At 43.4% G+C, this 144,179-nt stretch overlaps 1 protein-coding gene across 1 annotated transcript; it reads right to left on the bottom strand.

Moving 5' to 3' along the window:
- Window positions 1-34,204: 34,204 nt before the first annotated feature.
- On the bottom strand, window positions 34,205-79,215 carry LOC142488095 (uncharacterized). The gene is made up of 7 exons (XM_075588470.1): window positions 79,184-79,215; window positions 63,918-64,105; window positions 62,443-62,520; window positions 61,551-62,077; window positions 48,794-48,900; window positions 35,498-35,687; window positions 34,205-34,219 (listed from the first exon to the last, which is right to left on the bottom strand). The coding sequence occupies exons 1-7, from the start codon at window positions 79,213-79,215 to the stop codon at window positions 34,205-34,207; spliced, it is 1,137 nt and encodes a 378-aa protein (XP_075444585.1).
- Between the last annotated feature and the right edge of the window lie 64,964 nt (window positions 79,216-144,179).

Here is a 144,179-nt window from a genome sequence, read left to right as displayed (position 1 = left end):
GAAAGGTGGCAACCTCTGTACAGTTTCGTCTTATCGTTTGAAACTGTCCAAAGGGGACACCCTCAGCCACTTTTTATGGTGGCAGCTTGAATCAAGAATATAGCTGTTACAGTCTATATTCTTGAAATGGGTTTTTGTTTTAATACTCAAATCTTCTACATATACCAGTAGATCTAAAAAAAGGAATAGCCAATGGGCTATGTGTCTCTGTGAACACTAAATTATAATTATTCACGTTAAGATGAGCTAAGAATTCAAATAAAAGAGATTCTGCTCCATCCCATATAAAAATAATATCATCTATGTAGCGCCGCCATAGAACAAGGTTTGCGCCAAAGGGGTTATGATTGTAAATAACCTCCTCCTCCCAGTTTCCCAGGAAAAGGTTAGCATAGCTAGGCGCAAACCTCGTACCCATGGGCTGATCTAATATGGTTTTTAGTAGTTGTATGCATCTAACAGTATGAAAGCAGGATCTTAGCACCTCTATCTAAATTATACATGACAGGGTGAGTGCAAGTATATATATATATAGAGAGAGAGAGCAAGAACGCTACGGAGCTCCGGCACTCCGACACCTCGCAGCCGTCACCCTCCCTGGCACAGGAGGTAAGAGGGGACCGGCTACATCTAGTAGTAGTGGTGTCCCAAACAAATCAACCTCTTAAGTGCCATCTGTGCTGTGCCAGGCATGCAGCGCTACACCCGTCCCTAACATCTGTCAGAATTGACAAATGTCATCTGGCAGCCACCCACCAATTACATAACATCTGTGTTGTATGTAAAAAAAAAAGTCAGCGTCTGCATCAGCAACACGTTCAATAGACATGAAAATGTATATATGCATAGTTTTGATTAAAAAAAGACCAATATTTAAAATTACATAATTTAATAGAGCGCTTACTAACTCCCAGTCTCCCTTCCAATCCCAGGGCACTAGAGGTTGGGTATGTGACAGTTTAAACCAGGTGTAGCAGTGAAACTAGGCAATATACAGCATTATTGACACACATTCCTTGCTCACTCTTGGAATGTGCATAGCATTTATTTGATTGTTGATAGAAAAAAATGTGCTCACTGTAGCCAATGTTAAATATTTTATTTAAAAAATGATGTCGCTCTGGTTGTAGTTTTTAATGACTGATTTTTACATTCTCCTGTACAACAAATTAATCAGTCTTACTTTTTTTTTACATTACAACGATGGATTAGAAATAAACACAATCCGCGGAATGGATTTAGGTTAATCCCGCCAGGGGGTGGGAGTTGGGGGTGGGAGTTGGGGGGGGGGGGGGTAGGGGGGTATTTTAACGCACCAAAACCGTTCCGCATAGAGGAATTTTAACTAATCCGTTATGATTGAAGTTAAAACAATCCATCTGCGAATTTTACCCCACAGAATGGATTTTGAAAGGAAAGTTTGAATATTTCATAGATTACGACCACTTTAGCGTGGCATGGTCTGCCTGTAGTATAAACTCCCACCCCAAAGAGATAATACCAGAGTGTTGTGCAGGCCCACTTTATAGCAAAGCACTCTTTTTTCAATATGGAGATCTAACACAACTTTCAGCGCTAGGGCAACCTTAGTCAAAAAATATATAAATCATGTATAGATAAATTATCTACAATACCAATCCTGTGAAATGTCCAGAGACCTGCAGCCTAGATGACTTTAGGATTGTCCAAAAAATCCTTCTTGGTATTCGGCATTCACTCTTCTCAATAACGGAATAGCGGGTTTCCCCTGGCTACATTTTTTGACTGATATAAAGGACTGAGTGCTTTTCCCCATCTATGTCCTGGCAGAGCACTGCAGCACGCCATATCTCTGATACATAAACCTAATCTCAGAACCTAAAATCAGGACAAATAGAAAGGCTCATGTCATTCTCCCCCCCCCCCCCATGTCACAGTGGAATAGTGAGAAATAATTATCTTGTGTTTTTCTTTTGGAGATAGCACTGTTGTAGAAGGTATTCAGCTAGCTAGTCACCGAACCTGGCCATTCCCTAACAAATAACCCAAGTACTTTGTATCAACCCAGGCTAACACACATTTTTTGGTCAATTGGCCGTAAGACCAGCCTACCTTATAGAGTTGAGAATGTAATTGAACCTATTTAGATGACATCTCCAGTTTTGGCTATAGATGACAATGTCATCCAAATATGTTGAAGCACAAACATTTTGCCCAATAACCTTTAAAATGAGACTGGACCTCAGTGAAGGTCAAAATGCATAATTGTTCAGGGGTTGCAAAGGGCGATTTGGCTTTGACTGGCCTTTCAAAAAAATCTGCCAGGACCCTTTTGTCAAGTCCACGGTTGAAATAAACTGAGCAGAACCTATTTCCTCTTAAAGTTCACCATCCCTGGGCATAGGGTACTCATGAAATGTCAACACGGCACTATTTTTTATACAAACTATGCTGAAGCGTCTAGAACCATCACACCTGTGTACCAAAAGTATTGATAAAGGGGAAGAGCAGTGAATAAGCGCTAATGGTATATTATAAATCTGTGACAATAAAAGTGACAGAGGTGATTACAATACACTTCAAACTTAAAGTAGGGGCTGCCTAAGGGAATAATGGTGTACACAAACCAATTAAGAGAATACAAAAAAACGGCGCCTCCAATGAATAAATAAATGAATCCAACCAATGGCGTAGTCCAATGTGGGTAGCAGGCAGTCCTGAGTGGAGTCTTCAAAGAAGCCTCACAGAAAGACATACAAACATGTAGGACAAAAACAAAAAAAGAGACAAAAGAAAAAAAATCATAGTGTAACTCAAATAACAAAACAAAAAAATCTAAAATAATACTATAAAAAAATTCACTGAAAAGATGGGCAAAAGGATAAATGACAAATTTAATGCAATTAACTAAAATATAACATTAAACAAATGTCCATTGGGCTAGAGACGCTATTAAAGCTGAATCATCCGGTAGGAGAGAACCTCCTTGGCTACTGACATTAATAATCCACCCCTGGCTGCACGCTGTTCCTGTCAGACCTGCCTTCTAGCTTCCCGAGCTCTGCTGCCTGTCTGGGCGCTCCCCCTGCCCACGCGCCGCCTTGTGACATCACTGGCACATCACGCGACCTGAGGGTCTGTGTGCACGGTGTCGGCGTCTCTCCGAGCGGCGTGGAGTCCTGGTTCCTCCTTGTGAAACCTTCACCTACCTTGAGGGTCTGTGTGTTGGCAGTGGCGATCATCCTGGCAGTGTGGATCTTCTGAGTTTGTGCGGTTCCATCTCCTGCAGAGGCTCCAGTCTGACTTCCAGGACTGTTGTTCTAAAGGTCATTTTAAATCAGCTTTGCTGTAAGTAGGTTTTTAATTTTACCCCTACCGGATGATTCAGCTTTAATAGCGTCTCTAGCCCAATGGACATTTGTTTATTGTTTTTTTATAGTATTTTTTTAGATTTTTTTGTTTTGTTATTTGAGTTACACTATGATTTTGTTCTTTTGTCTCTTTTTTTGTTTTTGTCCTACATGTTTGTATGTCTTTCTGTGAGGCTTCTTTGAAGACTCCACTCAGGACTGCCTGCTACCCACATTGGACTACGCCATTGGTTGGATTCATTTATTTATTCATTGGAGGCGCCGTTTTTTTTGTATTCTTTACCAAAAGTATTGAGCTATACCAATCACTTTCTGATTGTTCAATTACCCCTACTCAAAGCATTTCCTCTAATTCTTGGCATATGGAACCCTTTTTGATTTCTCAAAGTTGATAACGTCTGGATCATATTTTCACTCCAGTTTAATTAATAATGGTGTGTTCGATGAAGTCAATTTTCCCCCAAATCCCTGAGAGCACGTCATTAAAATTCTGAATGACTTATAATAACTGAGATCTCTGATCACTAGTCAGTTGATCTCCTATGACAATTTCTATATGTTCTCGTATTAAATTTTGGCTGGGCAATTGAGGGCCTAGATCTGACTGTCCAGAAACTAGGCAAATAAGTAAGCCCTCTAGATTCTTTCATTTTATTTATTTATAAAATGTTTTACCAGGAAGTAATACATTGAGAGTAACTTGCGTGTTCAAGTATGTCCTGGGCACAGTTATGATGACAGATACATGGTTACAAATACATGGTTACATTAGGTGAACATTCAAATGCTTTAGTTTTGAAAGAACTTAGACTGGTGGTGGCTTTGAGAGTCTCAGGTAGATGTTTCCAGTTGAGGGGTGCATGGTAAGAGAAGGAGGGGCGGACGGATACTTTGTTGAACCTTGGGCCATGAACAGTCCCTTGGAATAAGATCTCAGGTGATAAGTGCTGTGTGTGTTAAGGACAAGAAGCTTGTGAACTTTGCGCCTAGACTCAAGTGATAGCCAATCTAGTTCTTTCATGGTTAATCCCCTCTGGAATGTCAACTTTTCCCATAATATATACTGTAAGCTGTTTGGGGCAGGGACTCCTTTTCCTTATGTGTACTTTTATGTATGAGGTGCTTATTCCTATTATGTCACATATGTTACTCCTGTAAAGCGCTTTGTAATGTACATGGATGGCGTTTTATAAATAAAGATATACATACTAACTGTGAGGAACTGAAGGGTTAACTCCCTCACTCTGCAGGCAGGCAGACCACACCCTAGATGTATGCTGTGCTAGGATGTGGACAATTACCTCCAGAGCAGGGCTTTGAAAAGCAGGAAGTGGGTCCCTGTCAGTGCAACCTTTTCCCGAACCCGAAGAGACAGGTCAAGAGACTGTGAGGACTGCCCAGAAGGTTATACCTGGGAGCCGTAGGACTCTGCAGCCGTGAACGAGGTTAGTCAGGATGAAGCTGCCCAGAGGATTTGTCTGGTACAGGAGATGGACTTACCTCAGGAGTCTAAAGTAAGGACAATTCAGACTGCTTTTGTTGCACTGTCTGTGATTCAATATCCCTGAGTTTTGTTTAACCGGTAAGTGGGGTAGCCATCGGGGATAGTTAGGGGAACGCTGTTTACTGTGTAGTTAGTGCTCAGTGAGGAGCTAGGCATTTTGTTTGATTGTTGCTTTGTTTATGCCTGTAAGAATAAACCTGCTAACAGATTCTTATGCTTCCTGCCTTTAATGGAAGAGCAATGATCCTGCAACATGGCCTAGTTGACACAATTGCTGTATAATTTGGGAACTCTAAAAGGCATATCCCCTAAAGGTCTCTGGAATTAAGGAAGCAAAACAAAAAAAAGGGGGGTTAAAATTGCTGCTCCGTGAGAGTAAGACGCCTACAGAATACACCTGAAAGTGCCAGATTGAAAGCTACAATGTGTTTATTGTGTAAAGAGCCCGGTTACACGAAACTGTCCCTTCAGGCCTGATAATGATGATGATGATGATGAGTATTACTCCAATGTGGCCCGGGAAAAGAGCAGCATTAACAACAAGGGGAATATTTGCTCCAGTGAGCTATGCAACTGCAGCAGAAAGCAACGCGCTGTGGACGCAAGAAAGATGCAGCAGCTTTTAACGATGAGTGTGTGCTCAACACCACTAATGCATCAAAGTCTTCCAAGGTAAAGAGGAAGAGAGAGAATAAGACAAGAAGTTCTCAACTTACAGAGGAAGTTGCAGAAACATTTAACGATGATCCTGGGATGTTAGGAAGGCATGTGTTAAAAAGGAGCCGAGATGTACTGCAGCCCAGATTGACTTGCAAGTTCATCAGAAGAATGGCGAAATCTCCAGGGGCTTCTCAGAAGCAGGGCCTGGGCCGGAGCCATAGCAGGAGCCCCGACGCATGAGAGGGTCCAATGCTGAAGTCTTGTACCCAGTAGGTGCGTCTATCCGGTTCTCACCATGAGAACCCCTCAACAAACGGTACCAGGGAAGTGGACCAGGAACCAAAGAGTGATGATTCCTTGAGGCACGCTGAAAATGTACTACAAACTGCCAAGTATGACTGTGACGGTGAAGGGGTACCCAGGCCATTAATAAAGGTATTTGGCCTGGCTGGGTGCCCCTGAACCATATTGGGGAATTGTGAGTGTCAGCTCTTCAACCCAATTGTGGCATCTAACTGCATGTGTAATAAAGATAAGTGTGAGTTTTTACAGTTCCAGGAGTGCTAGCCAGCGGAGATGTGCAAGGCCTACATTTCAGGAATGATTTTACGGTAAAATGTTGTCAGGGTGTGTTAGGGTAGCAGGGGGCCAATGTTGTAGGTTACCCCGAAACATGCACTCAGGAATCTCCCCAGACTCCTGAGGACCTGAAGAACACAGACCACCAGATAAAATCCTCCCTAGAAAGAAGTTTGCAGCTCACCATCAAATCTTGTTTCACCACAAACCAGGGCAGCAAGCCCAGGCAGGGAGCTGGGTTACATTACAGGTCCCGGGGTATGCCCAAATCCCAGAACCCAGTGAGGGGTTCCGTACCTCTCACCAGGTATAAGGTGAAGAGAGTTATAGAGAGTGTCAGCTCTGCGATCCTGGGAGGGCTGTAATACTGTAATTGTATTGGGGACCGCCTGTGTGTCTCCCACCAGGGCTAAAGGGGGCTAGAATCATATCCTGTTTTAAAGGTATGGCTTATTGTAACAATGTTTTTCTGCATAAGGGGAAAAGAAAATGGTTTTTAACAATCGCCAAAGTTTATATTTTTATTCCAGTACTGTTCAGAGGAAGGCATTTAGTATGGATAAAAATCCATTTGCATAGGAAGCAGGGGAAGCTACTCTGCCTCTGAGCTTCAAAGAATCAGCTTCAAAGGCCATCCAGGATGAATGTGTTAACCATGGGCTAGCAAGGATATGGAGGTGTTAACCATTTGGTAGCAGGGAGGAGAAAAGGAAGAGAAGTTCAATAAGCCATCCTTGCAAATGGCTACTCGGTCCAGACTCTCTGGCGCTGAGCTGGCAGGGGGTCTCGCATGACAAGTGGGGGAAGATGGTGGTTCGCACATGCTCAGTTGCTATATTGAAGCTCTCTGCCAAGTTCTGTAAGAGACTGGAAAAACCTGACGATAGGTGGGTTATTTAGTTCCCACGCATCGGTTGGCTGCAGACTGTATAGATAGGGATTTGGAAGGTTTAAAAATCTGTGCAGCCCCTCAGGTAACAGTTCCATCTGAGACTCACCTAAGATCCATCTAAGATTCATCATGCCGTAAAGAGTTCCATCTAAGATCTTTCCTGTAACAAGATTTAACATGGTAACTAGTAAGTGTATTTTCGTGTTATTTTGTAAATCATGCAGTGTATGTTCATTGTGTGAATAAATGACAATTTATTTTATCTTCTGCTTTGCTCAAAGGATCCAGGTATTAAGGTGTTAAAAGCATTGGTCTCCCGTGACAATGACTGTTGTCTCCTCCGTGTACAATTAGATAAAGAGCAAGAAAACAAGACTGAGCTACAGAGATGTCTGCCTGCAGTGATAGCTAAGAGTTTGCCTATGGAGAAGACAAAGCGTCTCGTGCAGAGTGAGTTGGAGGATGGACTGTGACGGTAGGGGTAGATTTGGCTGCTCTTAAAAGTTAAGTCTGCCATTACCCCTACCTGTCAATGATGTAATGTATTTATTTATGTATGTACATTTTATTGTACCAGTCTTATATATGTCATTCTTAATGTATGTAAAACAGTGGTGTTCAGCTCTGTTCAAGAGGGTGGACTCACAGGGGTTAACGGTCTCTTGCAAAAAGCTCTAATCACATCAGAGTTTGGTATTGTAGGCCTGAACACTGTGATAAGATTAGGCCGATTGTTGAGAAACCAGGGAGAGGTTGACTACCTGCAGAGTGGACTTGTTCTGCAACAAAGCGGTAAGCCCTGGGGCTATATCTGTATTGTATGACTGTGTAGGGGAATTGTGTGGGTATTGTGCTGTTTCTGCCTACATCCTGTGGACTATGTTAAGGATAGGAATTACCATATTTGGGCATGCCAATTTGGGCTTCCTGGCCCACCTTCAACCCCAGTAATCTCATCAACTGTGTCTTGGGCCGTGTGCAGAGGCCAGGACTATTGTTCCTACCCAGACTAGATGGCATCTCCCTGATTGGCGTATAAATACTCCTTCTCCCTAGCCTCAACTGAGTCATTCTGGACCTGATAGCCTTTGTGAAGGCTGTGTGCTGACGGAGCTGAAAAAGCTGACAGGGAGCCAGCAGAAGGGAACCAAGGAGACCCAGTGTAGGGGTCTGAAGTATATGGTGGAGTTGTGGTCTGTGAGTGCAGCGTCGGCCTGAATTGTTTGGAGTGAAGCAATGGCAGGGAATTTAAAACTGCTAGCTAACGGAGAGCAAGGCAGTGCAGCCCATACTACCAAGGACAGTGGCGCAAGTTGGGAACTCGTATCGGGTTAAGCTTTCAGCTGGAGGTCCCCACACCTAGGACTTTAGGTTGTTCCACCAGTTTTTCCATTTAGGTGAGTGTGTGTGTGTGTGTGTGTGTGTGTGTGTGTGTGTGTGTGTGTGTGTGTGTGTGTGTTTTATGTATTGGAGGTTTGTGGAAACTTTTTTCAATAAATTCACTTTTTTGTTCAACTCTGCAGCTCTATTTAGTGCTGATCCCTAGTGTAATAGTCCTGGTCTCCTGTGACCGTGATGACTAGTCTGGAGAAGGCCAATGCTGCTGTTGCCGCCATGGATGAGAGACAGACAAGGTCTGACAAAATGATTGCTGACTGGAAATAGTGCTATGATATCTTTCAGAAAGAGGTTCACAATCTCATCACAGAACTAGAACTCTTACGTCATGAGATCTGCACTCTCAACACAGAGGTGTGTAACTTGAAGGATGCTGATGGAAAGAACTTGATTCATTTAGAGATTGTAAAATGAGAAAATAGAAGGCTAAAAGAGGAAGTTTCAGATTTGGCTGACCAGGTCCGTGATAGGAATGAGAAGATTCACAAGCTAGAAAAAGTGAAGAAACTATTTCTTTTTTTATAAACTCTGTTTTTATTATGTATCAGAGTAAGATGCAATACAAGTATTTTAGACAGTCACATATTGGGGGGGTAGGAGGGGGAGGTGTTGGGGGGTACAAAAAGAAAAAGAATCAGGTTAAATGAAAATGGTGGGGGGAGCTTGGGTTCGGGATACATTACTTCCATATCAATGTAGTTCATTTATTCAATTTGTCAAAACTTCATATCTGCATGTTAATTAGTGTTTATACCACTGTGTTATTATTTCCGCATTATTAAACATCATTAAATCCTGATTGTTTTATTTACATTGCATACAGTCCCAGACCTATCTATTTGTTTATACATTTTGCGGTTCAGAGTTCCAGTGAACATATATCAAACATAGGATCCACCAAAGCATCCATCCATGCGTCCCAAACCCTTCTAAATTTACACATACTGTCGTTTATGTAGGCAGTAATCTTCTCATAGCATAAAGTCTGCCATATTCTATTTGTTATTTTGGCCATATTTGGGACTGGGTCTTTCCCGGCTGCCGCTATGGTGCATCTGGTGGCTACCAGTATATGGGAGCTGTGTTTTCTCTCATAATAGCTCAAGTTCTGGGACGGTTTGTTTAATAGGGGAGTCCAGGGATCTAGGGATATGTGTGTATAGAATTCTGTTTGTGAATGTTACCGTTTTCGCCCAAGTATCTGTTTTCAATGGGCATGTCCATCATGGACCCTCGTTGCCCACAGCCCCAGAAACAGGCCAGTGAGGTGTTCCTATACATTTTTTGTAATCTATCAGGGGTTAGGTACCAGCGATATAGTACATTGTATGCATTTTACTTTATATTTGTGTTAATAGATATGGTTGATATTGCCTCCCATAAATCTGCCCAATCATTTGGGTCTTGTGGTTCTACTAGATTTTCGATCCAGTGCTTAATATAGTTTGTGTCTTTTACTGTGCTGGGCGGAAGAAGGATTTGGTATAAACTGGTTATCAATCCCTTGCTAAGTGGGTTGGTTATACAGATTTATTCAATAGGGTGGTATTGCTGATCTTGTTCTTAGCTATTTTGCTTGTTATCAAATGCCTTATCTTATGTAGGAAAATCGTTCTGTATTATTTAGCTGATGCATCTCTTGTAATTGTGGGAATATTTTAACTTTCTCACCAACAATTAAATCTTTCATTCTGACGACTTTTTGGCCTTTCTACCTCTGGTGCATCTGGGTTCCGCATCCTTGTTTAAATATAGGATTATTGAATAATGGCAACTGGGGGATCGAGTTGTCCGGCCACATCTCAAGCCCATTCTATCCCATATTTGCAGGGAATTCTTAGTTGGGGAAAGAGATTATCACAGGATGATCTATTTCAATAAGAAAAGTCAAGGATGAAGTTAGCTCTGCAAGAAGCAGAGGGCACCTTGGAGCAGGAAAAAGGTAAGGCCCAGGTTTCCATTTAGAACTTTCTCCGATCAGAACAGTATCAGAAAGAAAAAAGAGAAGTATTCTAACAATACTATAGAGCTCTTATCCAAGGAAGGATCGAGAGAGAAAGTTATCACTGCAAACGCTCCGCAACTCTCCACATACAGGCTGCCTACAGAGGGATGAAAGCTCATCAGCTTTGCTGCCAGAATAAAGCAGCCTGCGTTATTCAATTGATTTGAAGGATGCAAAGACAAAGGAAGAAATATGGACATTTAAAGCAATGTGTGATTGAACTTCAGTTGTGCTACCGTGCCCATGTGGTCCGAAACAGATTCCTTACTATGATAGCAGCCGCTATAAAGATTCAGTCTCTGACTAGAATGAGACAGAAACATATCCACTATCTGACGCTGAGATGGTTGTGTCACTGTTTGTCCAGTGGCATGTTCGTATGGATAAATTAATACATCGGAAAAATAGAGGCCCAAGACTTCAAGTCTGCCGACTGCAAAGGAAAGATGCTACAGGGTACAGTCAGAGTTGATGAGAACTCCATCAAGATTGAGGTGCTGGAGATTAAAGGTGTTGAGCAAGATGCAGATAGTGACAGGGAAGAAGAGATCGCACAACACTTTGAAGAACTCATTCCAAGCGAGTAAAAGAAGAGTTGGTGAAATGGAAAGGTGAGCTTGAGTGAAAAGTCCTCCGCAGGGTTGAGGATGCTAAGCACATCATGGTGAAATGAGTACTTGAGACACTGTTTAGGTACACAGGCTACAAGGGCTTTGTCACCAGTGTCTCCTTCAACCATGACTAATCATTAGGGTCATGAACTGATAATAAATAATAAGATAGCAAGCCTCTGTACATCACGTCCTGAGTACCCGATGATTGCCCCAGAGGGGAAATCAAAAATTACTGGTAGGAGTGAAAATGGTCTTGAGAAAAGATATTGCAGGAAGAAGAACCATGAAGGTACAGAGTTGGAATGTTTAAAGACTGGAAAGTAGAAGCGACAAAGTTCAACGGTGGCTTTGAACAGTTCCAATTCTCACCACTCTTTGCCACAACATACCACTTTTACAGTCGCCACCAGTCCCAGTCTAAGTTCTTATTGACGTGACGATGTGACGATCAACCAATCAGATCGTCCGTGTCTAAAGCTTATACACACTTGTTGATATATAGGGAGACATGTTATAGTCTCAATAAAGTTTGTTCTAATTGAGACCAACACTCTAGCCTATCAGAGTACCCGCACGTAGGAGATGTTAGCGGATTGGTTTATGGGACGTGATGTCACCCGTTGGCACGATCGGCGCTTGTATTTATATACCGGCTGGCATTTTAAGCATATTACACCTTGATAAAGGGCACACGGCCCGAAACACGTAGGTGTGTTACCTGCTGTTGCTCTTGGGGGTCATGTTTGATCCACTTATGGAATAAAGATGTTTTTATGCAGCCGTGAGCCTCCTCTTGCTTTTTAGGCAGTGCATTGCCTCTCACCTGTATCCTGTTACCTTGCTTGGTGGACTATACGCCGCTGAATTACCGCCTTGGGACCACACTATGGACTGTGGAAGCAAACAGTGAGTTATTCCTGTGGGTTTTCATGCCCTTATTCTATACTGTATGGGACAATCTATGTACTGTGTATTTGTGCTAGGGAGCACTAGGTACTAGTCCCCCATCCCTATTAGGGAAGTTATAGTATATACAGTTTATATTGGAGTGGTCCTAGCAGAGATCTTATATATTTATTAAAGGGACTTTTTCACATCTGATGCACCTGTTACCTACATTCTTCAACTTATGAATAAGATGTTTCAATTAACAATATTCATTTGTTTAATTCAGAGGCTTTTTTGAAGTTACATATAACACATTGTTTCTTTTAGGGTGAAAAGGAATTATTATTCTTTTGTCTGTCTCTTCCTTCATTTCATTTATTTGTTGTTGTTTTTAGCTTACTTTGACATGAACCACTGATTACTGCAGGTTGTGGCAACCCCAATTAATGTATAAGTAAGGCAAATTGCTCAATCAAGCAATTTTGCATTTTTATAGAGTGAGGTATGTGTCACGGGTTTGCTCGCCACAAACCAGGACTACACCGCAGGGCTGAGGTGGGGATAGGAAAGCACCAACCTGAAACCGCGAAGCCAGGTCCGGATTGCGGATTCCGTCGTTGTGGGTAGCTGGGTCGGGGTTAGAGAAGGCAGAGTAAACGTTATCCAGGCTGGGGTCAAAGCAGGCGGCACAGGAGCAATGGTCGAGGTCACCGGCTGGGGTCAAGGTAGGTGGCACAGAAGGATGGTCGAGGTCACAGGCTGGGGTCAGCATCAGGTAGACTTCATCGTAGAGCTTCAGTGTAGATCTTGAGCGTAGGCCCTTCAGCGTTAGCGCTTTAGCGCAAAGGAAGGTCCCCGGAACAGAGAAGCTACAGCGCAGGGGATCCAGTGCAGATGCTCCAGCACGGGATGACCTGTAGAACAGGAAACAAGGAGACTGGAAGCTTCAGCATAGGTGCTTCAGCACAAGAAGGCCAGATGAGCCAAGCTGGGGTGCTTGTGACAAGCATAGATACAGGGCAGGAAGTGTTGAAGGCCTCATGAAGCAGAGTATGCAGACAGGCCACAGAAACACTGAAGCTTTGGTGCTGGGGATCCAGAACTTCAGCACAGGAGCAGAAAGGCCCAAGGTAGGCCAGTCAGAGATGTTTGTAGCAAGCACAGGTTACCAGGAAACAGTGATTCCAGAATTATGCTCAGCCACTTCCTGATGAAAGGGCTGAACCTAAATAGCATGGACAGCCAATAGGGACAGAGCTGCATAGCAGGCTGCATAAAGCAGACTGCAGTAAATCCAGAACCAGGAGATTCCAATTGCCCAGTACAGGGAGGGCTTTGCCTGGAAGCTCTATAGCCCTGTAAGGGTGGGTTCCAGCCAAAGCCAGGACCGGAACCCTTAATATATATATATATATATATATACACACACCTCACTCTATAAAAAATGCTAAATAGTATATATATGGGTTGCGTCACATCTAGTCAGTATTCCTAAAGAAGCCATACGATATGGTGAAATGCGTAGGACTTTACAGTACACCATTCCCATAGCTGAACGGGAGGTTAATAATTAGCCAGTCACTCTTGCGCTGCTGCAGTCCAGGCGATTCCCCACCCACATCACACTGATGCGTCATTGAACACGGCACTTCCGGGTAACAGATGAGGAGAGAGGACACCATCTGCCGCAGATCGCCCCAAGTGTAGGACACCACTCAGGATAACACACAGGGGATGAAAATACCATCAGAAGGGGTCAGAATTGGTGGATTACATCGGCTCCACCGCTATCCAAGGTCCAGAGTTTTACCAGAGGGAGGAACGGATCCCCAAATTGGGTTAGAAAACCAGCAGTTACTTCTACCAGGCTAATTTACTCATTTTTAAATTCCCAATGTGAGTGCATTCATATATTTGTTTTTTTAACAGTGAAATATAAAGGATTCTATGCCATGTTGTGCCACTTTTCTTTCTTTGAGGTATTGTCGCTGGAGGAGTTGTTATCTGGCTTTTTGGGGCTGCAACTTCAGATTTCTTTAAACTCAGCAGATCAACAAACTTTGATAATACATCTACTACACGTGTATATATTTAACATTGATGTACCATCCCTTACATAGTTACATAGTGGATGAGGTTGAAAAAAGACTTCCGTCCATCAAGTTCAACCTATTCTAAATTTAGACAACCGATACTTTATCCTATATCTATACTTATTGATCCCGAGGAAGGCAAACAAAAAACCCCATTAAGGGGAAAAATTAATTCCTTCCTGACTCCAAGAATTGGCAATCGGATTAATCCCTGGATCAACATCCTTCCCATGTATACTTATTTGGTACAGGCATACCCCGCTTTAAGGACACTCACTTTAAGTACACTCGCGAGTAAGTACATGTCGCCCAATAGGCAAACGGCAGTTCACGCATGTGCCTGTCAGCACGTCCTGAACAGCAATACCGGCTCCCTACCTGTACCGAAGCTGTGCGCAAGCGGGGAGACTATAGAGCCTGTTACAAATGCCTTATTTACATCAATTATGCATGTATATGACGATTGCAATACAGTACATGCATCAATAAGTGGGAAAAAGGTAGTACTTCACTTTAAGTACATTTTCGCTTTACATACATGCTCCGGTCCCATTGCGTACGTTAATGCGGGGTATGCCTGTATATCCCTGTATACCTTTCCCATCTATAGGAAAAACCCTTGTGGTTTACTATTTGGATTTAACATCTTTTTCTAAACCATTAGGGACAGAATCTATACAGTGGTTCATGTCATTTAGTCACTTTGTGTGAGTTATTCTGTAACATATGTTTGTTGTGTTTTTCCATTTACACACCACACACCTAGGATTAACATCCTTCAGTTAGGGGGCTACCATTCATAGCATCCCAGAATGGCAATTTGGGTTTTAAACTCACTATTGAAAGTTAACTCAGCGCATCAAATTTTTCCTTTTTTTTTTTTTAGGAGAATGTATTCTTGCTGTTTGTATTAGTGTTAATGATAGTCACAGGACTCGCAGAATAGTATTATAGCAGCCAGTTCATCAGGCTAACAGCAAGTCAGCAGATAAAAAGGCAATACAGAAGAGTAACAGGTTGAGCAACCACACCCTTCTCCTGCAGTCTGCTTGAGCTATCTGTCTGGACTAGCAGCCTGGCTAATCAGTCCAGTGCACCTACAGTGAAAAAAAAACAATAGCTCTGCAGTACACTGTAAACGCAGAACTGACTCAGACAGAAAGCAGTATGCATATTAAGAAGGGACAGGGTTTATTTCCAAATCACAAGGTCATTTACAAATGATTTAAAGAAGCCTGATTTGTTTTAATTGTGTTTAAACAATGCCTTGGTTTTCAAAGACCTGACTTATCATCCCAGTTGTAAATGAGCTAATACCTGGTTTAAACCCCCCCCCCCACCAAACTCCTATCTTCACAAGTGAAAAACATGTCCCATATTTAGTATAAATTGCTCTTAATTGTTGCATTGGGGGCAGGACCTCCAGATTTGAATAAAACAAAGATGTACAGCTTAGCAGTGTTCACTAAATATGATTTTGAATGCTGAATGCTATAACTGTGGATCAAACACCAATTTATATTCCCGTTGCGAATGTAACTCGGCTACATGACATCTCTGTGACATGGATTTGACCTTCACTGTACAATTTCTCCAAAACTGTTAACTGCAGATGGCCTGTTCCGGATCCTAAGCACAGTGCAGATTTATTAGAAATGTAAGAAATAAAAAGTATAAACCAGTTACTAAAACTTCTAATATCCCTATCAAGATAACTGCACTGTACAAAAGTTGCTCTTTTTTTAGTGCGTTGTGCTCTCTGGATGCCTTTGCATTTGTTTTCATACCAAATTGGCATTTTACACCTTCCTTCCTAGGCAACTAACAATTAACAATAGTGAGTTGCAACATGCACTCAATCAGCCACACTCACTAAACGCTGTAGGGAATGTAGTATCAAATGTCCTGCATATATTCCAACCACAGAAATTAGCTTTAAGTATCATACAGTACAACATTTAATAAAATAAAGGATCCATTTCCCTGAACACTGTCACCTGAACACTTATCGTTTTTCTGAGGTCCTTGCCAAGAAAAGTCTTGACAAAATGGTTTTCTTTTTTTTTTTATGTTTTTGAAAGTGTAGAATTTCCCCAACTCGGGCAAAATATTCAGACCTGAGAAAGCCATCCAACCTGCTGCTTTTACACAGACAATGAAAATCAGGATTTTCTTTGACCCAAACTATGCTTAGTATGATGGTATTAGTCATAATATGACAAGGAGACTCTAACATAAGTCAACATAATGTATGTGAAATGCAATTTCATTATACATAATAGCAGTATGAGTCAGAAACCAAGCTGGACCACATCCAAGTGGCCAATCCCTTCAAGTAATCTATCAGAAAAAAAGAGATGTCTTTGATTGTGAAACAGAGGGGAGCAATAATGCATTCAGGATACATTCTTGCAGTTAGTCAATACAATTATTAACATTTATTCATTAAAATTAGGGTGTCAGTGTAAGTATATGGAGATCCCCCTCCCTTTCTCTCACCAGTGATGAATCCAGTGATCAACACACATTTGTGAAATTGCATAGCGACATACTGATGCAGCCACGAGTATCCGAACACTTGCCTGGGAAAATCTGGGGCAATCTCCCAGTAATGCTGCAACATTTCTGTGACATTTCTGCAGACAGACTAATGGCCCATCGGATTAACACAGCGGGGGTCCCTGGCAGTCCCATTCAAACTGAATGAGACTAGCAGGGACACCAGCTGTGTTAATCTGATGGGCCATTAGTCTGTTTGCAGAAATGTTGCAGCATTACTGGGAGATTGCCCCAGATTTTCCCAGGCAAGTGTTCGGATACTCGTTGCTGCATCTGTAAGAATATATTTTATTTTTATATTTTTAATTGTAGGTAGAATAAGGTTGCATATTTACTAAGTAGTCATCTGCCATGTGGCACCTTCCAGCTCTGGAAGACACTTTACAGTCCATTTGACTTGAATAGGCTGGAAGATGTCCTCCAGCATCAGAAGATGCCTAAGGGCAGAAGACTGCTTAATAAATATGACCCAAGATCTTTCACATACTTACCCAAAGAACAAGTGTTTATATGATCAGGGCCATTTTAAGACCTTCGTAGGCCCTAGGCACTTTTATTTCTAGAGGCCTGTGTGTACTAATTTGTATGCTAATTTAATCATTTGCTTGTTTCTTTCGATACTAGCGATATTTGGCATCGATACTTTTGTTTCGATATTGAAAGGTATCGATACTTCGAAGGCATTTTAAATTAAAATTTGCTGTTTTCTCTTATTTTGTGATTTTTTTTGTTTAGGTATTTTTGTAAGTGAAATATTGTAGGCCCTAAAAGGTTTGCAGGCCCTAGGCACTGTGCCTAGTCGGCCTAATGTATAAAGCGGCCCTGTATATGATTTGTTTTTTTAGAATGGTTTATGGAAATTGTTGCTTTTTATATATAAGCAAAGGAAGGGAAATCCAGGGCACTATGTATTTGAAAATGAATATTTATTCTGTCAAAGGCACGACGTTTCGAACTACACAGAGTTCTTTATCAAGTGACTGCCAGTCACCTGATAAAGAACTCTGTGTAGTTCGAAACGTCGTGCCTTTGACAGAATAAATCTTTATTTTCAAATCCGTAGTGCCCTGGATTTCCCTTCCTTTGCTTATACTTAGGAATTCCCCTGAACCAAGGTGCACCTGTACCAAAAACGCAAGTATTTTGCTTCTATTGTGTTGCTTATAGTGTGCAAGACTGAATCTTTACTATATTATTACTAGCTTTTTATATATAGGCACATCGTAAAAGTGAATGACAAAACCTGCAAGTAAAACTAGTTTCATAGTTATGTAGCCAGGTCCCCCTCTGCCCGTCGCCCTCCCTCCCTAGGCTGGCGATCGCGGGTGCCGCCGAGCCCAATGGCGGACCCGTCAGCAATCGCCAGGATGAGGGGCAGATGGGAATCGGAGCGGAGGTTGCCGGGGACGCGAGTGGCTTGTAGTCAGGGCCTCGGGCGCGTCGCTAGGGCTCTCGGCGGCTCCCCGTGCAGGGCGGCGCCATTCCTTATGTAGTTGCGCATGCGCAGGGAGTCCCCGCATGCGGTGGCAAGCCAGGGACATTGCGCATGCGCAGTGATAGCTGGTGAGAGACAGCCAGTTAGCAGAGGGCTCTTGGAAGGGACTACAAGTCCCATGAGCCCCAGCAGCGCCCCATGTGACGCCAGGGAGCCAACAGGGCTGAAGGATTGCCCTGCAGACCAAAAGAGATACATTTCACGGGGTTTGGAGGAGCACGTTAGTTGGCGCCAGGAGAAGCTAGGGGAAGGAGGTAGGGTGCAGGAGTCAGTGACTCCCTGCACTAGGCCAACAGCCCCCAAGGCCCCAGCTAGCCCTGAGTCACCCAGTAGTGTGAGTTGTGTCAGGGACAGCCCCCAGGTTAGGGACCCTGCCACTTACTATCTAGAGTCAGTTAGGGGCCCAGCAGACGCTGCGCATCCGTCCAGAGGTTTGGGCTCAGACCTTCGCTGTTGCTGCATCTGCCATCCGGGTGGGATCGCCCCGGACGGTTGTTCCTGTGTAAAGTCGACATCAGGATCCTTTGTGAAGTTCCTTGGCAGGCCCGGACACCGGAGTGCCCGGCAGGTAATTTACAAGTGCACCAACGAGTCATATCACATTCACAAGGGACATAGTGGCTGCGCAGTCACATATCTCTCTCACTTGAGGGTGGGGTAATACTGTGTGGGGTTACTGGACACTGGGTGGGATCATCCGGTGGAGGTGGAGGTAGCGTCCTGCGAGATGCAGTAGTTAGTGTCTCCTCTAGGGAGGGACACCTGTTATTATATGCAAAAGTACGTTTCCTATGCTCACAAGTAAAGCCATTGGTTGTTTTACATATTGTGTGTGGCGTGATATATATATATATAGTGTCCTGCGAGGAACCACTCCCCCTCTGGTGGGAGCCATCGCAGGTGGAGGCGCTGCACCAAGTACGAGGTTATTCATATTGTGTCATACGTGCCCCAGGCTCTCCGTGGCGGAGGCAGAGGTAAAGCACCACACTGGGTAATGCATATAGATCCCCTCATATACACCCTATCTGCGATTGGGGGGGGGGGGGAGAATATGGGTTACAGTTACATAGTAGATGATGTTGAAAAAAGACATATGTCTATCAAGTTCAACCTATGCTAAATTTAAACAGATACTTATTCTATATTTGTATTGACAGTATTTTGATCCTGAGGAAGGCAAACAAAAACTCCCAGTGAAATATCATCAAATGAGATCTCATAAGGGAACAAATAAATTCCTTTCTGACTCCAATAATGGCAATCAGATTTCTCCCTGGATGAACATCCTTCTTATGTTTACTTATTTAGTATATCCCGTGTATAACTTTCCTTTCTAAAAAGATGTCCAACCTTATTTTTGAAGCTATTTATTGTATCTGCCATCACAGTCTCCATGGGTAATGAATTCCACATTGTAACTGCCCTTACTGAAAAAACCCTTTCCTTTGTTGCTTTCCTTCAATCTTGAAAGATGACCTGTGTCGTTTGTACTGCTCTTGGGATGAATAGTTATTTTGAAAGCTCCTTGTATTGACCCCGAATATATTTGTATATAGTTATCATATCTCCACTTAGATGCCTTTTTTCTATTATAAACAAATATCAATTAGGTAGCCGCTCCTCATGTCAGATTTTCTATCCCCTTAAATTGGTGGCTTTTCTCTGCACTCTTTCTAGTTCCATAATGTCTTTTTTATGGAGTGGTGGCCCAACCTGTACTTCATATCAGTTTTACTAATAATTTATACAGTGGCTTAATTATGCTTACTTACCTTCCATCCATTCCCTGTTTAATGCAAGATAAGATCTTATTTGCCTTTGAAGTTACTGCATGACATTGGGCCCTATTGCTAAGCCAGCTGTCTACAAGCACTCCTAAATCCTTCTCCTTCAAGGATTCACCTAATTTTACCCCATTTAATTGGTAAATTGCCAGTTTATTCTTGTCTCACAAATGCATAAACTTATATGTATCTGTATTAAACCTCATCTGCCATTTACCTGCCCACGTTTCCAGTCTATTCAAGTCCTTCTGGATGGAAATTACATTCTGCCCTGATTTTCCTACCTTACACAATTGTGTGTCATCAGCAAAGATTGAGACTTTGCTCTCTATGCCAATCTCAAGGTCATTAATAAACAAGTTAAAAAGCTGGTGTCCCAGTAACGATCCTTGAGGTACTTCACTTACAACTTGAGCCCAACCTAAAAAGGTTAAATTTATGACAGTTCTCTTTTGTCCATCCTTCAACCAGTTTTCAATCCAGGTGCAAGCATTTTTACCCAGTTCAATTTCCTTTATCATGTACACTTATCTCTTGTGTGGCAAAGTACCAAAGTCTTTGCAAAATCTAAGTAGATCACATCAGCTGCATTACCCCGGTCTAAATTTCGACTTATTATGATAATATCCTGTGATATTAAGTATCTTAATCAATCTGGTGCTTTAGCGTTTAATGTGCTTACCGTTTGTCTTAAAATGCAATATATTGGGTTTATGACAGGCCAAGACCCTTTCGGGGTCTGTTCTGATCTACAAAGAGGGCTTAATTGGAGGGGTTATCACTGATGGCTCACTAAAAGTGACGTTGGTCATCGCTTAGTTGGAGGACTTTATTAAAAATGATAATATCATGAGATGTAATCTATTCTGCATAATAACAGTGACATACTGTATATGCTGCATCGTGGCAATAAGAAAATCAAATCATACCACACACTACATGGGTAAGCGGTGCCTAGGACAGAGAACTGTTTCTCCTGCAAAAATAGACATTAGGCTTGTCACATTTTAATTTTTTTACACAGGCGTTCGTGTTGATAGCACGGGCACAGCTGTGAAGATGGCTTCTGTCTAAGTATTGGGGAAATTAAGTTATGAGTGTTTATATCTTGAGTCAAGATTTTAAACATCTTTTTAGAGCCGTTTTTCCCCCTAAGTTGTAAAACTGTCAACCTAGCAGCTGATTTATGACTGTGGTGTGTTTGGGATCAAACATGTGAATTTTCATATTTCTACGCCAGTCAAACCTATGACAAATGTTAACTACTGTATAGGGACATCTGTTTTCTGTTTTATCTTGATATTTTAACTGTTCTGCATTTATTGTAACTGTATGTTCTTGTACTAATTTTTCTGTAATCTAAGCACTGTATTTTGATATATATGAAACAATTCTTTAATAAGTAATGCTTTGGGGCTCTGAATGAACTGTTGCACGCTTTGTAGGGTTTTTAAATTTTGACACATTTTACTACAACAGATTTGTGTGGGTTAAGTGCAGAGTTTTTTCTATAATAAACAGGGACCTGAGACACTGGCAGATATATATATATATATATTACATATTTTGCATACTTCTCAGGTGCTGACAGTGGATATACTGTATATGATTGCAAATGAGTAAGGGGTTAATATTAACTAATTGAAAGTACCCTTTGAAGGAGAAAGGTAAGTTGGCTAAATTAGCCATGTGTATTAACTCTGGTTGCATATCTAAGTCACGTGCTCACTTGTGTGCTGTTTGGGACAGATGGTATATGGGGGCGGATTTATGGGAGATATTGTTCATTTAAGGGACCTTTGCGAAGTTGAAAGGTGGTTGTATTAACACTTGTCCCATATGCAGGTCATGTGCTCACAGGTGTGCCATACATGACACTCCTGAAAAAAAGTAATAATAATGTTAGTTTGGCACGACCTATCCTTCATAAATTAACGCTGACTGTTCCTAATAATTTTTTTGTTCATTAGGTATTTCTGAATATTATGCCTTACTAAACCTTCAAGTAGCTTCCCCACTATTGATGTCAGGCTTACAGCTCTGTAATTCCCCGGTTGTGATCTAGCTCCCTTTTTAAATATCGACACCACACCTGCTTTACGCCAATCTTATGGTACTGAGCCTGTGGAAATGGAATCATTGAATATTAAATGTAATGGTTTGGCTATTACTGAACTTAGCTCCTTAAGAACTCCTGGGTGCATGCCATTGCGGACAGGTGCTTTATTTACTTTAATTTTATCTAGCCGTCTATGCACTTCTTCCTCAGTTAGCCAATTGTTTGTTAATATAGAGCTTGTGACTTTCTCCTGTGGCCCTATTTTTGCAATTGATTCTTCCCTGGTATTGTTTAATTTTTCTATTTTTTTCCTTATTTCCAATCGTTTTCCTTCCCATCTCACACTGAAAGAGTCCTATATTTTATTTTATAATGTTTTTGTTTTTAAGATACCAAAATAACTTTTTTGGGTTGATCTTACTTTATATTACAATTCTTTTTTTCAATTGAGCTAATTTGCACTTTTGCAACTTTTTTTTTATATTCCTTATAATTCTGATATGATGCCTTTCTGACTTCACTATACCTTGTTTCATCAACTCCTTGTTCTAATCCCGCACCTAATACAGACTGCACTTGAAGCACACTGCAATTCAGTCACACACTGTCACGGAAGACTCCTGTGGCGGGTAGGATCTCGGTGGCCGGAACAGCACGAGCGTAGTAGGGGTCACAAGCAGGGGTCCAAGGCAGGCGGCAAACAGCGCAGTCAGGAAACAAGCAGAGGTCCGAGGCAGGCGGCAGGTAGCGACGTCAGGTAACAAGCAGAGGTCCGAGGCAGGCGGCAGGTAGCGAAGTCAGGTAACAAGCAGAGGTCAGCAACGAGGAGACTGGAACAGGACAGGGGAGCAAGGACAGGTCTGGGGGCAGGGACTGAGAACAGGAACAAACAGGGACAAGCCAGATACCAGCAAGGGCTTTTACTGTGAACAGATTTCTATGGTACAGGTACAGAAAACAGATCAGGATATCAGAAGCATGTGCATCAGGAATCTGACTTCAAGCAAAGGCAAAACCAACAGACAGGAAGCAAGCTATAAGGACAGAGACAGGAGCAACAAGAAGACAGACAGACAGAGGAACCCAGAGCCAACAGAAGGCAGCAGCACACCCAGTGGACAAGGAAGCTATGGCTAGGCAGGAGGTCTAGGCGATCCTGACACACAGCTCAGCACATGCAACAGTTGGATTTTAGAGATATGCCAGATACTGTAGGATTCCTTGAAAATGTTAGTTTGCAGGGAGTTTTTAAATATCTGAAAGCTGGGGTAGAGTCTGATGGTGTGTGGTAGAGAATTCCAGAGAGAGGGGGAGCATGGGAGAAGTCTTCTAGGCAGGAGTGAGAGGGGGTGATAAGACAGGAGGAAAAGCGGATGTTGTGGCAGAATATAGAGGGAGTTTAGGGATATATTTGGGGATGAGGGCTGACATGTAAGGTGGAGCAGCGTCGTTGAGAGCTTTGTAAGTCAGAGCTAGGGTTTTAAATTTGATTCTAGATGAGATGGGAAGCCAGTGTAGGGATTTGCATAGTGGAGCAACAGATGTGGAGCAGTGAGTGAGTTAGATCAGCGGTGCGCAAACTGTGGGGCGCGACCCCCAGGGGGGGCGCGAGACTGCCGACAGGGGGCGCGGGGTTTACAGAGGCCCCGCGCGCTTCCCGAAGGCACTTAAATTAAGTGCCGGGGGAGCTGCAGGGCCTCTGTAAACCCTACTTACCCGTGGCTCCGGCGGCTTCCTCTCGGCGTCGCCATGGCAATGCGCCATCAAAATGACGCTGTGAGGTCATGTGACGTCACGTTGCTATGGCAACGTGACGTCATTACGCCGGAGCGAGGGTAAGTTGGGGTTGGGGGGGGGGCGCGGGAGTGAGGGGACAGCCGGCAGGGGGGCGCAGGGAAAAAGTTTGCGCCCCCCTGAGTTAGATGAGTCTGCAGCAGCGTTTTGAATGGATAGGAGTTTGGTTAGACAGACAAGGAGAATGCCAAGTAGGCGAATGTTGCAGTAATCAAGGCGGAAGATGATCAGTGAATTGGAATTTTAGTAGCATCATGAATGCGAAAAGGGCTTTCAATATTGCGTAGGTGGAGATGGCAGGATTTCATGAGGGACTGAATGTGAGGAATGAAAAAGAGATCGGAGTCACAGATGACTCCTAGACAGCGGGCTTGTGCTGCGGATGAAATTGTGGTGTTATTTACAGTGAAGAGTTTGGGTGTAGGGGTGGCAGTGGAATGGAGAAAGAGTATTCATATTGTTTTGGACTTGAGTGACCAGTGAACAGGAGATAGGGGAAGAGAGGTACATTATGGTCCAATCGGCATAGAGATGATACTGAAAAAAGCCAAAAGATTGTATCAGTTCACCAAAAGAAGAGGTGTAGCGTGAGGATAGCAGAGGGCCAAGGACAGAGTCTTGTCGGTCCCCAACAGAGAGAGGAAGTGAAGATGAGGAGACACCTGTGAAGGAAACACTGAAGTAGCGGTTGGATAGTTAGGACATGAACCAGGAAAAGGCTGCATCACAGAAACAAATGGAGTGGAGAATGTATAGGATAAGGGGGTGATCAACAGTGTTGAAACCAGCAAAGAAATTTAGGAAAATGAGTAAAGAGAAGTGACCCTTAGACTTAGCTATGAGTAGGTCATTGGCGACTTTTGTTACTGCTGTCTCAGTGGAGTGTTGAGGACGTAAACCAGATTTCAAAGAGTCAAGCAGTCAGTTGGAGGAGAAAAAGTGAGTCAGGCAGTTGTATACATGTCGCTCAAGTAGCTTGGAGGCAAAAGGGCGAAGACAGATAGGGCGGTAGTCAGTAAAACAACTGACTGTGTGGGCAGTCCCATTCCTCCATGGTGAGTGTATCATAAAAAAAGCTGGCAGCAGTTCCCTGACGGAAGGCAAAAATTGTAGGCTTTTCTGTCAGCAGAGCTATAATATAGTAAAGTTTTGTGTGCTTTTAAGTTTATTCAAACAATAATACAGGAAGTGTATTATAAAAGTACAACTTATGTGGAAAAGCAAAGCACATATCTTCTTATATACATACAAAGAGAAAATTATTTGGACACATTGTAATCCATAAACAGTGTACATTGCTACTAAAATGTTGGCCCATATTTACTAAGCACTGCTATAACATAAGATACAATACAGCGCTAGAAGACACCTATGCCCACTTCAATAGTCTATCAGATGTCTTCTGGCGCAGGAGTGTGTGTGTTATTATTATTAATAATAAGTTAAAACCTTTGCATGTCTTGATGCCATAAAAATCAGGCACGTATAAGCTTAAAATCAATTTTGATAGTCTGGAAATCTTCCATTATTTTAATTTTAAATCAGAAGTCATCAAGTGGAATGTTGGGGCCCAGTGTTCCATTATGGAACCAGGCCAACTTGTTTGCCCAGAAGTTTTAAGGGCCTTCACTCAACATGCCTGAAACACCAGGGCCGTCTGTCTCCTCATGTCGATAGCTCTGCTCTGAAGGTAGGCTAAAATAGAAAGACAGGGGGCGGGGCAAGGGACAGATAAGAAGGACAACACCCTTTAACCTTGGGTTTCAATGTTCAGAAACACTGACAAAAAACCTTTAAAAAAATATTTTCAAATACTTATATGATTTTCACCTAGTTTTCACCTATTCATTTCATTTCTGTTTGTTGTTTTGGTTCTATGCACAATAAAATATTTGAGCTCTTAATTTCTCTCCATTTTATTTATCACGTTGCACTATAGAGTTTTTTCTGTATTTATTGCTTTCTTCTAGGTTAAAAAGATGACTGTGTGAGGATTCTGGAGCCACGCCGCTCTCGGCGTGCTCCTCACTTACCTGCAGCTCCATTTGGGTCTCCCGCGGCACACGTGGACTCCGGAGGCAAGCCGCCGTCAGCTTTTCCCTCTATGCGCGCGCGCGCACATCTTCCTTCCTCTTCTGCTCTCAGAGCAGGGCATGGGTCCGCGCACGCAGCCGATGGTACTGCCTCACGGAGGCGCGGCCACACGGAGGCGCTCCCGCCTCTTAAAGGCACAGCGCCTCTTTTGATGGCTACCACCAAACTCAGCCAGGCTGCTGGGCTTTATGGCTCCTCCCCTGGGACTCCTTCTGGACCTATACCTGCTGTAACCTGGCCTTTCCACACACCCCTACCTTGCTGCGCTGCTATTGGTTCCTCTCTCCTATATATACCCTGCAGAGTCACTGACTCGTGGGCTGAGCATAATGTTAGGATGTGCTCACCACAAACGAGACGGGACCGCGGTGCTGAGGTGGGATAGGAAATAACGCCACCCACAGCCACGAGGGCACGTCTTGATTGAAGAGTGGTCTGGGATTCCGGATCGGGGTAGGAGAGGTATGGTAGGTAGAGGGGCCGTTAGCCAAGTCCGGGGTAAGAGAGAGGGACGTTGTAGTTTACCGTAAGCCAGGATCGGGATGCCAGAGGTGCGGAGAGTCGTGTAGCTGTAAGCCGAGTTCGGGATGCCAGAGGTACAGGTAGACGTAGCGGAAGCCGGTTCAGTTCACGAGGAAGTCTGCGGAATAGACTAAGGAGGCAGAGAATGGTGAGAACAACTGGTTCTATGCTCAGCCAACGAGTCAGTGACTCTGCAGGGTATATATAGGAGAGAGGAACCAATAGCAGCGCAGCAAGGTAGGGGTGTGTGGAAAGGCCAGGTTACAGCAGGTATAGGTCCAGAAGGAGTCCCAGGGGAGGAGCCATAAAGCCCAGCAGCCTGGCTGAGTTTGGTGGTAGCCATCAAAAGAGGCGCTGTGCCTTTAAGAGGCGGGAGCGCCTCCGTGTGGCCGCGCCTCCGTGAGGCAGTACCATCGGCTGCGTGCGCGGACCCACGCCCTGCTCTGAGAGCAGAAGAGGAAGGAAGATGTGCGCGCGCGCGCATAGAGGGAAAAGCTGACGGCGGCTTGCCTCCGGAGTCCACGTGTGCCGCGGGAGACCCAAATGGAGCTGCAGGTAAGTGAGGAGCACGCCGAGAGCGGCGTGGCTCCAGAATCCTCACAGTACCCCCCCCTTCAGGGGCGACCTCCGGGCGACCATGATAAGGCTTGGAAGGATTCTTGCGATGAAAAGCCTGTAGAAGACGAGGTGCGTGAAGATCCCGGTGAGGAATCCATGAACGCTCCTCTGGTCCGTACCCCTTCCAGTGAACCAAGTATTGTACTCCTCCTCTGGAAATTCTAGAATCCAGGACAAACTGCACCTCGTATTCCTGTTGACCTTGAATCATAATCGGACGTGGAGGAGAAGTTTTTCTGGAAAAGCGAGGACTCTGAAACACTGGTTTCAGTAAGGACACATGGAAGACCGAAGGTATCTTCATAGAAGGTGGAAGACATAGCTTGTAAGCCACAGGATTAATCCTCCTAAGTATGGTAAAGGGACCGAGGAACTTGGGAGCGAGCTTCATGGTAGGAACCTTCAAACGGATATTCCTGGACGAGAGCCATACCCTGTCTCCTGGGGCGAACTCCGGTACTTGACGTCGAAGTCGATCAGCCTGGAGTTTCTGTCTCCCTGTAGCGAGCTTCAAATTCTCCTGAATTTTAGACCATAAGACCCTCAGGCGAGAGACGTGCTTGTCCACTGCTGGCACCCCTGAGGAGAGAGAAGAGAAAGGTGACCGAGACGGATGAAATCCAAAGTTTATAAAAAATGGAGATTCTTGGGTAGAATCATTGCGAAGAGAGTTCAGAGCAAACTCGGCCCATGGAAGAAGATCCACCCAGTCCTCCTGTGTATCAGTTATAAAACATCGAAGGTATTGTTCTAGGTTTTGGTTGGCCCTCTCCGTCTGTCCATTGGTCTGTGGATGGTACCCAGAAGAGAACTGAAGCGAAATCCCCAACTTCTGGGAAAAGGCACGCCAAAACCTCGACACGAATTGAGACCCACGATCCGAGACAATGGTAGAAGGTACTCCGTGAAGACGAAAAATCTCCTGAATGAAGACATCTGCCAGCCTGGGGGAATTTGGTAGACCCCTCAAAGGAACAAGGTGCGACTGTTTGGAAAAACGATCGATGACCACCAGAATGGTATTCTTTCCTTTGGACTCTGGAAGCTCTACAATAATGTCCATAGAAATATGGCTCCAGGGACGGTCTGGAATGGGTAACGGAAGTAGAAGCCCAGCAGGTCTGACCCGAGGCACCTTGTAGCGAGCGCAAATATTACACGCCTTGACAAACTCCTCCACATCTTTAGCCCTCTCAGGCCACCAGAAGGTACGTTGAACCAGATCGTTGGTCTTCCGTATCCCTGGGTGTCCTGCTGATTTAGAGGAATGACACCACTCGAGAACCTTCTTGCGGTGTTGAGGTGCCGTGTAGAGTCTTCCCTCCGGAACCTTGAGTCCCTCAGGAATCCGTGACTGTTCGGATTTAATTTTGCCCATGATATCAAACGAATTAGCGGAGAGGATACAACTAGAAGGAATAATAGACTCCAGCTGCTCCTCAGACCTGTCCTCCGCCAGGAACTGTCGTGATAGGGCGTCCGCTTTTAGATTCTTGGAGCCAGGAATGAAGGAAATGAGAAAGTTAAATCGTGAAAAAAACAAAGCCCAGCGGGCTTGTCGAGCGTTCAAACGCCGTGCCCCTTCTAGGTAGAGGAGATTCTTATGATCCGTCAGAATGGTAATGGGTGTCTCAGTCCCCTCTAAGAAATGTCTCCACTCCTCTAAAGCCAACTTGATCGCTAAAAGCTCCCTATAACCGACATCATAATTCCGTTCAGCGGACGAAAATTTCTTCGAGAAAAACGCACATGGATGCAGTCTGGCTAAGGGAGAAGTTCTCTGGGACAGAACAGCCCCAGCCCCAATGTCCGAAGCATCCACCTCCAAGGTAAATGGGAGTTTAGGATCTGGGTGGGTGAGGATGGGAGCAGACACAAAAGCCCTCTTAAGCAGATCAAACGCCCTTATGGCGGACTCTGACCAAGATGAAGGATCAGCACCCTTCTTGGTGAGGGCAGTTATGGGAGATACGGTGGACGAAAAATTGCGGATGAAACGTCGATAATAGTTTGCAAAACCTAAAAAACGTTGCACGGCTCTAAGAGTAGTCGGACGAGGCCAGTCCAGAATAGCCTTAAGTTTCTCTGGATCCATGTTAAAACCAGAGTCCGAGATGACGTAACCCAAAAATGCAACAGATTTGAGGTGGAACTGACATTTCTCCAGCTTCGCAAAAAGATGGTTCTCCCGAAGACGTAACAGTACTTGTTGAACATGTTTGATGTGTTCTTGAGTGGATTTAGAAAAAATGAGGATGTCATCCAAGTAAACAATAAGAAATGAGTTCAGAATGTCCCGAAAAATCTCGTTGACAAAATCCTGGAAAACTGCTGGTGCGTTGCACAAACCGAACGGCATAACCAGATATTCATAGTGGCCGTCATGAGTGTTAAAAGCAGTCTTCCACTCGTCCCCCTCTCGTATCCTTACTAAATTGTAGGCACCTCTTAGATCCAGTTTAGAAAAGATATTTGCTCCCTGGAGACGGTCGAAGAGCTCCGGAATCAAAGGCAGAGGATAGCGATTTTTACGAGTGATATTGTTCAAACCCCGGTAGTCTATGCATGGGCGGAGAGAGCCGTCCTTTTTTTTGACAAAGAAGAAGCCTGCTCCGACCGGGGAAGACGATTTTCTGATGAAACCCCTCTCTAAGTTCTCAGCGATGTAAGTGTTCATGGCCCTTGTCTCTGGGAGAGAGAGAGGATAGGATCTTGCCCTGGGAAGAGGTGCGCCCGGAAGTAGGTCGATAGGACAATCAAAAGAACGGTGTGGAGGTAGAATCTCGGAACGTGCCTTGTCGAAAACATCACGGAATTCCCAGTACTCAAAGGGTAAGGAGTTAATCTTCTCAGATAAGGTAGACAAACCACCAATTCTCTTGAAAATCTGGGTACAGGTCTTGGCACAAGAAGGAGCCCACTGGATAGGTTTCTGATCCGTCCAGTCGATGCGAGGATTATGAAGTTGAAGCCAAGGAAGACCCAAAATCAACTCAGCAGAAGGAGTGTGGATTACATCGAGGGTAATGATCTCCGTATGGACGTTGACGAATTGTAGAAGAAGAGGCACCGTCTGTAGCGTGATAAAAGCTGGTTTAAGCGGTCGACCGTCAATGGCCTCCAGTCCTACCGGCGTCCTCCTGTTGACCAAAGGGATATTGTTCAGTCTAGCAAAAGTCTCATCAATGAAATTACCTGCAGAACCAGAGTCAATGAACGCTTGTGCCGGAGTGTGAAACCCCTCTCCAGACAGTGTAATGGGCAAGGTTATCCTGGTGGGAAGGTTCCTACCATGAAGCTCGCTCCCAAGTTCCTCGGTCCCTTTACCATACTTAGGAGGATTAATCCTGTGGCTTACAAGCTATGTCTTCCACCTTCTATGAAGATACCTTCGGTCTTCCATGTGTCCTTACTGAAACCAGTGTTTCAGAGTCCTCGCTTTTCCAGAAAAACTTCTCCTCCACGTCCGATTATGATTCAAGGTCAACAGGAATACGAGGTGCAGTTTGTCCTGGATTCTAGAATTTCCAGAGGAGGAGTACAATACTTGGTTCACTGGAAGGGGTACGGACCAGAGGAGCGTTCATGGATTCCTCACCGGGATCTTCACGCACCTCGTCTTCTACAGGCTTTTCATCGCAAGAATCCTTCCAAGCCTTATCATGGTCGCCCGGAGGTCGCCCCTGAAGGGGGGGGGTACTGTGAGGATTCTGGAGCCACGCCGCTCTCGGCGTGCTCCTCACTTACCTGCAGCTCCATTTGGGTCTCCCGCGGCACACGTGGACTCCAGAGGCAAGCCGCCGTCAGCTTTTCCCTCTATGCGCGCGCGCACATCTTCCTTCCTCTTCTGCTCTCAGAGCAGGGCGTGGGTCCGCGCACGCAGCCGATGGTACTTCCTCACGGAGGCGCGGCCACACGGAGGCGCTCCCGCCTCTTAAAGGCACAGCGCCTCTTTTGATGGCTACCACCAAACTCAGCCAGGCTGCTGGGCTTTATGGCTCCTCCCCTGGGACTCCTTCTGGACCTATACCTGCTGTAACCTGGCCTTTCCACACACCCCTACCTTGCTGCGCTGCTATTGGTTCCTCTCTCCTATATATACCCTGCAGAGTCACTGACTCGTTGGCTGAGCATAGAACCAGTTGTTCTCACCATTCTCTGCCTCCTTAGTCTATTCCGCAGACTTCCTCGTGAACTGAACCGGCTTCCGCTACGTCTACCTGTACCTCTGGCATCCCGAACTCGGCTTACAGCTACACGACTCTCCGCACCTCTGGCATCCCGATCCTGGCTTACGGTAAACTACAACGTCCCTCTCTCTTACCCCGGACTTGGCTAACGGCCCCTCTACCTACCGTACCTCTCCTACCCCGATCCGGAATCCCAGACCACTCTTCAATCAAGACGTGCCCTCGTGGCTGTGGGTGGCGTTATTTCCTATCCCACCTCAGCACCGCGGTCCCGTCTCGTTTGTGGTGAGCACATCCTAACAGACTGATATTACAAAAATAATGTACTATCTTGTGCAGTGCATTTTGTTCTTGTCGATTTTTATTGATTTCTTCGCTGGGGTATTTACTTGACCTCTTATCTCACCTATCAATTTTTTTGTTACTTCCTGTACATTTTAAAATGTTATGAGAAATAAACACAGCATACAATATACAGTACATAGTACTTCAATTATATATATATATATATATATATATATATATATATATATATATATGCAAATACAGCTGTATGCTCATTTGCATGTCTTAGGCAGGTCTGCAACCCCGCCTTTCCCCATTATCACCCAGCATACAGCACTTCCACTGCAGCAAGGGATTCTGGGAAATGACATGCAAAAGAGCACCCAGTGTCACTTTTTGCCTCAAAAACCATTTTTAACATGGTTCCCTATAGGCTTAAGCTTGCTGCATGGTCACAGCTTTGAGCACAGCCAGGGTTAAGGTGCATACCCAGAAAACCACCCACAGACAGCTGTTTCGACCTTAATGGGTCTCATCAGTGTGGGGCTGATATATATATATATATATCATTTCTGAAAACTGTTTAAAACAGACTGCAGCTACAGTATAAAATAAATTTTGCTAAAGTGTTATGTAAAAAATCCACATTCTTTATTGGAGACTTTGAAGCATACGCCCTACAGTACATGTTTTAAGACAACAGTACCATACGGGAACTTATATTTAAAGTTATCGGTTTTGAAGACTGACTACATTCCTAAAATGCTTTGCTGTTTTCCTTTAATGGATGTATGTCTAATTCTGTTGGGAATTTCCAGCTTCTCTGTTATTTAACACCTCCTCTGCCAGAGGCACCGGCTATGCATTGCATATTGCATGATGTACAGGTGCATTTACAGTGTAGCACTAGAGCCACCCGCTGGATAAAAGGATTGTGTCAGGAGGCTTAGAGAAACAGTTTTATCAGCTCTGGGTTGCCGATTGTGTTTCTGTTTTACTTCTTACTGTAACATGGCAGTAACAATATGAAACTAAAGAGCACCGTGCCGCATTTTATATTACCTTTGGAAGAATCACATCTATTCCCACTGGCTCTTTTCAGTATGCTATGATGTTGTCTTCCCTGAGCTGGAGAAGGTTTTAGTCCTATTCTGTTTAAGGGAAATTATTCTATATATATAATTCTATATATATAATATATGGCTATATTCTATAAAGCCCAAAGCGCAGCTTCTGCAGTTTTTTCGCAAACAAAAATGCTAAAAAATGCTGGTACCCTCTTCTCCCACTTCTATTTTGGGGTTAAGCCCTGAAATCAACTGAATGCTAAAGATCTGTTTAAGTGGCTGGCATTGCTGAAGTATATCTACACCTTGTATTATAAATAATCCGAAGTCATTTTTTCAGAGAAGCGAATAGGATTTTTTCCCCGACTAGACCAGGGTGCCGTAGTGGCCAAGTTTGGCAGAGTGCAGGATATGGCCTTTGCCATATAAAAAAACCTAATTTTAATAAACCCTGAACCAATAGGGAAAAAACGACAAACACTATTGTATTAACCCATTAGTAGCCATAGTGTGTGCATATATGAATGGCTAACAGTCCTATTAGCCAAAGGGTGCTAATGGTGCTGTAAGCGAATGTATAATGTTTAACAATTTTAAAATAGGCAACAACATTTTTATATATTAAATACATATGTAGCCGAGTCCTCCTACCCTGCCTCTGGTTCAGGGGAACTGCTCAGTTGGTTGGGCAGAGTTCCGCGCGATCGGAAGTGTGGAGGTGGCAATTTTGGTAGTCGTGCATATGCAGTGCGGCGAGGCATGCATGCACAGTGTGAGGAGTGCGGCAGCCATCTTAGGATGGCTCCATATATGCAGCCATGAGACTACAAGTCCCAGAATCCTTAGAGGGAGGGACTACATCATGGAACTGTCCCAGCCAATGGGATGCGAGCAGTTGGGGAACAGGATATCCTTTGCGTGCGGGGAGCACATGCGTCAGTTCTGACGGAGGCACCGAGGAGAAAGGTAGTGTCCAGGGAGCAGTAGCTTCCTGGGTTAGGCCTAGACCTTGCCCCCTATGGTAGGCCCCAGTTTGGCCCTGAGCCATATCAGAGTCAGTGTTGTAGGGAAGGCCCCAGATAGGGATGCTTCGCAGCCTGGGACCAGGTCACAGGATCCAGAGACATTGTGTGAGACCCTCCGGCTGGAGTTCACATTGCGTGGAGGATCAGGACCCCTTAGGAGAGAGGGGATTTGTGTTGGAGGCCCCGCTACGTGGGACCCGCTCCAACCCACCATGCCAAGCAGCTACTGGAGTACCCAGCCAGGTAACCAATGTGCACCTACATCTACAGGTGGTAGCGCTGCCTCACATTTGGGTGGGATTGCTGGGATAGGACACCAGGGGTTACTGGTGCCACAGCACCCTCAGTACTTTGGAGGAACCACCACGTGTTCGGTCACTGGGTTTATACTGTGGGTACCAGTTATTGTATGTTATCTGTGTTAGTATGTGTGTACAGTAAAGCTTAGTTATATACATTGTGTGGTGTATTATTACTGTGTATCGGTTCTTCTGAGGGGTTATCCCGCCAACGCTGGAATACCTCTTAGGTGGAGGCGCTGCATGCAAGGAGAAAGAGCTCACCCAAGGTTCCCAGAGGCGGATGCTTAGCCCTCCTGTGAGCAGACAGGTAAAGCAGTACGCGTAGTTGCCCGCGAAGTTCCCTTAGGCATAGGGAAAGGGGGCTACACACACACACACACATATATATATATATGTGTGTAGCACCCTGCTATATTCCTCTGGCTTAGCATTGCAAGTCCTGGTAATATAGAACAAAGAAAGGAGCACAGAGAAGTCAGGACGTCAAAGAAATATTTCACATTTATTTATACACATAGTAACTTCAAAACGTACAGTGAAGTTCAGCCACTTGATCGATCCAAATCCCCTCACACCGCCGACATCAACACCACGAGATCCGCAGAGTCCCCCCTGCTGCAACTAACCCGGATCAGGGGCTGGCTACCAGGAAGAACCTGTTCCTCTCGTTAGAGCTGCGTGCCTAGCTCTAGCAGCGCTCGCAATTGCTTATCTTTGGGGAGGTTCAAATGCTGAACTTATCCCACAGACACATAAAATATATAATTTGGTTTGTGGGGACTGTATGGTAACCCTCTACACATTTCACGATTTCATGCGCTTCTTCAGGAGTAATCCAAGCACACTGGAATGTGTCCCTTAAATTGGGTCTACACAAATTACCCCAAGTGCTTAGATTAAAGTGCATAATTTGGATAATTTCTCTTCTATATCAGGTGAATACTAACAAACACACATACACCCAAGAATGACACATACATAACATCACACATACATAACATGACAACATTATACAAGCCTTCTAACCATAGTGGTGGGTGGGGGAGTTTGAGCTTGCTGGGTATCTGTGTTAACCTATGTCTCTTTGGAGGCTGTGGCACCTCCCCCCAGAGCTCACTCCTCCTCCTTCACCCTTTTAACTTGGAAGGTCATTTCACTTGCTGCAGGAACAAGACCCATTATGGTTTTTTCCCCTCTCACAGAGGTAAAAGGAAAGGTTTCACAGTGTAGTGTAGGACCTGCATTATTTTGGTTATACCTTGACGTTGGTATGCAGGCTTATGACGCCTTTGGCCAAAGGGTTAACTAAATAACCAATTATTATTATTGAAGTATTTTATTTTATATGTTTTGTCAATTGGATGCAGCATTGGGCACCCCCTGTCTCTTGTTATATACAATTGCCACGCTCAGTAGCTCTCTGGTTGACATAAATATATATTCAATTTGTGGTGGGTGGGGGAGTTTGAGCTTGCTGGGTATCTGTGTTTACCCATCTATATGAACAAGCTCCTCACCCCTACCACATGCAGCACTCATCATCTGAGATCAGACTCCAAAAGACTGTTCATGGTCCCATGGCTCAACAAAGTATCCGGCCGCTCCTCCTTCTCTTACAGTGCACCTCAAAACTGGCACAACCTACCCATACGGTATATATTTTTAGCAATTTTTCAGAGTGATTACTAGTGTAATCAAGGTAGGAATTGACATCTACCTTCTTAAAATGGGTTTTGGTCACAATACGATGTTCTACCACCTTTAGATTCAGATCCAAAAAATTGATTTTTATTGGATCTACCTCTCCAATAAGAACAATGTTCTGATCATTCTCATTTAAAAATGTGATGAACTCATCCAATTCTCCCCTAGATCCAGACCAGATAATCAGAATATCGTCAATATATCTGCCATAATAGACCAAATATTGACAATACCCATTATCCGTCCATGCATATTCCTCTTCCCAGAGACCCATAAATAACCCTGCACAATTGGGGGCAAAACAAGTGCCCATGGCCATTCCATTGGTCTGTAAAAAGTATTCACCCTCAAACAAGAAATAATTGTGATGCAAAATAAATAAAATGCTATCAATGATAAAGTCCTGTTGTGCACTTGATAAATTATTATGTTGGTGTAGAAAATGTGCAACTGCCATAATACCTAATCTATGTTTTAAACATGTGTATAGTGAGCTGACATCCAAAGTGGCCCAAATAAAATTTTCCTCCCAAATTATATTATTAAGTAAATTTAAAACTTCCATACCATCTCTAAGATATGATGGAAGAACGGAGGTCATGGGTGCCAAAAATGTGTCCACATAACATGAAAGTTTGGCAGTGATAGAGTCTATACGCGACACAATTGGATAGCTTGGGGGATCAATTAAGGTCTTATGGATCTTTGGGATATGGTACAAAATAGGCACACAGAGATTAGAATTGAAAACAAATTGAAAGGCTTAGGCCTCCTGTGAGCAGACAGGTACAGCAGCAAGCATAGTTGCCCGTGAAGTTCCCTTAGGCATAGGGAAAGGGGACTACATACACAGTATGCTACATGCTACATGCATACATGTGTGTGTGTGTGTAGCACCCTGCTATATTCCTTTGGCCTAGCAGTGTAAGTCCTGGTAATAGGCAGTGCTAGAGTTAATCCTTAGCACATGGCCCGGCATGTGAGTGAGTTCCCCAGTATAGGTACTATGTTGCAGTGTTCAGGCACGTCTGAGAGCAGTTGAAATCACATGCCAGGGTGAGTGATTTTGCTACAGCAAGATCTGCCCAGTAACTGGGGCAGAGAAGTTGTCCACTCCCCATGTATAAAGTTGTGATTCTCCCCCCCCCCCCCCTCATTCAGTTGAGAGGTTCTGCTTCTGTTCTGAGTCCTGTGGAGTCAGAGGCTTGTCTGACTCCTCCTGAGCCCTCTCCTACCCAGGGGGTGGATGAGACCCCTGGGAGAGGATATTCCAGTCTTAGGTACATCAGTTCCTGCTGAGGCCTAATATACCCAAGGGAAGGTTGAGGATATTATAGTTCTAGGTGATCAGTTCCTGCTGAGTCCTAATCTGCCCAAAGGAAGTGGCTTGAGACCCAGGAAAGGACCCGTGTCCTGGGTAGCAATAGAAAGTCAGTTCTGAGGCAAATTATGGTGGAGGTAAGCATCTCTCTTGCCTAAGGAAGAACCTTGTCTAAGCTGTATGAGGATAATTGTACCCAATAAATACTACAGTTGAAAAGTTCCTGGCGCCCTGTTCTATTCATTTCACTCCAACAGCCTTGGCCTGAGCCCCCCAGAAGAAGACCCTGAGATGAGAGGTAACAGATGAGCTACATATACTATTGGAGCAGATAAAACCCTGTCTGATAGATTTAGAGACATTGAGAGACACTGTTATTATGTACACCCTATCCCTATGCAGCCAGGTGTGATAGGGGCGATATACTGTATATATATATGTGTGCTCATTTGCAGGTCATTTCCCAGAATCCCTTGCTGCAGTGGAAGTGCTGTGTGCTGGGTTATAATGGTGAAAGGCGGGGTTGCCGACCTGTCTAAGACATGCAAATGAGCATACAGTAATATTTCCATTTGCTATATGCTTTGCTGTGGAGGTTTTTTGTCACTTTTTTTTACCCACCATAGATTAACTAAGTATATATATATATATAAAACAAAAGATGCCTGGTGCATACACATGTATCGAAGAATACATACTTAGTTTGGTATGGAGTGCAGGCAGAAGGACTAGGATTAACAATCATCATTTTTTCTATGGGTTGCCATATGGTATAAATAAATTTGACATTGCATTTCATTAGGCGAGTGCTGCAGATTATATATATATATATATATATATATATATATATATATATATATATATATATATATATATATATATATATATATATATATATATGTAACAGACTTTCTGGCCTGGCCTGACCCACCCAATCTCACATTGGCCCCTGTGGTCTAACCAGTCCCCATTACATGGTAGTGTCTGGTGGTGCACCCATTGGCAACAGGACTCCTGAGTCTCCCACATGATGTTGTGTGGGGATTGCCAACCCAGACAGGCAGCTGAGGTAGTTTGTATGAGTCTTACCTATATCCAGTGCAGCTCCTCCACCTCATCAGGATCTCTGCGTCCGCAAGGAGATGGTTCTGATGAGGAACTCCTTCTTGGTGGTGTCTTCCCCTGCCGAGTAACTCCAGACTCACACAGTGAATTATCTTTATGCAAGGTCATTCTTTATTGTAGTTGCGGTATGGGCTAGCTGCCCCTCGCAGTGATTGACTCAGCCGCACATCTTGGCGTGTGATCCCTTCAAAGGTACACCCTCCCAATGGAGTGGGTTCCCCTCTCCCTTCAGGGAGATCACCCCTGTGCCAGGTCCCTGGACACAGTATGGTGTGCACAGCTTGCTGCTGATTGATATATTATAAGGCCACTAGTTACAGCACTAGTGGGCCTCCAGCTCCCAGGTCTCAACGCAGACCTGCTCCTTACTCCAACAACACTAACTTTGAACAGTGCTGTGCCTTATATCTCTAGGGGGCAGGCACATCTCTGATGTCACTAACAATGGTCAGGCAATGAATAGGGATATACCCCAATGTCCATCTCGCTCTTTGTAGTGCTGGTTACGGGAGACACTTTGCCCAGTGGTCTCTCCTGTTCACTAGCTCCTCGCAACTGTGGGACAGGAAGCTCACATCCAGCTCCTCCCTCAGACAACTCGGGTCTCGCTTGGCAGAGGTAGAGAACCCTCCCCCTGGTGAATATTTGGGGAGGGTCCCACAGATTCACGTTATGGCCCATAATTGGCTCTGAGCCCATCACAGTCCTGGAGGGCGCGGCCACAGCTTTCGCACCACTACCCCCCAACAGGGTGGGGTTCTCTCTTTGGCGCCAATCCCGGCCAACTGTCTGCAACTTTTGCATTTGCAGAATTCACTGCACTCGGCCCACGCGGTCTCCCAGGGAAGCGGGAGCCGGCATCTTGGTTTGCCCGGCCGTTTACAATCACAATTGAGGTAGATCTTTGCATGGGAATCGCCGTCAGGCAGTCAGATTCTTCAATTTCACCGCCCACAATCACAATGTCCTCAATACTGTCCTCCAGGGTAGCACCCCGCGGTCCTAGGCAGGAGCAAAACGGTGCGGCCACAGCTTTCGCGCCACTCCCCAGCATGCTTGCAAAAGTCCCTTCTGCCGCTTGTTCTTCAGTGGAACGCACGCCACGTGTGCTCCCTCCATCTGCCTCCGTCCGCCATTTTGGACCTTCCGCACCACGCGGATCTTCCACTCTTGCGGTCGCCATCTGGTTGCTGTATTTACTGTGATTGTACATGGAGCTCCTCTCTGCGGGGCAGCCGCCATACTGGTACAATAAAGATTGCCTTGATGCACCACCTTGTGTACCTAATGTAAGTCTGACTCGTGTTTGCACTACCTCAGGTTAGGCTCACTCTATCTGTGTCTGCTGTATTTCCTTCCTCCCAGTCTGTGCTCCCTTCGGTAAGTGGTCTGGAATGGGCTAGAGTACTCTGGCTCTTCCATGCAGTACTTGGGCGTCTACCTACTGTTGGCTAGCCTAGGGCAGACCCTGTCCAGAATTCCTGACCACGTTAACAGGCTATCCCTCCAGGCATCCTACCACTAGCACTGCCTCAAGGTGACTAGGACAGCTCTAGCCCCTCTCCAAACCTCCAACTCCTCTCAGGCCCCTAGGTCATCCCTGCGAGCTGACAATACTCCATCAGCCCCCTGACTACCCCTAGGTTCCGTCCCAACACAGCACAAAGTGGAAGCATACACTCTCCTGTTTCCCAGTGTGCCTAGCAAAAACCTGTCCTGTTGACAGGTATCTCAGCAGCGCCTCCAAATGTAACGGACTTTCTGGCCTGGCCTGACCCACCCAATCTCACATTGGCCCCTGTGGTCTAACCAGTCCCCATTACATGGTAGTGTCTGGTGGTGCACCCGTTGGCAACAGGACTCCTGAGTCTCCCGCATGATGTTGTGTGGGGATTGCCAACCCAGACAGGCAGCGGAGGTAGTGGGTATGAGTCCTACCTATATCCAGTGCAGCGCCTCCACCTCATCAGGATCTCTGCGTCCGCAAGGAGATGGTTCTGATGAGGAACTCCTTCTTGGTGGTGTCTTCCCCTGCCGAGTAACTCCAGACTCACACAGTGAAGTATCTTTATGCAAGGTCATTCTTTATTGTAGTTGCGGTATGGGCTAGCTGCCCCTCGCAGTGATTGACTCAGCCGCACATCTTGGCGTGTGATCCCTTCAAAGGTACACCCTCCCAATGGAGTGGGTTCCCCTCTCCCCTCAGGGAGATCACCCCTGTGCCAGGTCCCTGGACACAGTATGGTGTGCACAGCTTGCTGCTGATTGATATATTATAAGGCTACTAGTTACAGCACTAGTGGGCCTCCTGCTCCCAGGTCTCAACGCAGACCTGCTCCTTACTCCAACAACACTATCATTGAACAGTGCTGTGCCTTATATCTCCAGGGGGCAGGCACATCTCTGATGTCACTAACAATGGACTCAGAGTATGTAGCTCCTCCCCTCCACACATAGGGCACCTCACCAGGGTGTGAGGGCAAACCTCTATGATTACTGCTGGCATTCCTGTAACTTACCAGGCCTTACTGCCAGCAGGAAAGGAAACTGCAGTCCATTTTACAGCATGGCTACATATATTTATATAAAAGAACGGATGGGAACGGAGACCAGAGGCAGGGCCAGCGGCACCGGTCTCTCCAGGCGCACGGCGGGCACGTGGGCCGAACAGGACGGGGAACCTCTGTGGCACTGCGGGATGTGCCAGGGGAGCACACCTTGGTAAGGGTGCTTGTGGTGTCCCCCCACTTTGTCAGGAAGGTGCTTGGTCGTGGGACAAGGTGGACCTGTGCTGCGGGGTGCGCGGCCAGGCTTATCACGGATCCTTACACATGTCTTATGAAGGTAGAAGTTCATTATGTATACACAAAAAGGAAGCTCAAAAGAGAAAAGAACCATCAGTCAATATTCCAAAACTTTAGAAATTGACTCAAAATAACAATGTAGCCCTGGTAAGAAATGGGGCTATAGTTCTATCCTCCTCCTGTGTGTAAACTCTGCTAAGGGAAGATTGCCAGGAGTTGACATGGGTTTCCCCCGCTTATGACACTGGGTTGTGTAAGTGAAGGTAGGTCACGTGACCCTGTGTCCAATCAAGAGACGCAGGGGGGTGCCTACTGGAGGTTACATAAAGCAGTGTCACTTCCTATTTAGTGCAAAAGGGTTGAAGTGTGTTAGGAAGCAGAGGAGTGATCAGCTCATGAGTAGAGCTGATCTAGCTATAGTTAGTGAGGTGGATCAAGTACCTCTCATCCTGCTTAGGGGGGGAGGGAAGAGCTAGCCCCACTCTAGATGCCCGTAGGATCCAGAGTGGAGACAGGACCATCACAAGGGAGAACAGTTAGTGGACTGTGCATGAAGTGTACCTGTTGGCTGCTGCTGCTGCCCTGCTGTGAATAAAGAGACTGCTGCTTTTAAAGACAACCCTGTGTGAGACTGGAATCTCTCATCCCTGGAGGGGAAACTCTGTGGTAAGGATTCCACCCCGCATTCCTGGGGCTTACTATAGATGTAGGCGCTGCACCATTGAACCAGAACAAAGGCATCCACCCCAGTAACCTGTTCCTGTTATCCCCCATGTCATCGCGGAAGACTCAGGCCCTCCTGTTGCCAGCAGGTATGCACCACACAGAGATACCTAGCCAGACCCCAGAACACCTTAAGGGACCCTATCTGCGATTGGGAGAGGGAAGATGGGCTATAACAATATCACATAAACTACATGAATAAAAAAAGATCACATAGGATCTGTAAACCCACACAGTCTATGCACAATGGTGAATTCTCAATTCAAAACCCACAGAACTACAGCTAGGTAAGTACAGGGTGCAGAAGATTATATTTAAGTAATAATCCCCGAAGAACAGGGCATTACTGGCCAATAATGCTTTGGCTGGAAGAGTTGAAGGCCCGAGGCGAAGCCGAGGGACTTGAACCCAGCCAGGGCATTATTGGCCAGTAATGCCCTGTTCTGAGGGGATTATTACTATTATAGGCTAAATGTAGACTTTTTTTCATAAATAATAGACACTTTTGTATAGTTAAATAGATTTTTTTATTAAAATAAAATGGTAAATACATGAAACCACCTCTATATACGCTTACACTGCAGATATCTATATCACACACTGCCGTCCCTCTGTGTACACACACACACACACAAACACACACACACAAGCAGCTCACACACAAACTGCTGCTACACACACACAACAGCACACCACACACAACACAGCACCTCTACACACACAGCAGCTCTACATACACACACACACACACACACACACACACACACACTGGAGCTCTAGACACACAACACAGCACCTCCTCTACACTCACAACACAGCACATCTACACACACAACACAGTAGCTCTACACACACACACACACACACACACACACACACACACACACACACACACACACACACACACACACACACACACACACACACACACACACACACACACACACACACACACACACAACACAGCAGCTCGACACATACCACACAGCAGCTCCACACACACAACACAGAAGCTCTACACACACACAACACAGCAGCTCTACACACACACAACACAGCAGCTCCACACACACACAACACAGCAGCTCTACACACAAACACACACACACACACACACAAACAACACAGCAGCTCTACACACACAAACTCTGCTGCTACACACACATGCTACACCCACAAACACTGCTGCTGACACTGACACACACACACACACACACACACACACACACACACACATACAAGCTCTATACACACACACATCAGCTCAACACACACACAAATTGCTGCAACACATACAACAACACAACACAACACACACTGCAGCCACAATAAAAAATGCAGCCACTTACTAAATTTTGCACTCCCCCCCCACCTCTACACACAACACAGCACTTCTACACACACCCCACACACACAACACTGCACCTCTATACACAACACAGCAACTCTACACACACAACACAGCACCTCTACACACACAACATACACAACACTGCACCTCTATACACAGCACCTCTACATACAACACAGCACCTGTACACACACACAAACTGCTGCTACATACACATGCTACACCCATAAACACTGCTGCTGACACTGACACACACACACACTGGAGCTCTATACACACACACACACACACACACACACACACACACACACACACACACACACACACACACACACACACACACACACACACACACACACACACAGCACCTCTACACAGATATACAACAGCACACACAAACTGCAGCCACAAAGAAACTGCAGACAGTCACTTACTTCTTTGCAGACTCTCTCCCCCTCTCTTCCCCAATTCAACTGAATCTGCTCAGAAAATCTCAGTCAGCTCGGAAGGGGAGGAGTCAACCCGTGGCTGATACGTCCTGACCAATCCCCTGCCCTGTCTCAGAGCTGTTACTTCAAACAGACAAATCCCCTGCCCTGTCTCAACTGTTCTGAAAGCTGATTGGCTGGAAATAAACACATTGAAAACTACACATTCTGCAGCTTAAATTCCGGGCATTACTGATTGGATAATGCCCGGAATTTTAACCACTCAGAGAGCAGGGGTTTCAATAAGAATGTATATATAAACAAAGTCCAAAAAACGGTGCTCAAAAGTATAGAGGAAAATATATTGCAATAAAGTCTTTATATGATAAAGTTGTTAGGTATTGGATGAACCTATAATACCATGATGTGAGACCCAGGACCTGATGCATGAAAACTCCAATAGGGATTGAATAATAGGACAGTCCATATAGTGGTTTCAGACTATGTCTGGTAGATAATCAATCTTCTATGACAATGCCACTAAGGAAGTCACCATGGAGTTGCATCTATGGAAGGTCTCAGTACCTCTAAACATGAATAGAGGGACAGATGAGTACTCACATATGTCGCAGTCCATCCGTGCGTGCATCACACAGATAGGCAGTGGCTAAGTACGTCCATCAGGAATCATTTTTTGCAAACTTTGGTATAAACACTACCATCATATCTGAGGGATTCACTTGACTTATCAGATATTCAAAAGATCACTTGGTCTAACACTTATATGTGGGTCACACTAGATGTGACCTCACTATATACTATAATAGATCACACTCTGGGCACAAAAGCAATTAGTCACTTTCTGACTAATTCTAACATTCACTTAGCACAGAGCATCTTCATTTTAGATTGTGTTATGTTTTTATTACAACACAATTATTTTCTTTTTGATAATAAATATTATTTTGCAGACACAGGGCATTGCCATGGGCACATCCTTTGCACCTTCATATGCCAATCTATATATGGGGTTCTGGGAAGCTGTTCACATTTTCGGTGACACCAACCCCTTTAGACACTTTATTATTTTTTATCGTCGTTATATAGATGATTTGTTATTGATTTGGTGTGGGGATTTAAATACACTGTTTGAATTTTTTGAATATCTGAATAACAATGTCTACAATCTTAAGTTTACGTACAATTATAATGATATCCAAATTGACTACTTGGACTTAAGTCTTTAAGTAGATACCAATTTACAAATTCAGACTGATGTTTTCAGAAAAGCTAATTCCCGGAATTCCTTGCTCAAGGCCAATAGTGCCCATCCGAGATCATTAATTTGAGGTATCCCCAAAGGGCAATTCTTAATATTGAGGAGGATATGCTAAACTGAAGAGTCCTTCTTATCGCAAGCGGAACAATTGAGATTAAAGTTTAAAAACAGGGGCTATAAAGAGGATGATCTTGAAGTCGCATTTGAACAGACTCTACACACAGACAGGGCAGAGCTCTTAAATAGAGTTAAATCAAAACAAAAAACTTTAGATAGAAAAAAGATGTTATATTCTAAGTCTGAATCTACCACGGATACTCCATTGTTTATTACAACATACTCTAAACAGGCGGAACAGATCAGATTTATTTTACTTAAACATTGGGAGATCTTGAGGTCAGATAAAGATCTGAATAGTTTTACTAACTCTAACCCAAGGATAGTATTCAAAAGAGCAAAGACCTTTGGACATCATATTTTCCCGAGTCTTTTTTGTTCCAAAAAAGATACCTCAAACAATACTCCAAAAGTTTTTTTCAGGTGTGGTGATTGTAATCTTTGTCAGTATGCAACACCCATCAGATCACTTAGGAATGTCTATACAAATCAGAGATATAGAATCTCTTCCTTTATGACGTGTAATTCCAAATTTGTCATCTACATACTTAAGTGTGCATGTGGATGTGGATACATAGGAAGAACCATCAGACCCCTTAGGGTTAGAATAGGAGAACACCTTAGGAGTATTAGAAACAGAGATGAGAGATTCCCTGTATCACGTCATTTCATTTCTTGTCCATTAGGCTCTATCAGCACTTTTTCTTTTAGTGCGATAGAACTGATACAGATTAATGCTAGGGGAGGCGACAGAGAGGCTCGCCTAAATTGCAGAGAGATGCATTGGATATATGCCCTGGGGACTCTATCTCCCAAGGGCATGATTATGGACTGGGAATTGAAACATTTTTTTGTCATACCCCATCCATTTTTTAAATCAAATGTCCGTTATGTTACATTTTCCTTTGTAGATTAGAGATCCTTCTGGAGTAATTACCCTCATATGGATAGCTGCTAGAAAGTTTTATTTTGACCATTGTAGCATCATCTCTTTATATTATCTCATTATGAGTATATAATTTTTTTTACATATTACAATTCCATCAGCATGATCTATCTCAATTTATCTATAGATGTTTAAGATGCATGGATGTTTTAGCAAATGCATTTTATGGTTTAGGTATTCAGATATAAATTATAATATTTACATTTTTTAGGATATGTGTATTCTTCAATATATACACTTTATGATATATACTTTATGATTAAGATGTTCTGGCATTGTTCTTTACATTAGTTTGGTTCTGTAAACATATTTTGAATAGGATGTTGTCCAAACTTTATAGCCATAGGGTCACCTTACAGGAGTATCTTATAACCTTTTTCCCTGTTGGATATTATTTACTATTATAATGTTACATTTTATGATTATAATTAATGTTTATAGTTTACAAAATAGTCTATCTGGAGATAAATCTGAATATCTTGTAGTTCCATTGTATCTACATATGCACATATATTTTGTTTAATGTTTATTGATACAATCATTTTCTGATGCATCATTACATTACAAGCATGTACATGGTTCATCAGATACATTAATTTTCAAATTATACATTTCGCTAAACAATATTGACTGATCCGCTGTCGTTTTATAAGTTTCATTACATAGAGAATGTCTATGATCTAAATCCGAATCTCCTACTCATATCATTTTCCGTTCGAATAGTTCGTTGTTTTTAAGTATTTTTCAATTGTTGTGTATGATTTTGTATAAGTATGTTGTTCCGTGTATTTCTCTGTCATCTGCGCTGTTGTTTCTGTCCCCTCCGCACAGCACAGTATTTTGATTCTGCGGACGGCCGATTGGAGGACAGGGTCCGCCAATGGGGTTGCTCCGTTTAGAATTTCGTGCCAATTCATCGCGCGTCACTGGTAGCTGGGGATGGGGGATAGTCTATAAGAGCAGCAGTTTGGCGAGACGCGAACTCACTCTTTGATAAAGGGCTAAGGCCTGAAACGCGTCAGAGTGTTTTATCTACGTGTCACCACATGTACCATGGAATAAAGGTTTATCACATTGGTGTGTAGCCCCTTGTTTCTTCATAGCTGTGCTCCGCTTTTTGTTCCTGATGGACTACTTAGGGTTTCAAGAATGCCCTGAATTTGACTGCTTTAGCCTATAATACTGCTTACATATGAAGGAGAACGCCCCTAGTGCTAGACCGCTGTGTATCCGCAACAGGCTGGGCTTCCGTCGTCACGTTCGCTCCCCACTGCGTGATGACATCACCTCTACGCGTTTTTTAGAAGTTCATTATGTGCATTATTGCAAGGCTTTTATAAACAAGTCACCAATATTTGTATCTGAAACAGGCTTTACTTCATTTGTGTCCGAACTACATAACACTTGTGATCTCTGATATGAGCAAATATTTATGTTTTTTTGTGTGTGGTTTTCATAAGATTATAATAATAATAATAAAAATAACTTTATGTATATAGTGCATTTCTCCCAATAGGACTCAAAGTATTTTACTCACATTTAAAGCTAACAGCTGCAAAACAATAAAATGAAAACAATTGAAGCTATGAAAGGACCAAACACAAGATAAAAATACAAAAAATATACAGTATATTGAACAGAATATATAAGGATACTGTCTGCTTTTAAAGAGTTCCAGGATGGGCAGGTGCCTCTCGAACCATACAAGGCAAGATGTGACAGGTAAGTATATTATTTTTTATGCAAATAAAAATATCACTTGTGAGCACATTCATTAGTCTCAGACAGATTATTTTTAAATAAAATTGTGAAATGTAATGCTGTCCCTGTTTTGGGGAGATACCACATTTCTATAAATTTGCATTTAGGTTGTTTGCGATATAGACAGTAGACTCTGTGCTTTTTCTAGCTTATAGGAACATTCAATTAACAGTTAAATTATGTATGTGCACTTCAAGTCAGCAGATGGCATCATTGTGTCACTTTGAATAGTGTTGCACAAATTTGCTGCTTTGGGATCTCTTGCAAATGACTTTTTAGTTTGTTTTTATTTATATTGCCCCACCCCCCACTAATCACTCTTGTTTGTAATTCAAAGGCAAAAATTAGGAGCGAGATATGAATAGAGATATGCAAAACCGTCAAATGCTTTTGCAAAATTGTAATCGTTCCCCTTCTCACCTCACGCCCCCCCCAAATTCAAACTATTTGCGAAACATGACAGTGAGTCAAACATAGTGATTGTGTCTTATGGTGTTATAGTTATAGAAAAAAAGGGGCGCTTGTGCAAAATAGCTAATTAAAGTGCCAAATAAAATAAAGTGGTACTGTACCTTAGTGTTTAATGGGGAAAAGCGTCTTTCTGCAGCCAGAATATAGGGGTTCTCGAATCCCCTATGAATAGGATGAAGGTAGGGAAAAAATCAAGCACATGAAATTGGATCTAAATTTAAAGCTACAAATAGCCAATACGACGATAGGGAAAGATTAGCACAATATTTTGGATCTTAGAAAAGAGCTTCTTATGCCGAGGTGCCTAAAGATAAAAATATATACGGATCACTAATAATTAATATAAAATATACATTTATTAAAGCAATGACACAAAATAAAAAAATATGTATACAACATCAATATGGAACCCAAAACCTTAAATCAGCTGAATCAGATATATTGCTATTAACATTCCAAACAAATCCCAATTCCTAGATATCCACACACACAGTCCAATAGATGTTTCACTAGACGTGGGTCTATTAGTATATCTGGATAGGACCTCCAAGGACCTTAAAAAGGAGGTTAAAAGCGCTTTATCTTAGGTTGGGGGAATTTGAAAAGGGAGAAAAGAGAAGCTTCTGTGTATTGGTGTATAGTCAGATTCTCCTGATTATTGCATCACATATCAAGACGTCATCATTCGTGATCTTTAAATGGTTAGTTGATCCTAAAATCTTGAGAATAAATTCTTTTAAAAAAGCAGCAGTGCTGTTAATGATCTTCAATCACCCAGTAGATGTTATGTATGAGGGTGATATATTTGTGGGTGTGTCATCTTTTGTGAGCAATTGCCTTCCCAGCACTAGATGTTTAGATATGTGCCTTGATTCCCCAGTGTTTTTCCAGATAATGGGGATATAGGGTATCAGCATATACACTCTCCCCTCACCCAGTCCACCGCTATCACTGCTTGCTTATGATTAGCGTCTGCGGCTTACCCTGTCAGTGGCAGGCTGTCTGCACGAGGCATACGCTGCTGTTGGGAACTTCCTTGCTGTTTTGAATCAGGATACTGTTCTTCCAATCGGGTCCGGTCTTTTGGGGGCTGTTTGGGAGAAACAAACATTGCTGCAAGGAATACCTGTGCTTATTTGGGATCACAGCAATGCTCCTCTAGACTCTCTGCTCCAGGCGTGTGATGTAATCACTGGTTTTAGTGCTCCGATCAGTCAGTCAGCCTCTGCTGCTCAGGATGTTACCCTCAATGGCGGTGTTCACAGCTGAAAGCTCTCCAGTGTTTGAATTTTGGTGCCAAAGCAGGGAATAGGTAGATAGCAAGATTCAGAGTTCAAAGGTTTGGGGTCCTCACCCTACGCGTTTCACCAGTTAGGCTTCTTCAGAGATATAAAAAAGCTTTTTTAAACACCTGAAGAAGCCTAACTGTTGAAACGGATAGGGTGAGGACCCCAAACCTGTGAGCTCTGAATCTTGCTAACTACGTGTTCCCTGTTTTTGGTGACAGAATTCGAACACCAGAGAGCTGTCAGCTGTTAATGCCGCCATTGAGGGTAACATCCTGAGCAGCGGAGGCTGACTATGACGGTGCTCGTCTCCAATCAGAAAGTGGACCCACAGGGCTAAGGTAGGGATGAAGAATAACCGACCAGAGCCCAGGGACAGAGTCCTGTTAGAGTAACTGAAGATGGTAACCAGGCAGAGGTCAGGGCTGGCGGCAGTGGTGCAAAGTTCAGTAAGCAGGCAGAAGTCAGGGTTGGCGGCAGTGGTGCAGAGTCCAGTAAACAGCAGTGAGGTCAGGGTCACGGTCCGGGGTCAGCAGCAGGGGAATCCAAACAGACAAAAGGGTGAGGCACGACAGCGTAAACAACAGGAACTGCAAATGTAAGAACCTTGCTCGGCAACTCCCTCCAGGAACTGCAGCTTTATATAGCAGGCTGCCAGTACACAAAATGGCCAAACTGAGCAGAAAGTGCAGGCAACCTGGAGAATGCAAACCTCAGCAAAACCTGTCACGGATCGAGCAGAATCCTTACACTGTCTGACTGATCAGAGCACCGTGGTTATCTGTTCCCCTGTTGAGGGCATAAGTAACCACAGTGGCAATCAATGGGTTTATTGCCTACTGTTTATTGTTTATTTTAATGTACAGTATTGTATTGTCAATGTAATTGTATTGTGTATTTTTTTTTTTTGCTGCACAAATGGGCAAAAGCGCTAGTAGTCATTTTGGTGTGTGGTTATAGGGGTAGTTGCCCCAGGGAAGGTGGTTTGACCACACTGGGTGGGTAACGGTTGGGGTTACCCCCTTAATTACCATAGCAGTTATAACCGCTACAGTAATTTAGGAGTTAACCCATGCTGCAACCCTTCCTGAAGGCCTAACCACCCTCTCCGGGGCAACTACAGCTCAACCATCACCCACCCCATTAAAAGACCAGTAGCCCCTTAATTACCGCTAATTAATGGGTTACATAGTGTTTTAATGGTTGGGCATCACCCTTATATGTTGGTGAAGAAGAGGTGGAAGAGGCCTTCATCCTGGCAGGGGTAAGTAAAACATTTATTATTTGAGACAGAGACTGATTGCTTTCAGAAAACATCAAGAAAATAACTTTAATAAAAACATTCACGCATAGCTCTCAATATTTATACATCTGATAAGGGGAAAGACACACAATGAGAAAAGAAATACCCAAATCATCATCACCTTTTGTTAGGGAAGCCACAACCCAGGAATCAGTGGAAGACAAAAAAAAACGATGTACGCCTTTGAAGGGAGAGGGATCACAAGTATTCACACAGAGAAAAGAAAGTTTAGAGGAACACTGGGAAAAAAGAATGAAACCAAAAAGTCTAATTCAGTAAAGAGAATTTTCAATCTGAGTAAAAAGATAATGACTCCAGCACAGATCACATTTATTGCTAAAGGTCTCAGTTTTGTACCAAACATTTTCAAACTGTTTATACGGTAGATGCAAATATATTTTTTTTAAGGAAACTGAAGCTTAAAAGATTACTTTTAAATTGTGACAGGGGATTCCTTCCCCTTCTGATGCTCCTGATGTCACACTCTGTCCCTTCCCCTGCCAACCTCCCTTCGCTTACCCACTCCTGCTCCGCTCCGGCAGCCTCCGAAGCCATTCCCTTGCCACGGCGCGCGCTCCGCAAGTCTCGCGCAACCGCGTGACCCCCGGGCCCCTGTGGCGACGTTCCCCGCTCCCAGGTCCCCTCAGTGCCTGCTTCCATTCCCTCACCTCAGGTGGCTGTCCCCTACGTTCCACTGCTCCTCTCCGCAGGTGTGCCCGCGGCGCTCCGCTCGTCTCGTGACGCAGCCTGTGCGCGCGCACTCTCAGTTTACAGAGGGCGCGCGCACACGCTCTCTTTCTAAGGCCTGTCAGTCTCTTAACTCCTCCTCCCATGCCCTGCAAGCAATCTCTCTGTCTGATCCCCCTGTCTCCTCCTCTTCTCCTCCTGACCTATCCCTGCTGTCTCCCACTTCTCCCTCTGCTCCTCCTATCTCTCCTATTGGTGTTCCCTCCTTTATAATCCCTGTCTGCCCTCTCTATCATTGCTCTGCATAGTTCCTGTTATCCCTGTGTGTGCAGTCTTTGCTCTCTCTGTGTTCCAGCCTGCTCCTGCTTATCCTTGGATTTCCCTGGCTTTGACCCCTGCTCATCCTGGACTACCCTGCTCTCTGTTACCCCTGAACCCTGCTTAAGAACTCTACTTTGCTAATCTCTGGAACCCTTGGACTTGGCTTACGAACTTGACTACTCTGCTTTCAGGATCCCTGGACTTTGGCGCACGGACACGACCACTCTTACGTTATACCACCAAGACGTTGCAAGTATACTAACTATCTTCCAACAGGCCCAGCAACGCCATACCACACTCCGGGCTTGCCCCCTCTGCTGTGGGTGTGTGGTAATACCATTCCCACCTCAGTACTGGGGTCTTGCCAGGTCTGCGGGAATACAGGCGTGACATAAATAAAGATGCTGAAAGATTGTACTGATTACTGAAAATTCCTGATAGTATTAATGAAATTAATTATTGACATAGAAATTTGAAGCCAAGGTAGAGCTTTTAGCCGAATAATGATAAAGGTCACTTTTTTGGATGTCTTTTAACAGATGATTAATAAGAACTTAGTCAAACTAACCCTATAGTAATCAGATATCCGAGACAATTTAGGTAAAATAGAGAAAGAGGCAATAAAAGAACTTTTGGATGATGATGATATAGTTATAAAACAGGTGGATAAGGGAGGAGTGGCCGATATTATAGGTACATCGTATTACACTCAACAAGCCAATATAGTTTTAAGCGGTGAACAGACATATATTAAATATAAAAATGATCCCACCAAAACTTTTTGGAAATAATTAAATATCTTACTCTCATGGGGTAAATCTCTAGGATTTTTTTAAGATGTAGAGTTTAAGTATTTATGGAAGGCTAAACCAAAATTATGAACAAACAAGAAAAATGGTGGTGCACTGCGTGAAAAAAGGGCTGGACTTCTAAAGAAAAATAAAGCCAGTTTATTGGCACATAGCAAACATCTAGTTAAGGGAAAAAGTTAGCTCTAACATGTTTCATGCCTCTCCTTTATCAAAACGTTATCAAATCCTTTTCCTATATTCAATGACTTTATATAATTCACTCCAAGACTAGCTGTGGTAATAGGGTCTATTCCATCAAGGGTCTGGTTCACCTGGTTGATGTTCAGCCCCAGAACCCTTGCAATCAATCACAGCATATGCCAGCGGGTGAGCGATCATACATTGAAATCAACAAGTAAGCTGAGATCCTTTGATTCTTTATGAGAAGAGTACCCATGGATTTATCCTGAGAGCAGTGATCTGTCGATACATTATGAACTGCCACAGAGGTTTTTTAGTTACACTGATATTGGACTTGCTTCTTGTTTTTTTGCAGTTAAACAAAATTTACCTATATAAAATAAAAATATTTACATCAAATTCATAAGGATCTTGAATCACCTCCCGGAGGACCGATCATCTCAGTGATAAATTCATTACCGGCCAATATTTCCGAATCTATAGATTTCTTTTTAAAGGGCTATGGGCCTCATGCAGTAAGCGTTGATAAGGGAATTATCGCCATTTTATAGCCAAAATTGGGTTTGAGATTCAGTAAGCGCCGATAAGTGCTTGATTTCGCCAGGTTTCGGAGCCGATTATTTTGTTATGGCCAGTCGGCTGCCGATAAGCCTGTTTTCGCCACTGATCGCCACTTTTTTAAATCGGCTGGATTCAACAAAAAAAATCAGCTTATCGGGGCTGATCGGCACTACGAAATTGAGATGTTATGGCCAATTTCTCCCGCCAACTAAAGTTGGCAGTTTGGAGGGGAGAACGATCGCTAAGGCTGCCGGAACGGCACTTAGAAAAAAAAACTCTTCTGTACATCAATGGAGTCAATGGAGCGGGGACGTATAACAGTATAGTACTGTTTACGTTTCATTGCTCACAATACAAACGTCATTTGCATTACAGTGTGGGGGGCATTCCCTGCATTGTGTCACAGCTGACGTGTATTATTTGCATATCATTCTACTTTTACATGTTTTCAGCATTTGCGGGTCACATTACTCATCATGTGATGGTGTGTCAAGGGAAAATACTATACTCAACTCTTAAAGGAGAACCTCACATCATATCACACATTTTACTGAACTGAGCGACAATTATTTACATGATGTTACACATGTCACACATGTCACACATACACCGTATATTCATCTTCCTTTACATTACACAATGCTTGTAATGTGTCACGCATCTTTAAACGTTCATGTACATCTGTATTCTCATGTTTACATATACTTTTGGGTCCTCCCTATTTTCATGACGTCACTTATTGGACGCTCAATCACATTGCATGTTTACATTGTAACCGTAGCATTACAAGCACTTCAACCTAACTGATACACACATGTACAGTAATTCATCATTGGGACACCTTGTAAACTCATTCTATAGCAACTATCCTCATTACAGAAATGCATGCATATGCACACGACTATTCATTGTTGTCAACATGTGACAATAACATGGCTAATTACACATGTTACACCAAACTTTTCCCACGTCAATCTCAGCCTTTTTGTCTAATTACATGACTGACTGTTGCGTTCACAAGTGTTACATGCATTGCACATTACACTATTTATTTTCAACCAATCTTTGTACAAAGCTTCACGTCACATCATTGGCAAATATCATCATTCCCTGCAGAATACACACAACAAATACTTCTAAGAACAACTGCACACAGCTTGCCACAGAAGTACTTTATTATGTTAATGTAACACCTTGCATTTTACTATGTCACCTGACATCATCACATACCTATTTAAAGGACGCCCATTACCTGCTCATTCACAGCTACTCATTTCAAAATGTTGAGATTGTTTAGGAGACGGAGGAACATTCTTTTCTATGACATGCTTGATGATCAAGAGAATGATATAGGGCAAGGGAGGGACACACCGAGGGACAGTGACAGGGACAGTCACGCGGATACGACAGGGACAGGGAGAGGGACAGGCCGAGGGACAGGTAGAGGGACAGGAGATCAGAGGAGAAGACAGAGGAGACAAGTTGTGCCTCGTCCGCGTGTGTACAGGGAGAGAACCGTGTTAGATGGGATGAGTGAGGAGGAGATAGTAAGTCGCTATCGTTTGAGTTCAGCAGCAATCTTATCTCTTTATCAGGAGATAAGGGGAGATTTAGATTTTTTCACAGCCAGAGGTCGTGCAGTCCCTGGGCTTGTTAAAATGCTGTGCTCATTACATTATCTTGCTTCCGCGTCATACCAGACAACTGTGGGCATAGTGGGCGGGGTCTCGCAATCTACATTCTCGCGGGCCTTTACCCAGTTTCTCTATGCACTCAATAGACGCGCTAGGAATTATATTCATTTTCCTACAGAGGCAACAGAGTGGCTGGAAGTCAGGACTGGCTTTTATAATATAGCAGGGATACCATGTGTGCTGGGTGCAATCGATTGCACACATGTTGCTTTGATTGCACCTAGTCAGAGTGAGCATGTGTACCGCAATCGTAAGCACTACCATTCACTCAATGTACAGGTGGTATGTGATGCCACGATGAGGATAATGCATGTGGTACCCAAATTCCCTGGTTCCAGTCACGATTCCTCAATCCTGAGGAACTCTTCAGTCTTCCATGCGTTCGAAGAGGGACATTTTGAACATGGTTGGCTGTTGGGTGAGTACACATTTACATGTTATAACACAAAACACATTTTTATTTAGGAATGTTGGCATTGTACAATTTGATCACTAATGTCAGCTTATGTGTGCTACATTCATTATAGGTGACTCAGGATACGGAATTAGGCCATGGCTCTTGACTCCGGTGCTAAACCCTCAAACTGAAGCAGAGGAGAGGTACAATGCAGCCCATATATCTACAAGATCTGTTATAGAGAGGACATTTGGCCTACTCAAGACCAGATTTAGGTGTCTGGACAGAACTGGTGGGGCTCTTCTATACAAGCCTCAAAAAGTGTCTGATATTATCCTTGCCTGTTGCATTTTGCACAATGTTGCACTCAGGCACAATGTACAATCAGACCTAGCTGAGCCTTTGGTAGACGAGCATCCCACCCATGTAGCTGCTGAAAATGAACAAACAGCCAGTGGTGGCCAGACACGCCAGAATCTCACCAATTCATTTTTTTCTTGTAAGTAAAAACATATATGTTCCAAGTTATACTTTTATAGTTAAATTATGTTATCTTAACAATAATGTTTTTTTATATAACCTTCTGTTAGGACACAGATGAATATGGGTTGCACACCTTTCTTTTCTCTGCTGTGTGCACAAAGGGATGTGGCACCGGTATGTTATTGTTGCACAGGTTATATAATCCCTCTTCAATTGTACATTAGTTGTGTGTATGTGAATACAACTGGGGTAACAAAGCACTAATATTTTAGCATTGTGTTTTTCCTTATGCTAAGACAATACACATATTATGCCCATACTCATTCATGCTTCTAGTATGCTTACATACAATGTTATTGGTGCAGTGTAACATGTACATCCATATGATGTGTACACCAGGCTGATTAACATTTTGAATGTCATTAAATATACATGGTGTTGCACATTTAACACCAAATACACACTTTGCTGTGTTGTTTACGGTACTGAAGATGGCATGTCAATGTTTGCAATTTATATATTGTTCCTTTGCATTATAGGTATATCTCCAGTATGACTGATCATGGTATGTATATTTGCTGACATCTCTCATAAGATGTGCCTACCTCAATCTTCCTATAATTATTTGAACTAAAAACCCAACATATTGGTTTAAACACAAATGTAACATACATGTAATTTCTGTATCATGTATATGCATTTAGCTACTCTTGAGGTTTCATGTGCATTGTATTAGAAAATGATTACTCCCATTTCATCACATTTTATGTATGTTTCCTTATAAATTCCATTAATGTAATATAGAGGTGTTTGGAGAAAAGGGGATAACTGTACTTATTTGTTTACTTACGGGAGCTCATTCATCACGGATGCAATTGACTGATCATAACACTCCATGCATGAATGCCTGTAATCACAACAATGCGTACTACATCTTATATTTAGCAATGTAGGTGTTTATTAATGCTAGGAATTAATAGTCAACATTAATTAAAATTTGTGACATGTGTATGTATAAGTCACATGTGTGTGGATGTGTCCTACATGTACCAAGTGTAAAACTGTTAACAGAAAACACAATTTTGTCGCAAATGTTACTGTCATGTAGCATTTCTAATTTCCCAATATGACATTGTTGGTAATATTTTTGGAATGTCAATCACGTCACTTCATCATTATCATGATGATAATTATCAAGTATTCTCACAATTGTAACGTCAATCACGTGCACATTAGCATAGACACACTTTTTAAGACAACTGTTTGTGTTTGTATCAAATTTGTGTAGGATCCATGTATAACACCGACAAATGATAACACCAGCTTTATTATGGTAGCTTATATGATCATATTGACTATACTATTTATTTTTAAAACGTTTAATAAACACAGTAAACTATAGTTAGTTAGGTTAATGAAATATACACAGAAACGTACTTCATTACATGATGTTGATGTAATATTCAGAACATCATGCATTGTAGGGGACCACAACATCTGGCCAATAACATTATTTGCTACAGTCCCAAACCATTTTATCAACATACCCATGTAACAAGAGATTTTTAACAATAAATGGCTAGTTGGTTGTAAGTGTCCTTTACATTGGGAGAAGGAGTGGCTCAGTGAGTAAAGACACACACTGGCACTGAGAGTTTGAAGCAGGGGAGTCTGGTTCAATTCCCGGTGTCGGCTCCTTGTGACCTTGGGCAAGTCACTTTATCTCCCTGTGCCTCAGGCGGCAAAAAATAAATTGTAAGTTCCACGGGCCAGGGACCTCAGCCTGAAAAATGTGTCTGTAAAGCGCTGCGTACAACTAGCAGCGCTATACATGAACATGCTCATATTATAATTATTATTATTGTTACATAGTTTCGACAGTCATACGTTCCATTACACAATAGAATACACAAATGTGTTAGCAGAGTGGGAATGGTTGTTATATATAAAATACACCATGCCATAAAATGATAGTAGTCATTAAAGAACACTCAATAAAAATTCATGAGGCACTATTTTGCAACATCATTATGTTAATTAAGTGCTTATGCAATATAGGCATAAGGGTATCACATTTTTAATTGTTTGTTAATAAGCGCTGCAAGCAATATAAAATTAGTTCAATATGTAGTATAGTAGTCGGTGGCTCCTCCTCACAATCATCTCATATAAAGGTAGACTCTTCTGAAATCATACATTGATCCGATTGTATCTTCCCTGACATCTCTGAAATACAGCAAACACATGATGGTCAAATATGGCACCTTACTATATATGTATCCGTGACAACGCGTTACACAGCTCTATATGATTGTGTACATACACACGTCACTCACTTATATGTTAGAAGTACAAGTGTACATCAGTATGTAATGTTTCTTTAAATTTGTAGCAGGCATAACTATGTATATGAAGTGAACGTTGCCTGTATACTGAAAAATGTGCGCGCACATCTTAGTGTGCGCACGCACTTCACGCTTGGCTCCACTAACTGTTAGCGCATGCGCAAAACAAAGCGTACGTTGTGCGTTCAATACATCTTGAAAATACCAGTAAACAGAAAATCTTTATTTCAAATACAATGAAGACGAAACTACATTCGTTCTAAACGAGTACATCTGTATTCTTTTTAAACAGACGTGTTTGGACAGAAAGGACGGCCGATAACACAATGCGCAAATGCAATACGTGTGACGTCATGTTAAACCAGCGTGAAACGCACGCTAACACTCCTCCCACTCAATTAACATTCGGCTAACGCCCAGTTGACGCCTACAAACACTGAGCCGCACACATGACACACTGCAGTTACCGTTACTATAACAAAACATGACAGCCAATAGGCTTTGAGGCGCGCACGTCGCTTGGGGGCGGGACTTACATCCGTAATCCTTTTTAAGGACGCCTTGGCCCATGACAAGGGTCCCACGTCATACGTGGTGGACCCGGTTTTAAATGTTGTAGATGTTGCATGATAACAAAACAGGTATGTGTTAGAGTTAGGGTAAAATGTTGCTAATATGTTTTAAGGGATAGGAAAGTACGTATATTTATTCCGTCAGCAATGTGTACTACTCTTTCACGTTCTACTATATTGTATTAGGAAACAATTTCTTTGTGATCGCTACATGTTATGCAGTGTGCAATGTTACGCTGTATCCACGCATTGAAAGTGAAAATGGTGGTTAAAAAAAAAGAAAAAAGTTTAAACGCAGAGTCAACGCATAACGATTGTTATATTTACCATTCTTCTAGAATTAACTCTTCGTCTGCCTGCAACTGGTCGCTCCAGAAATGCAAGGCATTTTCATCCACGCTTGACCCAAACGCTGAATCCAGTATGTCACACATCTCCTCCATGAAGCGCTCATAGGAATCGCCACTGCTTTCTTCAAACAATTGGTCCGGAGGTAGGTTCATTTCTTCGGGTACCCATTCCAATGCATTTTCTGCTGAAAGGCTTGCTACATAATCATAGTAGTTTTGTTCTTGTACAATGTGGGTTTCAGGAATGGAGGGTGCAGATATTGCAGCAGGTATCGATTCACACGGAACAGTAGTAGCGGATCCATTGCTATTGGCATTAGGAATAAATATGCCTTTAAGCACAATATGTGTGCCCTCTTTGACCGTGAAATGTTTTTCATTCGCAATCTTCCAGAAACCATACTTGTCTTCTAGCTTATCCTGCACAAGTTCAAAACAGTCATTAGTTGATAAAGTGAATCTTACTGAGGAATTAAAATTGCGCGCATGCCCACGGTCTTGGTAATAAGGATATTTTGCTCGAATCAAATCATAGATTTGGCGTGTGCTTGCTTTGTGTCCGCAAGTTGATAAAATTGCTTCTGATACCATGTATTTATACCCTAACTGCGGATTTTGATTTTTAACCAATTCTTCAGCCATTGCAGATTAGCACAAAAGATGTGTGCAGGTATCTGTCCTTTGCTCATAAAAATGAAACTGCTCAATGGCTAACAAATTTCTGTGTTTCCTTTTCAAGGTCAACAAAAGTATAAACTTTTACTCCTCATTTCAAACGCCAATTGGATTTGTAGTTTTAATTGGTTGAACATTTGTGGTTTGTGATAGCCGCTTGTGGGACAAACATGTATCCTTTTTTTTATCTCGTTTCTGAAAACATTCCTACACTTGTAATTAAGTTACATTGAGTTTTCTTGCAAAATAACAAAGAGCACTGTGTGAAAATAGTGCTTAGACAGCCATATCAGTAAATACACACACCTGCAAAATGAAATGTTTCTTTCCCGCATACATTTCTGTGTGTATTTGAAAGTCTGGTTAACTCCCTGTCTGCATGAGTTTAAATAAGTGTGTATCTATATATATATATACATATATCTCTCTGATAAATATATATATATATAAAGTGTATATTGTACTATATGTATATTGTGTGTATATATATATATATATATATATATTGTGTGTATATATATATATATATATATATATATATATATATATATATATATATATATATATATATATATATATATAGTGTGTGTGTGTGTATATATATATGTGTGTGTGTGTGTGTGTATATATGTATATATATATATATATATATATATATATATAATGTATCTTTTTTTTTTTTTTTTTATATTGCAGGAGTACACACAACATATTGATGGCAGTAAGTAGGCCTTGTATGAAACCTATTTAAATGGTGATAAACATGAGTGAATTAAGTAATAAACATTTGTTTGCGCCCAATACTGTTAGAGGCTCACACTTAGTATAGTTTTCAAACATTAGGCCTGTATTATTAAAATACTGTGTTTTCACAAGGAAGCATGAAGTGTATGTTTTTTGTAAATACATCTATACCAGTTTAGATAGTACTATATATACACACACACACACACACACACACACACACACACACACACACACACACACACACACACACACACACACACACACACACACACACACACACACACACACACACACACACACAGTGTGTGTCTGTGTGTGTGTGTGCATATATGCATACATACTACATATATATTAGTATAAATTCAGAGATGTTCTTGAAACAAGAACACATAAATGATTAAAGGACAACATTACAATGCCCAAGCAAGGCAAAGGTAAGTAATATTTTACACATAATCCTGCTGTACACGTACAAGAAAGATGTTTGCAGTTAAATAGGTTTTTTTTTAATTGCATGTGAATAATATGCACATGCAATGATTACATCAAGTAACACACCCAAATGCAATGTTTTGCTGCAAAGTCAATGGCAGCTTCTCTAAACTTAGCAACTGGCTCCTGGTGGACCATTACTGAACAGACGATTAATACATCAATATTTATAACACTATTCTTTAATTAGGACTGTTAACATTTCCAACACTTCACGTGTACAAGAACATACTTGAAAGTTTGGAAACAACACAGTCTTCTGCATACATACAATATTAATTAGATAATCTGAAGTCAACAAAACAAGGCCAAAGACATATTTAGTGAATTATAACATTTATTTTTTTTGTTCCTTTTGAGATCGAGTAACAGGCCTGCTTGTTGTCTCTTGTATTTTCCTTTTTCGTTTGGCAACAACTTTAGCCACAACAGAGCCACTTTGACTGGCCTCTGGCACTTCACGGGCAGGGCTTGTGGCCAGTGACTCACCTACAGGGCTTTTGGGCAGTGACTGTTCACCTACAGGGCTTTTGGGCAGTGACTCACCTACAGGGCTTTTGGGCAGTGACTCACCTACAGGGCTTTTGGGCAGTGACTGTTCACCTACAGGGCTTGTGGGTAGTGACTGTTCACGGACAGGGCTTGTGGCCAGTGACTCACCGACAGGGCTTGTGCCCACTGACACATGTGAGCAAGTTGGTAGACACTGCACAAGTGATGGTTGCTCTGTTTCATGTGTGTCTTTTTTTGTTTTTGACCAAAAACTGGTCAGTAGTAACTGCTTGTGTTTTGTTTGTGTCGCCTCCTTTGTAGGTGTCAGCTGCTGATTTTGTACCGATGGCAGCGGTAGCATGTCGTCAGGAACCTGCACAGTAATGTCTGCTACTTGACCGGTAACATTCGGACCTGGTGAATGAAGATCAGAAGCATGTGGTGAAAACTGACCAGCATGAACAGATCCTGCCTGTGAGGTGTTCAAGTTGAATTGTGGTACATTAGTCATTCTCAAGTAATTAGCTTGTGTTTGCTGAACAACTAATGCTTCGAATGAGGTGTTGATTTTTTGCAACTGTTTAGGCACTTCAATGAAGACTCTGTGGAGATGTGCCAATTGTGAAACTGTTTCTTCCTGCAGTGCAATCATCCTTTCCAGCACTGTCATCAGGTCAGAATGGCGACGATTTTCTGCTTCCACAATTTTTCCCTCAGAAGCTACAATTGCATCGTATGTGGTATTTGCTGGACGATTTGGCGGTAAAACAGTTTCAATTGGAACCTCTTCATGGTCACTTGCTTGTATTTGTGTGTCTATGGCGGCATCATCATCATCATCATCATCATCATAATCCTCATCATCATGTTCTACAAATAAATGTACACATTATTAAATGGCATGTTAATCTCTGCTGTGTTACTATGTAATTCTACTGTGTCATAAGTAACAACTAACATGTTTCCATACGTTTTATAACCTCACATTAAAAACTACCTTGACTTAAGAATAATGTTTGGACTCAGTATGAAATATGAGTGAATGAAAACTTGCTGTAAACTCACAACTCCTACATGATAGTTAACATCACTAACACAATACATGTTGCCTTACACTTCATTTTCACTGACACTAAGTAATCCTATTTAAAGAAGATGTGCAAAACAAATAATGAACATGACAACATAACATATAGAAGAGCACATATTATATGGCCACCAACTGATACACTCACCTTCTAGGTGTGTTGAGCTGGCTGACCCAGGTGAAGACACTTGTTCCGTCTCAGGTGACACATGTCCTTCAGGGGCAACTATATATAACAATAACATAAGTTTTACATTTACATGTGTAAATATTGAACAAACAGTTATTGTATGTTCTGTATTTATGAGTACCTAACAGCATCATTTCCTTAACCCAAAATGTGTGTGTGAAAGTGAACATAAATAGTTGTAATAACAATGTACATGCCTGTGTACTTAGAACTTTTGAGTTCCCTAACATAAAACATACTATGTTTCTGCAGTAATGCGTGAGGATAAATAGATTAAATTTGAACATAAAAATCATATGTTGTGTAGTGATATCAGTATCATAATGTACATAACTATCATGAGATGACCATTCACAATGGTTATCATGAAGGTGGTCATATTGCAAAAAGTGTTGTTTTTGGTAGAGGATATGTGTGGTACATTAATAGAAGATGTGGCACACCTGAATGTGGCTGTCACTCAACAAGACAACACATGCAGTGTGTGATAATGTGTTGTTGATAGTAGTTCAACTATAGATATGAGTGAACTAATGTGTGACGTACGCTTTGATAAGTAATGAGTTGTTGGGGCATTTAGTAGCTAAAGTGAAGCTTTCAAATGAGTGTGATTAACTTCAGTTGTGCTAGTCAGGTTGTAATAACGGTATTCCCTTCCCCAAAAAGCCTAATCAGCCACACCTTTCAATTACTTGAAACAGGTGAAAATGGTGTGAACTAAGTTGACCCTAAAATGAGCCTGTAATTTGTGTGTGTGCTGAACCCCACCCCCTCTGTTGAAGTGTATGCTGTGATGAGATATTAATTGCAGCTGCTTTAACACAATGGTAGATGAGCTAAATAGTCGTGTGCAGTTTTTAAGTTATGAAAACAATGACATAACATATGATACGTGTGCCTCATTATGCTGTCTGTATATGACATAAAGCAAAAATGGACCTTTTCATAAACAACTATAGATGTGTTAGTGCAAGTGATGTTTGTAGGCAGTTGCATGCAATATATTTGATGCATGCTTAAAATAGGCAGTAATGTCATGTTTGTCGGAGTAAAATAAATAAAATACACACTAATATTATACATATTTATGTTCTGTACCTGTAGCTAGTAATAATTTCTCATTAGCATGTGTTACACATGTGTACTACCCTGTTGTTCCCCATCTTCGCCCACCATCAATTGCTTCCACTGCAGCAATGCATTTTGGGAATTCACATGTAAATGAGCACGCAATGGCACGTGCTATATTAGTTACTGCTTTTAGTAGGACTACAACATATATGTCTATTTTGAGATATATATATATATACAGAATCAGACATATACATATATAGATGCAGGTATGCTTATATTGTGAAGATAGTATAAAAAGCAGTGTAAATATGCATAATAACTGTAAGCAACGACACGCCTAGTACAGTAATATTTCTCACCTGGTGGAAATTGTGAGGGATAAATTCCAATATCACGGTCACCAGGTAAGCCTTCCACGACGACGGGAAGTAATTTTGCCCGAAGCAGCTCCTCCAATGGAGTTAATATCAGACGTTGTGGTGTCGGCCCACCTCCAGTGCCAGTAGCATGCACGCGTTGCTGTTGTATTTTCTTTTTCAATTTGGACCTAATATCATCAAATCTCTTGTGACAATTCCGCTTGTCCCTCACATGATTCTCACACGCATTGACACCAATGACTATTGTATCCCACATTTCTTTTCTGCTTGATGAACTTGTCCGCCCTTGAAAAACATATAAAATATATGAGGTAACTTAATAATAATAGAAGCACCAGTTTCCTACACTGCTAGCTGTTCCAAGAGATAGCAAACATGCTGTTTTATGTATAATATGTGAAGCACATGAGCATTCACTACTAAACCTATACATGTAAGCAAGGTTGCATTCATATTGTATGCAGTTATGGCAAATTGACCGCCTGTGTTTAGTTGTCCTTGTAAGGCATGATAAAAAGCTGTGTTTCCAGACTAATTAACATAGAAAGAAATTCTGAACCCATATTTGCATATGAACAAAACTCAGATGACCTAGGATCACATGTATTTGAATAATAAATGTAAAGGTACACTTACCTAGTAAATGTCCATATATACTGTCATAGTGCTCCAGAATGCCAGTGACAAGAGCTGTATTTTCCTGGTCATTGAAGCGAGGATTACGTGGCTTCTCCACACGTTTCTTCCGAGCAGGTTTAGGGTCAGAGCTTGGCTGGTGCTGACTGGACTCTCCTTCTTCCAATGGAAGAGCCTCCAAAAGCTGGCCACCAGCAAGCACGCCACCACCAGACACCCCATCAGCAACTGCGCCACCAGCAGCACTCCCAGCACCAGCACTCCCACTCCTAGCACCAGCACTCCCAGCACTCCCACTCCTAGCACCAGCACTCCCACTCCTAGCACCAGCACTCACACTCCTAGCACCAGCACTCCCAGCACCAGCACTCCCACTCCCAGCACCAGCACTCCCACTCCCAGCACTCCCACTCCCAGCAACAGCACTCCCACTCCCAGCAACAGCACTCCCACTCCCAGCAACAGCACTCACACTCCCAGCAACAGCACTCCCACTCCCAGCAACAGCACTCCCACTCCCAGCAACACCACTCGCAGCACCAGCACTCCCACTCCCAGCAACACCACTCGCACTCCCAGCAACATCACTCCCCTGAACAGTACGTTCACTCCGACGCGTACTCGCACGAGTAGCACTCCCACTCCCACCAGCATCACTCTTCCCACGCTTTGCGGGCATACTTCCAGCACTCACAAAAAACAGACAAGAAATGTACAGCCAATCACACGAAACACTTCCACATATAAAACAAGACAAAGATGTAAACAAAACAACAATGGACAAAGCTCACCCAATACACAACAAGTCTCTCAGTCAATATGCAAATCTTCAATCAGCCAGCTCTGTGTGTCTCTCTCTCTCTCACTCCCAACAACACAGAGAATGATTAGCAGTACACGTTGCCTTTAAATATGGCGCGCTATCCAATACATGCTTGTTTCGCCTGATTCAGCAAGATTTGTGATTGGGCAACCTAACAGCACCCCGCCACGCACGCCGATACACCTGTGTGTGATCGGCTAATCATCGTGAGAGTGGGTGGATTTGTTTTCGGGTTGATTTTGAATGTATTCGGCACTTACTGCATACGGAGAGGAAAAATCGCCAATAACATGACTAATCGGTAAGCTTGCCGATTTCACATAATCGACGCTTACTGCATGAGGCCCTATGTTGTAAATGTAGAATCAAGCTTGAGGGATGGGACATAAATCTTGTCAATATAAAAAACTTTAGAGTGAAAAAAAGAATATACATTAGTAACCTGTGATACTTCATCTTTATATACATAGATAGACCACAATAAGGCATGGGTTGCAATTATGAGAATTTTGACAAGTGATTCTGATATGCCAATAATGCAAACCCAATTTCTAATTGATGGAATAGAATTTATACTCAAACATAATTTATTTTGGTTCAACCGTAGTTTTTTTCTGCAGCAATGCATTATGGCCATGGAGTCCAGGTTTGCACCAAACTGTGCAAATATATTCATGGGGGCATGAGAGCTGCATCATAGCTGGTCCAATAACCTGTTTGGTGTGAACCTTGTCCTTTGGCCTAGATAACTCAAGGAGTTAATCTCAGTAATAGCAAAACCATTATATTTAATATTCAAGGACTCCATTTCCACAGGCTCGGTACCATAAGATTAGCATAAAGCAGATGTGGTGCCTATATTTAAGAAGGGGGCTAGATCACAACCGGGAAATTACAGACCTGTAAGCCTGACTTCAATAGTAGGGAAACTACTTGAAGGTTTAATATGGGATAATATTCAGGAATACCTAATGGAAAACAAAATTATTAGTAATAGTCAGCATGGATTTATGAAGGATAGATCTTGCCAAACTAACCTTATTTGTCTCTTTGAGGAGGTAAGTAGGAATTTAGACCAGGGTAATGCAGTTGATGTGGTCTACTTAGATTTTGCAAAGGCTTTTGATACGGTTTCACACAAGAGGTTGGTGTACAAAATAAAGAAAATTGGACTCAGTAATAATATATGCACCTGGATTGAAAACTGGTTAAAGGACAGACAACAGAGGGTTGTCATAAATGGAACTTTTTCAGGTTGGGCTAAAGTCGTGAGTGGAGTACCTCAGGGATCGGTACTGGGACCCCGGCTTTTTAACTTGTTTATTAATGACCTTGAGGTTGGGATCGAGAGCAAAGTCTCCATCTTTGCTGATGATACTAAATTGTGTAAGGTAATAGAATCAGAGCAGGGTGTAATTTCTCTTCAGAAGGACTTGGAGAGACTGGAAACGTGGGCAGGTAAATGGCAGATGAGGTTTAATACAGATAAATGTAAGGTTATGCATTTGGGATACAAGAATAAAAAGGCGACTTACAAATTAAATGGAGATATATTGGGGAAATCCTTGATGGAGAAGGATTTAGGAGTGCTTGTAGACAGCAGGCTTAGCAATAGTGCCCAATGTCATGCAGTAGCTGCAAAGGCAAACAAGATCTTATCTTGCATCAAACGGGCAATGGATGGAAGGGAAGTAAACATAATTATGCCCCTTTACAAAGCATTAGTAAGACCACACCTTGAATATGGAGTACAATTTTGGGCACCAATCCTAAGAAAAGACATTGTGGAACTAGAGAGAGTGCAGAGAAGAGCCACCAAATTAATTAAGGGGATGGACATTCTAACTTATGAGGAGAGGCTAGCTAAATTAGATTTATTTACATTAGAAAAGAGGCATCTAAGAGGGGATATGATAACTATATACAAATATATTCAGGGACAATACAAGGAGCTTTCAAAATAACTATTCATCCCACGGGCAGTACAAAGGACTCGGGCCATCCCTTAAGGTTGGAGGAAAGTGAATTTCACCAGCAACAAAGGATAGGGTTCTTTACAGTAAGGGCAGTTAAAATGTGGAATTCATTACCCATGGAGACTTGGACATCTTTTTAGATGGGAAAGGTATACAGGGATATACCAAATAAGTATACATGGGAAGGATGTTGATCCAGGGATTAATCCGATTGCCAATTCTTGGAGTCAGGAAGGAATTAATTTTTCCCCTTAATGGGGTTTTTTGTTTGCCTTCCTCTGGATCAATAAGTATAGATATAGGATAAAGTATCTGTTGTCTAAATTTAGCATAGGTTGAACTTGATGGACGGAAGTCTTTTTTGAACCTCATCTACTATGTAACTGTGTAACTATGTAAGTATATATCAAGTGTCATGATAATACTATTAAAATATTCAGTATTTTAATAATCTGGCACACAAACAGTTAACTTGAGTTACTAGTTACAGCTTAAAAATACATGTATTGTGGGGGGTGGGGGGTGGGGGGAGGTGAGGGGGGAGGTCAAGGACCCGGCCTGGTTTTCTATGTTTATCTAGAAGTGAGGTTATCTAAGAGTAAATCTAGTCTGGAATAATGGGTGATGAAAACTGTCTTTTTGACAGAGGAAATAAGCAAAAGCCATTTTAATGTAGCTTACAAAGGAATCCTCCAGTGAGGCAGAAAGTAAGAGGGTGTGGCCAGGAAGCCATTCCATAGGTCTGTGTAAGTTAACTAAATATAAAATATTGCTGATCTGATATTATTCACAAAAATTACAAATATATCTTTGTAGCATTTGATATCAGGCAAATTAAATGATGCTAAACAATCCTCCGTCGTGAAGGTGCTAAAGTCAGATATCCATTTGTCTCTCAAACAGCATTAGCCACATCAAAAATAGTCTTTTTGCCTGTGGCAATCTCCCCCTAATGCGATGAGGTGAGTCACAATATTCCAGCAATTACAAGGATACATTTATGAGAATGTTTTTATACTCAGGCATTTTTTAATTCAAAAGAAAACCCCTTTTCTCTCCCCAAGCCTTAAAAATGTCATCAGAAAGTAATGAGACTGGGGAGGTTTCAAGGACATGCCCAGAAGGTGGGCTTCTGCAGTTTCAATGCAGGGGCTTTGAGGATAAAAACCATCCATTTGAAATATGAATTTAGAATTCAACAGAGGGAGATGCTCATGTTTCCAACTAAACATCCCGTCTGAACCTAAATATGTGGTGATGTACAGTATGTTAGGGATTTCTGTATGTTTTACTATAATTTTATGAAATTGTCTGCATATATTATACTGTATGTTTCTTGCAACATTCTTTTTCTGTGCCCTGTACTACTTTTGTATATTAAATCTAACTTTTCATACGTATTGTCTTTGGGCCCTAATTGAACTTTGCACTGTTTAAAAAGAATAAGCATTTTTGAACACATTTGGCTACAATAGATTTTTGTGTGCTAATTACTGTACATATTTTTCTTAGTATACAAGGACCACCTAGCGACAAGACTTTTCTTTATCCTTGGTGGTAGCATTGATTTAAGGTTATATTTTTGATGGACTGAGGGGAAATATGACTCATTTGAGGGGAGATATTACTCCTTTGAAGGAACCTGCATGGGAGAAAAGTGGGGCAGCTAGATATATATGTGTGTATTAACCCTTGTCATATATACAAGTCACATGCTCACGGGTGTGCCTTTTGGGACAAATAGTGGCATAGCGGTGGGATAACAATTTTTTGGTGTTAATAATAGAGCTTTTCAGTGGTTTCCATTTATGCCTGTGGGACAGACTAAACACTAAAAAGTGACTGACCTTTGAGAGTCTTGCAAGAGAACACAGCTCATTACTGTTCCTCAAGACATTGCTCAGTGCTTTTTTATTATCTACAAGCAGACAGTTTTTTGTTCCCTTCCCTTCTCTTGTTTTTTTTCCTCTATCTTTTGATTTTGTGGAACTTTAGTGAACATGGCTGCTGTATAACGATGCTGAAGCCAGATGAAAGAGAATCTGATAGCTCAGTGTGAGAAGTGAGATCTCTCAATGCTGGGTAAAAATAAAAAGGAGCTGATACAAATCTTGCTAGAAAACGATACTGAGCAAGATGCTAGGCTGTGCCAGGATGAAACAGTGGAGCAGTGGGAGGCTTAGCCCTGGAAATTGCTAAGGAATCCATGACTGTTATATTACGAGGACTCCAACAGTCCTCACCCTCCCAACGCCCTGGATGCGTCCAACAGTTCTCACCCTCCCAACGCCCTGGATGCGTCCAACAGTTCTTACCCTTCCAACGCCCTGGATGTGTACCTGCAAACTGCTCAAACACCTGGGAAATATAGAAAATGCAATAAAGCTCATCACCCAGTTTCAGCAAGAAGAGAGATATGCTGCAGAACGTGCAGCTGAGAGGGAAAGACACGCTGCGGAACTAAGGCACCAGCTGGAACTTACCAAGCTCCAGACCGCATCGCCAGCACCAAGCAGCAGAGAGTCCAGCCATTCCTGTGTAGAGCATTTCCTGAACCTGAAAAAAGATGGAGACCTGGACACTTTCCTGCATGGTTTTTAAAAAAAACCTACAGGCAGCAACCGTTGCCTTGTGATATTTAGGCAAATCTAAAGCCCAAATTGAACGAAAGTGCCTTGGGCGTCTTTTCTGAACTTCCTGCACACCTCAACCAGGATTGAGGCCATCAAAGCTGCGTTGCTATACCATTTCAATATTACCCCTGAAATCTACCCGCAGAAGTTGAGAACCCTATAGCGCAGTGCTACCACTGGCTTTTCTGAGCTGGTGGGCAGTCTGACCTTTTTGTGCAAGCAGTGGGTTGGGGGGCTGCAAATTGAAAGCCTTGAAGGGTTACTGGATCTCATAGTCCACAAGCAATTTTAAACCCTGTGCACACCTGAAGTGAGAGAGCGGGTGAAGGACGGTGGTCCTATGTCAGCCACAGAGGCTGAAAAATGTGTAGATTCCTACAAGGTTAACAAGAATCCTACTGAGGCTTAATTTGGGGGGGGTATTTGGTACACCGGGCCAGTGGGATTACCATTGGTGTTTTGAATGCAAACAGATGGGGCATATCAACCCAGAAAAGAAGAATCCTGAAATTGCACCTGGAGGGGATCACTCCTCAGGAGAACGCCTACTGTAGGTCCTTATCTGTTGTCTCGGGTGCCAGAACACAGAGGTGCCCACTTGCAGCTCGTCACGGTGACTCAGAAACTCACTCAAGGACTGAGGGACTCAAGAAATACAGTTATCCTGGTGCGGCCAGGGGTGGTGGGAACTGAGAAATCATTCCAGGGGGGATTCTGCATTTGGGGGTGGCCCAGAAGAGGCTGCCACGATTTGCCGGTGGCAAAGGTATGCTTGAATTTGGTAACTGGGCAGGGTGTGCGGGAGGTGGGATAATTGATAATATTCCTGCTAACGGGCTGCAAGGAAATGATCTTGGAAAGATGATTACTCAATATGAGACTACTGTGACCCAACAAGTTCAGGAACCTGCTACACATTTCCTTTTCTGATGCACACTGTGGACCGGGGAAGGGTAACTGACATGGGTTGTACAAAAGTGGTGGGTCACAGGGACCTCCCATTATAATTTATTACCAACCAGATGATCACAAGGGGTCCTAAGGAGGTGATTGAGGGGGATCGTACGAAGGTGGGGGCTGAGAGAGCTTCCCATTACAGCTCATAATCACAGGGGTCTCAAGGAGGTGATTGAGGGGGGTTGTAGCAAATTGCAGGGGGGAGGCGGGTAGAAAAAGCTTCCTATTACAACCTGTCATCACAGTGGGCCCAGAGGGGGTGTTTGAGGGGGTTGTACCAAAGTGGGAGGCAGCAAGAGCTCCCCATTACAGACCAACACACAAGATCAGACAGTATTTAGGGACATGTGGGATAGGCATAGGCAAGCACATGTCCTGACTGCTGAAGGATTGGCACAGAGACAGTTACAGTAGTGAAATAAATAGAAAAGGATGATGAGAGAGATACAGTCAGAGCAAGAAAGACAGGGAAAGAAAGACATCCAACAAGGGAGAGGCAGAGAGTCAGCCAGCAATAGAAATAGAGAGTGAGAAAGTCAGAGCGAGAAAGGCTGGGAAAGAAAAACAGCCAGCGAGGGAGAAGCAGAGACAGAGAGGCAACCAGAGAAAGAGGGATTTCCAGAACGAGAGCAATGCTTTACTAGCAACTAAGGTAGTCAAGAGAGGTAAGTAATGTATTTTAATATTGTTCATTTATAATATTTTTAATTATAGCTTATCATTGATGGCCAATTTGGCTTCTTAAGCCCCCATTGAGAGGGCCTAGGTAGCCACAGTAACAATCAATGTTTTTTTGGATAATATTAATTTTACATCTATATTTAATGGAGTGGTGTATTTTTGTATGGAAGTAGTTGCCTAGGGAGGGTGGTTAGGCCTCCCTGTGGGGTGGCGGGAGGGGTTAACCCCTTGGTTACTTTAATTAATTTTATTTATTTATAAAATATTTTACCCAGAAGTAATGCATTGAGAGTTACCTCTCGTTTTCAAGTATGTCCTGGGATAGAGTTAAGATCACAGATACATGGTTACAAATACATGGTTACATTAGGTGAACAGGATTATACATTACAGTATGTATGAAGACATTGCATGAACAGTTTAACATATTTTATCATTTAGGCGTATGACATAGTTACAGACCAGATTAAAATGTGAGATAGCTATAGTTTTGAAAGGACTTAGACTGGTGGTAGCTTTGAGAGTCTCAAGTAGATTGTTCCAGGTATGAGGTGCTTGGTAAGAGAAGGAGGAGCGGCCAGATACTTTGTTGAACTAAAAATGCGATTTACCCCTTTGGTGCATGGGGTAAACACAGGCATCAAATGGCTAAATGTTATTTATAGGGAGCTTTACTTATGCCTTAATGTCTAGTACTGTATATAATGTATATAGTAGCCCTTGTGTAAGGTGTTTATTGCATTTACACCAAACTTTACAGTACAGTATTTATAGGAATTGGTTATTTCAGAGAGGAAGGGGTTAAATGATTGCAGACAGTATACAGTATGTATAACGCCGCTTCAGGATCCAGTATACAGTAGGCGCCTGACGAAGCTGCAAGCGAAATGCATTGAGTCTAATTACTGGCGCAGAAAAGACGGAGGGGACATGACTAGGAAGGACGGAGAATGGAAGGAACAAGTGTGGGTTGCAAACAACTCCGGATGCAGGTCTTGGTGAGATCCTTCCCCAAAGCCAGGAGCCTGCTCCTTCTGATGTCTCCTTATGTTTAACATGCTTTTATGTGTTTTATATATAGCTAGTGCACATTTTTTATTGCTTAATTATATATATAAAAAAAAGTTTAGACCATCTGCACTATTGGTATTTTTATTTCCTATTTACTGAGACTAGTACTAGGGAAAAGCTGGGGGTGAGGGAAGGGAAAGAAGGTACCCTCGCAGCAGCTAAGAATAGATTCTGAGGTGCTTCTATCCGGGGTAAATATAAACTAATACTTGTGAGAGAAAGGGACCCCAATGGAGAGCACTCAAGCAGATGCACAGAGTACACTAGACAAAGGATATGTGTGTATGTTGATAAGTGATATGTACACGATAAAAACCATTTATTAGAGTCTTAACTCAAGATAAAATAAAGTTGGACGCTAGGTGCCCAAATAAATGAGACTCAATGAAGTCAAAAAAGCGAAAGTAAAAAATACCGACTCTCAAGTGTATAGTGTGGACTTGAGTGCTCTCCATTGGGGTCCCTTTCTCTCACAAGTATCTATTTACTGAGACATCACCTTTATTGTCCACAACTGAATATACCTAAGGGGAACACATCAGAAGACCATCTCCCTCCATCGGGTGTTTGATTGAAGTCTTCTTTATTCCCCAGTATATACCTTCTTCTTTTATGCCTTTAACCCTTATGGGTCATGTGTGTGTAATGATTCAAGTTTTCCTCACATTTCATTAGAATCTAAAACTACTGTATTACACAATATATATGTAGCCCTGTTTCCTAGTGAACACAGACCGCTACCAATGCTGTATAACCTATAGGCTCGCAGGGCCTGAGCCTCCGCCACGGAGAGCCTGAGGCACGTGTAATAATATGGGTAACCTCGTACTTGGTGCAGCGCCTCCACCTGCGATGGCTCCCACCAGAGGGGGAGTGGTTCCTCGCAGGACAAATATATATCACGCCACACACACAGCATGTAAAACAATCAATGACTTTACTATCATAACCATAAGCAGCATATATCAACAGGTGTCCCTCCCTAGAGGAGACACTAACTACTGCGTCTCGCAGGACGCTCCCACCTCCACCGGGTGAGCCCATCCCGTGTCCAGTACCCACACACAATGTTTCCCCCACCCTCAAGTGAGATATATCTATATATATGTTTGACTGCGCAGCCACTATGTCCTGTATGGATATGTGGTATAGTTGGTGCACTTGTTGATGGTTACCTGCCGAGCACTCCAGTGCCCGGGCCTGCCAAGGAACTTCACAAAGTATCGGATGATGGTTGTATACTGGAACTACCGTCCAGGGCGATCCCACCCAGATGGCTGCTGCGACGGCAGCGGAGGTCTGAGCCCAAACCTCTGGTTCAAATATGCAACTGTCTTTATACTCAGGATTTGTCCAATACACAATAAAAGGTAGCTGTAACCTTACTCGTGCCGGTCCCTACATCCGCTCCACTCTACGGGGACTCAGGGCCTAACTGGGCCGGGGTAAAAGGCCTAGTGTAGGGGCTGTTGGCCTCCCTACACATGGAGCTCCGTATCCTTCCTCCTCAACGTGCTTGCTCTGCGCAACCCTTTAACTTTCCTCCCGCTATCCTGACCACCCTATAGGCTCCCTGGCGTCACCTTGTCTCGCGGTGGCTGCTGGGACTCGTAGTCCCGTACGCTCCACCCTATAGGAGCCGTCCCTCCTTCTCGGGCTTTGCAACCTGTGGCCACGCATGCGCGACCTCTGCTCCCTTGTCACCTCCACGGCCCGCTGCGCCTGCACGAGCATTCAACATGGCGGCGCCCTGATCACGCTCTGATACTGCGGAGCCTCCGAAACGCCGGAGCGCTCCCTGCACTGCTGCAACCTTCCCTACACATGTAACAATAGGGTGAGTCTGGGGACCCCGGCTACATATATTTTTTTTATCTGTCTTCTACTTTGGAACTATCGGGATGGAACATTGGGAAGCTAACGTTTCCTTTCCATTTATTTTCACTTTGTCACTATTACATCACGTGTGGTTGTTGTTGTTACATTTATTTATTTTTGAATATATGATTCAATTCAAGTTCACGTATTTTGCACTACTGCTGGTTGAGGATTTTTTTATTTCCCATCTCATTATAGATGAATTGCCAGGGGATATGAGCTCCCAAACTGCGGGGACCCACAACATAGGACTGATGCAAGCCCACACCAGGAGACAAAATAGTTTGAATAATGTGCAGGTAAATTCTTCTTTAATTGAGGGTCTAGTTTTGAACATTGATTTAAATTGCAGTAACTCCAAATTAACTGCATTCAAAAATATCTCTTTATATTTTATGAAAAAAAATGCTACATTGCTTATTTTGCTCAGTTTTGCATCACAAACAATTTTATGAGTATTTTGTGATTTGAGTAATTTGGTATCTTGCTATGAAAGGGCCATATAGAGAAATCTAAAGGGGCTAGGCACTAAGCAGGGCGTTTTTGCGGCCGCTTGGGAAATTTTTGCTCGGCCGTTAAAAAGTGAAGCCAAAAGCAGGATTCACTACCAAGTTCAGGGCATTTTGTTCCAGTCCGAGCAAAAATATGGCCGATCGCGCAAGCTTTTTTATCCCCCACTGCTATCGCGCTTAAACTTGTACAGCACGATAGCTGATTGAAAAAAAAGCAGCATGTAAGAACTGCATGGAGACGCTGCGTCTCCATGCACGGCTCTTACAGGCAATCGTGAAGCATAAATATACATTTTAATAATAGTGTACATGCTTAGTGAATCCTGCTGACTGGCAAAAAAGGGCGCGTTTGCCGTTTTTTGCCTGATCTGACATGTTTTTTTTTTCACAGGGCTGAAAAAATGCTTTTTAAGGCCGATAAAGCGCTGCTATCACTGCTTAGTGAATCGCACAGCAGCTTGTATCGGCCTTAAAAGCCACTTTGTGTTCTTAAAAGCAGTTATCACTGCTTAGTACATAGCCCCCTAAGTGTTCATTTTCTCTGTCCCCTGTGAAGTGATGCATCGCTGACCCCCCATGGTAACGAAGGGGTTAAACATCATTGCAGCAAATTTGGGGTAATATAGTAGGAAAGTAAGAACCTCCACTGACGGTTGGTTGTCTATAACCTTTCTTAATCAATGTCACTGCTGTTTCATTTTTACACTGGATTTCATTCTGTAACTGTAAACTATTTCGTTTATGCCTTTATGCGTGTTATGTAAAAATGTTCTCTTTTAATTAGCAAAAGGTACGGACAAAGGAAACCAGGAAGACACTAGGGATATAAAAATTCTGCACACCATATGCTTATAGATGTTTTTGTAAAAGATGTACATTAAGAAGAAACAGACTTGAAATGGGAGATTTTTAACTAAATAAAAAACACTTATACAGCATTCTAAAAAAGTTTTTTTTCCTCTGTTTCCAAGAGATTTCATTGCTGTGCTGTGTAATAGTAGCACTGTTTTGACATGTTAAAGAGTTGTTAGAAAGGGATGGTGAATACCAGACAGATTTGATCAGATTATGTTCATCTGTCTGCTTATACCATACATTACAGAACTAAAAAGAATGTGAAACCTACTGTCTCTAGCAGTAGTAGTATATATTTTTTCTATCTTGAATCACGTTTTAAACTTTCATCTTGCCATCTCTATTAATTAGACGTAGGGCATAATTTACTGTATGCACGCATTGCAAAAGAAAGCTTGAATTGTTGAAGGAATCTATTTAACTGTACATTTAAATTTGCAGTTCCCAACCTGATTCTGTTCTGTGTCCCCTTATATAAACAGTACATTTTCCCATACGCTCAATCACTTGCAATATCTCGCCTTATTGGATTGCTACAGATCAACTCAGATAAGTTACCAAGTACAACAGTGCATCACATACAACACACGGACTGCATTTAAGTAAGTTCAAAAAGCAGTAATATAGTCAAAACATTTAGAACAGCCAGGAAGCCTGCTTTCTAATTGGTCTCAATGCTTAGTGTAAAATAACAAAACATGCCAATGAGACAAACATTTACTTACATATTTAGTTTTACAATCTGAAAAAGTCTGTTCTACTTGAAAGTTTCTCCAAGAAAGTATCTGGTAGAATACCAGGGGGAGACAAAAGAAAAGAAACAAACAATTGGTGTAGTATATCAAGGAAACTCCTAAAATTCTATAAAGACTCACATGGAAGTGCCTAGTTTGAGCACATAAAGGTATCTTTATCAAGGGTCAGTCTTTGATTGTTGCAGGGATCCTTATGTAACATGGCCTCCCGGCAGTTACTTCTTTGTCTGGGACTTTTCGTCTGTCAGTCCTGTTAGAACAGGCAGCGGAAAGGTTAATTCCTTCAAAAGGCCTGTATGTGTATTCAGCCTTGAATATGTAGCCATAGTCAAGGGCGGGCCTTGCAACCTGAGGTTTGTCAATCAAAGGGGTGGATATTGGTTAGAACGCCCCCTGCTGTGTGTGGGCCAATCTGTATCCGGCTTTGTCTTGTAATGATTCAAAGTAAGAGACACTCCCCTGAGATGTCCAAATTGAGACACACCTCCTAAATTAAGGTTCAGTTAGTTGGAAGAGAGGAGTCTGAGATCTGCTTGCAGAGGAGTGATTACAGGGACTCTCTCTCTCCCTCCACCCATGCTGGGCTGGAGGGAGAGGGCCAAGAAGAAGAGATGCTAGCCAGGGCTCTGAGCTAGGGAGTCAGGAAGGATGCTGATGTTACTGTGCTGCTATACTACTGCTATGTTGTGATGCTGTGCTGTGACACTGGAATAAAGCTAAGAGAAAGATACTGTTGTGTGGAATCCCTGTCTTTGGTAAATGAAGAGTGTCAGTGGGGGTCCCTCCTCTGAAGACCCCAGAGGATCCTTACTGGCTGGAGGCGCTGCTACCACCCAGAGATGACCCAATCAAGGTAACCTGTCTCAACCCTTGTCCCTGTCCTGGCTCTCCACACACCACCGCGGAGCCTCAGCCCCCCTGTTACTTGCAGGTTCAGCACCAAAATCCCTGTGTAACCAGCAAAGGAGTGTACCCCCCCAGATCACTTAGGGGGGGATGGGTTAAATGGGTTACAGTTGGAGGCGCTGCTGAGATGAACTGCTCCCCAGGACAGGACAGGATTTACCAACGGGACAGGTTTTCAGAGGCAGGTGAACCACACAGCGGTGTCAGAGACTTTGCCAGCAGCGTACAGACTTTGCAGAGAGGGGATCCCTCCCTGAAGCTTCCCCAGGGAGGGGGTCACCCTGAAATGGACATATTTGTATGTGGGGCGACTCCTTGGTGGCTATGTGCCAGGGAGTGTGGTGACCCACATATAGTCGCTACCCTGTGGGGCCCTGGAAGGGCTATGGCCAAGGAGCATGGATATTCACATACGCGCCCTCCTGGCGTAATAGGTTTGGGGCGACTCCCTGAGGGGGCTATGGCTCAGGGAGCGTGGGTACCCTGCCTATCCTGAGTAACCCGGAAAAGAATGGGGAATATTGGGTCCCTGAAGCTACACCAGGGAGCCTGCTGGCCCATCCTTGCACTGCAGTTGGGGTGACCCCCTGGGGGGCTATGGACCTGGGGGGTGTGGATACCTTTCTGTAACCCCCAACGTTTTATCGGCGAGATGGGGACAGGGCCTCTGTGGTGAGATCAGAGACCCCTGTGCACCCAGGCAATAACAGGACTATTGCTGTCATGGTTCGGGAGGCGCCCCCTGAAGCTACCCCAGGGCGCATGGTACTCAGCAAGAAAAGGAAAATTGTGCTTTACTTTGCGCGGCCCCTTATGGAAGAAAGTGGGTCACGCCTGTCTCACAAGTCCTCACGGGATGGCGTTTTTTGCTCTAAAGGAGACCGCGTGGTGATGGACTTTGTGCGTTAAAATGGCGGCTCCAGATCACTGGGGGCCGCATGGACTTTTATCTACCTCAAAATGGCGCTTCCCGCCTTACCAGGGAAGACATGTGCTTATCTGCAAAAGTTGCATCCACTTGCAAGCTTTTGCTGCTCTACAGTTTGCAGAAACAGCGGGAACCACTGAAATCCCTCCCCCTTTGCTTGCTCTGGATTGGACTTTACTGTTTACCAGGTGGAGGAGCTGGGTGTGCCTTGAAGGAGCACACAGGAAGTGAGGATACACATGTACTCCAGAAACAGCAGTTGTGCCTTTACTGTTGTCTGCTGCCTACACCTATGGGGAACCAAGGACAGATCTATGAACTGACCAGGAGTCCACATCATTAGGGACTCCCTGAGAACCAACTGCTCGGGATCTGCCCGTTATATGACTACCCAGGTGGCTCACTTCATCTGCTGGGAAGTTGCTCCGCTTGTGGTGTGCCTTATCTGCGGGCTAAGATAGATGGCCCCACCGAACCAGACCTTGCAATGAGCACTGGGGAGCTGCGCACCTTATACACCCTGGTGCGTAAGTTGTCTCAGTTGGCTCAAGCATCTGCCGACAACGCTGCACACCATTACATCGCGATGGTATATGAACTCTTTTATCCAGACCTACAAGTGGTGTCGACTTACCCCTCATCCAGGTCCAGCATGGACATCCCCATCGTCCGGCATGGCGGCTGGAAGGAAGGCTCCCTGCTTGGGCCTTGGGCCCACTGCCTGGGTAACCGCATTCAATAGAATACCTGATCCTCCTCCATCTCCGGAGCCGTCCTCGTCTGCACCTGTGCCAGCGGCGCTGAGTGTTCTGCCGGCAGAGATATGTGGTACCGCCTCACGCCCATACTGTGAGGTGCGTTCTACTGCCGCTCCGGTAAGCCGCTCTGAGAGGGAGGAATCCTCCATCGAGCCTGCTGTTCCCGCCACCCCAGAGGTATCGGCCGATACCTCCCACGTACCCGATGTTGCTGTGACCAGACTTGCTGTTGCTGAAGACAGTGAGTCGCTTGTTCTATCTTCAGATCCCCGCTGGGATCAAGCCCAGAAAGCTGCGGAGCTGTACTTGCGGCGCCAGCAGGAGATGTGCGAGGCCCGTGCTCGTGCCCTCTCCTACATGAGAGCTGCGGAACGCCACTACGACGAGATGATGTTGCAGAGTCCATTGTCGGGAGAAGTGCCGGCCGGCACCACCCCTGATGACTACCATCCACTCTGTTACCATTGCTGCTCCACCACCGGGAGATGAGAAGGCCGCCGAGTCACCCGGCCGGGTGAGCTCCAGTGATATCCAGGCCACTCCGTTGAGTGCTACTGATTAGAACGATCCTTTCCTCCTACGCTGTAGGGAGCGGAAGGAAGCCCGAGATGATCGCCAGGTCCAAGAGCTGGCTGTAGCCCGCTACGTTAAGGCCAAAGGGAGGGGCAAATTGAACTTGACACAGGACTGTGCCATTGCTCCTCCCGGGGAGAATTCCCTAAATATGCCCCCTCGAGACTTTGGTGAGGCCCCCTTGTCACCGGCGGCCCCAGTCCCTGAGTCATCTGCCCCTTCTGCCCTGCCTTCCCCGTCAGTCACCAGTCCCAAGATACGACCCCTGACCCCCAGGACTTTAACACCAGTGAGTCCCGTGGCTCCAAATTAACACTATGATTTATTGTCCAATATGCCTGTGTCACTTTTGGAGGGTGTTGTTCAGTGGGGGGATTTTGATGGTGAGGGGATGTGCTTATCAAATGCTGAAAATGTACTGTCTCCTGTTAGAGAGGAGGCAGAAGGAATCCATATGTGGGACGGTCCTCTGTTCTGGGTGCTACCTGGCACCGCAACTGATAGAAGCCTGGTAAAGTTTAGCCGTGCAGCTCGAGTAATAGTGCACAGGTTCAGGAAGATGGGATATGAGTTTCCATATCTTCCTGAGAAATTGATGCGAAATGTAGAAACTCACCGCCTAGAGTGGGTGAAAGAGGCCATTATTGCCTACCTTGGGACCTATGCAAGAGATCCTGCTTATGTGGATCTAGATAGAGCTCCACAACTTCAAAAATTATGGATGATAGGCCGAGATATCTATCTAGACAGAGTGGAGTATATATCAGAATATGGCAAACGCAGGTGCTATTCTGTAAAAGTACCTGATGGCAATGGTAAAATGGTCAGGAAGACTGACCTAGCTCATTATTATTGATGTGTTTCTCGTACTACAGAGGTAGTAAATGTTTTGTTCATTCACTGTGTATCATGTTGTATCATGTATCTGTGATATGCAGTGTTATTTGGGTTCTGTTAGCTGAAGTGTACAGTGTTGCATTTCAGCTCATGTTGAATTTACAAGTGTTGCACTGCAAGGTAAGGTTATACCTGCTGTAGTCCCAAGCCAGGACGGTTGGGGTTTTACCAGAGGGAGAATGTAACATCGCCTCCCGGCAGTTACTTCTTTGTCTGGGACTTTTCCTCTGTCAGTCCTGTTAGAACAGGCAGTGGAAAGGTTAATTCCTTCAAAAGGCATGTATGTGTATTCAGCCTTGAATATGTAGCCATAGTCAAGAGCGGGCCTTGCAACCTGAGGTTTGTCAATCAAAGGGGTGGATATTGGTTGGAACGCGGCCAATCTGTATCCGGCTTTGTCTTGTAATGATTCAAAGTAAGAGACACTCCCCTGAGATGTCCAAATTGAGACACACCTCCTAAATTAAGGTTCAGTTAGTTGGAAGAGAGGAGTCTGAGATCTGCTTGCAGAGAGGAGTGATTACAGGGACTCTCTCTCTCTCCCTCCACCCATGCTGGGCTGGAGGGAGAGGGCCAAGAAGAAGAGATGCTAGCCAGGGCTTTGAGCTATGGAGTCAGGAAGGATGCTGATGATACTGTGCTGCCATACTACTGCTATGCAGTGATGCTGTGCTGTGACACTGGAATAAAGCTAAGAGAAAAATACTGCTGTGTGGAATTTCTGTCTTTGGTAAATGAAGAGTGTCAGTGGGGGTCCCTCCTCTGAAGACACCAGAGGATCCCTACTGGCTGGAGGCGCTGCTACTACCCAGAGATGACCCAATCAAGGTAACCTGTCTCAACCCCTGTCCCTGTCCTGTCTCTCCCCACACCACCGCAGAGCCTCAGCCCTCCTGTTACCTGCAGGTTCAGCACCAAAACCCCTGTGTAACCAGCAAATGAGTGTACCCCCCCAGATCACTTAGGGGGGATGGGATAAAAGGGTTACACTTATGTAAAGGTAGGTTATGTCCAGCAGCTGTGGAAATGGTCTTAAAGCAGCTGATGGCCGTGAGATCCTCCTCAGTAACAATGGGATCAAGTGAACCTCTCCAATGATAGTAAAAAAAAAGAGATGTTAACATAGTGTAATAATGTTTTATTTGAATAACTAAGGATAGATACAAATGGAGATGCACCCACATGCGCTCCATTTTAAAGTCGTCACAGCTGGGGCGGGAAGGTCTCTGTCCAATGTGGCGCAAGCTCCACAGGCTGATAACCCTACGCGTTTTGCAGAGATATGCTACTTCATCAGGTGGTAATGACTTGGCCCATATATCTAAAGTGCAGTTTAAACTATGTTTATATATTAAATGAGAATAACACTTACATTCTACATGGAGCGTTAAATACATAGTATCAAATAGTATAATGCAAAGAGATTGCGGGTGCGCCATGGAGTCAAACACCCGACCCTTAGAAAAGAGCACTTTGATCCATGGAGCAGACGCAGCTTCAACAACGCATAAATGTCATCCATAAATATATACAGGTGCGCCGACGAGTATTCTAAAACTCTCGTATCCGAGTCAGTTTCTACAAGGAGTCTCCTCGCCGCTCTCAGCCTGGAAATTCACAGGTCCGGCATACAAGAAACATCTCATAGGATGGTGTCTTGCATGGACCAAGAAGCAGCTCAGCCTTTCTCCGTATCTCCCAACGCATTTTATAACGGCAGTGACTTAATTACCTGAGTGCCAGTTATGTAGAATATATAAAATAATAATAATGAGATTAAATCTACTGTATGTAACTTTATATAGTATTTTTTTGTAGGATGTCAACTTTCAGTACATTTATAATGTCGCACCTCACTGAAACATTTACGAACCATTTTCTACCATACATATTTTAACTATACTGTGTTACGAAAAAGATCTGGAGCAAAAAATTAAATTAACATGATATATTACTAATTAGTGGTTGATTAGAGAACTGGAGATACGATTATCCTAGATATTCATGCCGTAAACGTAGATTACTGTAATAAATGTCATGATAAAGTGCAATGATGGATAGCAAGGCCTTTAAACATGTGCCAAATGTTAGCTATGGGGGAGTGCAACTGTCAAGTGGTTAAGATTAAATCAAAGGGAGTCTTACTGTACATCAATGCATATTGTGGAGGAGTCATTTAGAACCAAGCTATGCTACCAGCTACAATTATAATCTAATAATGATAATATTGGAACTGCTGTATTGAGTAAGCATTGAAAATCAAAAAGCTGGACTTCTTTGTTTTGCTTCCATGTCTACTGTTTGTATGTGCTTTCATTGTCTTGTTACACTGCCACCTTAAACACTGGCCACATTTATTAAACATATTTACTATATCACCATATTTACTTGGTCAATGTATTTACCTTAAACATGTATTTTCCTGAACACTGTGCACAGCAGTTACCTTGGTACTGGACATAATGTATTGAAGAATATTGAAACTAATTTAATGGTATTTAAACAGCAGTAATACTACTACAGAGTATTATTGCCTTGGTTTTTACGCGTACAGTATGAGGTTTTAATTTTATTTTATTCAAATTTGTTGTGCATAAAATATCTAATTTATATGTATATTTTGCCAATAAGATACTTCTGCAAAAGTGCAATAAAATACTTTTGTAATTGATCTTTCCTGTCCTGTGAGAGTTCGATGCAGCCAGGTTGCCTGTAAAAGATGCCATGGATATATTGCGTTGAAATATATAGTTGGCATGTATCAATTTGTATAAACCCCTTAGCAGCTAATGTACAGTAATGTGATCATGAAAGCATGGCAAGTGCATCAATCCTTATTTAATATAAACATTTATACAAATGAACAAATACAATAATAGTAATAAAATAAATATTATGGTTTAGTTTTCATGTTCCCACAATGACAGAAAATATACTAGAAAGTGTATACTAGAAAGTGTACTTTTTTTCAATGGCAGCTTCTGACTGCCTCCTATCTGTGTTGAAAAGTGCAACCACAAAAGGAACAACTATGGAATGGGTACATCAAACTGAGTTTACCTAAAAATGCAGTATTATCACAAAAAAAAGAGCGTTTTTTTAATGTGCAATACATCAACGTTACACAAATACCACACTTTTTATCGGATCCATAAAAAGCATCGGATCTGGTAAAAAAAAAAAACAACAAAAAAAACAATAGTCATAATACTGAATTTTTGGGTATTATCATGCTATACATCTGTAGCCCTAGTAAGAAATTGGGCTATAGTTCTATCCTCCTCCTGGTATAATCTCTGGTAAGGGCAGGTTGCCAGGAGTTATCATGGGTTTCCCCCACTTCAAGCAGTTGCCCTGAATGGTGGAGGTAGGTCACCTGACCCTGTGTCCAATCAAGAGACACAGGGGTGGTGCCTGCTGAGATCATAAAGAGCAGTGCATTTCCTATTTAGTGAGATAAGTGAGCACCGAGATAAATGGTGGGCACCGTTATTTACAGGGTATCATGAGGGGATGGACCGCACCAGATTTGTATTGATAAAGAAAGATATTGTAGATCACTGGTGGGACACAGGCACCTATTCTCCACAGGAGGTTCTCGATGAGTTAGATAACAGGTGGAGAGAAATTATGCAAAAAGTGATAACCCCAAAGGCTCATCTATTCTGTATGATGATATTGCGCCTGAGGAGCCAAAGTTCTGGGTACTGCCAGGAAAGGCTGTGAACTGGAACCTTGTCAAGTTAAGTAGGGCAGACAGAGCCATAGCGGCGAGATACCGGTAATCTCATGGATATTAGTTTCCATACGTGCCAGAGCCGATAATGCAGGAGATAGAGGACCAGAGAGACACCTGGCTCCGAGATGCAGTCCTTGAGCACTTAAGAATTAAGTTTGGTAGCACTGCCTACATAAGGGAAGACAAAATATGTTCTGTGATGAAATCTTGGAGTACAGACAGGAACATATTTATGCATAATATCCTGTACAGACCGGAGAATGGGCCTGTGCAACCCTTCTTTGTTAAGATAGTGGCTCACAACGGGCAGGAAGTGAAGAAGCCTGATCCCCGTCATTACTATTAAGTTAGGGTTCACCATGTTGGGAGCTTCCCCTGTGTTGTCGCCATCATGGATGTTACAGTCTTGTGTACACAATATTATTAACTATGTTTTGTATGTTCACAGATTGTTCACCTGCAGGATGGTCCAGCAAATTAGGTCCAAGTGGGGACCATTGGATTCCACCTGAGGGAGAGTGTAGCCCTGGTAAGAAATGGGGCTATAGTTCTATCCTCCTCCTGGTATAATCCCTGGTAAGGGCAGGTTGTTAGGAGTTATCATGGGTTTCCCCCACTTCAAGCACATGCCCTGAATGGTGGAGGTAGGTCACCTGACCCTGTGTCCAATCAAGAGACACAGGGGCGGTGCCTGCTGAGATCATAAATAGCAGTGCATTTCCTATTTAGTAAGACAAGTGTTAGAGTGAGAAGTGTGTTAGAGGAGTGATCAGCTCATGAGTAGAGCCGATATAGCTAGTAAGTTATAGGTGGACCAAATACCTCTCACCCTGCTTAGGGGGTGAGGGAAGAGCTAGCCCCACTCTGGATGCCCTTTGGTCCAGAGTGGCGGCAGGGATCATCACAAGGGAGAAGAACAGTTAGTGGACTGTGCATCACTGTACCAGTCTGCTGCTGCTGCTGCCAAGAGAATAAAGAGACTGCTGGTTTTAAAGATAACCTTGTGTGAGACTGGAATCGCTCATCCCTGTGATGAATCTCTGTGGTAAGGATTCCACCCCGCATTCTTGGGGCTTACTATAGATGGAGGCGCTGCACCATTGAACGAGAACGAAGGCATTCACCCCAGTAACCTGTTCCTGTTGTCCCCCATGTCCTCGCGGGAGACTCAGGCCCTCCTGTTGTCAGCAGGTATGCACAACACAGAGACATATAGCCAGACCCCAGAACACCTTAGGGGGCCTGATCTGTGATTGGGGGGGGATAGAGGGGCTAGACATCACATGTCAAAATGTATCAGAATGGGAATAATGCGAGAAATAACACTATTTTGTTATCAACGTCTCCAGGCTGGTGTTAGCCCTAGCGTGCCTATTTATACTGTATAATGGACAATATACTGCCCATTATATAATAGGCAAGATAAGCTACACTGACCTGAAAGAGGTAATAAAATATAACTTTTAATACATTACAGGAAATATTAACATCATAGCATTTGCAGTTTTCCCAATAGGATCGTTAGGCCCGATGCTAGGGTGGCAAAATTGGGCGTGGCAAAAATGTCCAAATGTATATATATTTTTGCCACGCTCTCAGCCCTATCGGACCTAATGGGAAGTCATTTATCTTTTGCGGCCGGCTCCGTTCCCTGTTGCCCTCCTCCTCCTTCTGAACCACAGTGTCAAATGATGCCGTGGACGTCACCAACATGACGTCACGGCGTCTCGTTGCCATTTGAATGACTGATGGCAGGACATCACGTTACCATGGTATACCGTCCGCGGCGTAATTTGATGCTCCAGTTCAGAAGGAGGAGGGGGCGGCAGCTTAGGAGGCGACTGCAACAACCTAGGGGCCAGATTTTTAAATCCGCTGCTGCCCCTTAGTAAGCAAAGTGGTTAACTAGTCATAGGTTTGAATAGCTAGCTGGCCCCAAAGGGTTATAAATGGGTTAAAAAGGGGTTAAAATCAACATAAAACAACACTACCTACTCCCTTTGGCCACCTTAGTATCTAGTAAAGAATTTCCATGAAATGCTTTACTAACCGCTAAGGTAATGAAGGGGTTCACCCGTAATAACACCCCACAGGGGGCCGAATCCACCCTCCATGGGCCATCCCCCCTCCCTACCACTATGCTCTAGAGTAATGGGCAATAGTCAATTTGACATACACTGTTTTAGCAAGCTCAAAACCCCAACCTACTGCATTATATATACTGTATTTATTTGTGTCGATGGGAGTGCTACTTGGATAGTGACCTAAAGTCATTTTTTTTGCATATTTTTGCCATAGCCAGATTAGCTGACTCTAACGTCAATTAGCTGGACTTAGCCATGCATAACCTCTGTCCACAGAGCCTTATAAGTCTGAAGACTATACTTCCACAGACAAACGGGGATTACTGAAGGGCCAAAGTTTTTACTATATGCCCTTGCTTTCGTCTTCTTATGAATAAGAAAACCAGTGTGGCTGCATATGGCTACATACTTTTTTCTATAGTAATTTATAACAGTCAAACTTTTCAGGGTATTTTCCCTCTGAAACCTCCTGACCTTAACTCGCCTCTGAGGCTCTTTATGATCTCAACCTGGATAATTTCTCTAAAGACTTCCTGTCGGTTTAACCTGCCACTGAGACCTCCTTTTAGATCTTTAACCCTTATACCTGGAAATATCCCTCCTATGATCCTCCCATTATACCCGGTTTTACAGAAAGATGTCTGGCAGATATTTGGTAAGTTCAAAATCGGATGGTGTTAACATAAGGGGACCCAACATATCAACACATCATCTTATCCAAACACCCACTGATAGAGATTTGAAAAAAGGTCTCTTACCTTATTTTGAGGTGCCTCAGATTCGGGCAAAATTTCAGTCAACACTCCTGGGATCCTCACGAAATTTTAGCCATCTCGGTCACGGCACCAAATTGTGGAAGAAACAAAGCTTCACCCTTGTTTTAAGATAACAGTCTGCGAGAGACTTTTATTATTGTGTAGCTACAGTACAGCAAGAGATACATATGCACAGCCAGACCGGAGTCTGATAAACATAAGCACTGAATCTTTATCTTTGTGCCTCTATTTTTATAGCAAGCAAACCAGGTGTGATCCCATGATCGTATACCGGTAGTTAAACAAATTAGCATATGTTCTTTTAATGTATCAAATATTCACCAGCTTGTAGCCATAGAGTCATGCACATTCCTTTATCGTTACTAAGGAAGAGGTTAAAAAAGCTAACACTATCCTAGTTATACACTATTGTATGCTCAAGAGGTACAAAGGCATTGAAAAGCAATACATTGCTAATAACAAATGTATACAAGTGGTTAACCTTCCCTCCCAGGTCCCCTCAGAAGGCTTAATCTCTGACACCGGGACACTTACCCCCTTCCTACTATCCTTCTCCCCTTCCTACTATCCTTCTCCCCTTCCTACTATCCTTCTCCCCTTCCTACTATCCTTCTCCCCTACCCCCTTGTATATCATAGCCTATGGACTATTAGACATTTAAACCTGTCAAAACAGTTAAATCCATGGTCTTGGTGACCTTATTTAATCTGGAACCCTGCTCATCCCTCAGTGTTGATAGTAGAAATGAGTCATCAAATCAATGAATAATCATATTTTCTATCATTTTAATTATTTCTGCTCCATAGTTACATAGTAGATGAGGTTGAAAAAAGACATATGTCCATCGAGTTCAACCTATGTTAAAGTTAGACAACAGATACTTACATGTATCCTAAACTTACATTTACAGTATATTTCTCCAGAGGAAGACAAACAAAATACCAAGTGAAACATTATCCAATTATGTCACATAAGGTGAAAAATACATTCCTTCCTGACTCATAATAATGGCGATCAGATTGCTCTCCTGGATCAACATCCTTCCCATGTATACTTATTTGGTATATTCCTGTATACTTTTTCTTTCTAAAACGATGTCCAACATTTAAAAAAAATATCTATTGTATCTGCCATTACCGTCTCTATGGGTAACGTATTCCACATTTTAACTGCCCTTAATAGTAAAGAACCCTTTCCTTTGTTTCTGTGAAATCTCCTTTCCTCCAACCTTAAGGGATGATCCAGTGTCATTTGTACTGCCCTTATGATGAATAGTTACAGTATTGTGAAAGTTCCCTGTATTGACATATATATATAAAGGTCAATGCATATATATATATATATATATATATATATATATATATATATATATATATATATATATATATATCTAAAAAAAAAATATATATATATATATATATATATATATATATGATGAATAGTTACAGTATTGTGAAAGCTCCCTGTATTGACCCTTATATATAAATATGTATATATATACATATTTATATATAAGGGTCAATACAGGGAGCTTTCACAATACTGTAACTATTCATCATATATATGTGTGTGTGTGTGTGTGTGTGTGTGTGTGTGTGTGTGTGTGTGTGTGTGTATATAGTTATCATATCCTCTTTTATATGCCTCCTTTCTATTGTAAACAAATCTAATTTAGCTAGCATTTCCTCATAAGTCAGATTTTCGATCCCCTTTAATAATTTGGTGTCTCTTCTCCGTACTTTTTCTAGTTCTATAGGGGCTTATGCAGGAAAGGTTCATAATTGTCTAAACAGACATACAATTTTTTTTTTTTAAATACATGGTCCAATTTATTTATTTATTTAGGACAATCAATATTATTATCAACTTACAGTCTGATTAGTAAAATAATGAATATAGGGAACCAACATTTGGTCAGAGCAAGTCAACAAGTTTTTTAATTACAAAATAATTCTATCCAACTATTTTAATGACCGTAAGAAAACAAACCATATACAGTAGCTACCTTGGTAATTTTGTCAATCAGCCACGCCTATTTTCAATTGAAAGTCGAAATGTCAACAGTGACATCTGCCTCCGGAGATTGGCTCTAGTTTAAAAGAGGATGTTTGCATTCTTCCTGTCCTGCTCAGCCCTCATACTTTAAACGCTCTGCAAACTATACCAGCAAAATGCCTAGCTGTTTGCTTTGTTATGTGCCTACTTGTGTCTGCTTCAAAGGCATTGCTATATCCAGGCCAGTACATTAGATATTGATTGTTGCATGATCATGACTCCTTTCGATTATACATTGTTCTAAATAGATACTTTCAAATAGTTTCCATGGCGCTCATAGCTATTGTACTTCATCTCTACGGCTAATATTAAATGTCTAATATATGTAACGGGTATTCCCCCCCACCCAATAGCAGATATAGTGTGAGTGTGGAGAACCTACAGTTACCAGGTGTGGTGCTTTACCTGGTAGGCTCACAGGAGGGCTGAGCTTCTGCCACGGAGAACCTGGGGCAATTATATTAGGAGTAACCCTGTACTCGGTGCAGCGCCTCCACCTGCGATGGTTCCCAGCAGAGCAGGAATTGTTCCTCGCAGGACACATACAAATACTCAGCACACCGTATGTGTAACCAATAATGCTTTTACTAGCGTGATCGTACTCAAGCATAACACTCATAAATCAACAGGTGTCCCTCCCTAGAGGAGACACTAACTAACGCTTCGCGCAGGACGCTACCTTCCCTCACACCTGCTCCGGATGATCCCACCCAGTGTCCAGTAACCCCACACAGTGTCCCGCACTCTTCCAGAGAGAGGATATGTGTGACTGTGCAGTCACTAATGAAACTAGTAGGATCGTTGGTGCACTTGTTGATAAGGATTACCTGCCGAGCACTCCAGTGCTCGGGCCTGCAACTGGCTTCACAAAGGATCAGACGAGCTCCTACATGACATCCAGGATCCACCCGCGTGGTGATCTGTCAGGGGCGATCCAACCCTGAAGATAGTCCAGCTCTCTTTAATGGCGGAGACTTGAGCCCAAGTCTCTCAGCAGGAAACGCAGCGTCCGCTGTGTCCCTAACTAGCAAAGGGCTAATGGGGCAGGGTCCCTAACCTAGGGCCTGTCCTTATAGCACTGCAACCTTAAGTGTCTTCAGGGGAAACTCATAGGGACCTACGGGGTGCCTGTCCTATGCAGGTGGGTCACTGACCCCCTGCACCCACACTAACTCTCCCGTACCACCCGGGTCCCCTCTGACTAACTTCTACCTAATACTCCACACCTGCAGCAACGTACTGCAACCTGCTTGGTGCCTGCAGCGAATGCGCTGCACACACACAATGCCCTCTTGTCAGCACTCACAGCACTGACAGTCGTGACACTGACAAGACGCACACACACGAACCTAAGGGCAGGGTCCCTAACCTGGGGCCGTCCCTTATTAATTACCCACTAACCTGGTGGGGAGTTGGGGCCTGTCTGGGACCTGGGAAACCTTACCTGGTGCAGGAGCTTCACTCGCTCCCTACACCCTTCCTTCCCCTTCTTGCTCCCAGCTCCAACTGCCATTCTCAGCACGTGAAATGTATCTTTTCCTCTCTGTGCAGGGAGATACTCCAGCCCTATTGGCTCCCTGGCATCACGTGGGGCGCAGCTGAGGCTCATGGGACTTGTAGTCCCTTTCAAGAGCCTTCCCTGGTAGGCTAGGGTTCGCGCGCTCCTGTCTGCGCATGCGCTACCTGTCTGTGGGCCTCCCAGCACTTCTGCCTCCTGCGCATGCGCAACGCAACCCGCAATGGCGGCGTCCTTCACCGCGTGCCGCCGGGACCGTCGCAACGCCACTGCGGCTTAGCAACGGCCCGCACGCGTCCCCGGCAACCGGCTGCCTCCCTTAGATAGCACGCTACTCGCGTACATGCCCCCTCACCTCCTCGCGAGCAGCGGCGGTGAGCACCAGAAGGGGGGGGGGGGGTCAGCAACGGAAGGGGGAACCTGGCTACATATAATTTGTAGAATCCTTGTTTAAATCCAAACCGTATATAGTTAGCCATCTTCTCATAATTGTTAGTGTACTACCTGAATTGCAAAGATCATCATTTTTAACTTGGGTAATTTACCATAAGAGCATTTTTGAAGCCACATCAAGCACTGCATCCAGGCAACATATTTATTTCCCTTTGGTCTTCATGTATTTTCCAAAATTATAACACCAAAGAGTAGGACTATGATGGTGTGAAGAGACAAGTTCCGCATTTTCCTTTTCTATTTAGCTTTCCTCATCTAAAGGACAGTATGAAGTTGTGTGTCTGTCCTTCGGCAGCGCTGCAATACCCTGCAGATACCCATATCTGTCCTTCTGCATATCCCTGCCTGTACGCCACCAGCAGGGATATACACAGCCAAACCATCACTACAATGAAGTTCCTCAAAGTTGTCTTTCAATAAGGTTTTGATAACAATTTCACTCTTTGCATAAATTAAATATACAAATATGAATAGTTTTAGCACTAGCCTCTGAAGTACGAATGTTAAATAATGTTACTTTTATCCAAGATCACTCAGAGCGACGTAGGCATACTGACATTTTGAGTATGAAAGACCACGACCTGAACCCCATACCATGACTCCTATCCTCTTTGCCTCAATTAGAGGCAACTAAATATAAAATCATCAAAACAATTAGAAAACCCAAATATAACTGAAACATTTTAAATAATTCAACAAGATATGGAGTGAAACACCACAAATTTTCAACAGCAATAAATCACAGCGACACTAAGTCACTCTTGAATTGATCCCCAACTTGAAAGATGGAGCGCAAAGCTTTCTTAGTCAGTGCTATAGCCTATTATCCTCCTAGGGGAAAAGTAAACAAGTGACCCTTAGTCACCCCAAAAATTAGTACATTAATGCAGTAGTCTATATAGAGAAACTAGTACATGTCAGTTATATCCCTGACATTGTCTCCTTGCTCCTATGTATATATTGCCCTTCCCCTGCTCCTTCACTGGGACTGCTGTTCCTTCTACCAGCTCTATCAAGGAACATTGTAATTGGCTGCACCTGCCCCAGGACCTTACAGAACAGCCAGTTACTCACAGCCTTGGCTTGAGCAAGGTATCCTTTCCCTTGTATTTTGTCAAATTAGAAAAATCATTATCCCTTGATATCAGGCTCTGGTGGGATATCATCACCTTAGAATATTATCTCAAAGTGAAGAGGTTACAAAGGGGTCTAAGGATTAAAAAAAAATACCCTCTTTTGGCTTTCAATCCAAAGAATTTGAATATAATTGGGCAAAAATCCTAAACAAGTGCGCTATTAAACTTATGGAGTTGATTATACAATCGAAAATAAATGAAAAAATTGCTTTGGAACAGAATATAACATTTTATAATCCAACCTCGATCAATTTCAACATACAAAAGAATGAAATGCTTTTGATAAGAATCTACCTACTGTAGGCACATCAACACAAGGGGAAAGGATGTTATGCAGAAAAAGCAGAATAAATTTGAAAGCTAACGCACTGATTATGAACGCAACCAAATATATATCTGGCAAAAACCTATGCCCTCAAAGAGTTCAAACAGTTATGAGAATACACCAATGACCAAGGAGGAAGAGAAGACGGAGCACTACATCCCCTGCTTGCTTGAAAAATTAACAAGGTGCGGTCCCACGATAAAAAATAAAGTTTATTGGATCAAGAGAACACAAACAGCACACCTTCGCGTTTCGGGCTACAAACTTGTAGCCCGAAACGCGTAGGTGTGCTGTTTGTGTTCTCTTGATCCAATAAACTTTTTTTATCGTGGGACCGCACCTTGTTAATTTTTGCAAGCAAGCAGTGGCTGTAGTGCTCCATCTTATCTTCCTCCTTGTTCATTGACCCTCACAGGCGGAGGCACACTTTACCCCAGGACCAGTGGACGCACATGGCTTTCATTCATCTACAGGAATCGCACCTCATGTGAGTACATTCCATTGTTTTCTACCTTATATGATTTGGCTATAATTGCTTATTTCACCCCTGTATACTTAGATGTTTTATTAGTGCTGGACACCGGCGTGTGTTTGTTATCCTTACCTCATTGCTACGTGGGATTTCATTTTACCAGCTATACTTCTTTTGGGGTCAGCTTTATCCAGCCTCATCATTGGTTATTGGAGGGGTAATCCACACAAGACTTTGCTTATATATACTGGTATTCATCCTTACTGTTTTGTTTTTAGAGCACCATACATCATTTTTTCTATGAGAATACACCAAGAAGGGATTCCTTTAAAAATATGGATTATTCCAAGAGATCCACACCGCGAAGATTTATATTGAAGAACAAATACTCAGATGTATCACGCTTTTCTGATGCATCAGACAGTGACAACCGGTATCAGACCCTCTCCTTCTCCAGAGGTGAAGATCCCCACTGCCAAGATCATATCCATCGGTATCAATGTAAATTTCAATCAACGCGATATTCATGAAAAAAAAACACACTTTTTCCTCGCCTTCATATTAATATCCAGAGACCAAAATCTCAGGAAGAGGACTAGACATTCAAACAAAAGAAGGTATGACCAACAAAAAAAGGGCTGAAGGAGCGGTTCAGTGAGTAAAGACACCTGGTTCAATTCCTGGTGTCGGCTCCTTGTGACCTGGACAAGCCACTTATCTCCCTGTGCCTCAGGCACCGAAAACATAGATTTTAAGCTCTACGGGACAGGGACTGTGTTTGCAAAATGTCTCTGTAAAGCGCTATGTAAAACTAGCAGCGCTATACAAGAACAAACAATTATTATTATTAAAAAGAAAAAGAACTGCTGATTTCTGAGAACAACATTGCCAATATATCAGGCATTGATCTAACGGAAAGTGAAATTACTCTTCTAAACACAGGACTTAATTCAGAGTCAGGGTCACAGTCTGAGGTCAAGACATGCAGCAAAGGTGCATAGTTGGAGTCACAGTAGGAGGTCATCAACAGAGAATCCACAGGCAAAATTACAGGGAATATGGAGTAACAAAGCTGGGACTGCACCAGTAACACAAACCTTTCTTTGCAACTTCCTGAAGGAAGTGCATACTTAAATAGGAGGATGCCAGGAACCAAGATGGCCACAAACAGCCAAGTGAGAGCAAATTGTTGAAGAAACCCGGACCAGAGCGCAAAACCAAGCATGGTTCATGCCGAATCCTCACACATGTTAAGTTTGAGTCGGTGGATGGCCGTCCAGGATGATATAGCAGAGAGACATTCAAAGATTTTGGTCTTTACAGGAGGTGTAAGGTAGGGGGTTGGAAGATAAATTTGTGTTTTATCAGTATAGAGGTGATATTTTTACTCTAGAGATGTGATAAGGTCACCTAGAGAGAGTCTGTGAAATGAGAAGAGGTCCCAGGACAGACCCCTAGGATACACCCACAAAGATATCAACAGAGGAGGAGGAGCAGGTGTTAGCAAACAAGATACTGAAAATACAATGTAAGAGGTAAGAGGAAATCCAGGATAGAGCTATGCTACAGATACCAAGAGTATGGAGAATGTGAAGGAGAAGAGGGTGATGCACATTATTTAAGGCTACAGAGAGTTTGAGTAATATGAACAGAGTGTAATGACCTTTGGCAGCATGGAGGTCATTAGTTATTTTGTGAGCTCTATTTCGGTGGAGTGAGCAGTGCAGAGGAAAGATTGTAGATGATCTAGGAGAGAATAGGAGGTAAGAAATGGAGCAAGCAAATGCCGGAGAATACATTACAAGACATTCAAGAGGTTTAGAGGCAAAAGACGAGAAGGAGACAGAGTAATAATTAGAGAGACAGGTACGGTTAAGCTTGTTGTTTTTGAGTAAAGGTATAACTGTTGCATGCTTGAAGGAGGTGGGAAAGGTACCAGAGAGGAGGGAGGAGTGTGTGGAGATAAGAGTAGGAGCAGGAAGTTTGAGGAGATGGGAGGGAGTGGGGTCACGGGGGCAAGTAATAGAAGGGGAAGAGGAGATCAGTAGCGGTACATCCTCCTCTGACAAAATAAAAAGATTTAAGGAAGACAGGAGGAGAGTTAGGAAGAGGAGGTGTTGAATATGAGCAGGATACAGAGGGGATGGAATCCACCTTTGTCATGAAATAATAAGCAAAATACTGAAGTGAAATGGAGGAAGAAAAACAGGTAACAGACAGTGGTCTGTGTGGAAAGTCAAAGATATTTCCTCCAGTGGCATTAAGAGGAGAAAATGCAGGAACGGAGCATCGTGTCTTACAGTTTAGCGAGGGGCTCGGGCTAGAAGGGTGAGAGCAGCAGACAGAAATAGAGGTATGTACAGTAAATCAAGAGTAGAGGATAGGGCAGAGTTCTACTTCATTACCAGGTTGTCAGACTCTGTAGTGGAGCAGAGGGACGAGAGGAAGGAGTGCAAAATGGAGTCAAGAGTCGGTAGATTAATGGAATATACTGTAGGTCTCTGCCCAAATTAGTCGTAGGTGGAGAATGGAAGAACAAAGAAAGAAAATGAGATGAGATGATGGTCAGAGAGAGGAAATGGGTAAATGGAGACATCAGAGAGTGAAGTTTTTTGTCAACACGGGGCCCAGGTAGCCAAAGGGAAAGAGGACTCGTCAATATGGCAGTGGAAGTCCCTAAGGAGAAGAGAAGGGTAGTCAGAGCAGAGAAAGAAGGAAAACTTCCACCCCTGTCATCAGGACAAGCAGTGTGGGAGAAAGAAAGGCCACCATAAGAGAAGACAGCTTCCAGTGCAGAGTCAGACTGAGTGAGCTAAGTCTCGGTTATAGCAAAAAGTAGTAGAGAGTGGGAGAAAAATAAGTCATGTACAGAGAGGAAATTGTTAGAAAGGGAGTGTGCATTCCAGAGGGCACAGGAGAAAGGGATAGGGGAGGGAGGTTGACAGAGGATGTGTATGAGGTATGTCTATATAAATTATTCATGGTTCCAACAAAGTTTTATTTCTTTTGCCAGCTATAAAAGTCTAATATTTGCCAAATGTCCATACTTGCATGAAAGTTTCACTAATCTATGCTGAACAGATTGGGTGTTTTTATCAGGAAGCCGATAGGAATGGGCAGACTTACCTCCACCTTTGCCCCAGTCAGCAGGCATCTTCCATACTGTGCTCTGCCAACAACATCCCAATGTTATATAAAATGTTGACTAAAGTAACAATAACAATTTTATATGGCATTGCAGGAATTTATTAATAGTGTATCATTAAATATTTGGTAATAACCTATATCTTGCAGTATTACCATGCCCATTTATATAGGACTGAGAGGTGACGAGGTTAAATTCATAACATTTATTTATTTATTTTAACTGCCTGTTTTTTTTCAGTTAGTTGAGTCAGTTTCCTTCATTTATAATTCATTAAAGTAACATCTTCCACCTTGCACTGCAAATCTAGAATATACAGTACTGTAGGCAATGTGTTCTGGTGTAAAATAAAAGATTACAGACTCCATTCTAGTGTCATGACACCCTCACGCAAAAAAACATAGTTCCGTAAACTAGAAAAAGCCATAAATCCTACATCCATTATGTGTACATGAGAAATTTAAACCAGTAATTTACACTTTAATCTTTTTTTTTTTTTTTATGTTGAAAGCATTTAAACTCAAGCCAGGGAAATGATCCAGATTTCAGTTGCTCAACATTTAGCCGCATGTAGTCATCAAATCAATACTCCAGTCTCAACTTGTGCGCTCTGTTCTGTAATTTAGGAATGTTAATCCAGAATTAGATTGATATTCAGCAATTATTTCACAGTTCTAGTAGTAATGTCCTGGAATCCTGGGGAAGCGTATAATTGTCCTATGCCGTGAGACCGGCAGGAAAATTCTTCAGAAAATAAAAGTGTGCGTAAAAATGAAGAAGTGACCATATTAGGTTTAAAGATCTTTGTACGCTTTCGTTTCTGTTATAGAAAACGGTCATGTGTGTCCAATAGAAGTCTAATCTACGCATATAACTAAATTAATCTAACACTGTTACTTAAGGAACATTGCTGTTACATATAACAGGGGTGCACAAACTTTTCAGTTCTCGCCCCCCCCTTGTACAGTATGCGCTCACCCTTGCCTGCGCACCCCTTCCTTACCTGCTCTCTCTACGTCATATGACGTGCTGTTATTTGACGCCGCGGCATAATTTGACGCCGCGTTGTCATGACGACGCGTCGCTGAAGAGCCGGCTGAGAGCAGGTAAAGGAAATTGCAGAGGCCTCACGCCTCCCCCGGCATTTAATTTACATGCCTGGGGGAAGAGCCGCGCCCCCCAGTTTGCGCACCCCTGACATATAATATAGTGTTAGGCTGCATTACTAATCTGATCCGCCCTACTACAATTAACACACAGCAATGCAAAGCAATACTGGACTTTCTATGACTACACCTACTGTAGGTTAAGCTCCTTACACTACCTGTACTGGAGAACAGATATCCACACATTATTATTATTACTGTTTATCTTTAAAGCGCCAACATATTCCATAGCGCAGTACAGCGGGGGTACAGAGATTTGATAATTACATAAACAGAGTTACATACAAGTACAAATAAGGACAAACAGACACAGAGAGGTAATGAGGGCCAATGTTAAAGCAAAAAAAGTGGCTTCTCGGTGTGGGATAAGAAGACATCTGGATGGAGTCCGTCCCGACAGCTGATCCCATCACACATAAAAAAGATAACCACATGAGCCCCAAAGCCCCGTAAAGCAGCCTATCCCCGGCAAAACCACAGGGAATTATCCCTGATTATACAAGTGGAAAGCACGGGCGACGGAGACAATAAATAAATAAAAAAAAAACACCAACATGCCTGTTGAGTGTACGGAGGGGCTGGCAGACGCGGTGCGGTGGCCATTTTACCCAGGTGACGGCCTGACGCGGCGAAGACCGATGCTCCTCCTAGACCCTCCAGTGTTTGGGTGACCGGGTAAGAAGCTGGACGAGAGGCTGTCTGCTGTTAGTCCGAGCGTGCCTGTGGGTGAGCGGCCGGAGGTTAGCAGGGCTGCAGCGAGGGGTTGAAAAGAGCGGGGGGGTGGCCATTTTGATCCGGTGCTCCGCAGGAGTGCCGACGGAGTGTGCGGGTTACCCCCCCCCCAAACCCCTCCACTACCCCACTAAAACCATGGACCAGGGCCTCCAGGAGATTGGGGAGACCCAGCAGTGACATCCCCTGGGGAAAGAGCGCTTTTGCAGACGCGCATAAAGAGCCTACAGAGGAGAGGGCTTTAACACATGTACACAGCCCACCCTCCATAATTAAAGGGGACTTGCAGGATTAAAAATAAAGTTTAATAAGCATCACTCGGGGAGACTGATATTCCGGAGAAGAGAGGAGCCTCCGTTTTGACTGATCCCTTAATTACCCCCCACCCTCCTTAGCTCTCCAAACCCAGTTGTTAAGGAATGAGTCGGTCACCCCTACCCCCCCCCCCGCCCCCTTTCTTATCAGTCGAGGCCCACTATGTTGCCAAGAGGCCTCGCCGCATTCGGCGATGTCCTATCCTGTCTTTCTTATATGTTTGAAAAACCATGTGTATTAGGCTATGTATAAACTATGACTTGTTGTGTAACTACTTTTGCTTAATAAAAACGTTTGAGAAAAAAAAAATGATAACCACAGACCCATTCTTCGTGACTTTGTGTTTACTAATATTTTTGAAACACTAGTACAAATAACCTTTGGATGGGAAAGGGCTGTCTTATAAGTTGTAACTCTTGGTTAAAGGTCAGAAGGAGTGGGCAGCATTTCAGGGAGCATGAAAGTATAAAAACGTTTAGTGTAAGGCTGGGGAGTGGAGAAAAAAATGGTGAAGGGCGCAAATCAAAATGTTTATAAACTTTATATATCACCTTAAGTGACCATACAGTACAATACAGTAATATGCACTCACACTTAAAAAAAAAACACCTTTTGTAAAAAATTAAGTAAAGAATGGTGTTAAAATAAGCATAATTGCCCATGACAGTGTTCAGTCTCACTCCTGCTGTATCATGCTGCTGGCTGGAGGGCAGCGCTTTCTCCCAGGGTGTCTGCTGGACTGCTGAGCTGTTTAAGTGTACCGGGCAAATGTCCGCTTGATGACCCGCTAACTTCCGTTGATTGGCAGGGGCTGCTGATCCTCTCCACGGGTGCCGTCCGTTTGTAGTCCTGTCTTTCCCCCGGTTCCTTCCTGCTATTATGTCAGTAGGCAGGAAGTCTTGCGACCTCGTCTGTATTCCAGCCGATGCGGCAGCTCACTGAGTCTCTTCACTCAGTTCATATGGGGAGTGGATCACGGAGACTTCACTGTGATCTGTGCTTGTTCCTCCTTCTCCTACGCGTTTCCCCACTTAATGTGGGTTCCTCAGGGATGGGTCTACATCTCTCATTGCCCCAATATATACATTCATTCATTAAAAAATTGATAAACGCTTGTTTCAGTTGTTCACTAATTAAAAAATTGGTAAAAGTGTGTTTCAACCAACTTCCAATTGATGTCTGGGCAGGGTGAAAGGGTGGCTATCAGTGGTTTTCATTATGAAATTAAAAACTTCCTATTATCCATATACAAAGCTGGCTGACTTAAAGTAGTCATTTAGCAAATCAATTGATTTAAGTGTAATGGGTGTTCCACCCCACCCAATCGCATATATATATATATATATGAATGTAAGGGGGGACCTATATGTTACCGGGTGTGATGCGTTATACCTGTCAGGCTCACAGGAGGTCTGAGCCTCCGCCAGTGAGAGCCTGGGGTGAATGCTCTGGATCGTTCTCGGTTTCAGCGTCTCCACCTGTGTAGGGTTCTAGGGATATAGAAGTTTGTCTACACAGGACCCACATATACAATAACCACGTACTCAGGAATATATATAACCAGTTTACTGTAACGCAGAATATATATGCAGGCAATAACACACTCTTATAACGTACACTAATAACACTCCCCCTCTAGGGGTTATCTCCACCAGGTAACTCAGTCCTCTCAGTGTCTCTTACTCCACTAGGAGTATACCCGCCCACCACCATGTATTCCCACACCGTGTCCACAGCCTACCCCCTTTTGTCCCGTGGTCAGCGCTGCCACTATGTGAATAGGTAATGTGAGAATGGTATAGGTTGGTGCACTTATGAAGGTACCTGCCGAGCGCTCCTGCACTCGGGCCAGCAAACAACTTCGCAAAGGATCAGTCGCTTGATGATTCTTTCTGATCCCGGATCTCCTCGCACGGGTTCCGCCAGGGGCGATCCCACCCTGGAGATAGTCTCTGTCCCTGGGGTGTATCCCTGAGCCCAAGCCTCCGTTCAGGGAGCGCAGCGTCCGCTGTGTCCCTATCTATCACTGACAATAATGGGATAGTCCCTAACTTAGGGCCAGTCCCTATGCACCACAAGCTGGGAGAAGTCAGGACCTATCTGGGGCCTAGGGGTTTTCTGGTCTATTGCAGTGGGTCACAGACCCCTGCACTCACCTCCTTCCCATAGCTCTCCCGGTCCAGCACTGCCTAGCGTGGTTCAGCACGTGAAAATGTATCAATCTCCTTGCAGGGAGATGCTGCAGCCCTATTGGCTCCCTGGGGTCATGTGGCTCTGCCCCTGTGCACCCTGGGGGTGGACTGCCCTGCTCTGCGCATGCGCGACCTTCCTGCATTCCTCCCGGAGCTTCTGTGCCCTTGCGCATGCGCAATGCACCTAGCAATGGCGGCGCCCTGCTCCGCAAGCCGCCGGGACCTTCGCGACGCGACCGTGGCCCTAGCAACGGCCCGCTCGCATCCCTGGCAACCGGCCTGCTCGCGTCCCCGGCAACTGGCCCGCTCACGTCCCTGGCAACCAGCCGCATGAGAGAGACGCGCGCTGCTCGCGCACGGCCCCGCTACCAACAGGGGACCTGGCTACATCAGGAACTTAAATTATACCATGCACTGTAATACTTTATGTCACTTATGTCATTTATTACTAAACATATTTTATCCATATTTGTGTGATCATTTAAACAGTAGTGTAATCATTATAAATGATCTTTTTATATTCATCCATATCTGTTGGCTATTTAAAATTCCAAATTCTAATTAATTGCAATCAAGGATATACTGTACAAAAATATATTATATATTAAAATACATTACTGAAATTTATTTTTAAAAAACATAATGCATATAATTTTTATACACCAGTGACCTTATACTATTCTGTGCCTTTGACCAATTAAACGTGGTGCTAATCGTATATGATCCATGTTTAAGTAATGATCCAATTAAAAGTATAATTGATACAAACAGTGTCAACACAATAGCTGGAAAATTCAATCCATCTTTCGTTAACATAATTTCATTATAAACAAAATATAAGTATAGTTAAAATGATAGAATTGTCTAAAAAGTAAAATCATCTCAAAGATTAAAATAGTGAAATAGGAACTACAGGTAATAATATTAGAAAGATTAAAAAAACAATTAAAATTATATTAAAAGTATAGTTGCTTATACATATAAAAGAGATTGATTTAAATGAATATAAATATAATAAAGGAAGGTCCTTCAAAGGACTAACAGGTCAAGATCTTCGTTCATACCATATGGATATACTGTAGTGTCTGCATTTTACAGATCCAGTAGGTTTCTTGTCTCCTTAGTTTCCCCAGTCTGTCTGCTCTCAGGGAGCTTGTTTGATATGTTAAATGCCAGTAATAATCAAGCTTGAGGGGTCTTTATTATGTTTAAAAAGGAATGTTAAAAATCATCTAACACCTGTCTAAGTATATCTGAGTTAAACGATATATACTCAAAGAACTGACAAGGGGACATTACATCTGTGCTTAGCTATTGGACTGCATCTCTTAGGGATAGAGCATTCAGTGGTTTCTTATTTTTATTTATTTGGGTTTTTATATCTCGTCTTTATTTATTTGTGTGTTTATCTTATTAATTCTGCAAGCAATCAGCTTTAGAGGTCACACCTGGTCTGCAATTAAGATCCTACGGACACATACTTGCATCCAATCAATACTTATGTGGAATAGTCTACACTAAATCTAGCGCACCCCAGGTGCACTGAGGTGCGTGTACACCCGTACACAATTTTTTCCTTAAGACTGAGGCGTGCTAACAATCATAGCCAGTTCAAAATGTACAATCAAAAAGAAGTCCATAAAATGGTTACGTAGTTACATAGTTACATAGTGGATGAGGTTGAAAAAAGACGTACGTCCCTCAAGTTCAACCTACTGTATGCTAAATTTAGACAACAGACTTTATCCCAGGGTTTCCCAAACTTTTTTTTCCGTGACCCGGTTATTTTTGAACTTCTCCTTCGTGACCCACTAAATATTTTATCACCTATACTGGCCCATAGGGCCTGCACAGACACACACACAGCCACTGATACACACACACAGCCACTGATACACACACAGACACACACACAGCCACTGATACACACACAGCCACTGATACACACACACAGCCACTGATACACACACACACACACGCAGCCACTGACACACACACAGCCACTGACAAACACACAGCCACTGACACACGCAGCCACATAGAGACACTGCTACACACACACACTGATACACACACAGAGACACTGCTACACACACACATACACTGATACACACACAGACACTGATACACACACACAGACACTGATACACACACAGACACTGATACACACACATTGATACTGATACACACACACACACACACACACACACACACACACACACACACACACACACACACACACACACACTGATATACACACACACACACACACACACACACTGATACACACACACTGATACACACACACACACACTGATACAGATACACACAAACACACAGCCACTGATATACACTCTGATACACACACACACACAGCCACTGATACAGATACACACACACACACACACACACACACAGCCACTGATACACACACACACACACACACACTGATACACACAGACACAGATACATACACACACTGATACACACACACACACTGATACACACACAAACACTGATACACACACACACACGCACGCACGCACGCACACACACACACACTGATACAGATACACACAAACACACAGCCACTGATACACACACACTCTGATACACACACACACACAGACACTGATACAGATACACACACACACACACTCGCTCTCCCCTATACGCACACAGACACAAACAGTGAATTACAGGCAATGACGGATGTGAGTGACTGGAGGGGGGAACTGGGACTGGGTGGGTGGGGGGAACTGGGACTGGGTGGGTGGGAGGGGGGAACTGGGACTGGGTGGGTGGGAGGGGGGAACTGGGACTGGGTGGGTGGGAGGGGGGAACTGGGACACTCTGGGGGAACTGGGACTGGGTGGGAGGGAGGAACTGGGACTTGGGGGGAACTGAGTTTGGGTGGGTAGGAGGGGACTGGGACACTTGGGTGGGTGGCAGTGACTGGGTGGGTGTGTGGGAGACGATGGGTGAGTGACTGGGTGGGAGACAGTGACTGGGTGACTGGGTGGGAGAGAATGGGTGACAGTGACTGGGTGGGTGGGTGACAATGACTGGGTGGGTGACAGTGACTGGGTGGGGTGACTTACCTTGCCGCCGGACGCTTTCCCCTGCTGCCCCTGATATCCCCTGCTGCCCGGGATGGGAGGTGGGCTTGGGGGCACGGGAGTTGGGCTCGGGAAGGGGTGCCATGGGAGGTGAGCTCGGGAAGCTGGCCGCGGGGGGAAGCGGGCCCCAGTAGGAGCTTGTACTTCCCCCTCCGTCCCACATAATGTGTGGGCCGCAGAGGAGCTGGTACTTCCTCCTCCGTGGAGTGGGGGGGAGGAAGGGAGCGGGCCCTGCTTGCCCTGCGCATGCGCGCTGGACCGCGGGGGGAATCGCCGCCATTTTTTTTAACTTGAGCGGGGGGGGTGGGGGGGTCGGGGGACAGGAGACACCGGGCAGCCAGCCTCGCTGTGACCCGGTAAATTTGGTGCCGTGGCCCGGTGCCGGGTCGCGACCCACCATTTGGGAAACGCTGCTTTATCCTATATCTATACTTACATTATATTGATCCAGAGGAAGGCAAACAAAAAAACCCCAGTGAAATATCATCTAATGATATCTCATAATCGGAAAAGTAAATTCTTTCCAGACTCCAAGAATTGCCAATCAGATTACTCCCTGGATAAACATCCTTCCCGTGTTTACTTATTTGAAATATCCATGTACACTGGCGACACACTTTATTCGAGCTCGGCTAGTCCCACGAATTCGGGTATACCCGGGTGTATTGAGGTTTGTGACTGTTTTCTGCCCGGGTGCATTGGGTTATTTTTCAGGCAGGGATTGAAGCATTTTATTCCCGCTGGCTGCAATACTGCACAGTATATGTATATATACTGCATTACAATTCCTGAATTTATGCCATCTGGTAGACACGCGAAGCATTGCAGCCTATTAAATCCTAATCATTATCATTTAACAGATCAGCCGCCCGTCAGCCAGGCATGAACCCAGGCTGGGAAGGCAAACGCAACGGGGCTTGTCAGAGGTGAGGCGCGGCGCATTCCAGGTATCTGCCAGGTACATACTGGGTATTTGCTCGAATAAAGTGTGTCGGTGCAGTACACCTTTCCTTTCTAAAAAGATGTCCAATTTTTTCCCCCACAAATCTATTGTATCTGCCATTACAGTTGCCATGGGTAATGAATTCCACATTGTAACTGCTCTTACTGTAAAGAACCCTTTCCTTTGTTGCTGGTGAAATCTCCTTTCCTCCAACTTTAAGGGATGACCCGAGTCCATTGTACTGCCATTGGGATGAATAGTTCTTTTGAAAGGTCCTTGTACTGTCCCCGAATATATATTTGTATATAGTTATCATATCCCCTCTTAGATGCTTCTTTTCTAATGTAAATAAATCTAATTTAGCTAGCCTCTCCTCATAAATTAGATTGTCCATCCCCTTAATTTGGTGGCTCTTCTCTGCATGCTCTCTAGTTCCATAATTAATTTTCTAGAGTGGTGCCCAAAATTGTACATACTGTATTCAAGGTGTGGTCTTACTAATGCTTTATTAAGGGGCATAATTATGTTTACTTCCCTTCCATCCATTGCCTGTTTAATGCAAGATAAAAATCTTGTTTGACTTTGCAGCTACTGCATGACTTTGGGCACTATTGCTAAGCCTGATGGCTACAAGCACTCCTAAATCCTTCTCCATCAAGGATTACCCTAATTTATCCCCATTTCATTTGTAAATCGCCTGTTTATTCTTGCTTCCCAAATGCATAACCTTACATTTATCTGTATTAAACCTCATCTGCCATTTACCTGCCCACGTTTCCAGTCTCTCCAAGTCCTTCTGGAGAGAAATTACATCTTGATCTGATTCTACTACCTTCACAATTTAGTGTCATCAGCAAAAATGGAGACTTTGCTCTCTATGCCAACCTCAATGTCATTAATAAACAAGTTAAAAAGCAGGGGTCCCAGTACCGATCCCGGAGGTTCTCCACTCCCAACTTTAGCCCAACCTGAAAAAGTTCCATTTATGACAACTCTCTGTTGTCTGTCCTTCAACCAGTTTTCAATCCAGGTGCATAAATTTGTACTTTATTTTGTACACTAACCTCTTGTGTGGAACCATATCACAAGGCTTTGCAAATTCTAAGTAGACCACATCAACTGCATTACCCTGGTCTAAATTCCTACTTACCTCCTCAAAGAAACATACATACATACATACATATATATATATATATATATATATATAATCAAAAAATAAATAGATGATACCGGTCTGTGGCTAACGAAATGCTTTTATTTGTGCGAGCTTTCGAGATACACTGATCTCTTCTTCCGGCGATGTTACAATGAATGAAGCAAGGATAACTTGAAAACAGTGTCTCTTGGAATGTTATCTGTGCTTGTCCTTCCCCCGGTGTGGATGTGTTTTATGGCTAGAGGTGTCAAAGGTTAAATTGAATTCTTGCTTTAAATCTCGTGACCATATTTTTATTTATAAAAATGTTTTACCAGGAAGTAATACATAGAGTGTTACCTCTCGTTTTCAAGTATGTCCTGGGCATAGTTATGATAACAAATGGTTACAAATACATAGTTACATTAAGTGAACAGGGTTATACATTATATACAAGACATTGCATGCACAGTTAGAGATAATATATATATATTATAAGCGTATGAAACTGTTACAGACCAGATTAAATGAGAGACAGCTTTAGTTTTGAAAGATAGGCACAGGCACTCGCTGTGAACAGGCTCAACCAGCACAAACCTCGATCAGACTCACTGATTGGTGGTTCAGTCATAACATAGTGGCAGTAGTTCGTATTTAGTTCAGCCCCCTCCAGATTTCTGGAGATAGTCCACTTTCCCTGAGGAAGCAAGCCGTGACTGTGCAACTCGTAGGAAACTTTTTGGACCTTCTAGGCATCCGTAGCAGTTGTGCACTCCTTTTGCTGATGTCATCCAGCTCCAGAACATCGAGCTGCAAACTATGCACTGAAAATCACCTGGGGCGCCAGGAGGAACAGCGCCAGTGACAAAAGCACGCAAGCAAAATTGGAGACTCCAAGGGAAAGCCTCACCACTGAAGAAGTATTCGGACAACCTTGCAAACGCTTTATTTAAATTTAAAATTCGTGAGTGCATTACTTTTTTAACCACTTGTCTAATAAATAATTTTTAATATACTACAACATTGGAGGTTTTCTTGTCTGCACTCTTGCTCTACAGTTTAAACAAATACATTTTAAACTCCTTGGTACAGGGTCATCCTAGCTACTGTATGTTATTGTTGTAATTGTATTGCTATTACCATCACAAGCAGAGAAATTAAGATTTAATTAGCTTTTGGGGTATGTGTCATTGAGCTGCATTTTACCAACCAGAGAAATTAAGATTTAATTGGCTTTTGGGGTATGTTTGTGAGCTGATTCCTATCAATTGAGAGAGAAATGATAATCTAATTAACTATTTTGTAAGTCTGAGTTGATTAGACAAACCCCTCCCTTAAGTGTTAGTCAAATGCATGTGAATAGGGTACTTAAGTCACTGTAGCATGGCTTTTTAGCCATAAGGCTGTGTAACATCAAAAGCGTCACATCATAAGTGTACATCAAAAGTGTCTACAAGAGTTAATTTTGGAGTTGAAATTGGAGGTGAAGATTGGAGGAAGATCTGGACTCTACATTACAAGGTTGCCACTGTGAGACATTAACTTTTAACATCTGTGATTTATTTGTACACTTTTATCCTCCAGTACCTTGGAACTCTCTCCTCCTGCATCTCACTATGCCCTCCCTATTTCTTTTTCTGTTTACTGTTTCCTCACTCCTTTGTGAGCATTTCTGTTCTCTACAACATCCCCACTCCCCACTGCACCATTATTTATACACCTCTCTCCCAACAACTTCTTTACCCCTCAATAAAAAAACACCCACACAAATCCTCTATTCACACCCTCTATCTACTCCTTCCTGCTGCTGGGGATCTTCCCTAAGCCTGAAGCCAGACATACACACCTGATCTCACTCATGCCTCCCTGCCACATCTTCTAATGGTGTTAACCTTTTCATTTAACACTGACCTTCCTTAAATCTCCCCCAAACAAATCAAGCATCCCAATAGACTGCCCTCATGGCCAATGTCCCACACTCAGTCACTCCTACCACCCATTGTGACCAAGCACTGCCATCTACAGCACTTACTCCCTCACTGCTGTCTCTGTAAGTTTCCCATTAAACCTCTTAGATTGTAAGCTCTTCGGGGCAGGGATTTCCTTTCCTATTGTCTGATTTTGCTGCACCTATTGTATAATTATAATTCCCTATACTGTATTCTTTGTGAAGCGCTGAGTACACTTTTGGCGCTATATAAATAAAGACATACAATACAATACAATACACCCTCATTGTACTGCGCTATGGAAAATGTTGGCATATTATAAAAAAAATGCTATCTATATCTATAAAAATGAAAACGCTGTTTGTTTGCAGAAAACGTTGTATATTTACTGTGCTTCTGGGCAATCTGATTGGTCCATTAGTCTGTCACTCAGCCTCTGGCCAATCAGATTGTTCCGTGGCCTGGCCCCACCCCCCACGCCTCTCATAGGCCTGTGTGCTTCTATGACCTCAACTAACTGCCACACTCTCACCTGCTGCTGACACAGCTGGGGGGGGAAAGGAGACATGCACAACCACCTGGCCACTCTCCTCTTCTCCTCCTCACCCCGTGGCCCGGACTGCCGGCTCCCCCCCCATCAACCCCCCTCACCCGCAGCTCACCTCCCCGCCGGCTCCCCCCCCATCACCCCGCCTCACCCGCAGCTCACCTCCCTGCTACCTTCCCCCTCAGCTCTACTCTGGCTCCCAACCCCCGCTGAGGCCACTCCCCCCGCCCTGCCGCCTGCCATGAAAGACCATTCGACAAACGGCGCAAGCCTCTCAGTGGTAGCTCTGCCAGCCCCCTCTCCTCCTCTCCCCACGACAGCTCTAGCGAGAGGCAGGCAGTGAGCAGGAAGGGTCAGTGTCACTCCGCAGAGCGCGTTCTGAGGAGCACATTCACAGCCACACCAGCCAGTAACACACGCTCCTCCCTCCCCCCAATGCTCCCCAATACTCACAGCAGCCACAGAGCCAGGAAGGCCAAAATGTGAGGAGTGTGCACTCACACCAGAGCTGGCTGCATTTAACCCCATGTGGAGAACCCCCCCCTCACAGATTGGAGGGAGCCAGAGACAGCACAGGCAAGAGACTCCAACTTACTGCACTGTGTGTGTGTGTGTGTGTGACACTGTGTGTGACACTGTGTGTGTGTGTGTGTGTGTGACACTGTGTGTGTGTGTGTGACACTGTGAGTGTGTGATACTGTGTGTGTGTGTGTGTCTCACTGTGTGTGTGACATTGTGTGCTGCACAGGGGCGGGACCGGAGCTGCTCGGGAGGGGGACACACGACCAGAGATGCACAGGGGGGGGAGGGACCGGAGAAAGATGGGGGGAGCGGAGAAAGGGACGGGGGAGTGGAGAGAGGAGGGAGCGGGAAATTTTAATCCCGGGCAATGCCGGGTCTCTTAGCTAGTTAATAATAATAATAATAATAATAATAATACAGTGATTAAAGAAGAAGACACAGTGTTAGATTGAATATATATTCAGAATTATTATACAAGTCTCCATGATAATTTCCTTAGCGATAAAAATAAAACATTTCTTTCCAAATACACCAGGTCCCTGTAACCCCTTCAGTGCCATATGGTCGTGCCACCTGCATGGACCCTCCGGCACTGATTTTACAGAGTCAATGGGGCCGATTCACTAAGCTCCGTTAAGTGGCTTTAAAAGCGCTAAGTACCCTTTAAGACCGATAAGGCTGCAGTGAGATTCACTAAGCAGTGATAACTGTGCTTTATCGCTCTTAAAAGGGCTTTTTTCAGCCCTCGGTGCAAAATGCGCATGATCAGGCTATTGCGCTGCTTCTTGCCAGTACTAGAGATTCACTAAGCAGCACTAAGTGAATCGGCCTTAAAAAACGCGCCAAACAAACGCGCCAGCAGGCACACCATCCATACAACAGGCCCGCGGGGGTGCACGTGTGATCCGAGGGACTACGGGGGTCCCCGGGTGTCTGGGGGTCCCCGCGGGGGTGTCCGGGGGTCCCCGTGGGCATCTGGGGGTGTCCGGGGGTCCCTGCAGCCGTCCGCGGGCCTGCGGAACAAATGGTGTGCCCCCAAAAAATAAACAATACTCTAAAAAAATACCCCCGTCCCCTAACACATACACTGCAGTAATGGGCAAAATTACTATTATCCACATATGGATAATAATGCATTTGCCCATTAATTATACATTAATCACAATAAATACAATAAATACATTTTGTACTCACCCTTGTCCGGCACCCACGATGAAGGCCATCCGCATCTTCCTCCCTGTCCATACACTGGGGTGCTGAAAAATATACACAATAAGAAAAAGAGCCAAACTAATGTCCCCTAAACCCTTAATGACATTAGCGGTTATTAACCGCTACAGTCATTAAGGGGTTAAGCCACCCTGACCCGATACCCACCGTTCACCCATTTATTTGTACAGTGGCTTCATGTGTATGTATGTATATATATATATATATATAGACAGTGCTTGACAAATCACCCAAAAATCTACTCGCCGAACCAAAAAAATCTACTCGCCACCTAGTCCCGCCCCCAACCCCACCCCTAGTCCCGCCCCAACCCCTCCCCTAGTCCCGCTTTTAAAAAAATACATAAATAAAATAAATTGAATAAATTCCTAGTAAGAACATTCGTTTTTGACATAAGTTTATTTATTGTATTACATTATACTACAATTAGTCCTTGTTACGTGTGTGTGTGTGTGTGTGTGTATGTATGTGTAAATGTCGGATCTAGAAAAAAAAGCCAGATGTGAATGATTAGTTTCCTGCACCCTTTAACCAGTGTCTGGACGCCCCCGCTTCACAATATTTAAAGCAGCAATCCCGGCTGGGATCTTACCTGATCCGCAGTCCCTCAATGCCCAGGTACCCTCATTCCCACAATGGAGGGGAGGTGTTCCTTACCTGTCTTCTGGGTTAGGGGGGATTCCGATGTCTCCCGTGTGAAGCTTGAGTCAGATCTGGAAGAAAGCAGTATAGGTTATTTCGGTGTAGTATAGGGCAGTTAAGGGGCAGTTAAGATATACAGGGTAAATAAGATATCCAGATCGATAGTGTGAGACAGAGAGAGTGTGGGTGAGAGACAGAGAGAGAGAAACAGAGATAGACAGAGAGGGGAGAGAGACAGAGAGGGGAGAGAGACAGAGAGACAGAGATGGGAGAGAGGCAGCGACAGAGAGAGACAGAGAGGGGAGAGCGACAGAGAGGGTAGAGCGACAGAAAAGGGAGAGCGACAGAGAGGGGAGAGATAGAGAGGGGAGAGATAGAGAGTGGAGAGATAAAGAGGGGAGAGGGGAGAGACAGAGAGGGGAGAGCGACAGAGAGACAGAGAGGGGAGAGCGACAGAGAGACAGAGAGGGGAGATAGAGAGAGGGGAGGGAGAGAGAGAGGGGAGAGAGAGAGAGGGGAGAGAGAGAGAGGGGAGAGAGACAGAGAGGGGAGAGAGACAGAGAGGGGAGAGACAGAGAGGGGAGAGGGGAGAGACAGAGAGGGGAGAGCGAAAGAGAGACAGAGAGGGGAGAGCGACAGAGAGACAGAGAGGGGAGATAGAGAGAGGGGAGAGAGAGAGAGGGGAGAGAGAGAGGGGAGATAGAGAGAGGGGAGAGAGAGAGAGAGGGGGGAGAGACAGAGAGTGGAGAGAGACAGAGAGGGGAGAGATAGAGAGGGGAGAGATAGAGAGGGGAGAGATAGGGAGGGGAGAGATAGAGAGGGGAGAGGTGAGAGACAGAGAGGGGAGAGCGACAGAGAGACAGAGAGGGGAGAGCGACAGAGAGACAGAGAGGGGAGATAGAGAGAGGGGAGAGAGAGAGGGGAGAGACAGAGGGGAGGGAGAGAGACAGCGAGGGGAGAGAGACAGCGAGGGGAGAGAGACAGAGAGGGGAGAGATAGAGAGGGGAGAGACAGAGAGGGGAGAGACAGAGAGGGGAGAGACAGAGAGGGGAGAGACAGAGAGGGGAGAGACAGAGAGGGGGAGAGACAGAGAAGGGGTGAGAGACAGAGAGGGGGGGAGACAGAGAGAGGAGAGAGACTGGGGGGTAACTGACTGACTGGGTGGGGGATGGGATGACTGACTCGGTGACTGGGTGACATATGACTGACTGGGTGACTGGGTGGGGGTGTGGGTTGACTGACTGGGTGACTGGGTGGGGGGTGGGATGACTGACTGGGTGACTGGGTGGGAGGGTGGGGTGACTGACTGGGTGGGGGGTGACTGACTGGGTGGGGGGGGGGGGTGACTGACTGGGTGGTTACATCTGGTGTCCTGCACACACACGTTCACACACACACACACACACACACACACACACACACACACACACACACACACACACACACACACACACACACACACACACACACACACACACACAAACACTTAATCTCTCTCTCATACACACACACACACACGCACACACTGGAAGGGACGTGCACCAGAGGGGAGAGAGGGGGGGATAAACACCCTGATACTTCCTCCCGCCCTGCGCGGGCAGCGGGAGCACTGAGGGGAGAGAAACACCGGCTATTGCAACATTTTCAGACCCGCGCAGGTAGCGGGAGCACCGAGGGGAGAGAAACACCGGCTACTGCAACATCTTCAGACCCGCGCGGGCAGCGGGAGCACCTAGGGGAGAGAAACACTGGCTACTGCAACATCTTCAGACCCGCACGGGCAGCGGGAGCACCGAGGGGAGAGAAACACCGGCTACTGCAACATCTTCAGACCCGCGCGGGCAGCGGGAGCACCGAGGGGAGAGAAACACCGGCTACTGCAACATCTTCAGACCCGCGCGGGCAGCGGGAGCACCTAGGGAGAGAAACACCAGCTACTGCAACAACTTCAGACCCACGCGGGCAGCGGGAGCACCGAGGGGAGAGAAACACCGGCTACTGCAACATCTTCAGACCCGCGCGGGCAGCGGGAGCACCGAGGGGAGAGAAACACCGGCTACTGCAACATCTTCAGACCCGCGCATGCAGCTGGAGTGGGGGGGGGGGGGAAGAAGAGGAGAGAAACACCCCGGCTTCCTAGAGTATGTTCCGACCAGGCGAGAAGCAGAGTCGTCTAAGAGCAAAGGAGAAAGTGACCCGTGGATTTCAGAGGCGGTAGCGTCGTCGGATGGAACCGGAAAAGATGGGGGTGGAGAAGACGGGCTGAAGATTTCCGGGACAGCTACAGCAGAGTCGTCGAAGCGTATGTGAGGAAGTGGTCTGCAGGTTCGATGGGTTGGCTGCCAATCGTTTTGCGTCGAGAGTACATCACCGTGTATCTTCTTGACATAATAAGGCTTACGTCTAAGAAACCCCTTAGCCATTGGGGTCAGCAGAAGGTTTTCTTTATTGGCCTTAGCCTGTCGCTTTTGCCTTGGCGTGGAAACGGCAACCGCCTTTTGCTTTTTCAGCTTGACAGGCACGGCAGAGGCGAGTGGGTTCCTGCGTCCATAGAATCGGGGTTGCTCCATGGAAGCAGGTGGCACAATGCAGTATCTGGACAAGGGCAAGTGCAGATACAGATCATCGAGTGGTGGGCTATGCAAAGTGTGTGACCTTTTATGCATGGCGACCAGGTACAGGTGTTGAAAGTGGGCATACTCTAATGTGAGTCATTACCGAATAAAGACACCATCCATTTTGTGGATTGACTGCACATTGAATACACATCGACTAAACATCGAATACACATTCTTGTGTTTGTATTTCTTTCAACTCGCAGCAATGCCTGTTTAAAAGATTTCAAAGGAGCTCAGCATGCGAATTAAGGAGATGTACACGAGCGGACAACAAATTGCTGCTATCCAACGCTGGTTAACTGCTTCTGACATCGATATGCCAGCAACCACCGTGTGCTATCATGCATACGGAAAAAACAGAGACCGCAAAAGGGCACCAAGGGTAACTAACGCGTAAGTATATTTATAAAACTTAACAAACAAAAAAATATAGAAAACTGTTCTGTACTGTTCATACATCTACAGTACAGTTCTGTATCTAATATTGTTGTTATTTCTGTTGATTTATATTACAAAATAGTTTGTATATTTGTATTTATATTACAACTGTATATATTTTTTGTATATTTGTATTTATATTACAACAGTATATATATTTTGTATATTTATATTTATAGTACAACAGTATATATTTTTTTGTATATTTGTATTTATATTACAACAGTATATATATTTTGTATATTTATATTTATAGTACAACAGTATATATATTTTGTATATTTGTATTTATATTACAACAGTATATATATTTTGTATATTTATATTTATAGTACAACAGTATATATTTTTTGTATATTTGTATTTATATTACAACAGTATATATATTTTGTATATTTATATTTATAGTACAACAGTATATATTTTTTGTATATTTGTATTTATATTACAACAGTATATATATTTTGTATATTTATATTTATAGTACAACAGTATATATTTTTTGTATATTTGTATTTATATTACAACAGTATATATATTTTGTATATTTATATTTATAGTACAACAGTATATATTTTTTGTATATTTGTATTTATATTACAACAGTATATATATTTTGTATATTTATATTTATAATACAACAGTATATATTTTTTGTATATTTATATTTATATTACAACAGTATATATTTTTTGTATATTTATATTTATAGTACAACAGTATATATATGATGTATATTTATATTACAACATTATATTTATATATATTTTATATTGCTGCATATTAATAAAACAATATTTTTTCTTTACATTGTAGGGAGACAACTCTTCTGGTGGACAAAATAAGTGAGGAGAATGATGAGATTAGTGCATTAAGGGTTAAAAACACTCTGCAGGAAAAGCACAATGTGACTGTATCCGAGAGCAGCCTAAAGAAGATGAGACACAGCATTGGATGGAAATATGGACGTGTGAGGTTAGTACTGGACAGTACAGGAGGTAAAAGTGTTGTTTAGGAAACTGTACTGTACTGTGTTGCTAAAAAAAATTATTCCTTGTCATTACAAAGCGTACCCTATGATACGGGACACAAACAAAATCAAAAGAGTGGTCCAGGCCCAGGCATGGATCGACAGTGGGGAGACTTTCCAGGATTGCATCTTCACCGATGAGTCTACTGTGTCGCTGGAGAGATTTGCAAGCTTTGCGTTCCACAAAAAAGGCCGCATATCTTTGAAGCCGCGGCCAAAACACCCTGTGAAGCTGCATGTGTGGGGTGCCATCTCTAGGCGTGGACCAGGATGCATTGTCATCTTTGAAGGTAAAATTTATCAAATATAATGTCGCCTAATGCACTGTACTTTACTAGTGTTGCCTTACTGTATGCACTGTACTGTACTACTGTGCAGTTTTTTGAGCACTTTTCTTTTCTTGCTATAGGAATCATGAATAAAGCTTTCTTCCAAGACAACATTGTGCCCGAGTGCAATACATCACACTCGAGTTCCCCAATGGTCACCGCTTCTACCGGGACAACGATCTGAAGCACACCGCGTCAACAGCGCATATCCTTGAGCGCAGCATCAAGTGGGTGAAGACGCCAGCGGAGTAAGTGCAGTAGACCGTGTCCCATTTTTGTTCCCCACTGTTTTTAGCTATTAAACCAATTGTCCTTTTTTTCCAATGACAGATCGCCAGACTTCAATCCGATCGAAATGGTCTGGCATCAACTGAAGGACCATATCCGGAAAGTGGCGAAACCCTCCAAAAAGGACAAGTTGTTGAAAGGCATAATGAGTTTTTGGAACGATGTACTCACCATGGAACGCTGCAATAAATATATAGACCATATTGCCACTGTGTTGCCCATTGTCATCGTGCGTAATGGGCAAGCATCAGGAAAGTAGTACTGTGCTGTAGTATTGTAAGTACAGTATGATACAGGTAAGTATGGCACAGATTTTTTCTTTCCCAATAGTCAGAGTACAGTATACAGTAGTTACAGAACAGTTTTTTCTTTACAGAGAGAGCAGCACCAGCCATCAGGTTACAGTGCACAGTATTTAACAGTAGTCACAGTATACAGTAGTTCCAGTATAGACTAGTTTGCCAGTACCACAGTGACTGCCTACAGTACTAACTGCACTAATTTTTTGTTTTCATGTCGTTTCAGGAAAAAAGGGTGGCCTGGGGGGAGGTGGGGTTTTGTATCCAGTCTAATCTGTTGTCTACAGTACAATGTACAGTATATAAACAGCTGTATTGATGTACACAAAACCTCTCCTCTCTTAATGAACTACTGTACTCTTCACAGAATGATGAACAAGATACAGACGGAAAAAATTATATTTCTATATATATATATATATTATACAGTACATTACAGTATATATTATTAATTAATATTCATATAAATGTCCATTTTTCATGTATCTCCATGTTTTACAAATGTTTTGTAAATGTTTCTCCGATTTCAATCTGCCAGAAGAATTTAATAAAGGCTGCAGTATGTATTATTCATGATTATTTTTATCTTTGTATTTTTTTTCCCTGATAAAATAAAATAAATATTTATTCACATTCCTGGTTATCGTAATCATTGACAACAACCACACCGCCTCCCCCCCCCCCCCGATAGTATAAGAATGAATGAAAAAACAACATGAATCAGTTAATGGTTTTTTTACTCTCAATTCTCACAATGCCGTGCACATCAGATTTACATTTCAAATTCGAGAGGGGATTTTCCAAATCGTTACCATAACAAAGCCTCAAAGGGTTTGGGGGGTTGGGTGAGTCATGCGCGGTAAGCAGCTAGCTCCCATCTCAAAGAGGCGTAGAGTAAATGCAGGAGCAGTCAGGCGATTGACGCTTGGCTAGGGACGGATTAAAAACACAATGACTAACTTCAGAAAATGAATGACTCTCTGGAGGTGTCTGGCTAAAATACAATAGTTTGTGTGTGCTTGGGGGAGGGATGAAGGATTAGTTGTGCTGCAGTTCAAAGAAATTACATACTGTAGAGTACAGCACTGTAATTTCAAAAGGCAGTTCATCATAATAATTTGATCAATAAACCCCCAAATACAACCCCCAAATACAGTACATAAAAAGCAAGTCACTTTAACTCCCTGTGCCTCAGGCACCAAAAACAAACAGTAGATTGTTAGCTCCACTGGACAGGCAGGGACCTGTGCCTGCAAAAGTATATGCAAAGCGCTACGTATACTGTACACAAAACCTCTCTCCTCTCAATGAACTACTGTACTGTTTATAGACGGAAAAAATAATATATATATATATATATATATATATATATATATATATATATACATACACATATATATATATATATATATATATATATATATATATATATATATATATATATATTATACAGTACATTACAGTATATATTATTAATTAATATTTATTCACATTCCACAGATTGAATATCGTTATACAGTAAGATGGTTTTTGCAGGCTTGTGGAGAAAGGAAAAATAAAAAAAATTACCATAAATTTTTTTTTATTTTAAATTTCTTTTTGGTCACTCACTCAGGTACAGTAAGCAAGCAGTGGTGGGCGAAGTTACAAGCGCATGCGCAGCAAATTACTGCTGTCAAGCAGGAATGTGATTCAAACCAGACACACATTCAAAGGAATGGTGTGGGAGAGATGTAATGTGTGTAATGAAATCAAGTTAAAAACAAATTTATTGAGAGAGATCCTCAATTAAAATATACGGTCCTCAATACATAAATCCTATGTTAGCGGCGAATTAAAAATGAGACACCGTACAGCAGCACAGCACTGCAAATGCATGTACTTTAAATATGCAATTTTACAATTACTGCGTGCGCACGCACAGACTGTGTACTGACGTAGGTTGAACCGCGAAGGTATTAGACTTCAAAGACAACAGCTCGCAAACACCCCCATGAGTTTTTACACGGCATTGCAGTATTGCAGACAGCGAGAATAAAATGCTAAAATCACGGGCGCAAAAAGAACGCAATTCACTCCGGCGAATACGACACAAAACCGCACATAACCGGGATAATCTGAAATTCGCGGAGCTAGCCGAGTTAGAATAAAGGTTGTCGCCACTGTATGTGGTTTCCAGTTTGCTCTAGGTCTGTCCAGAATTAGCTGGGTGCACCTTAGCTCTATAGGCGCATGATCTGACCATGAAATATCATGGATCCCTGTATGGGAGATCTGCGGAACCAGTCTGCTAGAGATAGAGAAGTAGTCGATTCTGCTATATGAAGAGTGGGGTGTGAGAAAAAGGTATAATCTCTATCAGTGGGGTGTTGCTCCCTCCAGATGTCTAGGAGATTATTCTCTTTCAGACCCTGGCGTAATGTGTATGACGCATGCTTAGTTTGCCGGGGCTGAGGGTTTGATCTGTCCATGTTAGGATTGAGGGCTGTGTTGAAATCCCCCGCTATTATTAAAGGGCCCTGTGCAACCTTGTTTAATTTATTGAAAACGATTGTGAAGAAGTTGGGGTCCATATCGCCAGGGGCGTAGATAGATGCAATTGTTAGTGTTTGACCATTTATAGAACCTATTAGGATTATATATCTTCCGTTCTTATCTTTAATGATCTTTTCTGCTTTAAAAGGACACTTGTTATGGAATATAATTGCTACTCCCTTTGTTTTCTTTGAGGAGGATGAGAAATAGAATTGTCTGAATCTTTTGTCTAGATATTTTGGGGCGCTCTTTATGCTGAAATGTGTTTCTTGTAGTAGTATGATATCAGCTTTTTTCCACTGATAGTCAGCAAAAGCTACACGTCGTTTACCCGGGCTATTTAGGCCTTTCACATTGTGGGATATGATTATTAACCCCATTACGGTATACCTAGTCGGAATGCTCTAACCTTAGTGTTTGGTGTATAGTGATTGTACTGTAGGTGATCTTTACCTTTTCTTCATCTGTCCATGACATCGGTGTCCCTCTGAGGGATCCTTCAGCGTAATGCGAGGCGAGCGGCCAGGTGGGAAGGGGGGGGGGGGGTAGGAAGGAAAAACAAGGGATGAGACATACAGAAACTTAACAACGGAGATCCTTGTGTGGTCTGGGACTCCAATGGATCTCTTGCCTTTGAAGGAAGGCTGGAATTTTTTACACCAGAATCTGGTGTACGATGGACCAGGTCAAATCGGTCTTCTCCCTTCCAAAGGACTTGGGTGAGTGTCCTGTGGTTACAGAGGACATTCTGAATCGGCAACATGGCAAGGGCCAGGGGTGGGTGGCTTCCTCCCTCGGCCTTGCATAAACAATGATATATAAACACACACATAAATATTTAATAACGTTAACTGTGAAGTTAATAAAACGAACAAAAACCTGTATTCCACAATTCCAACAATCTGAGGCATGTCCAGGTTCGGGCTGTCTTTACCTGTACTGGACCCTAGTTTTCATGGGTACCCTGTCTGAGTATCCTAAGGGCTTGCCGGGCTGCCACCTAGATACCTCTTTATCCCGTCTAGAGCTGCTTCTATAATTATTTTTAACTTAAGTTTCCCCTCTTTCCTCTTCCCAACTCCCCCTGGATAGTGTTATGTGGATAAGGTGTCTGAGGATTGGGGTTATATATATATATATATATATATATATATATATATATAGTGGGCTGATGCCCCTCCAAATGCCCTCTTTGTGGATCTAATCTTGGTGGGTGCCTCGGGGGGAGGGGGGTCGAATGAATGGAGGGGGGGTGGCGGAGAGGTGTGGGGGGATGTCCCTATTGCTTGGTGGCTCCGTTGAGTATAGTCCATCCTGGACACAGTCCCCAATGTGTGCATCCTCTGTTGTGAGCTGCCTCCTTTGATGGTGGATTGAACCTCTCCGGTTCAGGATACTGCTCCGCTTCCGGGTGTACCAAGATGGCCGCCGTGTTGGTGTACAGGTTTGAAGTGTCCAACTTTATTCAGGTGGTCCGTGGACAAACGGACAGTCTGCTGGTATCGCCCTTTTAAGGCTCAATTGATCCTTAATTGGCATCAAATAAGGGTCTTGTCTGGGGATTTTCGTGCCGGATTGGTCACTTTGCTCCAGGACGGCTCCGGGGAGGACGTGCCCGCTTCTACCAGGTCAGTAGAATCTCGTTGGAGGCCCAGTTTTTTCAGGAATTGGTTCTTGTCATCCAGAGAGCGTATGGTGTGGGCAGACAGCTTCTTTTATTTGAAAATAATGTAGACGTACTATGATGTCTCTTGGGGGGTCATTAGGCTGTGGTTTGGACCGGAGGGCCCTATGGCCTCTATCCAGGTGCAGGGCTGTGTCAGGCTTATCAGGGAATAGGCTTGTCAGCCATCTTGTTATGAAGTCTTCAGGGTCTGTAAACTCTTCATGGACACCACGCACCCTGATATTGTTCCGGCGGTCCCTATTTTCTGCGTCTTCTTGTTTGCAAGACAGCTCATTTATTTGAGCCTGAAGACTGGCTGATGTTTTGTCTTGCTTGCGGACTGCCCTGATCGTGAAGTCTAGTTTAGTCTCTATTTCGTCTATTCTGGCGCCAATACTGCTAATGTCTTTTTTCAGATCCTCCAACTCCTTATGCATATACGCCTTCATCTCGTTACAGAACTCCCTCATCACTCTTCTGGTGATTGATTCTGTGTCCCCTGGGTCAGTTCTTTCCTCCGGTAGCCGATCATCTTCTGAGTCTGAATCTGCAGATGGCGACCGGGTTCCCGCTCTGTCTTTGCGCACCGAATCTGTTTTGTTAAAATATTTCGTGAGTACCGTGGCCTGGCGGCCCGATTTTGGTCTCGTTGGCATCCTGAAATGTTCCTTAACGGAGTCGTGTGTTTTGAAAAAGTTATGTATAACTTTTGTATTGTGCGTGTGCTTTTAAATTGCCGAGGGGTGCGGAGCTCACACTCTAGGCATCCATGTACCTAGCCCTCGCGCATGCGCCTCTATTAAGATGTTTTTAAGATTTACACATGCAGAAACCATAATAAATCAGGAGCGCACAGATTTACTTTGACATTTTTTACCAAATAAAACATGTATTGGATGGGCCTTATTCCTATTACACCAGTGAGAGGAAAGAAAATTTATCTTTTAAGTGATCAAGCTTACAAGTTTAAAAGATTACACTTTCAGGCCCAGATGCACTAAATTGATGTTAGGTCAATCGTTGTAACACCTATCCACTAAAGAGAATAACCTAATGTTATCCCAGTGTTACTCCTTCAAATAATGTATGGTTTATTTATTTATTTCCGCCCGTTAGTGCTAATGATATCTATAGTATGACCAGCGTATGTCATTAGGGCACAATAGAGTTTAAATATACTTTGCATATACAAATTAACATATTTCCCTGGTTATAAAAAAAAATGGCCAGGCTAGATTAAGACAGCAGGTAAATCCAAAGAAGAATAGGAGAGCACATCCAGACAATAAAATATAACTGATGCCCTACTTCCCAACATAACCCAGTATGAAGTACAAAAAATAATATATTTTTTTTTTATAATGGAGACAGCCGTTTTAAGTGAATTAAGGGAATGTTATAAATGTCATATATTGTAGCCTGTGATCACTGTCTATTAGCTTTATGCCCAGCCTTTTCCCCCACAGCTATCCATGCGTCGATCAGAAAAATAATTGTTTGGAATGCTGTGCATGCACATACCTATTTGAGCTCTGTACAGCCCACACCTGCCCAACAAGTACACTAGATACTTAATGTTGGGCCTCATCGGACACATTCCTGTTTGGCAAGCTATTACTCTCTAATTGTTACCTGTCAAACAGGTAAAAGAAGCTACAGTCCCCCCATTCCCACGGAATACTACACCCTGCAACCCTTAACCTTTTCACAGCTCCAAAGACAACGTATATTTGGGATTTACTGGAAATGGCCTAAAAAAAAATATAAGTGCAGTTATTTGGTCTGCATAATTAACTATGTTAATTTGTTCATCCAAATGTTTGTTTTTTCCTCCCACAATTAGCCTTTGCCATTTTCTATGCTGACCCCATACTTTCTTCAGTAGCTTTTTGTTTTGAGGAAATGTGATTTCCTAAAACCTGTTTTATACAGGAACTCATCCCTGATCATGGCAACATTGCAACTACTACAGCATTTTCTAGTTAGGTAAGGGCGCCTAACAAAACCTGCATCTGTTGTATAGTCTGTGAAATGTGATATTGTGCTTTTTTACAATTATGTTCTTGGTCCTCATCCTCAATGGGCAAAGTTATAATATCCTAAATTCTGAAGCAACCGTTAAAGATGGTAAAAACTGTATTACATGGCTAAGTGTTTCATCTATTGCTACTATATGTTGAAATCTACAGTAGATAATCAACTGCAAAAAATTTTTACACAAACATTGTGCAACTGCAATTCTGTTTGCCTTTAGTTTTATAAAATATATATAGTGCCAATAGTAAATAAATTAGCGAAACAGTAAATAAAATAGCAAAAACATTACATTAAAATGGACTTTCCAATAATTGTGTGTTTGATTGCTATGTCCTCCCAAAATATCTACTAGATTTTCTGAAAATATGGCAAAAATATTGACATTTTGTTCGAAATGTATGGATGGGAAAATCTTTTTAATCCATCTTTGCTAGACAATGCTTCACTATTCTAAAGCAAGGGTTTTTATACTTTCCCATATCACAGGACACTTTACTGTTAAAAATCAATTGCAGGACCACCATACTTATATTTAGCTCTACTTATCTATCTATATATTTATAGACATATGTAAACATGTATATATAGTACAGAACATGTATTCTGTTATTTGCAAAATAGTCTATTTTGCAAAGACTGTTCATATGGGATTTGGATAACCCCAGAGGTGTTCACTTCACCTGAAACGCTCTTAGAAAGAACACCCAATTCGCAACAAAGATGGCAGCCAAATAGCTGCTAAAGGGTGTGGGTTGTTTGCTGATGTTACAGCTGCTCTGTTATTGGTCTTGTGTAAAGTATTTCAGATGTGTATTGATTTCCATCTTCACACATTACTCTGCTCTCAAAGCTCTACCTCTGCACAATCCCACATACTGCTTCCCCAACACCTACTTCTTCACACATTACTCTGCTCTCAAAGCTCTACCTCTGCACAATCCCACATACTGCTTCCCCAACACCAACTTCTTCACACATTACTCTGCTCTCACGGGTCTACCTCTGCCAATCCCACTTACTTCTTCCCCAACACCAACTCCCTCACACATTACTCTGCCCTCACAGCTCTACCTCTGCACAATCCCAGTTACCGCTTCCCTAACACCAACTCCCTCACACATTACTCTGCTCTCACAGCTCTACCTCCGCACAATCCCACTTACTGCTTCCCCAACACCAACTCCTTCACACATTATTCTGCTCTCACAGCTCTACCTCCGCACAATCCCACTTACTGCTTCCCCAACACCTACTTCTTCACACATTACTCTGCTCTCACAGCTCTACCTCTGCACAATCCCACATACTGCTTCCCCAACACCAACTCCCTCACACATTACTCTGCTCTCACAGCTCTACCTCTGCACAATCCCACTTACTGCTTCCCCAACACCAACTCCCTCACACATTACTCTGCTCTCACAGCTCTACCTCTGCACACTCCCACTTACTTCTTCCCCAACACCAACTCCCTCACACATTACTCTGCTCTCACAGCTCTACCTCTGCACAATCCCACTTACTGCTTCTCCAACACCAACTCCCTCACACATTACTCTGCTCTCACAGCTCTACCTCTGCACAATCCCACGTACTGCTTCCCCAACGCCAACTCCCTCACACATTACTCTGCTCTCACAGCTCTACCTCTGCACAATCCCACTTACTGCTTCCCCAACGCCAACTCCCTCACACATTACTCTGCTCTCACAGCTCTACCTCTGCACAATCCACTTACTGCTTCCCCAACACCAACTCCCTCACACATTAAAAATAGAAAGTTGTATGGCGGTTCACTGCTGCCGCCGGGGTATGAATGGATCCAAACGCAATAAAAATAAAAGGTTATTTATTAGTGCATATTACACAAAAAATCTGCCACAGAGCGAACTCTGACGCGTTTCGTTCCACACATTACTCTGCTCTCACAGCTCTACCTCCGCACAATCCCACTTACTGCTTCCCCAACACCAACTTTTTCAACTAACAAGCAGTTACCCGAAACACAGCGACCTTCTTATCCCCCTGTACCTTATGTTTCCACTTACCCTTCCTTACAGATTGTAAGCTCCATGGGGCAGGGTTCTTCCTACCTACTGTAAGAATGTAAGTTAATGTTTGTTATTTTATTGTTTTCTTCCTCCAACCCTATTGTACTGTACTATAGAATATGTTGGCGCTTTATAAATAAATTATAATAATAATGTATAAATGTGATCTAAACTATCGTCCATGTAACGAAACAATTTGAACTACAAACAGCCCCACAATAAGATGAAGTGGTGGAACTAGCACTTCCTGTTCTTCACATGCAGTTGAGACTAGATTTGAAAAACATAACAATACGTTTCTGCTGTAACATATAGAAACTCAGTCTGATGCAGCGATAAAACTTGTGTAGAATGCATGTTAGTTATTGTTACTACATTACTGTACTTTTCAAAGATGTTTGAAAGTAATTAGCCTGACGAACATTGAAATATCTAAAAAGGAAAGCTGTTTTTACTGCTTTTTAGTTGGAGCAAGGAATGTGCCTAATGTCTGTTGTCTGAGATAAGTTACTTATTAAGCAATTAACATAACTAGACAATTTAAAGATATTTTGATTGCTTTTCATTTAAGCACAAAGGCAAAAGAGAGTAAGCTGCAGGCCTGCCCAACTCGTAAAGTGAGAAGGGCCGAACTGCTCCAAGGAAAAAATTTTTGGGCAGCACGGGTAAAATAATCATCATCATCATCATCATCACCATCATCATCATCATCATCATCATCATCATCATCATCATCTCTCCTCCAGCACCTCTCATCATCATCCTCATATCTCCCCCAGAACCCCTCACTATCAACCTTTACGATACTCCCCATCTATCTCTCATACCCCCATCTTTCCCCCTCACCCCCACAATACCCCCCTCCAAATCAAACGCACAATACCCCCCTTCACATCAAACACACAATACCCCCTTCACATACCCCCAGCCCATTCCATGTCAGCAGCCCCCCCAAGTCAGTATCCCATGTCAGCAGCCCCCCAAGTCAGCATCCCTCCTCAAGTTAGCATCCCCCCCGAAGTCAGCATCCCATGTCAGCAGCCACCCCATGTCTCTCTTCCCTCAATATGACACTCTCTCCCCCTCCCCTCAATATGACTCTCTCCCCCTCCCCTCAATATGACACTCTCTCCCCCTCCCCTCAATATGACACACTCTCCCCTCCCCTCAATAAGACACACTTTCTCCCTCCCCTCAATATGACACTCTCTCCCCCTCCCCTCAATATGACACTCTCCTCCTCCCCTCAATATGACACTCTCCCCCTCCCCTCAATATGACACTCTCTCCCCCTCCCCTCAATATGACACACTCTTCCCCTTCCCTCAATATGACTCTCTCCCCCTCCCCTCAATATGACACTCTCTCCCCCCCCCTGCAACTCACATCACTCTCCCCCTGCAACTCACATCACTCTCCCCCCCCTGCATGTCAGAAGCAGCCCCCCTCCCGTGTCAGCAGCAGCCCCCCTCCCATGTCAGCAGCAGCCCCCCTCCCATGTCAGCAGCAGCCCCCCCTCTCATGTCAGCAGCAGCAGCAGCAGCAGCCCCCCTCCCATGTCAGCAGCAGCCCCCCTCCCATGTCAGCAGCAGCCCCCCTCCCATGTCAGCAGCAGCAGCCCCCCTCCCATGTCAGCAGCAGCAGCCCCCCTCTCATGTCAGCAGCAGCCCCACCATGTCAGCAGCACCCCCCCCATGTCAGCAGCAGCCCCCCTCTCATGTCAGCAGCAGCCCCCCCCCCATGTCAGCAGCATACCCCCTCCCATGTCAGCAGCAGCCCCCCTCTCATGTCAGCAGCAGCCCCACCATGTCAGCAGCACCCCCCCCCCCATGTCAGCAGTAGCCCCCCTCTCATGTCAGCAGCAGCCCCCCCCATGTCAGCAGCAGCCCCCTCCCATGTCAGCAGCAGCCCACCACCCTCATGCTTACCTGGTGATGGCAGGGAAGTGCGAGGGATGCAGCAGACCCGGAAGTTCCTACACTGCTAGAGCGCGTCCCCATGAGGGAGGTGAGAGGAGGGAGGTTGGAGGTGAGAGGAGGGAGGTCGGAGGTGAGAGGAGGGAGGTCGGAGGTGAGAGAGGGAGGTTAGGGGAGAGCGCACACAGACACGGCTGGAGCGCGCTCCTACTGGAGCGCGTCGAGGGCGGTGAAGAAGGGGGGGTTGAAGGGGGTCTGTCGTGGGCCGTACCGGGTGGCCCGCGGGCCATATGCTGTGCAGCCCTGGAGTAAGGCAAGGATGCAATACTTAACTCTTAAGTGTTTATTTATCAAGTATCAAATATGCTACAATGTTATCATTCTACAATGACAGTCATGGAAAATAGCTGAAGCGCTCAAATGCAGGTATATCTCAAAATGATAATAAGCCAGACCACTGTACCAGGGTACTAACAATTGATATAGTACCTATTGTGTCATATAATGGGTACTATCCTCCTGAAGACAGGTGGTGTGTGGTGCAACCCACTCACCATCAGTCTCATTGGCAGGTTCCCCTGAAAAATATACAAGTACTCACATCCTGGTAGGGCAGGCAGGCAGGCTTTGCAGCTACTCAATGCAATACAGGGAAAAGGGAGACCAAAAAGCGCACCAGCACAAACGGAGCAGGAAGAACCCAGGACAAAAAAATGATTAAAAGGGCACTTTAATGTGACAAAAGACCCATCCAATGCATTTCGAACGTCGCAGCGTTCTTTTTCAAGGATCATGTGCTGGTGCGCTTTTTGGTCTCCCTTTTCCCTACAATGACAGTCAGTTGCTTTTTTGTGTAACAACAGTTTACATTGTTTTATGTAGCAGTTTTGCATCTAAATTGGCTATTCCATCCGTAAACTGTTCAGATGTACCAGATGTGACCACAGTTCAAATGTCACCACCCCCTCACTCAAAAAAAGTTCAACATGACAACCTTCTTAATCATAGAAACTTTGCCTGGACGGCTGCAAGAATGGTCTACCCCTATATTGCTACTGTACACAGAGCTGTGGAAATTGTCCTTGAGTCCCATATGACCTGCTTTATATCATTCAGATCTGGTACTGCCGGCTATGGAGATGTTACCTGCTGCTGTTGCTGTTGCGATTGTGACTGAAAACGGGGGCACCTGCCTTTATTGGCTTACTAGGATTACTCTCTACTGTTTACCTTAGCTTTTTGACATTTAAAAGCATGCTGCAGTATAAGGGGGCTTGTTCAAGGGGGTTTCTTTCATTGTAGGAGGAAAGAGAAAATAAATAGGCTATGGCAAGAAATAGACAAATTAGAGGTAATAGAGGGAAGGAGACAAAAAGGAGGAGAGAGAAAGAAGTAGGAAGACAAAGATGGAGGTAACATTTGCTGCATATGCACGATAAATAATTAAGCATATATTTGTGCCAGATGCATTTCCTAGGAGCTTGATAAAGAGCTCCGAAAGACTTAGACTTATTAAATATTGCTAATGAATGGTTCAAAATATGTCTTAAGGCTTAACACTACATAGTAAATATGGGCCAGAATGTTTTTGGCTCTGTCATTTATGCATTAAAGCTGTATCTGAGCATGTCAACATACATTAATCTAATAAAAATGCATTGACAGATAATACAAATTTAAGTTAGGTCCCTTTTATTCACTTATTTTAGTTCTATTTGTTTTTACGTCGCATTTTAGTAAAAGTTCAAATTAATCTTATATTAACATACTAGCAATTTCATTATTGCATATAGCTATCTGAGGAGACATGTTTACCGCGATCCTTTTGTGTTGTACAAGCTGTTCATAAATTTCAGGTGAAAGACCAGCACAGTCAGTCTTATATGCACTGCAGTTGGCTTCTAAATATTGATTTAGCTACAAATGAATTGTTTGAAACTCACTCCGAAGGATCAGCACACAGATGCAACCTTCTTCTTGCCTTATACACAAGCTATAAGAGTAGTTTTAAACCCTGACAGACAAATCTGTTATGCCTATGGGAACAGTGTTCTTCTGAAATATTATCAGATCTTGTGGAAAGGAGAAAAGACAGAAAACAGAGCAGATAAAGTAGAATCCTCTGTTACTAATCCTGTGTGTTGATTCTATTCAAGATGTAATTTGGTCATGTCAGTCACTCTACATACCTTGTTGATCCGGTCTGCATTCTTTTGTTAATTCTCTATAATAGAAACAGTTACACATTTGCCTTGCTGCAAATCGAAAGGCTTAGGAAATGTTTCTAAGGGTTTGGTTAGGCCTACTGTAGTTTGAGAGATAAACAAAAGTAAACACAGTTAATATTATACAGTATGTGATGGATGATTCATGTCTCTCCAGCTTGCATAGCATGAATTATTTGATAATGTCATGTCATGACGTTTATTATTGAGATCCGGGCCGCCATGAGCGGTCCTAGGCCCGGTGACTGTGGGGGGGCTTGGCCGGCCAGTGCTGGAAGTTGGGCCTGGTCAGAGGTTGGGCTCAACATTTGTGTCCAGCTCTCCCCCGCTGCAGCGGGCTTCTCTCCCCCTGCTTGCTGCCTGGCCTCCAGCATAAGCCCCACCTCCACGTGCCAGAAGTTGGGCCCAACTTCCGTAATGCCTCCCCAGGTAAGGTGTGTGTGTATTATTGTATTGGGCAGGGGGCGGGAGTGGAGGGAGTTATTGTGTAATATTAAATTGGGGGGGATTATTGTGTATTATTGTATTGGGGGTATAAAGTGTATTATTGTATTGGGGGTTATTTGGTATTATTGTATTGGGGGCTATTGTGTATTGCTGTATTGGGGGTATTATGTATTGTATTGAGGTTATCATGTTTTGGGAGTTGGGGATTATTGTGTATTGGCGGTGGGGAGTTATTATGTGTATTGGGGTGTGGTGTTGTATATATTGGGCGGTCTTCGTGTGTATTGCGGGTGGGGGTTGTGTCTATTTGGGGTTATTGTATGCATTGGGATGAGGAGGCTTACTGTGTACATTGGGGCGGGGGACTTAGTGTCTGTATTGGGGAGGAGGTTATTGAGTGTTTGTGTGTGGGAGAGAGGTGTGGGAAAGGGGGAGAAAGAGAGGTGGGGGTGTAGGGGAGAGATCGAGAGAGAGGTGGGCATGTGTGAAAGAGTTGTGGGAGAGAGAGAGAGAGAGATGTGGGAGATACAATAGAGAGGTGGGAGTGAGAATTGGGAGAGAGAGGGGAAAGAGGGGGAGTGAGAAAGAGGTAGTGTGGGAGAGAGAGAGAGAGAGAGAGAGAGGTGGGGTTGGGGGAGAGAGATGGGAGGGAGGTAGGGGAGTGATAATAGGAGGTCTCGCAAGGCTGCTGACACTGAGGGGTGGGGGCCCAGTAGAAACTCTTGTCCTGGGCCCTGGGAAAACTGTCTGCAGCCCTGATTGAGATACTACTTGCTTGAGTAGCTCATTAAAAGTATACAATTCTATAAGGTTAACTTCCAGAAATATGTATGTACAGTATGTTATTTATATAGCCCCAACAATAGCGCTTTACTAAACAGACAATACAGTACAGAGAATTACAATACAGTACAGAGAATTACAATACAAAAGGTTACAAAAAAGGCATAGTAAAGAATCCCTTAACCCCAGATAAGTGAGTGAGTCTCCTAACCTACCAGAGACAACAAGTGAATGAATAAGTGCACTGAATGGCAGTGCTTGGCAACAATGGTTGGTAAGTGCGGCAGTGGGTGTGTGGCAGCAGCCATGAGTCCAGGCTATTTAAATGCTGCATTCAGGTTGTGTGCTTTTAGGTTTGACTTAAAGTTGAGAGAAGGGGCTTGGTGTAAAATGAATGTGAGACAGTTCCACAGGTAAGGGCCACTGAGGGAAACGTGTGAAAAAGGAGACAGATATGAGCAAAGTGCAGGAGGTGGGCAGACAAGTGGTGAGCCTTAAAGATGAAAAGGAGAACTTTGTAGATGATCCAGAAGTTGATGGGAAGCCACGAGAGGGATTTAAAGAGGAGATGAGCAGACAGTGTTTTGGGGGTAAGGGAAATTATTCTAGCTATAGAATTTTGAATACATTGTAAAGGAGAAAATTGTGAGGCAGGAAGGCCGTTAGTAGTAGATTATGATAACCCAAACTGTAGAGGATTAGAGTTATAGCAGTAAAGTGACAGGTGAAGGACATATCTTGGCAATGTTATACCCAGAGCATGAATTTGTATGGAAAAGGAGAGAAATTAATCAATTTCCATACCGTGGCAACATGCTCTGGTGACAGGATGGATAGTGGTTTTGCTCCCTCGGATGAAAAAAAGAGACCAGGATTATAAGGAAATATGAAGAGCTTTGTTTTAAATCTAGCCCCCTCTGCCACCCCTCCCTGTGGACTACTAATTATATAAGGGTTAATGGCATTAAAGGGTTAACTGTGTGGACTCTCTCAGGTTACTCCCCTCCCCATTATGTAATGTAGGATGACTATGCAGAAGAATGCCACTCCTTTGTATGTCTTGTGACCAGTGATGTCACTATAGGTTGTCTAGAGAGTATATATACTGTAGCTTCACCCAATGTTCTAGAAACAGGTTCATCAGAGTTCAGACTGGGGGCTCACTGGGATCCCTGTAAATAGGTTTGTGTGAATAGCTAGGTGTATTAAGAAGCGTCCTGTCACTGTTTGTTGTTTTCAGTGAGGAAATGTGCCCTTTAAGTAAGTGCCACTAGTAAGGATCCAAGATTGTTCACCCCATTGAATAAGAGGAAGCATGCTCTTGACAGGAGGTCTCGGCATAGTAACTCTGGAGTATGTTTGGATTGACCCAACCGGAAGGTTACTAGCGAAATCCTGATAGGTAAGGGAGAAGTATGCAGCACATAATTACTAATTCAGCAGCCCAAAGTGTATTCCTGATGAGGTCTAATCGATATGGGGCATTACTACCTTTATGGTGAAAAACTATTTGTGCATGATAATGGTATGAATAGGACACAATAGTGTACAAATAAATGAGATAATTAGATATTAGAGAAAATACCTGAGAAACTTGAGAATATGATATAAGGGGGCGGGGGAGGCGGGGTCTGAAGTTAAGAGCACTAGGATCTAAGCAGCCATTTTTGTGTGTCATCCATTGTGTCTTCTGTCTGCATGAAAGCTGCATGGAATGAAAGTTTGAGTTTTGAAAGAAATATTTTTCTTTTTCTTCTTTTGCTCTCAGAACACTATGTTGATAATAAGTCATCTAGCTAGCTGCAAACCTTGAAACAGAGATAAGCCGTTGTGAAACTGAAATAAAGAAAACAGTCACTTCTCACATTTAAAGTGGTAGAAATACAGAGGCAGGGTCTCACGGTCAAAAGTAGCCCTGTAAGAAATATATAAACACAGGAGACCCTGAAAAGTTGCGTATGTAGAATAAAGGTCGCTTAATAAGTTGTTTTTTTTAGCATTATGTGTATAAATTCTGTATTTTTTTCATTTACTAGGCAGGCCCCTTTAAAGGGTATATCACGTACTGGAATTGTATAAAATGTACTGTCATTTATCTTTTTACCAGGGAGCTTTTATCAAAGCTGCATCATTGTGCACTTGCATGTACAATAAAACGCACTTTCATTATTCCGCGAACCCTATTGTTTATTGACATATTATTTTACAACTTTCACAGTTGGCGCCCGAATAGGGACCTCAAATATCTCAGAAATCGGAGATCCCGGACGGAGCAGGCTTCTAGATCACTCAAACGCACTTGAAAAAAGGTAATGGCTTTTTCATAGAAATAGCCTATAGATTAAATTGTTTGAGTGATCATAGCAAGTGTGCTCTCTATGGGAAACCCATCTGAGTGACGAGGGGTGTTCTTATACAGTGTCAAAGTCAGTTTTATGCATTATATGAAAATTACCATTTAAAGTCTGTTGGTTATATTGTGTCGGTCAAAACGACAGGACAGGGTATGGTACAAGAGTATAATATGATCAGATACTGTAGAAACTGCATTTGGGAGAGGACTATTTGCAAGGGATAGACTCGTTTTATCATACCTGATATAGCCTCAAAGTTGTTTCAGACCCTTGTTTTTATATCCTACTGGCTTTAATCCAAGTGTGGATATATTGTGATCGGTACACTATTGACTAACGTTGATCTGGGTAAATATTTTCTTGTTTTGATCTATTGAGATCGGTACACAATCAATTAATTAATTGGGGTAAAACTGAGAATTATGGGTAACCTACGTTCTCGTCCGCCGGCAAAGTTATGTGCCGACTTTATGGTAATAAATTGTGAAAATATTGTGGAAAAATTGGACTTTTGTCAGTAATTGCAGAGCAGCCCCAAGAGAGAGAACCCTTATGGTATGCGAGAATAAGCCCTAACCTCCATTTCCTCACAGCAATAAGTGGTTATTTGGATAACTTAATGATTTTTTCCTGAATGATTCCCTGTGTGAAAGATAAATCATGCTATTTATCACATGTATACAAATCACCATCCATGAACTTGCAAGTGCTTACGAAGTGAACAACTCTGAAAAAAAAAGTTTTGAGTGTCCATGGAAGGAGAGGAGAACGAAAAAAGAATGGGCATATGATATTCAGCCCGGTCACTGGTAAAATTTAAAGGGTTTATTCGTCTTGGCCAGACTAATTAGTTTTTTTAAACCGGAGACATTCTTTTCCATCTGCTCAATTTCTATCTCAAAGAAAGGAAAGAAACAGCCCCTCCCCTCCAGATTAAAGAATGTGCAGCGATCACAATCCAGACATGAAAGTTAACTAGCTCTGTAGTTTAAGAAGATTATTTATGAGAAAAAGGTAATTTAGAAATGTTTTTTTCTTTTGTTTGTTTGTTATATTGTGAAGTAACCAGTAAAAATAAATCTCAAGTTTATTTCTTTAGGATTAGGATATGTTTGGGAATATTTTTTTTAAAAGTGCGTCTGCAGGGGACCAAGCTTTATGTATCATGTGTCCAGTATTATTCACGTGCTTTTGATATGCTTCTTTAGGCAAGTGTGTCTTAAGATGGGTCTTAAAGGTGGATAGAGAGGTTTCTAGTCAGGTATTGAGAGGAAGGGCATTCCAAAGGAGCGGGGCAGTCAGTGAGAGAGGTTTAAGACAGGGAGAGAGCTTTAGATACAAAGGGGGTAGAAAGAAGACATCCTTGAGAAAAACACAAGAGTTGGGATGGTGCAGAACGAGAAATTAGGCCTGAGATGTAAGGAGGGGCAGAAGAGTGTGGTTCCAAGGTCAAGCCGGGTCGTTACACGAAGAGTCAAACTGCAAGAAGAACACACGACAAGGAGCAATGCACAACATATGCAGGAGCTCAAGGCTACAACAAGTTATGCTCAGCAAAGCAGGAAGGGAACTGCAGGGTATTTATAGCATACAGGAACCTATTTTAATGTTAGGACTCTTGAGACGTGGTCTGCCTTGGAGGGGCTCAAGGGCTTACAACACTTTGGCCAAAGAGTTCAACTAAAAGACCATTTTATTCAAAAGTGTAACGCTGTACTGCCCGCAGACCTGGCCAGTCCGCAGTACTGAGGTGGATAAGGGTATAACACGCACCCACAGCAGTGAGGGCATGCCCGGAGTGTGGTAGGGTGCGTTGCCCGGACTGGTGAGAAAGGGTTAGCCAGATACTTGCCGAGTCCGGGGCGCCAGAGGTCCGAGTAGTGAGATCCAGAAGCCGTAGGTCAAGGACAGGAGAGAACAGCGTATTAGAGTCCAAAGCCGGGTCCAGGGGGTAGAGAGGTACACGTAGTCAAACGGAAGCCGAGATCAAATCCAAAGGTAGCACATGGGGGGAGGAACTGGAGCGAGAGCTGAAACACACAAGAGAGCCAGGCATAGAACTCCATACAGCATGAGCCAAAAGAAACTATGCAGAGTGAGGAAGGAGAAGGCAGTATACATGGGTGGACCAATAGGAGGAAGAGGTGGAACGGGGTGTGCCCGAGCAGGCCCAGGGATAGGCTCAGGTACCTTGAGGGGAGCCAGCCAGGTAAGTGGAGGAGATTGCCCTGATGTCCTGCGGCAGGTGGGAGGCGGAGCCAGATGTGCGAGAAAACGGCCAAAATGATCGGGTGCGCGCACGCCCTGTAAGGTTTCCGCGCGCGCGCCCCGGCAGTGTGCGGGTGGAGACGGAGTGTGCTGCAGGAGGGAGGAGCGGTGCCCGACAGGAACGGGTAAGGAGCCGGCAGGGAGGGCGCATGGCGTGTGCGGTGATGCAGGGAGCCAGAGCAGCGGGGACCCGCCGTAGGGAGCGTGTCCCCTGATCCCTTACAAAAAGATATCTATATATATATATATTTAGGCACTGTACCGTGTATTAGTGTCTTTGGATGTAGCACTGAGCTCTGTTTGTGTTTCATGTTCTGTCTCTGATTTTAAATATATATTGCCATGCTCAGTAGCACTCCTCTTTGACACTTATACGTATATATATATATAGGTTATTTTTGGGTTCAATATGAGCTTATAGGGGTCCTGTATGTTTTGCAATTCTTGTTCAGCTGGTCCTAGCTGATTTGGATGGTGGCTCCTCCTTCCCTAGTTTGAAGCTCTCCCCTCCCACTTTTAAATGGTTAAAGCTTACTCCTTTGCACCTTCCACACCCATGGAAACTTGCTTGCAGTTTGATTGCTAAAAAATCTAATACAGAATGCTTTTCCTGGTATTATACAGGTTAATTAGAGCTTCAATCAGAATTAGAACTATGCAACTAATTTTGACAGATTTATTATAAATCATTCTTCCTGGTAATGTACAGGTTATTAAGAATCTATTTTAGTGTTAGGACCCTTGAGACGTGGTCTGCCTTGGAGGGGCTCAAGGGCTTACAACACTTTGGCCAAAGAGTTAAACTAAAAGACCATTTTATTAAAAAGATATCTATATATATATATATTTAGGCACTGTACCGTGTATTAGTGTCTTTGGATGTAGCACTGAGCTACTGTAATCTGTGTTTCATGTTATGTCTCTGGTTTTAAATATATATTGCCATGCTCAGTAGCACTTCTCTTTGACACGTATACGCATATATATATATATATATATATATATATATATATATATATATATATATATATGTTGTGGTTATTTTGGGGGTTCAATATGAGCTTATTGGGGTCTTGTATGTTTAGCATACAGGAACCACTAGCAAGAGAGGCAGAGTGGAGGCACGGCCTCCGTGGAGGCAAGAATTGGCTGCAGGAGACAAGTGGGCTAAATGAATACTTGCCACGCAGCTGGTGAGAGGTGCACGTGAGAGAAGCGTGGCGCATCCGAGGGGGCAGAGCTAAGCTCCGTGGCACTCTAGAAGAGCTGCGCGTGCGCTCTGTAAGCAGAGCAGGGGTGCGCGCATGCGCTGGTGCCAGAGTGGAGGTCTGAGTGATGACAGGTAAGGAGGGAACACGTCGCAAAGGACATGTTCCCCCGATTCCTTACAACAGAATAGGGAAATAGCTATAGGTCATTGAGGTGGAGTGGTGGGAATTGGGAGTTTCGGCAAGCAGGGAGACACCCATATTAAATAAAGACAATACTAGAAAACTTCTAAAGACTAAATCAAAATGCAGTAGAAAGGCAGGAGCAGATAAGATAATAGTACAAACTGAAAAAAAAAACCTTAAATGCATGCTTGTTAATGCAAGAAGCCTGACAGATAAAATGGGTGATCTTGAATTAATAGCTACAAGGGAGCAGTATGATATCATTGGCATAACTAAAACAGAGTGGGATGAAACCCATGACTGAGCAGTTAATTTAGAGGGTTATTCCCTTTTTCAGAAGGATCGAGCAAATAGAAGAAGAGGTGGAGTATGTTTATATGTTAAAGAGTTCTCAAGGAGTTAATTTCCATAATAGCCAAACCATTACATTTATTATTCAAGGACTCAATTTCCACAGGCTCAGTACCACAAGATTGGCGTAAAGCAGACGTGGTGCCTATATCTAAAAAGGGAGCTAGATCACATCTGGGGAATTACAGACCAGTAAGCCTGACATCAATATTGGAGAAGTGACATGAAGGTTTAGTACAGGATAGGAAACAAAAAAACAGCAAAAAACCGCATGGTGAAGTATATAAAAATATAATTGATTAAAAAAAGGTAAGTATTAGGCGTACATCAGGTTAAGAGAACAAGCGCATTGCGTGCATAAAGCACAACAGGTTACCACACTGCAGCAGGTATCATGGGTCGTTGGCAATCGCAGCCAGAAGGGATCGTGGAATCAACCTCACGTCCTCAGTGGAAAGTGCTGCTGGAACCCCGTCTGTCCGGTGGTCTTGGTCTCGTCAAAGGAGGACTCCTCTCTGGGAAATCGGCGTGTGTGGATGTACACAGCAGGGTCGCGTCGCCGCCGGATGACGTCACAGCGACGTAGATGGAAGTCCCTTCTGCACACGTGCTGTGCAGATCAGTCCCAAATAGAATAAAGTCCCGATCTCACCAAAGCAATGTGTGTACAGCTTAGAGTCAATAACTCAGTGGTATAAGCACCAAGCATAAGGGGCTAAAAATCGTAGCAGTAGAAAGGTAATTATCCTATGCGTTTCGTAGCTATCGCTACTTCATCAGGGATAGTTTAGCAATGACTATCGTCAGCATTAAATACACCACCCGCCTTCCGTATTGGACGGTCGCTGCCAGTAACAGCCAATCGGGTTGAAATGGGCGGCGAACTGTGCAGGCTGATAGCCCTTGCTAATAAATGAACATGAACATATTTTATTAAAACATAACATTCAAACAACAAGGGAAATATAATAAAAACCTAGACGTATGCCATGACTTCGGTTTATATTGCTCCTAATTCCGCTACGTCTCAAAGCCTCTGGTTGGGGTCAGAGGACCTCTGAGTTATTGACTCTAAGCTGTACACACATTGCTTTGGTGAGATCGGGACTTTGTTCCATTTGGGACTGATCTGCACACCACGTGTGCGGAAGGGACTTCCATCGACGTCGCTGTGATGTCATCCGGTGGCGACGCGACCCTGCTGTGTACGTCCACACACGCCGATTTCCCAGAGAGGAGTCCTCCTTTGACGAGACCAAGACCACCGGACAGACGGGGTTCTAGCAGCACTTTCCACTGAGGATGTGAGGTTGATTCCACAATCCCTTCTGGCTGCGATTGCCAACGACCCATGATACCTGCTGCAGTGTGGTAACCTGTTGTGCTTTATGCACTCAATGTGCTTCTTCTCTTAACCTGATGAATGCCTAATACTTACCTTTTTTTAATCAATTATATTTTGATATACTTCACCATGCGGTTTTGCGCTGTTTTTTGTTTCCTGTATGTATAGTGTTGTTGGAGTGTTGAGCCACCCTGACCAAATTACATCTGCAGCCGCCATACTATTCACACAGTTTATTGTATGTATTCATACTCTTAGGTTGAGGGTATTATTTTATTTTGTTTCAAATCACTACTCACTTATAGTAGATTATATTGGTTTAATTAGCTGCGCACTTTATTTCGTCTTCTTAGTACAGGATAATATTCAGGAATATCTAAAGGAAAACAGAGCAGGATGTAATTTCTCCCCAGAAGGACATGGATAGACTGGAAACTTGGGCAGGGAAATTGCAGATGAGGTTTAATATAGAAAAATGTAAGTTATGCATTTGGAAAACAAGAATAAACAGGCAATTTACACATTAAATGGTGATTAATTAGGAGAATCCTTGATGGAGAAGGATTTAGGAGTGCTTGTAGACAGCAGGCTTAGCAATAGTGCCAGATATCATGGAGTATCTTCAAAGGCAAACAAGATCTTATCTTGCATTAAACGGGCAATGGATGGAAGGGAAGTAAACATAATTATGCCCCTTTATAAAGCATTAGTAAGACCACACCTTGAATATGGAGTACAATTTTGGACACCACTCCTTAGAAAATACATTATGGAACAAAAAAAGAAAAAAGTATAGAGAAGAGCCACCACACTAATAAAGAGAAGCTAGCTAAATTAGATTTGTTTACATTAGAAAAGAGGCGTCTAAGGGCCTCATGCACTAAGCGCCGAAAAAGTGCAATCGCCAAGTGTTCCCTATCGGCATGATTTTGGCGATTTGCCCTCGCAGTATTCAGTAAGGGCTGAATCCATGCCGAATCCCTGCTGAATCACTGCGAAAGCAAAACGCCGATGAGCCGGTGATAAAAAAGCCTGGCTCCCGATAGCCTGGTGATAGGCCGTTTCTGCCGATATGTGTTTGCAGCAGAGAGAGATCCGTCACTCTCTCTGCGCAAACATCGGCACATTAAAAATCTTTCTAAACAACTTTTACTCATAGTATACATGTGCAGGGGGTCTCCTGAGCTGAACCGCATTGGTTTCAGATCCGGGGACCCCCTGCTTCCCGAGAAACAGGCCCCTTTATGAGGTGCCGGTATCCCTCTGCATTTAAATGTCCCGATCACGTGACCGCGGAATGTAAACAAAGCAGAGGGATACCGGCACCCCATAAAGAGGCCTGTATCTCGGGAAGCAGGGGGTCCCCGGACCTAAAAACAAAGCGGTTCAGCTCCGGAGACCCTCTGCACATCTACACTATGAGTAAAACACACATATAAATAAACAATCATTCCTTACCTTAGCGGCTATCCGCTATGGTAATTAAGCAGCCTTAATATATTTTTAATAATATTGTGCGGGAGCAGGGGGTCCCCTGAGCTGAACCGCATTGATTTGTGGCTCAGGGACCCCCTGCTTCCCGAGTTACAGGCCCCGGTTTGGGGCATCGGTTCCAGTGTCGCCGCCATCTTTAAAGCGTGCAAGACGCGACGTGGGCTCTATAAAGATGGCGGCGACACTGGCACACCCTTCATGCAACTATATATATACATATATATATATATAAAAATAGAAGAAAAAGAAGCGCCAAATCCTAGTGCATTACTGTGCAAAATCGATATATTTAATTCCCAAAAATCTCAATAAAATGAACTCACAAACATAGAACAAATAAAAGCATGTTATGAGATATACCCATGCTCCTAGGACCAGGAAACACTGCTTCGCTGCTGAGATGAGTCCGTGACACCACTGGATCCAATGCTGCCTTTGTTGCTCACCGCCTGCAGGAACTAACGTCATAGACACTCCGCAAATGATCTCTCCCAGAGTACAACACCAACGATGATCTTTTGGTTCCCACCGGGGATGGTAGATGCGGCACACCAGCGGATGACGTCACATAGATGGTAGATGATACCGGATCGGTATAATGTCTGAGCAGTACTGAAGCAAGTGTCTAGGAAGATACATTGCACACCTTCCCTACGCGTTTCATCAGATGGACTGACTTCTTCAGGGGACTACATGCAACTATATATATATACACATATATATATATATATATATATATATATATATATATATATATATATACAGTGGCTGCCGACCTGAGTCTATATTGGCTAGATCTGCGGCTCTCAGATAATCCTGGTCAGGTGCGGTTTTTTTTCCGCCCGGAGTGAATTGCGTTATTTTAGCGCTGTCTGCAATACTGCAATGCGGTGTAAAAATTCAGGGGGGCGTTTGCGAGCTGTTGTCTTGGAAGTCTAATACCTTTACGGTTCAACCTACGTCAGTACACAGTCTGTGTGTGCGTGCGCAGTAATTGTAAATTTGCATATTTAAAGTATACATGCAGTTGCAGTGCTGTACTGTACAGTATGTCTCATTTGAAAATTGTTGAAACGCATCGGCGTGTACAGTACTGTAACAGTGTCACATTTCGGCATATACAGTACAGCGCTCTCCCCTCGCTCAAGATAATTAACTGCACTGCAGGGTATTTCAACTTCTTATCTTCTCTACAATGCAGTACATCTCTCCCACACCATTCCTTTGAACGTGTGTCTGGTTTCAATCACATTCCTGCTTGACAGCAGGTGATTACTACGCATGCGCCTGTTACTTTGCCCACCACTGCTTGCTTGCTTGAGTGATTGACCAAAAAAAAATAAAAAAATTATTCTAATATTTTTTTTCTCTACAAGCCTGCAAAAACCAACTTGATACTGTATTACGATATTCAATCTGTGCTGTAGCTTTTGACTGCGACCCTGTGCGTTTGACTGCACATAGTTGATGTGTGTGCTTTTTACGTACTGTATTTGGGGGTGTATTATTATGTTGAACTGCCTTTTGAAATTAAAGTATGTCATTATCTTTGAACTTCATGCAGCTGTACCCTGTAGCCCCCTCCCCCACGAACACACACAAGGCTAGCTCAAGGATTTGAAATTCCACGGAGTCGTTAATTTTCTGAATCTTGACATTGTGTTCTTAATCCGTCCATAGCCGAGCTACAAAGCCTCACTGCGCCTGCGTGTAATCCTCTTTGAGATGGGAGCTAGCTGCTTACTGGGCATGACTCACCCAACCCCCCCCCTCCACAGAGTCGTTAATTTTCTGAATCTTGACATTGTGTTGTTAATCTGTCCATAGCCGAGCTACAAAGCCTCACTGCGCCTGCGTGTAATCCTCTTTGAGATGGGAGCTAGCTGCTTACTGCGCATGACTCACCCAACTCCCCCCCCACAGAGTCATTAATTTTCTGAAGCTACTGTAGTCATTGTGTTTTTAATCTGTCCCTAGCCGAGCATCAATCACCTCACTGCCCCTGAATGTAATCCTCTTTGACGTCCATATTTCCATCCAATGCTGCGTCTCATCTTCTTTATGCTGGTCTCGGATACAGTGAGATTGTGATTTTCCTGCTGAGTGTATTTGACCCTTAATGCACTCTTCTCATCATTCTCCTCACTTATTTTGTCCACCAGAAGAGTTGTCTCCCTACAATGTAAAGAAAAACAATCCGGTGAGTTACAGTGCAGTAGGCCACAAGCACAATTCTACACTATCAATATTCAGCAATATAAAAAATATATATACTGTTGTAATATAAATATACAAAATATATATACTGTTGTAATATAAATATACAAAATATATGTACTGTTGTAATATAAATATAAATATACAAAATATATATACTGTTGTAATATAAATATACAAAATATATATACTGTTGTAATATAAATATAAATATACAAAATATATATACTGTTGTAATATAAATATAAATATACAAAATATATATACTGTTGTAATATAAATATACAAAATATATATACTGTTGTAATATAAATATAAATATACAAAATATATATACTGTTATAATATAAATATAAATATACAAAATATATATACTGTTGTAGTATAAATCTACAGAAATAACAAAAAATTTAGATACAGTACTGTAGATCTACTGTACAGTACAATATTTAATATAAAAAATGTTTTTAAGTTGTATAAATATACTTACGCGTTAGTTACCCTTGGTGCCCTTTTGCGTTCTCTGTTTTTTCCGTGTGCATGATAGCTCACGGTGGTTGCTGGCACAACGATGCCAGAAGTATCTAACCAGCGTTGGATAGCAGCAATTCGTTGTCCGCTCGTGTACATCTCCTTAATTCGCAGGCTGAGATCCTTGGAAATCTTTTTAACAGGCATTGCTGCGAGTAGAAAGAAATACAAACACAAGAATGTATATTCGATGTTTAGTCGATGTGTATTCAATGTGCAGTGAATCCACAAAATGGATGGTGTATTTATACATTAATGACTCACATTTGAGTACGCCCACTTTCAACACCTGTACCTCGTCGCCATGCATAAAAGGTTACACACTTTGCATAGCCCACCACCCGATGATCTTTATCTGAACTTGCCCTTGTCCAGATACTGCATTGTGCCATCTGCTTCCATGGATCAACCCCGATTCTATGGACGCAGGAAGCCACTCGCCTCTGCCGTGCCTGTCATGCAGAAAAAGCGAAAGGCGGGAGCCATTTCCAAGCCAACGCCAAAGCAAAAGGCTAAGGCCAATAAAGAAAACCTTCTGCTGACCCCAAAGGCTAAGGGTTTTAATAGACGTCAGCCTTATTATGTCAAGAAGAAATACGGTGATGTACTCTCAACGCAAAACGAATGGGAGCCAACCCATCGAACCCGCAGACAACTTCCTCCTATATGCTTCGACGACTCTGCCGCCGCTGTCCCGGAAATCTTCAGCCCGTCTTCTCCACTCCTCGTCCTCGACGCTGCCGCCGCCCTCCCGGAAACCCAGAGGCCATCTTCTCCAGTTGTATCCGATGACGCTGCTGCTGGTGCCTCTGAAATTCACGGGTCACTCTCTCCTTTGTGCTTAGACGACTCTGCTTCTCGCCCGGAAATCCAGAGGTCACTTTCTCCATCCCTCTTCGACGACGCTGCCGCTTCTCCTCTACCGGATATCCACAGGTCACCTCCTCCACCCTTCTTCGACGACGCTGCCGCTTCTCTCCATGGAACCCCCATCTCATCCTATGTAGCACCCATCCACCCAGATGTCCACACGCCATGCACAAGAAGCAGCTCGTTAGACCGGATGCTGAATGGGATAAGTGTGGATATCCCCGTGGACTCCATTATGCTGACAAAGATAGATCTGCTTCTGGAGACCATGCTAAATATGGAGCAAAAGATGGATCGACGGATGGAGAAGATAGAAGCTGACATAGCGGGTATTCATCATTTGCTCAGTGTTCATGCCCCTGTTTACCCGACGCCGGAGCAGGAGGGTGGCATGGATGTGATGAATGGGAGCATCGACACCCTTCCATCACCAAGCGCACCCCCTCAACCAGAAGATGTAGTGTACATGTATGCCGTTGAGGAGGACATGACAACCCCGTCAAGACCACGCCAGGAGACAACACGGTGACCAAGACAGGAGGAAAGCTTCCTCCGAGACAACCTACTCTCGCCCGTCGCCTCAAGCACACCCGCTCACAGAAGACCTACATTCACTAGCATCGATACGGTGCCCAACATCACCCTGCGCGATCTGCCACTAGCGCTCAGGGAGAAGTATAGGGTGATGAGTGCTGGGGCACAAATGCCTTGTACATTTTTAAGCACAATGTGCCCTACTCGTTATACTGCGACTGGGCCTTCAGAGTGAACTACGAAGGAAATCACGTAAAAAAGGCGCTTCCTGACAATTTAAGGAAGACCATTCTGGAGGAATTGCGGCACTTTTATTCAATTACAGATCCTGTAATGAAAGGCGTTCGAGACTGCATTAATGGCGTTTTGCGCCATGCAAGGCATCGGCCATGGAAGGACAATCTGGTGGGGTACGCATTTGAGTGAGTGTTCAACTGTTGAAAATGTTTGGTAAATGTTTTGTTCCAGTCCCCGAGGGACGCAAACAGGACCGGTTTTCAAGGTTGTCCTGAAAACCGGGCCTGTTTGCTGCACTCTAGGACTGTAGTGGTGCAGGCCTGACTGTTCTGCACACCATCCCACTGCAAATGTTTTGACTTGCTGTTCTTGTGTAAAGGAGATGTTCCGTTTTGTATATTTTATGAATAAAGATTTTTTTTTTAAGACCATACTGTTGTGCTGAACTGTACTGTACATGTTTTGACCTGCTGTACTTAAATAAAGGAGATGTTGTGTGTTTTAACTTGTATTAATAAAAAAATGTTTGTATTTACTGTACACAAGACCTGCAATTCCTGTCCCTGAGGGCCGCAAACAGGCACGGTTTTCAAAGGTTACCCTGAAAACCGGGCCTGTCTGTTGCCCTCGAGGACTGTACTGGTGCAGACTGTTTTGCACACCATCCCACTGTATATGTTTTGACTTGCCGTTCTTTAATAAAGGAGATGTTGCGTTTTGTATATTTTATGAATAAAGAATTTGTTTTTAAAACGTGACTGTAAACCATACTGACTGACTATAAATGTTTTTACTTTCTATACATAAATGTTTTCACAACTGTAGCAGTAAACCATACACCTGTTGATGTTTTGAATTGCTGTGCACTTAAAATGTTTCTACATTGTACAGTATTTGTAAATAAATGTTTTTGTACTTACTCCACCAATAAAAGAACATGTTGATTTGTTTT

This window comes from Ascaphus truei, chromosome 2 (assembly GCF_040206685.1).
Source record: "Ascaphus truei isolate aAscTru1 chromosome 2, aAscTru1.hap1, whole genome shotgun sequence".
Lineage (NCBI taxonomy): Eukaryota > Metazoa > Chordata > Amphibia > Anura > Ascaphidae > Ascaphus > Ascaphus truei.
This window is presented reverse-complemented; position numbering and strand designations above follow the sequence as displayed.

What these genes read in the sequence shown, in the direction of transcription:
- LOC142488095 (XM_075588470.1), bottom strand. Translation starts at nt 79,215, where the DNA reads ATGGGGATGTCCATGCTGGACCTGGATGAGGG. An exon ending in ATGCTGGACCTGGATGAGGG is followed by an intron (nt 64,106 to 79,183) that starts GTAAGTCGACAC and finishes TGATGATATTAG; the next exon opens with GTCCAAATTGAAAAAGAAAA. An exon ending in CAGCTCAACACACCTAGAAG is followed by an intron (nt 62,078 to 62,442) that starts GTGAGTGTATCA and finishes ATTTATTTGTAG; the next exon opens with AACATGATGATGAGGATTAT.